Below are 143,414 nucleotides of genomic sequence, written 5' to 3'. Positions count from 1 at the left end.
CAGCAGCCTGGAAGAAGGTCTGAGGCATTGGAAGGCAGCGGGAAACAGAGCATTGCAAGGAAGCCATCCCATTTTTTAACCCATGATGGTAGTACAACACTCTTCTGGGATTTTGGCTTCTGTAGGTGGAGCAGGCAGGCAGCTCTGCCTGTTGGAGCAGAGTGTTGGCATTTAAATAAGGGGACACTGAACTCTGACTGTGCAGTAGGCAGAGGACATGCACTAAAGCCCTGTGGACATCTGCTGCCCCAAACCATTACACTGACAACCACATTTTCGTGTTTTGGATGTATAGAGTAACTGAAAAGCTACTTAGAGATTTTCAGGTCTGACTGTGGACAAGCAAGCAGATCAGATTATTGCCTTCCCCAGGAAAAATACTCTTATGTTGCAAAAACCACCAATGTATTCAGGGCTTTCACTGGCTGTATTGGCTCAAGGCTGAGTATTTTATCAACTGCCAGATCTCTCAAGTGTTTTCAAGTGATGTTTGAAGCAAAATTCCTGCCTGGAAAAAGTTACTATCTTATGATATAATCCAAAGCCATGAAAGACTGCGAGCATTTTTCCACCGATTTCAAAAGGATTTGGATCAGGCCCTGAGGAACTAGTCCAGCATCTCCCCCTCATATCAGTAGCCTCTGTGCTTTGAGGGCACAACCCTTGTAATAACAACTATTTGCAGGGGTATTTGAAGGATCACAGCTTCAGCTGCACAAATGATGCAGGACATGAGTGACCACGGTGGGAAAGGAAGCAAATTTGCTTATTTAGATAATTAACAGGCATTTGAGACTAGTGTTGCTGTCTAACACATTACTGACAGACCAATAATTCTGTCTGATGAAGCAGCAATTGTAACAATAGTTATGGTCCACAAAAGAAACCAACCCTCCTAGGCACTGCTGCCAGGAAAGGAAGGTTTCTCCTTCGTCCTAGTGAATAGACCACATTCAACAGAAGCATCCCATGGGGTTTGGCTGGGAGAGGAAGGGCTCACTGAGCTACTGAGTGGCAGCTTCAGAGGATGCCTTGCTTCTATGGCCTCAGATAGCTGCAGGCATGATTTTGCACCTGCAGTTTTGGTCAGATGGATAACAGCAGTCCTTATTGACCCACATTATGTGATGCCTTGAGAGGCCAGTGCTACAAGCACAAATAGTTAGGAGAGGCACCATTTGAGAGCAGACATAATGCTGGGTGTTATGTCCCTTCTGAAAACTGCCTGTGCTGTCAGTATAACCCCATCAATCACAGAATCACTGAATGGGTCAGGCTGGAAGGGACCACAGGGGGTGATCTGGACCAAACTCCCTGCTCAGGTAGGGCCATCCCAGTGCTCATGGCATAGGATTGCATCCAGACTCTTCTTGAATATCTTCACTGAAGGAGACTCCACAACATCTGTGGGCATTCTGTTCCAGTGTGCAATCACTGCACAGTAAAGAAGTTCTTCCTTATGTTCATCTGAACTTCCTGTGCATCAGTTTCTGCCCATTGCCTTCTGTCCTACTGCTTGGCACAATGTCCTTCCAGCAGGCAGCTCCTTCCCAGAGCTGAGCTGGGCAACTGAGGAGTATCTCTACTCACTTCAGGGGACTACCATGGGGAAAACAAAAACTGGGGCCATTCTGTTTAAACCTGGTCTTGTCTTATCCTGTCCAATGGCTGGGTGAGCTGAACGTATGGGTAAACAAATCCTCCAGGGTGAATGCAGGAATGGGGTGAAAAGAGCTGTTTTTCAGAAGAGGGACCCTCCATTATCACACAGCCCATGGAGAGGCTGTGCCCAAGTCCTCCTTTCCCCCATCCCACTCAGAAAGAGCTCATGGAGAATGAGATTAGGGAGTCAGGTTTTTCCCTTCTTTTCATGAAAGTCATAGGATATTGGTAGAGATCCAGGACCCAGGCAGCACTATGAACTGACTGGCCTCAAACTCTGTAAGGAACACCTGGGACTTGGCTTTAATTTGCTTTTTATGACATACAGAAAATTTTATTCAAACTAAGTGGGTCAGGATAGTCAACAGGAGGGTTGATGGGCAGCAGAGGGCTCTGTGTGCTGCTCCCCACAGCTCTGCTGTACAACTTCACCATTGCTTACATCCCATGTTTCCCAGAGACAGGAGGAAAAATCAACTAATGCAGATTTCCTCTGTTTCTTCTCTTCAGGGAATCAGTCTATTGAGAAATTCATTAAAATCCATTGTGACTGAGATAGAAAAACATCACCTGACAAGAAAATGCTCTTATGGAAAACAAGCCTTTGATAGCTTTACATGCTTCTTGAACACAGGGAAAGCCAGTCAATAACATTCCTTGTGGCCTAAAAGCAGAAACATCTGTCAGAGGCGGCTTGCTGGGCTGAATATAGCAGCAGGAAAGCCCAACTGATTAACTCCATCCTCTTCCTAACATGTTTTTGTGATTCCCAGAAATCCCTAGAAAGGGCTCCTGAGGACACTGGCACCATTACAAGCCAGCTATAATTCAGTAACAGAGCCATGAAGAAAACATTATCCTGCCTGCAGTTCACCTCTGGCATCCAGGTTGCATAATTCACATGTACTTCATTCTACGGTCCCTTGGCTGTGTGGCAGGCTTGTGATTTAGGAAAAAAGGAAGACCAAGTCCACACTTGGTGAAGGAAAAAAATAAAATTATTGTTGTGACGAGGAAAAGAGAGTTGGGGTCCATACAACCTTGCAGGTAGACTGGAGCAGGGCAAACTGGCAGAAAAGATTATGGCAGTAACACAGTAGACAAAGGAAGTACTTCCATTGTGCCTGGGCTGATCCTTCTTAGTATGGATAATCATCCACCAGGACCCTTCTTCCAACCCCTGCTTTTTTCATCCACATTTGTAGATTCCCCTCTATAAAATAAGCTAAAATTTCTTCTTTGCTATGTTTTACTTCTGTCCTACCTTACACATGACAGTTCACCATGCATAACTGAGGCACTTGTCCAAAAACTGCAGGAAGTTTCCTGACAACTCTTGCTAACTTCATCACAATTTTCCCCCTTACTCTGGAAAGTAGAAAGGCCTTTTATTTTTTAGACATGTGTCTGGTCTTATTGCAGGATTGTTGAACCACCAATGCAGTCAGGGCCTAAAAACTTGGGACCATCTCAGAACACATAAATAGTAGTTAGTGTCATTCTTAAATCACAGTCTCTCTGCATCCCACTGCCACTGGACCACGCCAAGAGACCTCTAGATTTGGTGCCTCAAGCAAACAATATTCAGCTTGCAACAAGTCTAGAGAAAAAAGTAATCTTTCCATTTCCAAAGTTTCTCATGTAGGGGAATAATTTCTGCAATGACAGAGCTACTCTGGATGCACATTTAAACATATCTATCTTAATTTTAATATACATTCAAATAACTTCTGTGTAATGCTCATAAACATAAGATCTTTTGACTTCAACTGTGCTGCACAAAGAGAAGCAACTTACCTAGGAGATGAGGTAAATATCACTACTTATAGCAGAAGGGTGGGATGGGAAAATGAAACAGCCTTTGTTAGAAAATGATATGTGGCCCATTCACCCAGCAGTTCTTCAGCGGGATATGAGTATTCACAGCACTGTGTGAAGTCTTTCCCTGATTGATACTTAATTCTGAGTACATCCTCGTAGCTTAAATAAATAATTTCAGAGTCCAAGGGATTTACTATCCTGTGGTGGTTTTACATGTGTGGGAAGGAGTTCTGTGTTGTTTTTTTCCCTCAGGGAATCAGCTGCCTCATTTTTCTGAGTTTTTGCTCCCTTTCAGTTTACAGATTATTAAAATTTATCAGCTGCAGTGTGGACCTTGCTCTGGAAATGTTTATCTTCAGATTTAATTTTTCTCCATTGCATATGTCTACCTCTTAGCAGGTTTACCTTTCACCTCCTACAGTAGAAAATTATAACAGCAAATCTGAAAGGCAACCCACTCTCTTTCTAGCTCTAGCTCTCCTAGAGGACTCCTCAAAATACTCCCTCTCACAGTCAAGTCAGGAGACATCAAAAATACAACACAACAAGAAGCCCTCTGGCCTTGAGTCACCCACCATCTATATATTTCCAAAACTGGATCAAAATTCCCAGAGGACTGCTAAAATCTCAAACTGGCATTGCATAGCACAAAATCCAATGTGAAGAATGTTTGTTTTCTGTATAGCCAATAGCAAGATTTCCGAAGTTTTCTGCCTTGCATCCTATTTCTTCACCTGTTTTAGAGCAGCCTGAAGCAATATCATGTTTTCACAGGAAAGGAAAAAATGTTCTCAAAAAAAGGAACATTAATAACTTCTTTTCTAACTTTCTGGTTGGTTTTTTATTGCAATTCCCAGACCAAAAAGAACCCGAACAACCAAAACCACAGCAACATTTTCTTTCATGTATTTTGGTTAGTATTTGTTAGAAGCTGAGATCTTTTCAGACTTTCAAGACTGACTTCCCCGCTGACAAGGAGCTGATTTCTTGCCATTGCTTCTTGATGGTTTGACTGATTCAGCTCTCCTCTTAATCCTGCTACAGATGAGCGAGATAAGAGAGATCCCTCGGGGCCATGGGGATCTGCTCCGGGCTGGCATGAACTCCTCCCTCTGCCCAGCATCTTCCCTCCCTGCAATGTGCAGCCATTAGGTTCCCCATCCTTTGGCACTCCTGCCACCTGACTTCATGCATCCCTTCCCTCCTCCACTCCCCCTACACTAGATTCCTGACCCTTATTCCCCCGTCTTTCCTCCCCCAGTTCACCAGCCTGCTCCAGCACCGCCATCTGCTCAGGCTTTACAGCTCTGAGGACACAAACAAGGAAGAAGGATTGGGAATTTTTTTCTCCACAGGATGGTTCCCTTGTCACAGTCATATTCCAGCTTTCTTACCCTGTTCCTAACACTCACTCTGTGGGGAGCATTGCAGCAGATGGAGGATGTCACCTAAAATAAAGCTTGTGTGACAACTCAAATAGAGCAAAACAGAGCAGATGATGTGTTCATAGAATCATTTAGGTTGTAAAAGACCCTTAAGATCATAGAGTCCAACCAGTAATCTGGCACTGCCAAGTCTACCTTTAAACTACGTCCCCAAGTACCACATCTGCACATCCTTTAAATACCTTCAGGGATGGTGACTCAACCATCTATCTCCCTGGGCAACCTGTTCCAATGCCTGACAACCATTTCCCAAAAAATTTTTCCTAATATACATTCTAATCTCCCATGGCACAATTCGTCCTGTCCCTTGTTATCTGGGAGAAGAGAGAGGCCTACCCCTACCTGGCTACAAACTCCTTTCAGGCAGTTGTAGAGAGCTATAATGTCCCCCCTGAGCCTCTTTTTCCCCAGACTGAACAACCCCAGCTCCCTCAGCTCCAAGTCTGTACCAGGAATGTGCTTGGCAAGATATCACAGACACTCAGCTCACCTTAGCCTCATGTCCTCTTCCTCTAGCTGTACCCTCAGGTGGCCTGGGGACACAGCAGGCCAGGGTGAAGGTCATCTGCCACAGGATCCCAAACAACCCAGGCTGAAAACACCTCAATTTTGGGGCAGGTGGTAAGCAGCATGCAGCAGAGGCTGATGTCAGAGTCCATGAGATTCCCCTGGTCTGGACCAGAGGCTGACCAGCATTATGCAGATTCAACCTCAGGCAAGGCAGGGACCCAATCCAAATCTCAGGCTCAGAGAGCCTTTGTTCCAGGACTTTTGCCTTTTGCAAAAGCCATGAAATGCTTTTCAGGGTGGCAGCAGAGCCCCTATGTCACTAAAACTGCAGGAGAGTGTTATGTGTGGCAAGGAACACAGAATTAGACATGTGTATCTCTGTGTGGCCAGATCTCTTCTGCCATGTGCTGAATTCTGCACCTGGGACAGGGCAGCCCTGGATGCTCACACAGTCTGGGAAAGGAGATGCTGGAAAGTAGTGCCATGGAACAGGACTGAGAGTCCTGGTCAATGATAAGTTGAACATGAGCCAGGAGGGCCACCTGTGTCCTGGGGGGCATCAGGCACAGCATGGCCAGCTGGGCAAGGGAGGGAATTGTCCTGCTCTGCTCTGGGGCGGCCTCACCTCCAGGGCTGGGGGCAGTTCTGGGCGCCACAATGTAAGAAAGACATTAAACTGTTACAGAACATCCAAAGGAGGTCAACAAGGATGGTGAAGGTGTGGAGGGGAAGCCGTGTGAGGAGCTGCTCTTCAGCCTGTTCAGCCTGGAGGAGACTGCGGGAGGAGCTCATTGCAGTTACAGCTTCCTCATGAGGGGAAGAGAGGGGCAGGCACTGATCTGTTTTTCTGTGGTGCCAGTGACAGGACCTGAAGGAATGGCCTGAATTGTGTCAGGGGAACTTTAGGTTGGATATTAGGAAATGGTTCTTCACCCAGAGGGTGGCTGGGCACTGGAACAGGCTCCCCAGGGAAGTGGCCACAGCACCAGCCTGACAGTTCAAGGAGCATTGGGACAACGCTCTCATACCCATGGTGTGACTCTTGGGGACGGAGTTGTGCAGGGCCAGGAGCTGGACTCGATGATGCTTGCGAGTCGCTTCCACCTCAGGACATGCTGTGATCCTGTGCGGGGACTCCCGGCACACAGCCACAGGAAGAGCTCTGCCGCTGCCGCTCGGGGCCCGCAGCGCCCCCAGACCCCCTGAGGCACCGAGCCCGGCCCTCGGCCCCGCGCGCGCCCGCCCCACCGAGCACGCGCCGCCACCGCCCCGCCCACCCGCGCGGTCACGTGCCCTGCGGCATGGCCGGCGCGCGGGGGGACGGCGGCGGGGACGGGAGCGGCGGGAGCGGGCCCCTCGTCCCTTCCTACATCTGCTCCTTCCCCGGCTGCGACGCCGCCTTCAACAAGGCCTGGCGGCTGTCCGCCCACCTCTGCCGGCACACGGGCGAGGTGAGCCGCGCCGGCTGGGAGGGAAGGAGGGGTCTGTGTGAGCGAGGCGTGGGCGCCGCGCTGGGACCCCGCGGGGCACCGGGCAGGCCGCTTCACCTGCTCGGAGGTGCCCCACACCCAGGGGCTGCGCGGTGTGGCTGGGCCGGGCGCGGCCGGGGCATCCCGCTGACGGCAGGATGGCCTCCCCGAGGGGGTGGGTTTGCCCCTGCGACTGCTCCTCTCTTTCAGAGGCCGTATGTTTGCGATTATGAAGGCTGCGGCAAAGGGTTCACGAGGGACTTCCACCGCGCCCGACACCTCCTCACGCACACCGGGGAAAAGCCGTTCGAGTAAGGCCCAAGTTTTTACTTCTTAAGCTGAAGTGCGGTTTTTGTGAGGAAAGGAAGTTAAAACAGGGCAGTGGTAGAGAGCATGCATGCCTTTGGTGTCATGGGCGCTGCCATAACTGTGTGTACACGGGGTGGCATCAAACCCCCTGCTCCGGCAGTGATCTGTAACAAGTGCTTAAAGGAATGGGCAGATCTCCCCCAAGAATACATTATTAAAAAGCTAACTTAGTCTCTGGCTTTTAAAGAATGTCTTCAAAGCAAACTTCTGTATTTGAGTTGTGAGTTTCAGTAATTCTTCTGTGTGTTGTTCTTGTACGGCGACTTCTTAATCTGCCTAGGGAGCAAGTCATTGACAGCAGTAATTGAAAATGCAGATCATTTGCAGGTGCACAACTGATGGGTGCAGTGAGAGATTTGGAACAAAATCAAACATGAAGAAGCACATTGAGCGCAAGCATCAGAATCAGCAAAAGCAATATGTGGTGAGTAATTACCTTTGCACTGTAGAGTGGAGGCTAAACAAGCTCTTTCTTGTGTATCTGGTGAAATACTTCAAATTGCTATTATGTGGTACTTCTGTAAGTTCAAATACCATAACTGGGATTTCAGCAAAGACGTGAACTGAACAGTCATTATTTAGCCTCTAATCAAAACTTAATTTCCTCAATAGTGTGACTTTGAAGGCTGTAACAAGTCTTTCAAGAAGCATCAACAACTTAAAGTTCATCAATGTCACCACACCAATGAACCTCCCTTCAAGTACGTGGATAATTTTAATACTGAACTTTAACACTTAAACACTGTAGATGAAAATAGGTGCATTTTCTCAGCCTTTTCACTGATGTGGCAGTAAAATAAAGAAATCAGTCTGTAGTCAGGGCTGCAAGTATATTTCTTGTACTAGTCCTTTGCTCAGTTTTGAGCGACAATCTTGGTGCTCTGTAACTTCAGCATTCCAGCAGTTTTATTAAAAATAACACAACACTCCCCCACCCCGCAGATTTTAGTTCATAGTTTGACATACAGCCATAAGAACTTGCACAGTAATGAAAAATGCAGCTACCTTTATTTCCCAGTAAGAAGCAGTGACCTGACATTGAGTAGTGAGTAGTATGTAGAAAAAGAGGACGGACTTGGACACTAATCTTGGAAACTGTGCATTGCGGCTCCATTTGGGTAACACGTGACTATAGATCTGCTAAAAGGAAAGTTCAGTCTTGTATTTCTTGCAGGTGGGTCACACTTAACATGAGTGTTCTTCCACTTCAGTGAAATGCACTACTATGGTTGGATGACAGCCAAAAATGTCGGTGCTCTGCTGGTTCTGCACAAGCCACTTAAACCTTCCACTTTCTGTCCTTCTATGTTTGAAGAGCCTGCTGTGTGGAGATGATACAAGGCTTGACTCTTCAGCTAAAGCTCAACTTGCTGTATATTTGGAAATGATACTATTGTTCTAACTCTCAAAGTCATCCAAGTCTATTGAAAAACTATTATGGAATTTACTTTTACAAGGTGGAGGGACACACACAGATTGTAGGTGAAGGGAAACTTGAATTATTTTGTTAATTTTAATTGTTCTTGATTTAACAGAAAGTAGGTAGATACAGTGAAAGAAATGAAACTACTGCTATTTTGTACCTAGATGTAATAAAGAAGGATGTGGAAAGTGTTTCTCTACTCCAAGTCGACTGAAGCGGCATGAGAAGATACATGAAGGTAAAACTTTTTTTCTTTTTAAGGTTATGTTTCAGCAAAGGAAGAAGAACTGCTTCCAGTGCAGAGTATGCACGGATGCATGACCATCTCAAAGTGTTCTGGGCCTAGTGATCCAGACAAGACAAGACACCCATTTTGAATCATAAAGCGGGATATAACTGCAGGGCATTGCAGTGTTCAGTTATGTGTGTTTGTGGCAGTCTGAGCAGAGCTCAGGATTACTTCAGTTATTTCTTCTCCTGAGGTGTTTCCTTGCAGATAATCCATCTTTTGGAGATGGGCTGGTAGTAAAGGCATTAGCCTAGATGTCCAGAGCTTAGGATCAGTTGCCAATTCTGCCACAAATTTCCTATGGAGCCTTGGCAGAACCATGTGTATTTTTAGTTATTAATGAACCTATGTGAGAGGCTTTTAATTGAAATCATCAGAATGTGGCCATGTATATTTGAGCTAATCCTGCTGCCCTCCTATCCATTCTTTCACTGACAGATAACCAGCTTTCCAGTGATAGGAAAAAACCAAAACCAAATCAAATAAACCCAACAGACTAGGAAGAGTACCCAGAAGGCTGTGATTTGTGCTGTGATTCCCTGTTCTTAAGACAAGGACTTGTTCGTAGGTTTTTGAGCGTTCCAGTCCTGGGATTTAAATAGTGTTGACTTTCTGTGGTTCCTGCCTGATAGAATGGTAGAATCTCTTTAGACTCTGGAATACTACTGTATGGTCAGTATTTCTTCATAATATGCAGCACAAATATTTATATAGAAGTAATATATATTACTAGTTATTCTCATCTATTTGAGAGAAAGTGTATGGCTGGGAGGAAGTAGCTTTACTGAAGCAAGGAGAGAGTTTTACAAAATCATTTAGGTCAGAAAGGATCAGCCACCTTGTCTAGCTCCCTCCTCAAGGTGGGGACAGTTAGACCAGTTGTTGAGGACCACGTCCAGTGGTGTTGAATGGTTCCAGGGCTTGGGCTTCCACAGCCTCTCTGGACAACTGGTGTCAGTGATGTAAGATTTCTTACATAAAATTGCTAGGATTTTCTTTTGTTCTAATTTGTGTTGATTGTTTATTGTCTCTTATCCCACTCCTGTGCAATACGGGAAGAGATAAGGAATAACTGGCTTTTAATTTTCAAATGCTGGAAGTGTTCCCCCTTGTAAAACTCTGGACTGTTTGCCATACCCTCTGGGATTGTAAACATCTGTTCCATCCAACAGGCTATGCATGCAAGAAGGAAAACTGCTCATATATCGGAAAAACTTGGACAGAGCTTCTGAAACATAATAAAGTCAGTCATGCAGGTAAATTCCAAATACATTAGTAAACTTATGATACAAATAGGAAACCAACTTCTAATCTGGAGTCCTTGCTGTACTCATTTCATCAGCTTGTCAGAGTCTTCCAAACTTGTCTACTAACTTTATTGGTGAAGTAGCTGTCACTCCAGATAGACCTTTGATGAAAATGCTGCTCAGTATTCTAACTTAGGTTTGTGATTCAGTTAACACAAATCTGTTTTATGTAGGATTTCAGATCTGGATAATTCCTACTGCATTATCCTCCTGAAGTCTCTAAGTTGCTAGCATTTTGTGTTGATTTTAGCACTGTTCTAATAGACCACCAGGGTTTGATTCTGAGCTGCTGTAAGAAGTTGTTTATTTATACTCTGCTTTTCTTTCTCCCACTTAGAGCCAATAGTCTGCAGTGAATGTAACAAAACTTTTAAACGGAAGGATTACCTCAAGCAGCATCAAAAGACACATGCTGTGGAGAGGGAAGTCTGCCGCTGCCCCAGAGAAGGATGTGGAAGAACGTACACAACTTTATTTAACCTTCAAAGCCATATCCTCTCTTTTCATGAGGAGAAAAAACCATTCTCTTGTGATTATCCAGGCTGTGGAAAAGTGTTTGCAATGAAGGTATGTTTTTTTTTTAACTGTTCTTTTCTGAATCCCATTATATGAAATTATAAACTTTTTTTTTTTCCCTCCTGCTCTATGTAACTGTAGCAGAGCCTAGCAAGACATGCAGTTGTACATGATCCTGAAAAAAGAAAGCTGAACTTGAAAGTAAGTTACACTCTTGGAAAGTCTCACCACTACCCTGTCACTGCAGAGGAGGGAAAACTTTACCTGTTTTATAATGTGACTTCAAGCAGGAAAACAGGTCAAATATGTTGGTAATTTATGAGATTCTTAATTTATGAAGCTCCTTTAGCTAATGCAGTCCTGGCCTCTACTTTATTTTTTCCCACACTACAATAGTAGTTTTTGCTCCACAGATATACTAAGTTTACTAATTCTGGATCTATTTCTGCCAGGCAAAGCGTTCTCGTCCCAAGAGGAGCTTAGCCTCTCGTCTCAGTGGCTACATTCCTCCCAAAACACAGCCAGGAAAGGATGAGGTTGTGATGGAAAGCAAGACAGCAGATAAGCTCGTAGAAAATGGAATACCAGCTGTTGAAATTCAGACTCTGTAGCAAAGGTTAACCGAGACAGTGTTCTTCATGGAATGACCAATGCAAAGCTCAACAATAACTTTATCTAAAGTTAATTTTTTTAAATTTTATTTTTAAATAAATATATATTGTTTACACCGCTTCAGAAAGTCATTGATGCAACTCATTTGACTTCAAGTCTTCATTTTTATCTTTCTTTACTGTATTGTTTTTCTTGATTTCCATCTTCTGGTGCTCTTTCAACTCTTTATCAGACATGTGCCTGAAAACACAGGTACTCACTCCTTCTCTAGCAACTTTTGGCTTGGAAAGGTAAGTTGCTTTCTCAGACACAGTCTCCAAAATTTGATCAAAAAGCATGAACTAAAAAGGAGGAGAAAAATGGAACTAAATGAATGCACAGATACAGGTAGAAAAATATTTCAAGCTGCTCTGTAATAACATGATCTGCTTAGTTTAGCTATTAGCTGAACCAAGCTAGTTCCTAGTCCTAGTTTGAACACTTGAGCTTGTCCTTTCCTAACTGTACTTTACTCATAAGCAGGTTTAGGCAAGTCACTAGAGGGGATTCAGCCATTTCCTAACATTTAGGCTGCAGTGCTGACTCACAGTGTTTTGCTCTTTAAGGGTGTCCATTAGAGTGGTCTCCATCTGACTCCTCTGCACCCTCCTCTTCCTCTAGATTCAGATATATTATTATATGAGGCTTTTTTCTTAAGGGGTAGTATTGTCCTCAGGTAAGCAGGACCTGGTAGTACTGAACTGAGTAACAGTGCATTCATGTAACACACCGAATTCCTAACCTCATTACTAAGCCTTCAAGGACACTGTAAATCAGGACTATGACGTGAAATGTTCTGTTCCCTCCCATCATCAGTTCTTCCTGTTACTCTTTCCCTGTGAATTTGGCTTCCTATAAAAAGTATTGGTTTTTTTGGATGAAATGCTGTCAAAATTTTCTCCAGCAATTTAGTTGAGACAATCGTCAAGAACACCTAATTCACTAGAAGAAAAAAATAGTCTTACACAGAATATTTATTAAAACCCCATTTTTGCGAATGACAGGAAGTCTCAAGGCCCTGCAATTATACTGGGAAGTTACCATAAGCTGCTTAACATTTTTAGTGATGTTCATTTTGCTAGTCTTGGAACACCATTCCAATAGTTTTTCATGTAGGAATGGACAACTAACCTTAGCCAAAGTTGCATAAATGCAGCTCCAGAAGAACTGTTGGTGAAATAATACAGCTAAAATACAGACTTTTTTTTTTTAAAAAAAAAGTAAAGTTTTCAGAACAGGTGAGCTGGCTAAAGGCATAGATCAGAAAATTTCACTGGCCCCATTAACAGGGTGGTGCTGCATAGGAGTAGGAGCTGCTTAGACTCTGCTCTCCAAGCTAGTACTGCAGCTGGATTGTTAAGGAAGCATGGTATTTGAACTGTCTCTCTGGGACTACTTTTCTTCACCAGTGTTTGAAGAGGGGCCTAGATCTCCACCGAGATACCAAAAACTGTGGCAGTACTCAATAAGGAAGATCAATACAGCTGCAGCTGTTAAATGACATTGACTGGTCCCACTTCCCAGGACTGCACTTACCATGTCTGTACTGCTGCCTTTGGCTTGCCGGATGGTAACTTTAACATGGTGTCTCTTTTCAATCCACTGTGCTATCTGTTTAGTCTTGGTCTCTAGGTCGTTCTTGGCAATAGCTGAAGAAAAGGATAACTCCTTTTGCACCACCCCTGTTTAAAACAGAACTGAAAGTCTGTTGGCTTAACATTTGACAAACCTGTACTAGTTGCTCTCTTTTATCAGCTTATGGTGCTTTGTCTGCTTGACTCCCTCCTCCCTGCTTTCTCAGAGCATCCTGATCTCACTGTCTCAGCATGCACCACTCACCTGAGAGGGTGGCAACTTGAAGCTCTCACACTCACTGCTGCAAATGGGAGACTGAGTGCATGTTTGAGGCACACAGGGAAAATCTCTCAGGGTCAGAAGGCTTAAGGTATTTTTAATTACAGTCTTGTTCACATGATCCACAATGTGGGTCTAACAAACAGGTAAGCATTGCATCTGGAATTAAGGACTTAGTGTGCAAATTCCTGTGTTCTGCACATAGGACAGCTGAAGGTAAAAGCGCTGACGTTAGACAGCTCTTCATCTCAAGCCCATTTTATTGAATGGTGAGTGCAATATTCAACTGGAAGTACGACAATGCCTTGTAATATATTTGAACATAATATATATATGATGAAATCTACAGTATCTTCCTCCTTCAAGTTTCTCTAAAGTAGTTACCATCTGAATAATATTTTTGTGGTTTCTTGAACAGAGCAACTCACTATCACAATAATGTTCTCCTCTAAAATCAGGACTCTACCCAAAGCATAGCTATCATCGTTAGCCTGAGGATATGAGAGGATACAAGGTCACGTGCCTTTTCTAAAACCTCTTTGCCAAGCTCAGTTTGTTAAACTGCTGGAGCAGGTGGTACTAAGAAAAAAAAAACAAACTGAAAAGTGTTAAATACTGAAAAATTTCTCTTACTCTGTACAAGAAAGGGCTCCAGACTTTGTCTTCCTAGCAGCAAATGAGGAAGAGAGTGTTTCATGACTACTGGTGACAAACTATATAATTATATTAGTATATCTGGTCCTTAGTTTATAAAAACTGCCTGTCACTCTATGCCTTAGTAAAAGAACAGAAATTCAGTGAGTCTCATGGAACCAGAGCCTAGTTATATTCACTCACATAAAGATATTTTTTTAACAAGTCAGCAGATGCCAAAATAGCAAATCCTAAGAGGGCAATAGAAGGCTTCTCTGTGGAAGACTGGACTAATCCAAAATTTTATTTTCACCACTGTAAATCCTTAAAAGCATGGACTGCAGTGACATTGCTTTGGATTTACACAAATACAAGTAAGAGGATTTAATCTGTTGAAACCACTTTTAATGCAGCATTTTTCAAAGTCCTCAGCATTGTAGTGTTTACAGTGCACATACCTTGCTTTGGACTTGCTTTTTTCTTCTCTGCACGTCTAAGCTGCTCTTCATGAATCTGCTGCCCAGTCATTAGTCTGTAAACTGGAGGTTCTACGTTCTCATGAAGCAGAACCAGTTTCAGGCCATGCTGATCCATAAGTCTGAGTGCCTCTGCTCGGTGCATGTTTCCTAAGCTCTCCCCATCCTGGTTGATTACATGCAAAATACGATAGGGAATTCTTCGCCCAACGCTTCCAAATGCTGCTTTACTTTTTGGTTGTGCATGAGATTTTTCATCTGTACAATATGGTTGAGTAAGCCCAAACACAGCTGACTTCCTAGGGTCAGGTACCACTATCCAGAATGGAGAAAAGAGCCACTTTTGTGCTGTCTGTGGCAGAAGAGTACCAAAGAACCTTTTTGCATATCTGCTCTCATTTCTGGCCGCTTGACATAAATATTTCATTGTGCACAAGGCAGTCATTCTGAGGAAGAAGAAAAAACAAGTTACCCCATCAGTCAGATTCTTCTAGTTACATTAGAAAGACTTGACTCCAGTTCAATAAACCCTAGTGTTTGTAACTACTCTTTTAAAATGATACATGGTACTACCATACAGAATCATCAATCAACAGTCATTTTACAGTAACAAAGGGATTTAACCCAGAGAGACAATCTGACAAATGAGCAAAATGTATGAGTTGATGTTACCTTCTGTATCTTAAAATCTGAGCCTGAACTCCTTTAAAGAATGCAATACTTCTAGTTCCTTTCTTCTCACTTTCAAATTTTAATCTAAATAATTACAGGCATCTATCCTGACACGGTACTCACAAAGCTATAAACTTTCAAACATGCTTCCAAATATACCCGTGCTTGAAGACTACTGAAACTCATCTTTGAGACATTTCTTCCACCGGATTTTTTTTTTCCCATTCTTCCCCGGTTCATGAAATCCCCCTGGCAATTTTGCTGCAGCTCCCCATTATTTGCATTTTGTTCAGACCTTCAGAAATTGTCCATTTTCTAACAGCTGCAAAAAACTTGGGAAATAAAGAGCAAACTGTGAGTACTCTCTGCAGTTTTCCTATTTTTTGTTTAAAAGGCAGCAATTGCAGGAAAAGCCAAGGATGATGCAGGAAACCAAACACATGTCATACCAGAGGAGTTGGCAAGAGTGAGACCTTTTTTGCCCAGGAGGGAATGTGACTCTGCTCTATAAATACATGCATGCATACACATATATACGCACACATATATGACATGGTGTAAACATGCATCCATGTGCATACATACACATGGAAAAGGTGTAAACCATCAGCAAGGATAAAAAGCTATTTATAATTCTAAGCAGTGTTGGCACAGGAACAAGTAAAATGACTTGTCTGTGAATAAACAGTCTGAAAAGGGGACAGTCTGGAGCCTGGGATGGATATCATGCCTCAGCAGCAGGGACAATGTCCATGCAAACTGCTTGAAGAAGGAGCCAGAGGAGTTCATGAACAGGGCAGTCTGATAACAGCTGTGTGCTACCTAGATCCAGAGCTCAAACTAGCCACAGGGCACAGAAGAGAAGTAACATGATTTTCACAGCAGCCTAAAACCAGCTGGTAGAGCTACCTTTCCTTCCTGCCCTGGGCTCTGCCTCTGTCCTGTCCAGACCCCTCTAAAACAGCTTTTTGTCTGGCTGTGACAACAGCCCTATGACTGAACACCCACTGTCAACACCCAAGTATCTTTGTGTATCATCAGTGCAGCCACAAAAAAGCCATGATGTCCTTATTTTTTTTAATGGCTTCATAAAGCAGCTCTGGATGATGCACTGCAGACTTGGTCTGCAATCTGGACATCACTGCTCCATACTGAATGATATGATTAAATTCATTTTCTATTCAGAAGAACCTGGCTTGCCCTTGAGAGCTACTGATTTCTAAAATTAAGTAACAGTATCTCAGCAATGGAACAGCAGCTTGTTTTAAGGAAATGATGACCTTGCTCTGCTAAACACATGGTGTTGTTGGTATCCCCCTTCATTCTCTGACGCTATTTAAATCTAATAAATCTAGCCTTAGCTGTCTGAAAGAAAACAACTCCTTTTTTATGGAAGGGTTTTTCTTTGCCTAACACAGCAAAGACACGTGTGTTTCGCCTTGTGCGTTTCGCTCGTCCTTGCGTTGGCAAGGCCGCCTGACTCCGCTGGGTGGGAGCTCTAAGGAGCGGCAGCTCCGGGCACACCGGGAACCGCGGGAGCCGCCGCGCTTCCCATGCCGGGCAGCAGTCACGGGAGGGGGGCGGCATCCCGTGGGTGTCCCTCCTGTAAACAGGGAAGAAGGGCTGTACGTGGGTGTGTGACCGTGCCCTGTCGTGTCCGCCTTCCCGGCTAGGCGTGTCGCGGAGGTCACTGCGCGTGCCTGTGGCTCCCTGTGACCCCCTCTTACCTGCCGGCCGGGACGGGCCGAATGGAGCCGAACCGAGCCGAACCGCCGGCCCCGGCCCGCCGAAGCAGCCGAGGGACCGGCCCGAGCCGCCGGGAAGTTGCGGCACGCCCCGCCTCTCCCCTTTCCTTTTCCTCCTGCTCCTCCTCTTCCTCTTCCTCCTCACGCGCCTCCACCTCTCGCTCCCGCCCCGCGCGTGCCCGTGGGCGCGAGCGCGCCTCCGCTGCTGCGCGCCCGCGGGAGCGCGCGGGGTGGGAGCGGCCGTGCGAGCGCGGTCCGTGTGTCCCTGTGTCCGTATGTGCCTGCGTGCTCCTGCGTTTCCAGGCCGACACACCTGGCATGCCCCGTTCCCTTTGTGCGGTTGTTGGGACCTGCTGTTTCCCTGCGTGGCTCTGTGGGTTCCCGCTGTGCCTTTGCTGCGCTGCCGTGGGTGTGAGGGCCGCAGCGGGGACAGGCTCCGCACTGTGCCCTGGGGCCGTCCCTGCAGGGCCCCTTGGTGCTGCCAGCGGGGATTGTGTGGGTGCTGAGCACTTTGTGTGGGTCTTTTGAGGCATAGAATCATAGAATTTGGGTTTGGGTTGGAAAGGATTTTTAAAGCTCAACTTCTCTAATCCGTCTGCAATAAGCAGAAGCAGGAGAGCAGGAACGTCTTCAACTTAATCAGGTTGCTCAGAGCCCCGTGAGTCCTGACTTTGAATGTTTCCTGGTATGAAGCATCCACCATCCCTCTGAGCAACCTGTGGCAATGTTTCTTTACCTTCCCTGTAAAAACTTATTCCTTACCTCTAGTCTAGATCTACCCTCTTAGTTTAAAACCATAACTCGTTGTCCTGTCACTACAGGCCCTGCCAGAAAGTCTGTTCCCATGTTTCTTACAGGCCCCCATTAGGCACGGGAAGGCTGCTGTGATGTTTCCCCGCAGCCTTCTCCAGACGGAGCAGCCCCAGGTCTGTCTCCATAGGAGAGGCGCTCCAGCCCTCAGAGCATCTTTGTGTCCCTGCTCTGGACTCGCTCCAGCAGGTCCGTGTCCTTCCCGAGCTGGTGACCCCAGAGGGGGATGCAGCCCAGCCCCGGGCTGTGTGACACAGCTGGCCCCGTGTCCCTGTCCCCATCAGGGGCTCCGTGAGCGGGGTGCGGGCAGCGCACGGCACAGCCGAGGCTGCAGGGGTCAGCAGCGTGTGCGGCTCTGCAGCGGCGTGAGTCAGACCGAAGGCGTCTCGGGTGCTTGGATTTGTTACCTTCTTTGGTAGGAGAGGCTCTGCCTCGGGTTTACGAGCTCCTCCGTCAAATTTGGAGACAGGAGCCTTTGAAAGAGAAGCTGAAATTCATGTGCAAGCGTCGTGTCCCCAGCTGTAAGGAGCACGCTGAGCATCAGCCACTGAACAGCACTGGAGTTTGTGGAGGACCTCTCCGGAGCCCAGGGTTTCGTGCCTATCGAGGGATGCTCTGTAACCATCCGGGCAGGAGCTGGAGCGACACTCATACTGAACGTGTGCTTGTGTTTAGAATTTAGTACAAAATGGAGCTATGGGAAGCAGCGGTCTTTCCTGCCTAAAAATAATCAGAACTTTTTATCTTATATGCTTTAGGCCACAGCTAAGTGACCCTTCTTTCCTCTCCCCCTCTTCTGTTCAGGAAGAAGAAATGCAATGAAAACCTGACCTTTATGATTTTGTGTTGAAAGCTGTGTTCTTAGAACGATTCAGTTTCATGTGCTTGCTGGTTTTGTTTTGTCATTGTGATACATACATGTAAAAAAAGGTCTGTCATTGTTTCATGTTCTCCATGGAAGACATCAAGTGGTAATTGTGTGCAAACCCAGAAAACTTCACTAAATCAGTTCACAATATGAAGTTCATTCATATAACCTTATCCTCATTAAAAGTCCTCGCTGGCAGTAATGAGTTTGGAAAAATGCCAATAACAGAATTAGCCAAGTAGATGGTGAGCTGTGTTAAGACCCTGAATCACAACTGTAGCTTCTCCTATTATATGCAAATAGAGCTGAATTTTTCCATCCTACTCTTTTGTGCTTTTTTTTTTTTTTTTTTTTTTTTTTTTTTTTTTTTATTTCACTCAGGCTCTTTGCTTTTAGAGTTTTAAGCTCTTTGGGAGCAGGGATTACCATCACATCAGTAGAATGCCTAAGAAAACTGGATCTCAGTTTGATGCTATTGAAACATAAATTATTGAAATTCTACAGTATCCAGTTGTGGAGAGTGAAATATTCCACAATAAGAAAAGGTGAAACAAAAAAGATTTTTACTGCTCCTTTCATGGTCTGGAAATCAAGTGTGGAATTTGAATAAGCATGAAGGGAAATTTTGGCAGAGCTGAGGCCTGGAGAGATATTTTTTCATCATCAGCTCTGCAATATGCATTAGAAGAGAGCGTGTCAGCAGCCCCCTTGCAGTTAGTGACTATTGCCACTCCGAGAACCATCCCCACAAGACAGGTAATTTCCAGCAGTGTTAGTAGCAGCAATAAAGCTAATAATCCTCTTCACTAGAGATAAAAACTACCTGCATGAAAGCATTCCTTCTCTCTTCTCTCTTCCCATTGTTTAATTTTGTTAAGTTTAAACCTGATGCTTCTTTTACTTCAAGCCTTTCTAATTAAATATAGTGTGCCAAGAAGTAGTGCAGCCTTCTAATGGAGTTTGTCCTCAATTAATGTGATCTTTCTGGGAGTTCATTATAATCTTTCTCCTTGTTCTTTGTCTCATGTCTGTTTACACTGTAATTGTCCTGGGGCCCTGTTTTTATATGTGCCTGCCACAGTGAGACTGCAGTCTTAATTATTTGAAAGACACTATCATAATAGGTGCAGTTAATAACTTTCTTCCTTCTACTTTGCCTGATGCACATCATCTTCTGCCCACCCCTGGCAGTACACTCAGTCATTTATTTGCTTTTTAAATCTTTAATCTTCATCTGCCTTTTCCCCCCCTCTTTTTTAAAATTTGACATTTACTTACAAAGTTGTTGTTTTCACTTTGTTATTTTTTGTGCCATATTAAGGCCTGTTCTGCTAGACCTTGTGCCAAACTGTAGACATTTCATTCCCCAGCTAATTTTAAATGCAAATATATGAGAAGGGAAAGGATGGGTGGATGGAGAGATTTCTGGTCCTCGTACATGAGCAGTGCAGGGATTTGCTAGTGTGGAAGTTATTAGTGTTAGTAATTACTGTGAGGCTCAAGATGCTACTGAGAAACTTCTTCCACATTAACAACTGATCTGGTTGTTACAACTGGGGGATGGTTTCAGTATTCCCTGTGGATGCTGGAAACTGGTTCCAATCCTTCTGTGTTTTGGGTTATTTTCAAAATCAAAGAATCACAGAATCATCCAAGTTGGAAGACACCTTCAAGATCATCTAGTTTAGCCATCAACCCAGCACCAGCATAGTCCCCACTCAAAATCTCCCCCCAAAGCTGTTCATGATGGGTGCAGTGAGCAATTTCTAATGCCCAGCAGAGAGTGAGGATGCCCTTAGCTGGATGACAGTGTGTGTTCACCCTGGAGACCCGAGGCTATGGTTTACTGTCATTCAGACTTCATCACTCATTTTGTGGCAGCAGGAAGCAAGCTGCTGAAGTGCCTTACACCTGCAAGGAGCTCATACCTGCAGGCTCTGGGTGGAGGGGACTGGTCTTTCCTCAGTCCATGGTGAATGTCTTGCTGCTTCCTAAACTGAAGCTGTGCATACGAATATCTGGTAAAAAAAATTTCAAGTGCCAAATGAGATCATCAGGAGTTTATTACTGATATTTTTGGGTTTATGCAATGCCTGGGACCCTTGGACATGGAGCACTAGCCCTAGGACAGCAGGTTTTTCACTCTTACTAATCTGCGATTAGTCTCCTGCACACTTGTGCTTACAAAAGTACTGAGCATCTGGAGGGCTGCTTACCCTGTGCACTTCTGTTTTCCTACTTTTTCTGTATAATTTCCTCCTTCACAGGGCGATCCAGCAGGGAAGCTTTGGGGAAGACTTGGAAAGAGTCTCTTAGTCTCTTACTCCTCCCCACTCCCCAGTCCTGCTGGCAGCTGGCATGGCCCCCCTCCATCTTCCTGCTGGTTATAATCGTGGCTGTGTGTTCCTGCAGACCCCTGGTTCAGAGAGGGGCTGTAGCCTCCCCTGTACACTCCTTAGTGTTCCTTTCCCGTTAGTGTTTATGAAAGACTTTGCACGTAACTCAGATGAAAACCTGCCTTGTGCTGAGCTGAGCATTGCCATATGGCAGAGAACACGTCAGAGTAAACATGTATTTAAAGTATACAGAAATTCTGGGTGTGTAGTAGGTCCAAATTTCTGGATCTGCAGGAGCTCATTTACTCCTTTTCCATCCACAGCATTTGAAAGTTGCTTCCTACACAAACTTCTCTATTTTTATTCTAGCAAGAGACAGCAAAGATTAAAGCAAACCCCAAAATTTCGTTGTAGTGAGTGGTAAGTGATCACTGCTAACTGATGTCCTGCACAGAATATACAAATATAGTTGAAGCAGATAAAGTTTTGCTTGATTTCTGAAATCTACCCCTGTTGAGGGAATTAAAACAAATCTTTTGAAGATGCATGCTCGGCCATTAAATTGCTTGGGCTGAATTACTGAACCCAGGCAAAGAACCAATTTTGCTCCCTGAAAAGCAAGGCTGACTGAATTTGTTAAAATGTTAATCATAGAGCAAGCCTGTGGGTCCCTGGGGTGAGATGCAATTAGAGTTAAAAGTTCACAGTATAGAAAGTTTTCTAACTGTCTAGTTTTACATCTTGACTGTAGGGAGAGGAGTTTTCACTGTACATTGAAGACATTGTTCTACAGCCTTTGCAAGTTGTTGGGTTCAGCTGCGAAGATTTTAAAAGCTGCTTTTGTTGGCAGCCTAGGACACATCCGTGACCTTATTAAAGTGGAAGTGAAAGCTCTCTTCTTTTTTTTTTCTTTTTTTCTTTTTTTTTTTTTTTGCAACAGTAAATCTACTAATTTTACAGTCAGTTGAACAGCAATAGATTAATTTGTTTAAAGTCTGCATTCACAAAGAAAATGTGAACTTCGCTGCCTTGAATACCCGAAACTACAGTGCGATATTTAAAGGGTAGAAACTATTACAACTTGCCCTAGAATGGTCCAAGCAGTTCCCTGTCACCTGCTTCTCAGCACAGGTGCTGACCTCCCCGTCTATTCTATCCCTCCTGACAGACTAGCAGCCAGGCTGGGGCTTTGTGTGCAACAGAGAGCTCTTTTCCAATGACTGGGCCAGTTTTCTTCAGCAGCCACAGGAAGCAGAATAAAGAAAAGGTTAAGGGCCACCGCAAGGGTCAGAAAGGGTTAAATTTAGTTAACATCAGAGGTTATAGCTTTTAACAAGAGCATGAAGGAAACTTATTCGAAGATGCAATTTGTTTCTTCTTTGTCAACCATTATTTTTTTTTACTCTATTGATAGTGACAGCTTAACAAAGTTTTTATATGCCAGGGTTTTCATCCTTTAGAGGATAAAGAACTGTGATGCAAAAAAGAGATGCAGGTGGAAGACTTTATAAAGCCTCCATGATTTTCAAATTGAGGGTTGAAAGTAGGCTCCCTGCATGGCTAAGTCAAAAATAATTTGTAAATGTTAAAAAAAAATACACATTACGGACAGAGGAACTGCCTTTTTTTTTCTCTCTCCAGTGTAGCTTGCCAAGAGTGGTGTTTTATCAGAAGCCTTAGAATCTGCCTGATTTCATATGTATTTTTTCCCAAGGTAATCTTACATTTTTTTTATCGCACTCTAAAGATGATCAAAGTCAAATGCCTTTATCAACAGTCTTCATCATCTCTCTTGAAGATATTTTAGTCTATAATGTACAATGCTGGGTTTTTTGTGTTTTTTTTTTTTTTCTCCCACTTTAGTGAAGAAGCAGAAACTAGAAAATGCGTTCAGTGTAGCACAGTGTTAGGTTCTCACTTAAATTCTTGGAATGCAAAATGAGGAAAGTTTAAGTCTTTCTGAAAATTATTGAAGAAAAATAATTTTTAAAAGGTTCAGTAGCATTTTTTTACACTTTTGTACACTTTTGTACAGATCATCTTCTGCCATTTTTTTAAAATCAAAATTAACAAAATCACTAATTTTTTTCTTTATTTTATCTTGATACAGAGAAAGAACTGAAATAAAAAATTAATTAAGTCTGATAACAATTCATAAGTACAAACAATGCATTTGGGTAGGTTTCTTTTTTCTTTTTAATGTGTTTTCCTCAAGGGGAAAAAAAAAGCTTATGTGATCATCCTGTCTCCCTATCCATCTGTCTCTCTGCAAGTTCCCTCAGCAGTTTTAATTGCTTGGACATTTCAGCCCAGTTTGGCAAAGAAATAGGAGCCTCAAAGATATTGTACATTTATATTACTATATGTATTTCTATCAAGTTTTGTGAAAACCATGGAGAGACCTTCAAACAGGTGTCTAGTTCTGGCAGAAGGGTTCATCCAGCTGACCAGGCTGTAAATGTGTGTGGGCTGCCCAGGTAGCATACAGGTGTTATCAGACATGATTGTGGCCTTTTAGTACTTAAAGGGGGCTTGTAAAAAAGAGGAAAATTTACTTTTTACACTGGCAGATAGACACAGGCCATAGGGAATGGTTTCAACTTAAAGAAGAGATTTAGAATAGATGTTAGGAAGAATTTCTTTACTCAAGAGGGTAGCGAGGCACTGGCATAGGTTGCCCAGAGAAGTTGTGGATGCCTCATCCCTGGATGTGTTCAAGACCAGGTTGCATGGTGCCTTGAGCAACACAATTTAGTGGGTAGCATCCCTACCTTTGCAGAGGGGTTGGAACTAAATTATCTTTGAGGTCTCTTCCCACCCAAACCACTCCATAATTCCATGATGCCATGATCAGCTACAGTCCATGTCATCTGTTGCCTTGCCAGCTGCTCAGGGGCTGCATGGGTGATGTGTAAGGCTGAGGGGGATTTTGAGATGGGAGAAGGAGCCAGAGCATTTTGATAGCAATTGTAAGGTGTAGGGAATGTGCTGGGGTGATTTGGATCTATAATCTTGGTATTTGGTACTGTAGGTCTGCTGTAGAAGGCTGGGAACTGACAAGACAAGCCTCAACAATTCAAGTATCAGTTATGTCAGTGCCCATTTGCTCACAGGAGGTATTTCATCTGATTTGTGGTGTTGTTATCAGTATGATGAAGACTTGAAATTCCCAATCCACTTGGTGTTAACTCAGACTAGGGTGGGTTCCCAGCTGTAGAACCAAGAGTTGATTTTGCTCTCCAGAGGATTGGATTATGCCTTTTGGTGCATGTGATCTCTTTGACTTTTCTGGGAGAGTTCTGTTTGGAATAGGTTAGTATGAGCTCTTTTGTTGGTGTAGAATTAATTCTTCCCTAAGGAACAGCTAGCACATCTGGAGAAAGTCTGTGTAGATCACAAACAGAAACATTTGCACTGGTATGGTGTACAGGCAGGTGTACAGACTCTTGACTGGCTAAGGACCAGAGAAGGGGAAGAGGGAGCTGGAGAAATACAGGGCCTTCTCTGTCCCCAAAGATGGGGAAAGTGGCACAATCCAGCTCAACCAGTTGAGCACTGTGTACCCCCTCTCTTTGGTCCACACAGGGGCAGCCTCTGCTGAAGAGGTGACTTTGAAAGGCCTAACTGCAGGGAAAAACAAATGAGAAAAGTATGGATCTCCACAGCCCAGACAGACTGGCCTGGAAAAACACAACAAAAACTCCCACTTACTATTCTGCTCACAAGCTGCCACCAAAAACTCAGCTGTGAGGAGAATAAGAGCATCTTTTTAAAAATGTAAAACTGTCTTCTTTTTTTTTTTTCTTCTGAGCTGCTCTTACAGGCTTTAAAGCATTAATTTCAAAAGCTTCACAAAAGCAGCAGGCATCAAACAATCCAGGCTGAGTGGAAGCTTGGGGAGGAGAATTGCAAAGTAAGTTGTGAGGGTGATGGCTGCAGACATGGAAGCAAGGTTATTTGTTTGTTACAAGTCAGTGATCATAGCTTGCTTTTAATGATGGAGCAGCAAAGAAGGAGAGTTAGAGCAGCCCAGAGAGCCCTGGATTCACACAGCCTAAAGTTCAGCTACATCTTTTGTCTCATGCTTCTGTTGTCTGGGTGATTCTTGGATTGTGAGTCAGGAGATGTGAGTTTTGTCTGCAGTGCTGACGTGCCCTGTGACCTTGGACAAGTCTGTTCATCCCTGTGCTTCTCCTCTCATCTTTTTGCTCACTTAGAATCTCTCTCCCTTTTTCCTTGCAGTGTCTTTCCCTAATTATACACCTGGACCATGGCTATCAGAATGCAGCTGTGCTCTCAGGTTAGGCACTGCTATTGTCTGAGTGAACCGTAAAGAAATCCTGCACTGAGCACTTCACTAGGTCTCTCCTGTTATCTCAGGGTTTCACTGACAACCTTAATAAAATAAAAGTCCTTCAAAAGACTGAGTGTTCCTGCCTGCTGCCCAGCTGCCTGCTTTTTCTGTAGCATCTTGAACAAGAAAAAACATAAATTCTGATCCCTGGGTTGTCAGAAAACAATGATTTATAGTATTTCATACTTCCTGATTATTGGTAACATATTTTTTGTTCCTGAAATCTCAGCGGTAATTTCAGTATTTCACAGTGCCTAATTTTCTTCAAAGTGAATTATAAACCAGCATGCTGCTATATATCTTACTCTTTTTTGATAGGTTTTCCTTAATTTTGCTCTTTTGTGGAGGTGCAGTTCATGTGCCTGAGACTAGGGACAAAGCCTCCTTCAGAGTTAATTACACAGTACCTCTGAAATCTACTCTATTTTATCCCCATAATGATGGGGTCCAGTGCCAGTATAACTGGCTCTACAATGTGATCTCAGCAAAATTGGATATGTTCTTTAAGTTCAACTTCCCTTGTATGGGCCGCTCTACCTGGTCCAAGATGGCAACATCATATAAAAACCACTACTATGCTCTTGGGAAAAAAGATTATATCCTTCAGCAACAAAGCACACGTATCAATAATCCATATCTGCTCTTGCATCTCCTTCTGTTCCAACCAGAATTCAGACTGGATTTTTCCATGAGATCCATAGGGAAATTCATCATCCAGAGTTTTGTGTTTCACATTTTCCTACAGTGAAAATTTGTCTTTTGTCTTTATATCAGGTGTGCTCTCAGACAGCATCTACAGCAAATCTCTCACAGCTGTGTCAGCTTTCAGCATCCTGTATAAATTGTCTGATCCCAGAGTTTGTACAGTTGTGGTTCCAGATCCCACAGTGCATCACCTCATGTTTAACTTTGGTACTCTCTCTCCCCTTTCCCCTCTGCCTCCCCTCCACATAATGCAGGATTATAAGAACAAGTTTTTGGCTTCAGGAGAAAGGGCTGTCAAAGACAATTTAGTACTTTTTGATAGAAGTGCAGAATTGTAGAATGATTTGGGTTGGAAGGGACCTCAAGGGAGTCCTCTGCTCCAATGGTATACTAAGAATTTTGGGCTATGACCTCAACTTGGGTGAAAAAAAAACCTTACTTATCTGTGAATCAGTTCAGGAATCAGCAGGACTTCAGTGATTCTACTTTTACATTCTAATTGAAGGGTGGAGACCCTTATGTATACATTTTCTTAGAAACAATTACAGTCCTACAAGCTCAGTCCACTTCAATATAAGAAAATAATCTGGTTTTGAATAGAACATTGAAGACTTGTTAATAATTTTCAAGCACTTCAGTTGTGCTGAGACAACTCTGCATTCCAATCAGTTTATATATTTATTTGGATTCATATGCCCGTGATGCTTACATGGTATCAGAGCATAAGTTATTTACATAAATTAAACATGGATGATGGAGCCACAGAAATGAGTCATAATTTTTTCTTTAAAGAACAGCGGGAGGTAATTGTTTTTATAAGGAATTCAGAAATTAGCTCTGCATCAGAACACATAATTGTACTCAGAAATCAAGCAAATTATTCCCATATTCAGTGAAGACCAAGTAACCATCAAATGTAGATGGTGTTAGAAGGACTGAGCATTTATTCATGCTGTAAAGGCTCACATACATTTATTCTGTTTAAATTTGTAGAAGGAAAATTATTCTGCAAAATATGCTAACAAGAAGTTCTGTATTATTGACCACAACACTATCTTTAAAAAAATCTGAATTTATTAATCTGCAGTGGTATAATGTTTCCCTGTGTTCAGTGTAATACAAATTTAGTGTCTGGCTCTAACAAGTAAGGGCATGAGCATACATAGAGAAACTGAAGTTTCTTGTTTGTCTGCTTATTTACGAGGAAATAGAGCAACAGAGCTGGAATAATTTTCTTAAGATGCAAATCTCATTAATCTGAACCAACGTGTTTCAACAGGTCTCTGAAAAAGATAAGAGTTCTTGTTAGCTATTTCATGTCTGGTTAAAAATAAAGGGGGAGAAATCACAGTATCTGAAATGGCCAAAAAAGGGAAAAAGTTAAAAGCAAGCCTAGAAACCAGGCCAGTTGGTGCTTTATTTAGTGGTTCTTTTTCCATTAGCTCACCCTGCTTTTGTAAACTTTGGAGAGGAATGCTGTGTTATAACAGTAGCATTTGCTTTGCTTTTATAGTTCCATATGTGGATAATGAAAAACAACTGTAATTTGTGAGCTTGAAGTATAATTAACTGATGCCCTAAAAGGTAAACAGTTTCTTCTAATTATTTAAAACACCCCTCAGTCATGAGCCAAGCAAAGTGATTTATATCAAGAAAAGATAAGAAGTGTCTGAATAAATATAGAGAGGCTGTCCCACTGTATTTTATTTTGTTTTAATTGTATTGATCATAGATCCTTTGGTGTATTTCTGATAAAATTAAATATAGTATATAATATAGCATCTTCTTGGAGCCAAAGGCTTTGCTCAAGAGGAGCAAAAGACAGGTTCAAGTTTTTGCTTCATGTCAAAATTTGTGATCTCTCATTGCTCCAGGCTAGGTATGTGAACCTAGTTTTCCACATTCCCACATCCACAAACTGACTGCAGGAGAAACAGAAAAAGCATACAGAATTTCAAAATTTGGATGTAGTCAATGAAATTAAATAATTAGCTTGTGGCTGGCAATCAGTATCTTTTTGTACAGTGGACAAAGCTACTGATCTTTTAGTCTTGAACATATTTTGTCAAAGTGTAGAGCCAAGTGATTTGATATGGAAGGGCCCTGAGGCTCTTCATGCTTTCATTGCCCTCTGCAGGCTGGGTTTTCTAGCTGAACTAAATTTCATTAAGTACACCAATTACTAATTTCAGTAAATTATGCCTCAGTAGTCAAGCTGAGCCCTGAAAAGAATAAAATAGAAATAGAAACAGAAAAAAGAGAAATAGAAAAATTTAAGCTGAAAGTGACATACAGCAATCATCCAGTCCAACTACCTGACCTCTTTCAGGGCTGACCAAAAGTTAAAGAATGTTTTTAGGGGCATTGTCCAAATGCCTCTTGATCACTGGGGGGCTTGGGGCACCAACCACCTCCCTAGAAAACCTATTCCAGTTCTTGACCACCCTGTGGTGAGTCAACCCACTCAGCTCAAAGGATCTCTGCTCTGAGTTTCTCTGAATATTCAGAATAGCATATCCCCATGGAAATGTGCTTTGTTTGGGACACAATTCACTGGGACAGAAGAGGGACAATATTCCGCAGAAAGGACACATCCTTTCAGTAAAAAAAAGAGAAAAGCTATTCAGTTTTAACTTGAAGTTTTCCATAAAAACAGTTTCAGTGGAAAATTTTTGGACAACCCCTAGATAATAACTGCTCACAAGGTTTGCCAGGAAAAAGGGCAGAACATCATTGTTTATTGACCATATAAGCACTTGTCTTTGTTGAAGACTATATGGGTTGGAAATATCTGCTGTAGACTGAGCAAATGTAGAGTCCTAGGGTGTTGTTAGTTCAGTCACTAGAGTTGCATAATGTCATTTGCATAATCACTCCTGTAGCAGCAACTACTCGATACCTCTGCAGTTACAGTGGTAGATTTGTTGAATGCATAAAAGAGGAATTAAAGAACCTGCTTCTCCTCCCTTCCCAGTTCCCTGTTGATAGGAAAAGGGCCCATTATCTGGGGCAGGCACATTGGGATGTGCACTTCAGCAAAGGGTTGTGATCTGTGTTCATTATATGCAAATTTGCTGGAGCATTAATCTGCTAGGCATTAACATAATATCAGTTGGTGCCTCGGAGTAATTCTCATCTGATCTAAAACATTCCTCATGCAAGCAAAACAGTTTGGCTACATAGAGAAATTATGAACTAACCATATAAAAATCAGCAAATATGAACCAGAGTAGAATGTGACCTGATTATATGTGCAAAACCCCACTGCCTTACAGGCAGTTTATTCAGTTAAATAATCAAATTAAACAAGATAGTCCTAAATACATCTTGCTTAACTTGATTACTTAAATAAGCAGCCATCTGGCATGAATGACACAGATTAAGTTCTTCCTTAATTTTTTCTTCTTTTAATTTTTCAACACCAGAATTGTTTTGCACCTTGTGCTTATTTCATGTTACTTCTCTGCTGGAGTATCTTCACATAGAGATTGGGGGCAGAAGTTAATAGATATTATTACACAAGTACAAGCTGAACTCACCATCCCTACAACTTGGTATTAATCAGCTGAAAGGAGCTGAAAGATTAGCAACCCTATTTATACAATTATTTTAGCCACAGGAGAATCAATTTGTTGCTGGAGGAATACAGCTGAAATTTGTCAGTATTAGAAGGCAAGGAAGTGCAAGTGAAAATCCTAGCAAGTTTAAGTAATCCAGTTCCCTATTTGAGGTCAGAGACCTGATTTTATTTAAAGTATTTTTGTTTCATTGAAAAAGAAGCACTTTTTTCTAGTCTTTATTAAATAGAAAATGCTTTTGGGCTAACAAAGCATTATTTAAGGTCTGATTCTGTGTGTTAGAATTGCTTTACATATAGGAACTGTCTTATTGACTTTGAAAGAATAAAAGGCTTGAGAAAGGTTATGTGTGCAGGAGAGTGCTGAAGAGCTGGGACTGCCGAGGTGCTCATTGACATGTACCTGCACAGATCTTAGCACAGATCCTGCTCTAAGATAACTATCTTAGGGCTTTGGATAGTTACAGTTACAAGGACTGTACTACAGTGAAATTAGTAAAAGCAAATGATGTTTGATTGGGGTGAATGTTTTTTACAGTGACCTTATACAGTCTCTCACTTACAAATGTGTGCTGTGCTCTGCAGTGTCTTGAGAAAAGAGGATCCTCAATTCTGACACTTGTGTAATCCATGGATAGTATGACCAGAGTTACTCTTCTCTCTTGAGGATGCAATCCATGGATAGTATGACCACCAGTTATTCTTCTCTCAGTGGAGCTTGACCTAGTTCCAGCACACACATCAGTTCTGACATTTGGGTCCCTAAATGTTCACTTTTACCAAATGCTTTCAGATCCCACCGTCTTTCGTTATGTGACTCTGGAAAACCCACGCATGTGGGTATGGCTGTGGTGTTCTCCTATGCATGTCCTGGGCCTGTCAGCTGGATAATGTGCCCAGCTGCCAGCTGTATTTTGCTGTGAATGATCTGACTATTGCCATTCCCCTCCCAACTGCTCCCGTTTTGCAGGTGGAAGGCTGTGTGGAAGAGTTGTAGGCAGTTAAGCTGTGCTTGCATTTACACCACAAGAGTGTGATGGAGAGGAGATGTTAAAATTCTTTTTCCTTTGTATCCACGTGCAGCATAAGGTGAATTTCTAAAAAAAGGAAAAAATTGTGAGATGCTTAGGGTGGGCAATGGTGTGTGCTGGCAAGGTGTCTGTTGTGATTTAACCCCAGCTGGCAGCTGAGCACCACGCACCTGCTCACTCACTTCACACACACCCTCTCCCCTTCCCACACACACACTCTTCACCTGTGGGATGGGGAGAGGAGTCAGGAAAAAAAAGAAAATAGAACTCGTGGGCTAAGATAAGGACAGTTTAATAATTGAAACAAAACAAAATATAATGACAATGCTAATTCTATTAATAATAGAAAGGAGAGGGAGAGAGGGTGATAAAACCCAAGTGATGCACAACACAACTGCTCACCACCCACTGGCTGATGCCCAGCCTGTCCCTGAGCTGCAGTCAACCCCACTCCCCAGTTAATATACTGAGTATGATGCTCCATGGTATGGAATAGCTCTTTGGCCTGCTCAGGTCAGCTCTCCTGGCAGTTCTCTCCACTGGCTTCTTGTGCAGCTTTTCAGTGGCACAGCATGTGACACTGAGAAGTCCTTGACTTAGGGTGAGCACTACTTAGCAACAACCAAAACATCACTGTGTTACCAACATTATTCTCACACTGAATCTGAAACACAGGGTTGTACCAGACACTAAGAAAATGGACTCTGTCCCAGACAAAACCATGACACTGATTCAATGAGAAGATTCCTGGATTTAGTATTTGCCTCCTCTTACCCCAAGACCTTTAAAAGAAATTTAATTTCTCTATATTGCCATTTCCCCTTTCACCTGTTGCCTTGTTGGGTTAGCCAGCAGGCTCCCCAAGGAGTTTTCACTGTGTTTCACTTGATGTTCATACAGTGACCTTCATCACAGGGATACACAGCTGCCATGGCATCAAAAAAGCCTGTCCATCAACTGAGCCACAGCTCCCTGACTGCACAGCTGCTCCTAACCTGGGACACACAAGGAAAATCTTTTAATGCACACCTCAATGGAAAAGGTTGGTGTTAATGCTGCTGATTGGTTCTGTCACACCAAGACCTTACCACATTCACCCCTGGCTCACCTCTCAGGAGGAACTGGGCAGATCAAGATATCTCTGTGGTACGTTCAAGTCCTCCTATCCAGCCAGGGTCTTCACACAAGCAAGTAGGAAAATATCCTGAGCAAGCACATCTGTAGAAAAGGACCTGAGCAGCCTTGCTGTGGTATCAAAAATGAGTAGTATTACACAAATTCAGTTTCCTTTTCTTAGGTCAAAATACACTTTAATATCACAGAGTTATGTAGGAATGGATAACTAGAAGACTCTTGTTCCTTCAGCTTTACCATCTTCAGAAGATTTCTGCCATGCTTTGAATATTTTTTTCCACACAAGAAAAGATTCCAGTATGGAAGGTAAATAAAATGGCAGGTTTATCTCATTCTGCTGTTATTCTGAATTTAGATTTTAATGTAAATGTAAGAATGAGGTGTCCTTTCCATTATTTAGTTAGAATAACCTTTCGTCCTCCCCACCCTGCACATACACACACCCACTAGTGCTGTTAGTTGTAGTAATTAGCTCAGTGTGCTAATGACAGTTTCCAGGGAAAATGCTGACAGGACTAATTAATGGGTGAATTTCACTTTCCTAAATGTATGGACAATTTTCTAAATGCAGATGGCATGGCCCACCCTGACAGGGGCCCAGCCTAGAGCTACTTAATTCACCAAGTGTCTGGGGAAAAGTGGTTAATGAGTAATGTGCTTCATGATACTGTGTTGGGTTCGCATGGCGAGGTTGTGGTGGTGGGGGCCCACAGGAGTGGTCTATGAGAAGCTGCCAAAACTTCTCCAACGTCCATCAGAGCCAATGGCAGCCAGCTCCAAGGCACACCTGACACCCATCAGGGATGGCTGCAGTGCCTCTGGGATAGCACAGTTAAGAAGAGAGAAAAAAGATGTTGGGCAGAAGTAAACAGCCACCAGGGAAGCAGAACAGCTCTGCAGACACCCAGGCCAGTGAAGAAGGAAAGACAGAAGGTGCTCCAGGCACCAGAGAAAAGATTCCCCTGCAGCCAGTGGTGAAGATTGTTGTGGCACAGAGATGCACCTGCAGCCCATGGAGGGCCCCACGCCCGAGCAGGTGGGTGTCCCAGAGAAGGCTGGGACCTGTGGGAAGTCTGTGCTGGAGCAGGTTTGTTGGCAAGAGCTGTGACCCCACAGGGGACCCATGCTGGAGCAGCTTGTTCCTGAAGGATTGTACCCTGTGGAAACGCCCATGCTGGAGCAGTTTGTGAAGAACTGCAGCTTGTGGGAAGGACTCACACTGGAGGAGTTCATGGAGAGCTGTCTGCAGTGGGAGGGATCCCACGCTGGAGCAGGGGAAGAGTTGGAGGAGTACTCCCCCTGAGGGGAAGCAGCAGCAGCAGAGACAACGTGAATTGGCTGCAGCCCCCGTTGCCCAGCTCCCTGAGCCACCTGCAGGGAGGAGGTAGAGAATATCAGGACTAAGGTTAGGCCTATAAAGAAGAGAGGGGTCAGGGGAAGGTGTTTGAAGATTTGTGTTTATTTCTTATCTCACTCTCACTTGATTGGTGATAAATTATTTCCCTCCCCCGCCTCTAGCTGAGCCTGTTTTGCCCCTGACAGTCACTAGTGAGTGATCTCTCCCTGCCCTTATCTCAACCCATAATTCTTTTGTTATATGTTCTCTCCCCTTGCCAGCTGAGAAGGGTGATGACAGAGCAGCTTTGGTGGACACCTGGCACCCAGCCCGGGTCAAACCAGCAGATACTGATTAGAAGAGAAATGATGCTTATACTTGCTTTCCAATGCATTATTCATTCCTCAATAGTATGGAAATGCGATGTCCTTTTTTAGGTTCACCTTTTCCAGACCTGTCCATTGAATCATGAGGAAGGAATGAACGTGCAGTGTCATTAGAGCAGTCTCACATGTTTTTCCTGCCAGCCTGCACCTCCCAGTCACAAGGTTTATTTTGTGTCATAAAAGGAATAGAGCAACAGGATGCTCACTTTGGCTGTAACAGAAGCCAAGAGTGTGACATACACTAAAACATTTCTTTGCAAGCATCAGTCCTGCCCTTGCAGGTCCAAGGAGAATTGGACCCTCCTCCAGGTGTTTGGTAGATCCTTTGTTCCGAGCTCCTCTGTAAACATGGTATTTATTGACTTAATTTTGTCACACAAGATTCCAAACGAAAAACGATTCTTACCTGTCAGATCTCAGCAGAATTCAGGATTTTGTAATTTAGTTTTCTTCTGGCAGGAATAATTAGCAAATAAATAAATTGTGGATTTTTTTCTTTTTTACCACACCCTTCTTATTAATGCACAGATGCTGTTCTGTGAACAAAGGTGGTCACAAGCACCTTCTCTTGCTAAATGCTCAAGACAGCTGCCAGTGTCCCAGGAAGAAGTTGTATGAGAAGAATCAATTCCAGTGAGAGACCCAAGGGCAGAGAACGGTGCTTGACATCTGTGACAGTGATCCTGAAAGGACCAGGAGGGACATGGGAATGAGTCCTGGGAGAGAGAGGGCCCTGACAGTGGTCAGGGTGGATGTTTACAGAAGGATGTACTGACAGTATGTGGTGTTTCCTCCTTGCTGTACCCTTCTGGCTTTGGAATAGTTGTGTTCATGTGCATTCACATACACGTTTGTACTTACATATCCACTCCTGTTTATGGAAATGTGCACTTCTATTTTCTTGAGCTAAAAGTTGCATTGCCTTCTTATTTTTTTAAATAGAGTTTGATTTTTTTCATATGCTATTTGTATTTTTTCCCTTTTACAACTCGTCTGTGCCTTTATGTATCTCATATCTTGTGGCAGTTGTGAAATTTAAGTATTTTTCTGTTCCTTTCAAAACATGTTCTTTGAGAAGCAGCAAATAGCCATTCTATTTTGTTTTCTCAATGTTATTAATAAATTTATTAATAATTTATTAATAATTTATCAATGTCAGTTTTCTTTTTTTTTTTTTGTACATTTCAGTGTTCTCCTATTTGTAGTCACTTCCCATAAAAGTAATTCCATAGCTTTCATATCCTTATCTCATCATTTCTCAGCTCTAGCACATGCTTTTAGGGTAGTGAGACAGAACTGATAGAATATCCAGGGTCTGAGTACATCCATACTGAGCATAATGGTGTTCTCTGTTTTGCTGTCTCTTTGCTTCCTGATAACTCCTGATATCATATTTACCTTCTTGACCACCACTGAGTAATGAGCTGTTATTTCAGAGAGCTGTTCAAAGATCTCTTCCCTGGTGATAATACCTAATTTAGAGCCCATCACTGAGCATCCATAGTTAGGATTGTTTTCCCTCATACACATTACTTGGCATTTTTCAGTGTTGGATTTCATCTCCTGTTTTATCCTCAAAGTCACTGCACAGCATAAAATCCATCTGCAGCTCTTCATACCCAGTTGTCATTGTTACTCCCAGGCAATTTTGCAACATCAGCAAACTTTGTCACCTCACTGTTCACCCCTTGTCCAAATCACTTATGAAAATCTTGGCCAGCACGGCTCCCCAGTGGTTATTGCCTTCACTGTGAAAAACTGTCTCATCTTTTTCACCTTTTGTTTCACATCTTTTAACCACTTCAGATTAGTCATTAATCCTCATAGGAGGGTCTTTTGTGACAGCCCAGCTTCTGTAAGATTCTTCATGAGTGACCTGAGTGGGAGCTTTTTGGAGAAAAGAAAGAAAAAATAAAAGGTAACAGCACAAAGTTCCTTGTGCCCAGAGGGAACAGTACTTATGAAGGTGGGTGGAGCAAAGTTCCTACTGGCCTTGTTGTACCTGAGGTAAGATGAAAGCAAGTGGGGAAATATCTAAGGCAACTCTTTGGATGTAAAGATGCTCCATGGAGACAGGATGTTCTCCCAGGCAGCCAGAAAATCTCAGTCCTTGCAGTGTTTCAGACTCTGGATGAAGAAAGCCCTAAGATTCACGTTTTAAATTACTTTTCAGCAGTCAGTGCAAAATCCATAGACTACATCCACAGCAACTCTGAATATTTCATGTGTCAAGATCTCCCATAACTGTCCTGACCAAAGATAGCCTGTGGTGGTCCCATGAGCAACCCAAATAATATCTTTGAGCAGCACCTGCATAACAATTCATTTCATGTCCCTCATTTTAGATAGAAAATTATCTTTGTCCCAGTCAAATCTGATATTAATTGTCATTTATTACCACAAATTATTGCAATTGGAGATGGCTGGCTATTAATGGGCTGTAAGGAAGTGAATTGATGTTTAATTCAAGCTGCCATTTCATGATTTAGTCATGACTTGTGTCCTTCAGACCAGTGCAAAGGTGCTGTGCAAAATGCTCTGTCTGAGAGCGCCGCGAGCTGCCCAGCTGGGACTGAGGCTCCAGGGTGTAGTTCATCACCCTGGAGGTACACCTGGTAGTGGAGAAGAGGATTTATTTCTTAACTGAAAGGGCACAGCAGTTAAGCAGTGAGCAGACAGGCTCACTGAGGAAAGAGCATCAGCTCTTCTCCGATTCTCCATGGACACAAGGGCACAGCTGCCTCACCATGGTCTGCACCACAGGCTGCGGGGGAATTTCAGTGCTGGCACCTGGAGCACCTCCTCTGCCTCTTTCTTCACTGACCTTGGTGTCAGCAGAGCTGTTTCTCTTACATATTTTTATTCCTTTCTTCTCTGGCTGCCATTGCTTCTGCGAAATAACATTTTCCTTCTCAAATAGGTTATCACAGAGGTGTTACTGCTGTGTCTGATGGGCTCAGCCCTGGTCAGCAGCAGGTCCAACTTGGAGCTGGTAAGATTTATTGGTTAAACCTCATTTCTTATATTAATTTATTTATTAAGCTTTATTATTAATAGGACTTGATTTTTGAGATAAAGTTCAGGGACCACAATATCACAAAATAATTTATATTTCATGTTTATCTCTTCAGTCCCCGTCATGAAGTGTGACAATGTACATCTCCTGCTTCCTTTGTTTTTATCACACCAATCTTAAAAGAAACACAGACTCCTTTTAGAAGGCTTACATCATTAGCCATTCAGCAGATTGCACTTGCTAAGCTTAAAGGGGTGTGGGGGTGTTGAAGAATGTTGTGATTATTGTTGTGAAGTCTTTTGTGGACCCACACATCCCACTTTGGTCCTGACTTGGAGTGCTCAATGGTGTTACTCTATGAAGCAGTCTCAGCAGCTGCTGTAAATTGCATTTCCCTTGTTCCAGCCCAGGCTATGTCACACCACCCATTGAATTGAGTGGGAAACCTACGTCTGTGCTGGGAATCGTGACTAAAAAGCTGATCCCATTTAAAAATAAATATTTTTCAGAGTTTCTTTTTTTAGAGGCGAGGCCAAAAGCACCAACTCAATTCACAGTGTGGCTGCAGAATGGTTGCTGCAGATCCATGATGTAACAGGGTACCAGGTGGGCAAAGGAATGTGCTGCAGGAATGAGGGGGCAGAGATGCACTGCTGCTTGCCACAGAGCTGCAGCCTCATGTGGAGACAGTTCTCATCAGCCACTGCTCTGGTCTCCTTTCCCTGCCCTTTCATGCCCACCCACCATGCTACCACCTGTGCTCTACTGGCACAAGCAGCTTCACGACTGCTGAGGCAAACAGCTGAAAAATGACTTTGCAAAAAGGTGGGTTATTTGTCATCCAAGTAAGTACAGTGCTCCTGCTCACCCTGTGTTGCACAAATGACTCTGCTGGCACAATTGGTGGGCAGACCAGGAACAAAGCAAATGCTGAAGATGGATTCGGGAAGAAATATGGGTTGACTGTCTTGTTAGTGACAATTAGAAATGTACACAATACAAATACATTTGGAATGTGTACAGCCCAGGAATATTCTGTGCTTCCCATGTTTCCAAGGCCCTACCATGTCTCACATGGAGACACCAGAATCCCCCATGCAGCACTGGTATCAGGAATGTTTGGACTTGTGATACCTCCAGGGTATTCTTGTGCCTCCATCCCTACTCTGGAGCCCAAACACACAAGACAAGGCTGCTTAGCAGGTTTCCATGTCTGCTTTCTGTGTGTGTGTGTGTGTGTGTGTGTGTGTGTGTGTGTGTGCCTTTCCTCTCCTCACTGTGGGCAGAACAAGTTGGTGCTCCAGCCCTGCCCATGGGCTCAGGCACACACATGGATAAGCTGTGGAAGCTGACACCTATGGGTGCCCCTGAGCCCTGTGTCTTGGCCTGTGTGCCAGCAGAGCCCTGCAGGGGTAGGGATGGCAGGTCCCTCCTGCAGCCCTGAAGCAGGCAGGGCAGGGTCCCCTCAGGCATGGCAGGAGCTGCTCATCTCCCCACAGGAAGGCACATCAGAAAAATTCTTCTCCAGACAACTCTTGTGCCAGTTCCTTTCCTTAACTTGCTGAAGCAAGTCAAATAATCCCCATGTCACCCAACACTGCTCCGAAACCCTCTTGAACCATATAATTTTTCAGTTTAAAGCAGTTTGTTCCAAGCTGGCTATAAATCACAGAGATTGTGTTGTCCCCCAAATTCCTCTCAGGCCAAGAACATCCAGGTGGATCCTTCTGAGAGCATTTCCAGCTCTGAGGGCAGCAGAGTCCAGTGGCATCTAATGCGGGTGAGGTACTGGGACATCCCAGGCATGGCTTGGCCATCGAAGGCACAGAAGCTCCTGATGGTAGCAGGGAACCACAGAGAGGCTTGGACAGCCTGGCACTGCCTGCATGCAGAGGGTGTGAGGGAGAAGGCAATCCACTGTCATCCACTGGGCATGAAATACACTCCATGGCAAAGCCTCTCCAAGGTCACCTGCTCACAGGGGCAGCAAATGTGGGTTGCAGCCTCTAGACCCAGCTCTGCAGCCTTCTCAGGAGGGAGCAGGAACATTGCTGGGATTAAAAAGCTCCATCAGTGCAGGGACAGCAATTGCTGCCAGGTGATCCATTCATCTGGGGAGAAACTGTGTTCAGTAGTTGTAATCTTTTGTTGGTTTATGGAAGGGAACACACTTTTGTCCATCTTCAGAACAGAATGGTGGTTAATTTCTCCTGGAAGACGGAGAGATGCTTAGAGAGGAGCAATTAAGAAGACTAGAGCTTTTCCCCTAGTACAGCCTGTACTGTGGATCATTTTCCTGCACAAGAGGCTGAGTGTCTGCATCCAGCCTGGAGAAAGATGTAATGAGCAGCTATTAGCGTCACGTCTGCAGGTTGCTGAGCACCGCGGTGAGCTGGTTGTCAGCTCTGCACCAGGTTCCTGCTGCCTGCTCTCTTTGAATGGAAAAGTCCTTGAAATCCATCTGCTCCTTAAAATGGAGAGTTCTGATGAAACTCACCTGACTGTAACTATGCAATAGGACCAGTTTGATGCTCTTTGGCTTGCTAGTACACTCCTGTATTGTCTCTGTGCTCACAAACTTCCATTTTCAGTAAGGTGCACATTGATGACTTTGGATTTTATTTCACTGCTGCTTAAATTACTGTGCTAGCCCATGCCTTGGAGTGGCTTGTGCCAGGCTGCCTGCAGACTTTGACACCATCTCGTTCCCTTGATCTTGGCATGCTTGCATCAGCTATAAGCAGGGGGAAAGAAAAAATACTTGTGGTAGTGGGAGGAGGAGATTTCTTTGTCTCTATCCAGGCTGTGCTTTTGGGGTGTAGAGGGAAAGCTTAAACACAAACTCAGAAAAACCCAGAACAACATAAACCAGTGACCACATGGTTTTCTGGGTTATTCAGGCTGGACCTGTTGCAAAGTCTCAGCTTGATGGACAGGAAATCTGCTGATAATTTTCTGTAATTATGTCATGGCAGAGGGACTTGCCAAATGAACTGGGACTTTCTGGATTTTGTACAAGCAAAAGCAGAGGCAGGAGGGAAAAGCCAGCCATGGTGTCCTGCATCTCCTACTAAAGCATGGAGAAACAGGGAAAAGCTCTCTTTTGTCTTTCTCTGTATCCTCACCAGTGCTCCTGCAGCTTTTTCCATCGTCTGTCTGTGTCCCTTTCTTCAACACAGATATAAATGCAGTTTTGTCAAGAGGCAGGATGAAGGATCGGAGAAGAATATTCGTTTCCCTGCTTGGGTCTGTGGCTGCAGAAGAAGAGTTAATTTTTATCACTATTGCACAAAGAGAGTGCAGAGCAGGCTCGGTGAGGAGAGAGCAGCCCCAGGCGCCTGGCAGCGCAGCTGAGGTGCGAGACTGGGGCTGGTCCCTGTCGGGCATCTGACGCTCTCCGGCTGGGGCTGCTCCGCACCGACGGCAGGCGCAGCATCCCCGCCTGCCAGAGCCGCGCTGACCTCCGTCGGAGGCGAGGATGAGTGTGGGTGTCTGTGGGGCTCCATCTGTTTGTAGTGGAACAAGGGGAGTTGGTATCTAAGCACGGAACTGGCTCCTGTGGTTAATCTCTCCCTTCCTGCCTCCGCCACAATCCTGTGCTTGCAGAGGACCACACACAAAAGAAAATCCTGCTTTCTCAGAAACTTCCCAGGGTGTATTTGATTTACAGAGGTGAAATTCTGGAAAAATCGTCAAATGTGTGGCTGTTGTGGTATCTCCATCACAGCCCTTTCTGGTGTGTATTTTCAGTGAGTGCCCAGGTGAGCTGCAGCTCTTGAGCCTGCGGATGCTTCTCACAACCCCGCAGTGTTTAAGGGCAGAGAGGAGCCTCAAATCGCTTGGGCAGACTGCCTGTCTATCACAGCCTATCACACTGTGTTTGCTCACCTCTGTCTGCACCCGGGGACTTGTGTGGGAGTACAGGCACCCAGCCCTGAGCTGGCAACAGCCAACTCAGAGTTAATGGTTAAGCACCCTGGCTGGTGGAGGTTTGTGCTCCACTTCCAGGCTGAATTTGTGTGGCTGCAGCTTCATTCCTCCGTTTTTGCAAAGGCTTTCTCCTCTCTGTCTGTTCCTTCGCCACTGCTATTTTCTCCCCGAACAAAAGTTCATACAAATTGTAGCAAGGTCAGTCCTCACTATCCTTTAAAAGCACTTCATGTTTTTCACAGTGGTGTTTTATCCAAGTATTGAAATGTTTAGTTTGTTTTGCTTTGTTTTTTACTGTAACTTCTTAAATATTGAGCACCTTCCAGAATTGCAGAGGTGAGAAGTGGATACAATGATCAATGTGCACAGTTAAAATACCCCTTTCAGCTGCTTTGGCTATGCAGAGACCATTTATTTAGGCACACAAGGGACACGTTTTCTTGTTTTTCCCTGAATTCCTCATCCCTGCTCAGAACGGTCTTGCTGTCCTGCCCTTCACTACTGCTCTGCATCGAGTTCCAGGCTTCAAAATCCTTTTCTTTGTAGGGCTTGGCAGACTGAGAAGTCCAGCTTGGCTGTCCTGTGCGCTGCAGCTGTTCCTGAGCCCCTTGGAAAGGTGCTGCTCTCCTGGTCACCAGAGGGACTGCCAGCCCCTGCTGTCCCCTGTCCAAGCCACCCCACCCTGCTGAGGGTCCTGTGCTGCTGCTGACAGCTGCTGCATGAGGGACCAGCAGCCAGGTCACCACTCCTTTCAGGTGCTGAATTTTAAATCCTTTTAGCATGTTTCTGAGGTGGAGCAATGCAAGTATCTGTCCAGGTAATGAAAAATGCAGGGCAAAGGACAAGGGTCAAAGACTGTGACAAGACAGAAACCAAAGTGAAGGTCCCAGGGGCTCAGGCATCCTTCTGAGTGACTGAGCTCGCTGAGCCCCTGCTGTGTGATGGCTGCTGGCCTCCAGCTGCTCCTGGGAGAGCTTTAGGAAGGTTTTAAGCACTTTTCTAAGGACTCATGTAGGCAGTTACTGTACAAAAAAGCATTAGAAAATATCCTGTTGCGGGAACTCCCAAGACTTTTGCCCTTGCATGCCCACACAACCTAAGCATCTCCAGCCTTCAGAAGCAGGGTGGATGGTTCAGCCTTCCCCAAACAGATGGATGCATAGTCCATCACAGGGACATTGAGTCAAATTTGCAGATAGATGCAGCTTCTGTTAAATCCAGTGCAAAACTGGTCATATAAACCAAAGCTGGCTTTCAGCTGGAGCCTCTTTATTCTGTGATAAATTCCTAAATGGACTGTCAGATTTGATATTCTCTCATAGATGTCTAATTAAGGAAAAATAAAACCTCTGCTTCATAAAATCCCTGACTGATAGTACTAATAAAAATGTCATAAATAACAATGAATGTTGTGATAATGCTTTTATAGACTAATTACCTTTCATTATCATTAGCACAGAACTGATAAGCACTCAAGATATCTCAGAGTCATGGTGGTGTTGCCAGATGCAGGACAGGGAACAGCCAGGAGGAAAAGGAGAATGGAGGGGTCTTCTTGTCAGCAGAAGAACTGGTTTTGGTGCCTTCCTCACCAGTTCCTGGGCTGGAGATGACATTGTGGCCCTGGGAGCAGGGAACCCTGTCCTCAGGCTCTTGGGAGTTCTGTGGCACAGCTTGCCCCACGTGTGGTCTGCCCTGTGGAGCATTACCCTTGCAGCAGGGAGCTGAGAATGAGGACTGTGGCTTGCACCACAGCAGTCTGGGGAGGCCCAGCCCAACCTCTTGCTGTGTTTGGAGCAAGAAGGAGGCTCCTGGTGCAACTTGTCCCCAGGCAGGGATGAGGGCAGAGCTTTGTTGCCCAGGCCTTGCACCAGGGAAGCAATCCCTGCAACTCACTCTGGCCCCACAACCCAGCTGTACAGGGGCTTCAAAGCTGGAGATGGTTCCCTGGAAATTATGTGCAAATATGCAAATTATTTCATTATGTCGCTGGCATGAAGTGGCACACACAGAGCAGATAAAAGCTTGGCAGCTACAGAGATGGGGAAAGTGAAAAGGAGTTCAAAGAGGGATGCTAAGCTTCCTCATCCTATTTTTGCCCTCTGTGTGAGTGAAGTGGGGAAAAAGACTCAAGGCTGGCCAGGGAAAGCATGATGCCCTCCATGGCTACCTCCAATGTGCTTGGTTAATGCTGATAATAATATCCAGCTGAACGTGGATATTTTGGCTGGGATCTGTTCATGTACCAAGTGGCATCTGTGCTGTGTTTGCACTACATATGGATCCTTCCTAGCCTTGTCCAGGAAATCGTGAGTGGTAGAGAAGGAGGCACCATGAGCTTCTGCCTTCTTTATCCTCTGAAGCAGACAGTCAGTACTGGCAGTAAGAAAATACATTCCTTTTTACATTTTTTTACATACTTTTTGTAGGACTCTTTGTCCAGTGCAGTGGTGCTGGAGGTTTGAAGGGATGGAGTGCTACATGTGAAATACATGGAGTTACCACGTTGAGGAAGTTTTGAAAGAACACATGTAAATCTTCCCAGGATGTGCTTTTTTTTCCACCCACCATCCACAGCTGGTGTCCCTCTGCTGTTGGTCAGCTGCCAGCACTGCCCTGGCACTGCTCTCACCCCAGGCTCCACAGCCCACCCGGAGCTGGCCTGCTCCAGCATCCTCACCCCGGCTGTTCCTGTTGGCCACGTCCAGCCTCGTGCTGGGAGCCTCAGCAATTAGATCATTTAATAACCATCTCAATTCAGGCTGTTTTGTGTAAAGCATTTTACCTGGCTTTATTTCTCGCATTGCTTTGTATTCCTTCAAACTCCAAACCCGCAAATCGATGTGGTGCCGCTATTTTTGCCTCTAAAATGTTTACTCCTGGCTCTCTTTAGGACCTAAAAGGCTGAAAACTACATCATAATTGTCTAATTAGTCCTAATGCTGCGTAGTGTTGACTGTTTAGTTACCATATATTGTGTACAGAACTAATTGTGGTGAAAGTAAATGAATGTGAAGGAAACAAACAAGCTACTAGAAAATAATTACTTGGAGTGTTTCTTTTTAGTACCTGTACAGCAGATTTCATTATAGTCAACAGCTTCTAAAGCTGCTTGAAATAGCGGTATTTGTCATTTTCATAGAAACTTGATAATGACATTAATTTATCTTAATGGTCTGTTCTATTGTTATAAATAGTAAAATTAGCTTAAATTGTCTTGCTTTTGCTGGTTTTGGATGGCTCCAAAGGGCCCCACAACAGCAGATGAGTAGATAATTTGGTGTGCTTGACAGATTTCCAATAATTTGTTATGTGGAACATGAGGTAATGCTAGTACCATTAATGTTCATTTTCCTCTAAATTCATTACTGCCCTTTTCCCTTTTATCTTTTTTAATGTCTGGGCCATTTTTCTATATTTCAAGTGGAGCTACAAAGCCTATTCATATTCAGCTATAGTAGCTATTAACATTCTGCACATAGAGAACATCATGTAGGAAAACAACTCTTTATGAAATGATGAGGCTGGTGGCTATTTATGCTGAAAAGTAGGCAAAATGGGTTGTTTGCTGGTATTAGGGATTGGCTGTAATTAAGTCAAATGTAATTTTAAAGAAATTTAAATGTTTTCATTTTTATAGCCAAGGTAAAACACAATTCAGGGAAATTCTAAGATGGTATAAATGCATTAATAAAAACTATTTTCCCTGTTTTCTACTCCTCCTGATTAAACTTCACCGAGGATTTTATGCATGGCTAGTTATTTGCACAATATTTTCTACCCAATTTAAACCTAATTAGTCTTGGGAAAGTATTAAAATTAACAGTACTTTTATGTGGGTTTGCTGATACGGTAATGATCTGAACAAACAGAAGAGCTTTCCATAGGGGAAGAATTATTTTGCTCTTGCTCCTTTTCTTTCTTTTTTACCTTTGTCTGTAAACAATATCAATATCCCCTTCCCCTGCAGGTGCAGAGCCATGGAAGGAGAGGAAGGGAGGAGGTTTTGCTGTGCCCATCTCACAGGGTGTCTGTGGTGTGTGTGAAAACCCGACCAGGAGGAGTGAGAGGTGCAGCTGGCCGCCCTGGGGTGGCCCTGCAGGGACCCCTGGCACCAGGGCCATGGCCCCATCCTGGGCAGGAGCAGGGGCAGGCAGGGAGGGCAGGGAGAGGATCGTGCCCTGGTGCTGCCGCCCTGCTGAGCAGGGGTGGTGATGTCCCCCTGTCCAGCCAGGTGGGAGGAGGATGATCCTTTCTGCTGGAAAGTGCTCAGTGAGCTGTGGATCTTGGCAGGCTTCCATGGAAGTGTATTTTCATGAAATCTCAAACATGAAGTGCTCCCGATTGATGGAAGTGTTTTTGAAAACCTCAATTGTCTTTCAAGAAAAGCTTGATTGAGAACATTCTTAATTTCTGTACTATTTTTAATAATGAAATTATTTTATTTCATAGGATCACAGAAGGTTTGAGGTGGGAAAGGACCTCTGGAGGTCATTTAGCCCAGAACCCCAAGCCAGTTCTCTAGAGCCATGCCCAGCCAGCTTCTAAGTATCTTCAAGGGGGGAGTTGACATTTCTTCAGTTTAGGTACAGCAGGCAACATGTGGCCCTGAGAAGCCATCAATTACCACAACAGTCAAACCAATGCATTATTTTTGTGTTTAAGATCACGCTGCTTCTGGCTGATGTAAATGTCTGCCCTCTAAGCCCACATCCCAGCAGGGCTGCCTGGTTGTGACAGTGTGATGAGGGCCCCACACATCAGGGTTTAGGGCTCAGCTAAGCCCCTCATCAGTCAGAGGGCACGCTTTCCTGGCTGCTCTCAAAGCAGCCCCTCTCAGGGGCTTTACACCTGACTAACTTGGAAAACCCCTGCTGTCTATGGCAGGATCCCTCTCACTGAGCTTTGGACACTGTTGTGCAAAAGCTGCTCTGCCCATCCTCACTCCCCTTCAAGAGAGGGGGGAAGAGAAGCTGTGCCCGCAGCGTGAGTCATCTGATTTGTTTTAGACAACTACACTGGGCTGGGATGAACAGCACCTCAAAGTGCCAGTTTCCCTTCATGAAGGAGAAAGGGAGCCCAAGCTCCCTGGTATAAACATTGGGTGTCAGCATGACAGATTCCTGTGCCCGGGCAAAGCATCCCTGTTCTTGTGCCTCACTCCTGGACTGGGGGTGGGTTCATCTGCTGCAGTTCTTCCCCATCATGAAGGTCCTGGGTAGCCCAAAGATTGCACAGCTCTGTTTTACTTCTAGGTATGGGAGTACAGCACAATTACACAATGGGAAGTTTTTCCAGGCTTCCAAGGCTTATGTATCTTTCCAGGTTTGGGCTGAAGCTTACCTGGAGTCTCCCTATAGGCTTATACTGCTCTTCCTGGTTTATATATATGAGTTTGAATTTACTTTATTTTTAAGATGCGCTTATCTTATTTTTGAATTTTGCAGATGTTGCTGAATTTTAAGAAAATCTTTTTTTTGTGTGTGTCACTGCTTCTGTACTGAGAAATGTATTGACTTGGCTGAGCATTTATAATTAAAATATCTGCTGCTCAAATCTTCCGAAGACTCAGCAAGTGACAGTCAGACACACCTGGCTGAAGCTGGAATTGGCACATTTTGTCTGTTGTTTGCAAGTGCCTGTCACAACATGCCAGGTTTGCTCCTTGCTCCCTGCTTAGCTTTTATCTGTTCCACAATGAAAAATAACGCTAAACAAAGGGGACATTTGCATCACAAAGATGCATCTCTATGCTCAGCCTTCCACCCCAAGATAAAGTAGATAGGTTTCCCATTTCCAGCATCAGAACCATAGGATTGGTAATCAAACACTCTTAGCCCAGGTGAGCATCTCCTGGAATGGGAGACAGGGGGAGAGCAATGCAGCTTCTGAAGGGTAGGGCTGACAAGGCATTTTCCCTTATCCAAGGAAGATGTCCATCTGCCTCCCATTTGGAAAATAACAACCAAAGGATGAGCCTGAGCCTCACCTCTCATTCACCCTGACTCCTGGAGTCCCTGAGAAGGAGCTGTGGCTGGTGCCCAGGAAGACCCTGCCAGTCCTGGGGCAGCCCGTGGCCACAAGGCCACCAGCACTGGGCTGTGGCACCAGCGTGGCTGTGGGGCCAGTCACCAGAGTGGCTCTGAGCAGGGGACTGGCAGCATTAAACCTCCTCTTCCAGCACTTTAGCACATGTGTGCAAAGGCTGATTTGCTTTGGAGCTCTGCACAGAGGAGTTTGTTTAGGGAGTGAGTTTTTTGTGTCATTATATCTCCAAGAACAGGTATTTGAGTGCCCCAGCCATGGCCACCAGCAGTAGCTGAGGAGCTGTGGCTTCTTGTGCCAAATTAAGGCACAGTCATCACAGAGACCTGCTGTTGATAACCCAGGTGCAGTGTGGTTGTGTGGCACACGAGACTGTGACACACACAGACAAAGATGGCGGTGTAGTTGATGTATTTGCTAACAGAATTAACCAATCACAGCAATAAAGGAAGGATTTTCTAAAAGCAAACACATCAGACTTCATTAGATTAGGCAAGATTTCCTCTGCCTCATGGAAGATGGGATTGCAGAAGCAGCAGCTGCCAAAAGATGTTTCTGTGGTGCTTCTTGATTGACTCCACTCCTGATGAAAAACCTCCCTGTGCCTTCCTTGCCAACAAAGATAATGAGACACAGACATAAAATCAAATAAGTGTAGACAGAAGCATTGCTGCTGGATGCCTTCAAAGCCTGTGCTGGGGGTGCCCCACCTGTCCTGGCTGTACTCACAGCAGCAGTTCTGGTCCAGGGTGCTGGGGTCTGGCCTTCCCAGATAGATCTTGGTCCTCCAGAAAAGTAGGCTGTACAAACAGTGAGGGAAAGGTGAATTAGGAGAGAAGGAAAAAAAGGAAAGCTGTCTGTGGGTGGCTTTTTTAACCTAGCTTAGGCTGATTTACAGCTGTGTAAGGAAGCAGAGCTGTGCCTTGAGGAGCTGCAGGTCTGGAAGGAGAACAAACAAGCAAAGCTCAGTCTTGCCCACCAGGCCACCCACAAGCTGCAAACCTTTAGGTAATTATCCTATATCACATGTAACCTATACCATATAGGTAGTTTTAGTTGGTTATTTGGGTAATTGTAATATATGGGTAATAAGTAACATATAGGCCATGAAAATATCTATAAACATGCTAGAAAACTACCTACAGTGTCATGTCCTGAGGTTTTGGTTGATTACACACCCTCATTCTTGATCACATCCAGCCTGGCTGGGAAAGCAAAACATTGCCAAAACCTGTTCTTGTGCAAGAACTGCTGTTACAAGTGGTTCTGGGCCCAGGCCAGAGATTTCGGGATGTTGCTGGAAATTGGTGCCTCTCACCCTTCCTGAGGAGGCAGGTAAATGACTGGATTTCTGGCAGATACTTTAGGAGAGAGGAAAAAAAAAGGTTTCATTCAAGGAACTCCAAAACTCCATGCAAAACAGAGTTTCTTTAGATTGCAGTTCAGGTTGTTTTGGACAGCTGAGACACTTGCCCTGGAAACAGAACTACTTTGATGTCAGGGAAGGTAGTAAAACTTACATGGGTGATGCCATCATCCAGGGAAAAGGCAGTAAAACTGGCACTACTGACAGATGAGCAGCTCCTGGCAGGATACAGCATGTGGGAGCAAGGAGCAAGCCTGCACCCTGGGAGGACAGCCCAAGGGAAGGACTGCATGGGCAGGAGGTGGGAATGCTCAGGGCTCTTCTTGCCTTGCCAAAGGAACCAGGATCAGGGAGCCAGCCCTGGTGTCAATCCCAGGGAACTGCTCGTGCCACTCAGTGCCTTCTCTGCTGCAGGATCATGGTGCAAAGGTGTTCAGTGGATGGGAGATAAACCTGGGGACACTGAAATAGTGTCTGTAAAGACAAGGTGGCTCTGCAGCACATCTGCTCCATGGGAAGAACGTCTGAACCTGCTCTGGAACTCCTGTGTCCCCAGGGCAGAGGAACAGTGAGACTGGTTTCATTGTGAGAGGTGCAGAGCTGGATCCTGGTCCATCCTCCACCCATTCATATGAAAAAGGCACTGGGGACAGAGGGATCACTTGCTTTTCCAGCCCCCTGGAGAAGGATGCACTGAACACACCTTGACTCTGTCAGCAAGAATCTATGAAAGGAAGCTGATGCAGCAGAAGATATGTGAGCTATTTTGCCCTTGCCTACGGGGCAGGTTAACTGGGATGTAGGAGAGGGGCTGGTTCCTCTCTCCCTGCTATGGGCTGCAACCCACCACAGCACTCCAAAACTTGCCAGCTCTCAGAGGCTGAGTTTAACTGAGCCGAGTTGGAGATGGAGTAACTGAAATTCAGCAAGTCTCAGAATATTTGTTGTTCTGTCTTGCACGAACTCACACAAATCTCTTTTTCAAGGTTTATGGCAAAACCCCCTCACGGAGCTCAGCCCAGGCTAGAGCTTCTTTCTGCATCATTAATTCCTTGACTTGTTTTTCTTTTTCCAGAGTTCTCTGCAGGTCATTCTTTTCCAGTGCAGCAAAGGATGGAAGAGCACATTGAAACAATTATTGATAAATAGTTGCATCTCGAAGCTACACAGAGCCATTATTTCTCAAAGATGCAAACACAAAATGATTTTGCATTGTGAGAATTATTTTCCTATTTGAAACAGAGAATCTCTCAAATAGCTTTAAAACCCTCATTGTAGTGGAGCATCCCGTTTGTTCCATTAACTACTCACAGAGTCAACTGGAGAACCACTGTTATTAATTTCAATGGAACGCTAAAATGCAGTTCATTTTCTGTAATTGCAGGCCCATCACCTAAAGACCCAGGAAAAGCTTTTAATCCGAGGCATTTTTAGAAGGGTATGATTACATCAGATAACTTCATAAGGTGCATAATTACCAGGGCACCAATGACAAAGAAACACAAAGAGCCAAACTTCCCAGGCTGTTAGAGAGTGGGCCCTGCCCACCAGCCTGGGCCCATTGGTGTGTGGGGTGCTGGGGTGGGCACCAGAGGCGAGGGACCTCTCCAAGAACCAGCTGTGGTGGGTCCCAGTCTTACTTTGGATGGGGAACAGAAAATCCAGCAGTTGTCCTGGTGCCACTCTGAACCCCCAGCTCAAAGCAGCCTTTACACCTCCCTGTGTGCTATGTATCAGAGGATGAGGCAGAGATACCCTGGGAGCCTGGAGGAGGCATTAGGGGCTGGAAGATGCCGTGGAAAAAACAGCACTTGAGGCAGTTGTAGAGAATCAGCCAGGGGATGTCGAAGGGAGGCAGCAGTTGTAGGGGCTGCAGAGGGACAGTGGTCAGGAAATATGCAAAAGGGCCAGAAAAAATGGTGGAAAGTTTGGGAAGAAATATCTGAAGCTAAATGCTATTTGGTTTAAGGATGAGAAAGACTCTGTGAGGTGCAAAATATTCAGCAGAATGAAATTTCACACCAAGGTGAAAGCCACAGATGGGCTGGTGTGGTTTTCATCCTGGGCTGAAAACAGGAGAAAACCTGCTGTGTCTAGAGAGCTAACCCAGGATCCCTGACCAGCTCCAAAGGATGGGAGGAGGGCTGCAGTGGCATGGTGGCTCCTGGCCTGTCCTGACTGCCCTCTCAGCCACCACCCCGGGCCAAGCTGCCAGCCCTGCCAGCCACACTCACACCACAGCCAGAAGGGACCACCTGGTTGAAATTTGAGGTCTTTGGCACCCTGACTCTGCTCGATCAAAACAAACCGCACAGCACCTCCGGCATGTCGAGGGGAAGAGGCGACTCCAGCTGGAGGGAAGAAGAAAGGAAAACCTTCAGTTTTGAATTATTGCTTGGCTGTTTTGCTCAAGGAGGCACGGCCACAATCATCTGCCAGGACTCCTCAAGGCGGCTGCGGCCCGGAGGAGTCCTGGCAGGACTCGCAGCCACGGGCAGAGGTTCAGTGCAAGACCATGACTCCAAGCAGGTCCTTTGTACTCACAAACCTGATTCACAGAGGAAATTCAGATCTGTAGGAACACAGAGATACCAGAAAATCAACCCACTTAAATCAGGCATTTGAAATGCATTAACATCCCTTCCCTTTGGCTCTTGGCTTCAGTCCTCTCTGGCTTTTAGCACTGCTGGATGCTGAGCACTGGCTGCAGCAGTGGAGGGGCAAGGGAGCTGAAGATGTTTCTTTCCAGGGGTTTCGCCAGTAAAGAGGAGCCACCTCTTGCTGCATCCTGCAACAGGGGACACTTTAACTGATTGGAAAAAGAGTTAAGTGTACTTAGAACCTTGGTAGATGAGGGCTAAGGTGGGTAATAGCCACAACAGAAGTAGCTGCTTGGGAAGCAATTTAATTAATAGAAATGTAAGAAACAAAAAGGTCAAGCCTTGCCTCTGCTGTGCTGCATTTAATCTGCACATGTACACAGGACTTCAGCCTCGCGGGTGTTGTTTTTTTTTTTCAGCTGGCACATTTCCCCAAACACGATAGCATTTTTTAACTTTAGTGGATGACATTTTGTAATATGTTTAAGGATCTGTAATATTTTATGCTTACAGCTTTTTGCTATTGTTGTTCCAATATGGCACTGATGCCGGAATTAAAGTTTAATATGATTAGAAAGCTCAATTGTATAACCAAGGGGTTATACTCTTTATCTATTCTAATCTGATTAAAAGGCTTCTCTTCTGTAGCTTTCCACAATCACTTTATAGCAAAACCTGGGAGCAAAGCAACCAGCACTTTGGTTTGTTCCAGATCATACAAAATACCAAATTGATTCCTTAATTGTGTACTTAATTCCTTACCCTACAAAGCTGTGTCCAAACTGCAAACCCGGCTTGTTTGGCTTTAGTGGAGCTGTTCACTGAGAAAGGGATGTGGAACCAGAAGCCCAGGCTTGCCCTAAGGCTCAATAGCTGCCTGCTGATGGGCAGAACAAAGGCATTTTTGGTGTTGCTGCCTGGTGATTTTGCATCACCATGTACTATGCTTTGGGGTAAAAAGAGATTTGGCACATGAGCCCCCTACTCAGCAGAGGTTATTCTGTGTGCTATGGATCCATAGGGTTAGCAAGCATAGCTAAGTTAGAGAGTGCTCCTGATGTGTTTGTATCAACCCCTGCATTTTAGAAGCCGGGGATGGTTGTTCTGCAGAGCACCTCCCTCTAAGGCCCCCCAAAACTGAGTCACCACCAGGGCCACCAGCTGCCATGGAGGTGAAGCTGGCATTCTCCACACAGCAGGCTGCAAAGTGGCCTCAAAGCTATCTTCTCTCTAAACATCAGCCATGGTCTGTAACAGGGTCTCTACACCTGGTTGCTGTGGCTAAGCCAGGGTAGGAAAGGTCTGGAAGTCAAGGCTACTACTTGTGAAGGAGAACAAAGAGGGGCAGCCCCTCCTAGATGTGGCATTTGCCCTTTACAGTCACAGAGCAGACTCTGCCCTTCCATTTCATGCCCAATTCCTCCCCAGCTTGTGATGGGAGCACTTGGCCCTCATCCCTCCTTGTGCACACAAACTTGGCTTTCCCCACTGAGGAGCATGCTGTTTGTTTGGCTGTGCTTACAACCCAGCCTTTACCAGCATAGCTTAACAACAAAAACAACCCCCAAACCCAACCATATTCCTTCTCCTTCTAATCAGCTCCAGGCCCAGTGGATGCCACAGCTGACACTGAGCAGGCTGTCTGTAACCAGACTCTTGAGCTGATTTGATTTCTGAGTTTCCTGTATGACTCTACAGAAGGGATTTCATCTCCAGTGTGTCAGCTGCAATGCATCACTGACATGGGTGTTGCATCCATACTCTGCTGATATTCAGGAGACTCAGCCATGTGAGGTATGGCAACAAACAGAAGGGCAACATCAACATTTAGTTAAGAATAAGATTTCTTATCCATATAATGTTATTTGAATTGTCCCAGAAGTATAAAGTCTAAAACCTTCTCATCCTCTGAGCAACATGTAATTTAAGAATTGTTCTTCACTAGCAAGACAGATTTATTTCAGGTGTGACAAGGTCTACAAAGAACCACTTTTTAGGTAAGCTCGCTCACCTAGAAGCTGCCTGAGACAGCTGGGATGAGGATGTTCACTGACCTTCCTTGGCATTACACCACCTTTTCCCTTGTCCTGCCTGGCATGCACATACCTTTTAAGTCATCAGGATCTCCTACCTTAGTTTGTTACTGCATGCTTATGAGCCATTAAAATTGCCTCAGAAGTAAATGGTCAAGTTCCTTTTTTCAAAAAAGGAATTTCCCTTCCTTCTGATGTTGTCTGGGTCACATTCTGAGAACCAAGCTCAGATTTTCATCATATCCACCTTGGATCTATTACAGAATTTTAAAATATATTCTTACTATATATTTTGCATTCTTCTGTGGAATTGATTTTCCCCTCAGTTGTTCATGACTGTAAGGAGAAAGTTTAGCATGGCAAACAAGCTTTCTAAATTTCACTTTACTGGCATGCTGTGATACAGAATAAGCTCTTTTACATTCTTAACTGAGGATCCCCAGGGTTGTTTGGAAAAGGTGTTCCTTCCATGAAGTGCCAGCACACAGATGACCAAGTCCACCACCTTACACAAGCTCTGTGCATGCTCCCCCTGCAGCAATGAACTCAATTATCTGTCTGTAAAACCAAAACTCTGATGGTATGGCTCCTACCTTACAAGAAACACCAGACCTCATAATCTACTGGCAGATGTGGCAGGTTTCTTCTGCATTTCTGTACACAGGCATCGTTCTCTTTTAAAGGAACTCAGCTCAAGTTCTTAACTACTGCAAGGAGCAGCAATACAGAGTCTGGGCATCTTTACTGCAAATCACTGAGAAATTGTTTTTAGACTCATTCTAGCATTGCAGACATCTAAGGATAGAGCATCCTTGCCTGCAGGAGATGGAGATGGGAACTGATAACCAGGAGGCTCAAGTTTCAGCTGTAGAACTGATGTTTCCAGCAAGACTGTCTCCTTGCATCAAGTCTCTGCTGTGAAAACATCCTCCAGCTGATCAGTACCAGCTGCCCTGGAGGGGGAAAGAGGAAACGCTACTTGTGGCAAAGTACCATAAAGCACAGATCTTACCTCCACTTTAGAAACACTTCTCAGTGCTGGGATTAATGGTTAAACAGCTGGTGTGTCACCCTGGCAGGATGAGCATACCCTCAGACCCTTATGGTACATTCACTAACTGTAATTTATGATAAATCACAGGAGAGAAAAAATTATCTTTAAACCAAGTCTGCACCGAGCTCCCCGTATCTTTTGCAAAGAGTGAGATGACACTTCTGAGTTATTACAATGTGTAGAATGAACTTTTATTTTCATTCATCCTTCATTAATACCATACAATTAGATAGCAATATTTGGAAAAAAATAATATTGAAATAATTTAAAACAGAAGGCACAGAAAACCAAACCCAACTATGCTGCTACAAGAGAAAGGGGAAAGATGATTCAGGAAGTGAGTTTATTCTGAAGTTTTATCGCTTAGATATTCTGATCAAAAGCTACAGCACACAGAAACAAAACTGCACAGCTTAAGCTAACCCATGCTTTTGCTACATTTAACATATAAAAGGAAAAAAAAAATTCTAAAAATATTTTTTCAGTATTTTGAATGAAAAGTGTAATTTTTAAAATAAAAACCACTAAATCTAGTACATATGTCAAAAACTTCCCTAAAGCCTACACACTAAGATGTACTTCACAAAAAAGTCTGCATAAGGGCAAAGCATACAGTTAAACACCATCTGGGAATGGGAGAAAACTGGTTCTTAATCAGTTAGAGTATCAAATAAATTTGGTGTTTGCTTCAGAAACAAGGATTCTCACTACAGTAATATACTGGAGAGGACATTCTTTTGTATTTTAATATTATGAAATTAAACCAATAGTATACATTACAGAGAGGAATAAAACCATATGAGATTTTAAACTTTTTTTCTTTTTTTTTCCTTTTTTTTCTTTTTTTTTTTTTTTTTGCAAAACAGTAACTTTATTTCTTTTGAAAACAAAGCTACTGGAATTGATGACATGCGATAATATGCCCTGATATTACACCAGCTAAGTTTGAAAATAAAGTTCATGCTTCACAATTGAAATATGCTGTGACTCTCAAATACATTCTCTGGTAATTAATAATACAATACAGAGGTCATTCATAAAATCAGTTCAGGTTGGGAACCTGGTTTATAAATGAAGCTCTTTTCAAATATTGAGAACACTGACAACACACAGGGTTAGCTCCAGGTCAGCACATTTCTTTCTGTGCTCCACCCCTCTTTTCTTAAACAAGTGGGTGCTTAGCCTGCAAAAATCATGGAAAGGCAAAGTCTAGAAGTTACAGGTTGGTTTGTAAAAATATTAAATACAATCCAAGTCAAACTGTATTACTGACAACTTAATAGCAGGTGCTCTCTAAAGGGAAAAAAAATATCCTGAAATGCAAAAGAGCTCTTTTCAGCATTTGATATCAAGGCATTTGCACATTTGTCAAGAGGTGACAGTAAGAGTGAACTTTGCAGCTTACTTTGCAGTTGGACTTGAAATCAAAGAGCTTTCCTTCTAGCCTGCTCACCTGTAAACCATAACATATGGTTTCTTAATAGCTTGCTTTTTTCCCTGGAAATAATTCTCTCATTTAGAAAGTACTAGTCAAAGTATTGTTTCCACACTTGAATAAAGAGAGCTGACAACTACAATAGAAACGGTAAAAATGATTCCATAAAAATGTTCATCAAAATTCTCTGACATAGCAAAACATTCATTTGTAAAGTAAAGTCTAACACTGCAAGCCATTCACTCAAAGGAGACCTTGGGCACATGAATCCTTGCCAGCATTGCAACGGGAATTACTTCCGTATTTCTTGTGTAGGGTACAAACTCTGTAATATATTAAAGTTTCCTAACAAAGAGTCCAATTATTGCACTTTATAAAAATTCTAGTGATATCAGGCTTTTTTCCTACTTTTCTATGAACATTGATGCCTAGTAAGAAAAATTTGGGGGACCAAGTAATTTGTGATGAGTAAGATGGAATACTTGAATCAGTCCAAAATATGGGGGATCAAACCAGAAAGGTTAACAAAATGAAGAGATGTAACCTTTGGAAATAGGTTTTGGTTCACAGCAGCAGACAGATGTGTCATTCTGGTACTGACACATGTTCTCTTTGCCAGGAAGAGAGGGCACATGAATGTTACATTTATATATCACAACACAACTTGAGGACTTTGCAGAGAAACCCAAGGAACAGCTAAGTTCTTCTGCAGACCCTACAAGCCTGATGGGAAAAGCTCAATGACAGCCAGAGTGGAGTGGGGGTTTCTCTGTGAGCTCAAATATATCTGCATTTGTGTCAGCAATAGACATAGCAAACAGGAATAGCTACTTCAGGATGGCAGAACAGGTAGAGTAAGTCTGAGAGGCCTGTAAAAAAAGAATACAGCAGTTTTGGCCCGGCTTTAAACCAGCTGTATCAATAGGGGAAAAAAAAGATAGAGGAGATTTTTGTGCCAGCTATCTAGAAAAAGATGCCACTTGAACCAAAGTGATTCACAACTCTATATGAGGCTTCCAGGCCAGCAAATCACAGTTAAAGTCACTTTGTTCCTCTGCTCCTTCAGCATGGGAACGAGTGCAGAATGACTCATTCCAACCGTGGATAGTCCGTTTACAGCAACAATCATATCACCACACCTAAAAAACACAACAAGAAAGAAGAACACATTACGAGACCTGCTCTGCAGTAATTAGCACACACCAACAAACAGCACTTCACTGCTGGGGTGGTAGGAGGTATGTACTTTCCCCCTTTGCATCAGGCTGGAAAGAGTAACTAGAATTCCCAAAGCAGTTCAATTTGAAGTCTGTCCTACCACTGAAAGATGCCCTGGCTCATTGCAGGAGTGTTGGACAAGATAACTTTTAAAAGGTCCCTTTCAACTTCCAACTATTCTAGGATTAATCTGAAACTCATCTGGGAAATTCCCAAATCATTCTATTTCCATGCTAATACCAAGATAGTTCTGCATTAAGAGCTGACTTGTACAGAAGCATGAGAAGAGATATTTGGGAAGACCTAATGGAGTCAAGAGAAGATGAGATAGCATGTGCATGACAGAAGCATTTCTGTTTGTTTGTGTGGATTATAACACATTTACACCAAACATGCCTTTGCTGTAGGAGGTGTAAGTAAAGATATTATGGTTACCAACCAACCACATTCCAACTAAGAACCTTGTTTTCAGTGGCTTATGATTTTGTCAAATATAACCATTTGGCTTGAAATGTCCCTCAGCAGATGGTTCAATTGCAGCATCCCTGCGTTTTGGATTGGGTAACAGAACTTGTGAAGGTGCCATTTGCTGGCCCTGAGAAAAATTACCTCAAAGGGTTAAGTTCTGGTTTTTAGAACCTCAATAAAAACTTCAAAAATGCACCAAATTTATTTCTGTATTGAGCATGTTCCTTCTCTAGACACCTCTGCTTTGCAACTTGAGTGTGTGACATTCCCCAGACTAGTCAAATGTGACTTGGAGATCAAACAGGACTTTTCCTGAAACTGATCCTCTCAAGTATTGAAGGCACCAAAATGGGGGGCAAAAAGATGCTCTCCTGAGCTTTCCCTAGGTCAGAGCAGAGGAAGAGAGAGCATAGTTATCAACACCAGTCAAATGTGCACTCAAAAGTCCTCTCCTGAACCAAGGAACCCCATCACCCAAACCAAAGTGCTACAGTTCACTGAATGACATCTCACTCCCACAGCCTTTCCAAGGAAGCCATTTTGCCTTCTATAAAATCACACCAGACAGATCATGTAAGCAGAAAACTGTCTAAACTATTGAACTGTGAAGTTATTTATTCCCTTCCTCTCCAGCCTAACATTTAGATAATTTAAACAAAACAGAACAGCTTTAGAAGAGACCTGTCCCACGGTAACTCCAGGTGCAGGTTCGAAGGGGCTCTCCCTTGTAGATGGCCCATTTTTAAGTCTGTATTTTCAGTAGAACAGACATTTGAAAAGAGAGCACTACGTCACATTATCACACAAGAGCATATTTTCCATAGGTTACAAGGGGGTAAATGTCACCATGATGATTCTTCCACTCTTCTTAGGAATGATGCTTGAACTTCCATTTGTGTAAAGACTTCTAGTTATTAAGTCACTAATCTGAAATTATTTGAGTTGAACTGAGATCTTTAATTTAATCCAAACTGTTCCACAGTTTAAAAAAAAAAGTAATTTTATGTTCAGCCAAGTTATTTTTTCATTTATTTATTTAGTCACTGAACTGAAAAATCAATTACTGTCAAGGCTCTAGGCATAAGTACATTCTTTTCTTAAGTCACTTTGTAAGAAAATCTGCATGTAAAAACCATGCCATGAAACTTCAAGTTGTATATTCTTGACTACCACCTTCACAAAAAATCAAGTTTATGAACAAGAGAACAATCATTAATGGGAATTTTAAGTCCTAGTTCTGAACTAATCCTACATGAGGCTAAGATATATATCTGGATACTAAACCTGGGAGCTGCATCCAAATGTAACATGTAAGTAAAATCATACAATCTTTAAGGTCAGAAGGGACCTCAGGAACTCTACAGCCCAACCTTCTACTGCAAGCAAGGTCAGCTGTAAGCTCTGACCAGGACTCTCAGGGCTTTACCCAGTAGTCACAGAAACCTCCAAGGGCAGAGACCATACAACTTACACCATTTCCTGACCATACTCATGGGGAAATAGTTTCTCCTCATACCCAACCTCAAGCTTTTCAGTTCAAGTTGTTCCTGTTGTCACTCATCCTTTCACCCTGCACCACTGGGCCCTGTCTCCTTGACAATGTGCAGGTTGGAACTGGAAAGGTCTGCTGGCTGCCCCTGAAGCCTTCTCCTTGTGGGGCAAGCGCTCCAGCTCCACCATCTCAGGGGCTTCTGCTGAACTTGCTTCATTTATCAGTGAGTTTCCTGCCAACTAACGACAGGGTAATGCCATGGGGACTTGGGTCCTTAACAATCTTTTCAGAAGTCTTTATCATCTGCTTTCTTTCCCTTCTATTAAAGCAGCAGCACCCATCTTCAGTATCAGTTTCCAGTGGCTTCAGAAGGCTATGTGAAAGCAGAAAGCAGTTTTGCCCACTTTGCAGAAATGAAGCTCTAACTTTTAGCTGTTTTATAGGAAGACAAAAACTAGCTAGTTCTGCACATATACAGTATACATTCTCTTGGCCTAAAGTGGAGTTCAACAGGGAGATGGCAGGTGACATCAGCAGCACAGCTGGGGAAGATCACAGGAGATGCCATCTCCTCTGAGATGCCCCTTCCCCAAGAGAAATACCCTGTTACCTCCCTGCATCCCACTCATTAGGGAGGGAAATGCACTACCAGGTTGCATGGTCCAGCAGCCCAAGATGCATTTCCTTAAGCAATTAGTTGCACATAACTATTTAAAAGTGGTTCATTATTGTTGATTTTATTGCTATTTTTATTATTTCTCCCATTGCTACTTTGGCTTACTTTAATCTCCCATCGAAGTAGGCAGGAGTTCCCAGAACAATGGTTTTAATGAAGAAAGGCTGGTTAGTGTGGTTCTCCTCGTAGCCCCCGACGATGCTGAAGCCCCAGCTCCCCAGATTGCTCCGCCGCAGCACCACGTCATGGCAGCTGTGCAGGCAGCTGCGGAATGGAAGCACAGGACAGCAAGAGAAAAAGCCATGTATGGTTCTACAGTAGGCACAACACCTGCTATCTCATCATTACCACTGAGCTGAGTGTGGCAGAGAAGGGGAGGGATGGTGATTAGACCTCTGTTCCCAAAGTAATTTTGCAATATTCAAACCAATTACCAAAAAAACCCCACAATCTTGAGACAGAAAAGTGCTTTAAAAGAAGTAATGCAGTGCTAGAATAATTACTTAAACACAGTCAACTCTTCAAACTGACAGTAACAGAACTGCATTTTATGGATTCCACAGGTGGCAACAATGTGGGTGGAAAATCAATATCTGATGTGTTCAGTCTGCAAGTCAAAAATGCAAAGCATTTGTCTTCCACCCCTAGCCAATTTAAGCTTTTACTACTTTAAGTAAAAGTTAAAAACCCATGCACGATCTTCATTACCTCTGTACTGATTCATCATGAGTAATGAAAATATAAATGACTAACCATTTTATTACACAGAATGTAAATAATTCAGATCACACTTCACTAACTATATGTTAGAATCAGCCCTAGTGAAAATTAATTCTCACCAGTGAAGTTGGCAATGACTGTAACTTAAAAAATAAACAGACATAGAAATTAACTTTTCAGTAAGAAGAGACCAAGTTCTTTACAGTTGTTTGTCACTGCTTTAAAGCAAAATGCATAGCATAATGTTAGGAGCACACATGGCATCTGTTGCATGAAAGAAATAAACCACTACATAGGAAATAAACTGCTGCTAAAGCATGAAAAAGAAGTATATTTACCAAAACTGAGAGCCATTTATTGAGATTACTCATTAATACTTAATTAGAAGATAAATTAATTGACAGTTAAACTCAAAAAAAGTGAAACCTCTGGAGGGCCAATGCATGGCTGTGTTATCTTCAGCTGCATTCTGCTCCCAGTCTGTCTGGTTCGTGCTGTGATTTTACACTTGAAGTACAGATCTGGTAAATCCATCAGAGGGAAAGGAATAAACCTGCATGCCCTAGCCAAAGTTAACAACTCTACTAGCTGCAGAAGGAACTCTTCTTGATAACAAGTGACACCGGAATGAGATTATAGCTGCAGCCTCGAGAGAGTGAGGAGTACAAATGAAGTGATGTCCAGCAGATTGCAGAGTAGTTAAGGGGAGGGAGCTTGCTGCAAATCTCTAAGAGTTTTTATGTTTGGCAGAGATGGTAGTGGATTCTTGAAAAAAAACAAACAAACCCCAATGTGAGCCTATAGTTACACAGCTACAGTCTTGGCCCAGGACATGTCAAGAGTCTGTCAGAATGGCCAAAATCTGATGCAATACTCTGAAGTTAAGTATTTGGCCTCATGAACTTAGGTAGCAGATTAGCAAAGAGACAGATGGATATATACTTGGTGGTTTTATTAGTAATTTCTCTGATTTTAGATACTCTACAGAAAGTCACAGTACAATAAAACAATAAAAAAATATTAATTCTCTCTGAACAGAAGACTCCACCATTGGTAGTTACTATGGTTTGTGAAGGGATAAAACCAGTTTATTCATCTTTGAGTTTCCTAAGGAAACATTGCTCCTGTTCACAGCCCACTTTCTAAGCACACTGCCAACTGAATACAGTTGAGATGGAGAGGTAGAAATAAGAGCAGATGTGCTGCAACTATGCAGGTCTCTGCTTCTTTATGTCTCTTGCAGGACTTAGCTTGAAGCACCTAAATAAGTACTTAATCAATTAATTCTGTACCTTGGAAGTCCCAGCCACATGACCCAGGATGGTGACCAGCTGGCATCGTATTCATTTTCACTGATGGTACTCAATTGTTCCTCATCAGCCTGGGGCTGTTCCTCTACAATCTGGACTTCCAGGGCTTTCAGGGCAACTACTGAAGAGGCAGCACTAGCCTTCAGCATGGCCACGGCCTCGCTGTGACTCAGGTTGGTGAGATCAATCCCGTTAATGTTCAGCAGCACATCACCTGTACAAAGCCGCGAGAGAGAGCACATCAGTCTGACAGTCCTGCCCACCCACAGCACCTCCCAGGCCAGGGTCTCATTCCATAGTTTCAGTCCATCTTTGGACCTGAGACAGTCTGAACTAACAGACTGGGGGCTCTGAAGCCTTTATATTGTCAGTTTGAAACTTTAATGTATTGAGCTTGTATCAAATTGGATCAGTGTAATTCATTTCCACATACACACCAAATACTGTGGCCTCTATGTATAATGCCCTGAAAATCTGAAATAGAAATTACTTAAGTACCTCATCAGCTTGGCTGCAACTGCTACTGCAGATGCCATGACACAACTGTTTCCAGATGAGGATCTTGAGTTCACCCTAACTTTAAAAGTGAAGGAAGAATGATGGCAGGAACAATGCAGGCATCTCAAAGTTCCCAATTATTGTAGACTGGTGAGGTTCCACAGAGTGCTTTAATTCATCTGTTTTTAATAACTTGTTACTTGGGAGAAGAAAATGGAATTCAAAAACTACTGGAAAGTCTGGTACAAAACTCGGTTAATTCAAAGAAAGAAAAGAAGTACCTCTACAAAGCTAATCTGGAAAATATCAAAGCCAGAAAAAGATTTCCACAATTTTAGTTTTATGTTTTTTAAGAAGCCCCAGGATGTAAACAACAATGTTATTAACTATCCAGTGGCAGACTCCTTTTTCACACAATGTCTCACCAATGAAAGCCAGAAAAAACAGATCAAAAGTGCAAACACCTGGGTCACATTTGGTATGAGGCTCAGTTTTTGAAAGGTTTTTCCTCCCAGTAGCTTCTGTGGCTACTTTAATGTTACACAATGAAAGAACAATAGTGATTGTTCTATCAAGTGTGTTTTTCATAGTAGTACAGAAAAAGAAAGCATACCTGCTGGTGTGTGGGTGTAAATCTCCCTTTCTCAGAAACATAGAAGGATGCTCCCACACTGTTCTTTTAAATGTACAATCTGTGAAGTTTTTTCCCTAAATTTCTTTCCTGAAACATTCTGTAATTCTGTGAACTGTGAATCACAGAGATCCCATAGACAGTCTCTGATTCACATATGACATAATACATTTTAATCATCAAATGCTTTGCTATCCATTATGCAGGACTGCCTTCATCTATGCTGAGCCTAACCTCTGCCTCCTCATTCTCTTTTATAAAGCCAGGGAACAAGGACAGGTGTTGCAGCGCCCCCAAAGACCAGCACACTCATGATGTCCCAGGGGATAAGAAAGCTTTTGGGAACCAGGATTAACACTGATGAAGCTTCTGGGGCAAATTTCGTGTGGGTCAGCTGTAGTCTGTCATCAGAGCTTCTCTGCTGTTCAGGTATTATACCAGGGAGCAGAGATTCCTTGGACAGAGATATAGTACAACCCACTAAATCACACATGAAAACAGGATGTGTCTGCATCAAGCAGACCCTCAGCTCAGGGGAATACCATCAGCTTTAAAGAATTTAACCATACATTTCCTGATCTTATCCACTTCCCCTGCTATCAAGCTGTAAACATCCCCTTCCCATGAAAGGTGAAAGTGCAACACCAAATACTGTACTCCATTATTAAATCATGAAGAAAAGCATCCATAAGCATTTTCCTACATCTGTGAGAAGATTTTTTGAAACCACCTGATTTCAGAGATCAAAAGAAACCAGAGGCAGCCCTGCCACCAGGGAAGGCAAACCCCACCTCGTTTAATCCTGCCGTCTCTCGCCAAGCACCCGTGAGGCTGCACACTTGTCACAAAGATGGGCAGTTCACCACTTTTGCTGCCTCTGCCTCCTGCCACTGTCATTCCCAGAGATTCATGTGGCTCTTTTTTCACAGTAATGTGCTTTTCTTGGCATGTAACACATTGGGAGAGATCCTGTTCAATAAGGATAAATAACATTGTTAAAACTAAGGAAGAAAAACCAAGCAAACCAAAACTGAAAACCAGAACAAATCAACTAAATAACAACACCCCAAAGCCACACTTTGGCACTTTAATGGAACAGTTTAAAATGACTAAGTAGCAGAAAGCAGCTTTGGCTGGATTTCTTCCCGGTCAAATCCCTGACTCCTCCAAAAAAGACCCCAATTCACCAACAAAAACCCCCTGGATGTAGATACTTGAACACAGATAGAAAGCTTATAAAGGCCTATCTTGAAATCCCACTCTAGTTTTTCTTTATATCCTACACTGGAAGAGGCTAAATTTTAGGACTGTACTACAAAACCATATGGTCAAAAGTCTGGAGACAAGCCAGATAAACATCTTTTAAAGTCTTGGTGAACATCAGCATTACTTCATTTGTCAGTACAATATGCCACAGAACTACAAAGAAGCTCTTAAGAAATGGAAACGTGTTTTCATGATGACAGTAAGAGACTCTTTAAAGCCCTTATACATCATGTTCTCTTTTGCAGCTGGTATGTAGAACCTCCCAGAGCACAAACTAAGGCCAATTGATGCTAATGGCTTGTAATGGGTACCTTGGGCAGCCTCCCTAATGATTATAATGAAGACTCAAGCTTGAAACAAGAAGAGATCCTATATTAAATTTTCCAACAACTGAATGATGAAGTTCAGCCTGTATTCAGTTCTGCTCAATAAAAAAAGATCTAAATCTAAATCAAAGTAAATTTTATTTGCCAAAGCCTTTCCCTCAGGTTATTAAGTAAAAGATTCAAACCACTGCACATACACCTGTAGTAGCATCTTAAATTGACAGAATACTTGCAAGGAATCCAAAATAATGAAAGAAATAACCTGGGATATTCTTCAAAATGTATATATGTATATACTCTCCTGCCTTCTCTTGGAAAACGACAACATTGTCTTTGACCTCCAATGCCACGTGCTCCTGACTGGCTCTGCTCCTCACATACACATTAATGATGGAAGTAGCTATATGTGAACACATCACAGCTTATAAAGACAGTTCATTTCTCTGGCTTCAGGACTGGCTGCTGCCACACAATCATACAAACATATTTAAAGCCACAAGGCTTCAAAGCCAACTGAAGGTTAATGAGAGAAAGATAAATGATACAAAATACGAGAAACATTCACTTACTGTTACATGGGACTTCCAGTTTTAAAAGAGCCCACAAATGGCAGTGATCTGTGAGGGAAATCCACTCATCCAACTTTGGATCAATTGTGGTAAGAGCACAGCTCATGCTGGCACATGCAAACTTGCCTCAAGCTCTGACATCAACAAACTAATCACTGTGTGGGTATGGCCCAGTGCTGTAGCCACGGTATTCAGGAGCCTCACCTTTATCCCTCAGGAGGAAAACAACCTTCCTAGAGCCTCATTTGTTCTCTTCTGAAATGATCCCCACTTTTAAAAGAAAATCCTATCAACACATGTTAGTTATCTCAACAGAAGTATATGATGCTACATAGTAAAGCAAATAGAGTGGACAGGTGGAAAGGTGGATTTGTTGACATGGTCAATATCACCATTATTTCACAAAGTCAACTTCTTAAGAGTGAGAAGTTGCATTTTTCTAATTACAAGGACATCTCGAGCACAGGCTCTATTTTAGCATTTCTTCCAAAGAGTACTAGCTTCATGAAAGTCTCTTCATTTTGCCTTTCTCTCCCTACTTGAGACTCAGCAGCCTTGCAGCCAGGGCTGGTGACTCATGAAGGAGATGACACATCCCTGCAACATGCTCTTTATAAGCTGGATAGTGGGCACCTCACATCTTTCCTGGCTGCAGCCAGCACAGAGCAACAAAAAGTAAAACAGTCTTGAATGACAGCCCTTCTCATGCAGGAGTACCAGCCAGTGTCTTAGACAAGGTCTAACAACTACAGCTGTATGAACTCACGGAACTTGCTTCTTTCACTGTAGTCAGCAAATCCAAAAACATACTGAAAACCTGTTGTGCATCTTTTGTTCCTACTCCACACATGATGCAGGGACTTGAGAACTTGGGAGTTATCATCATTTTTTTATTAATTCGATAAAAAAATATAATATAACCCTTTTTTCTAGCTTTGCCTTGCTACCCACACCAGCACATGAGTAAACCAGTATTTTTTCCTTTTAGAAGGAGAAGCACCAACCTTATGTGAGTTAGGTCTGCTGTGAAACAGCTGCTGGGACTGGTGTTGGTGTGAGCTGCTGTTGTGAGTCCCGGTGTCTCGGATAATGCTGACTGTCTGTGACTTCAGGGGTCTAGAGATGATCAAGTTCACTCTCTCCCCGCTTGCCTGTTGAATACATTAGGTCATCAAATGTCATCAAGTTTGAGAGGATACTGATTATTAGAAAGGGAGGAAAACATATGACAGAATGTGAAACAAGACAACAGCAGACCTTGTTTTCCGGTTCCTTTTTAGACTGCACACTACTTTACTTGCTTCATATTGCAATTCCGCCCAAAATGGAGGGAAAATTAACATTCCTCCTTCACCTCAGATGTTGTCTTTACATCAGCTAAAAATCCTTTGTCAAAAGGACCATTTCTCACTGTGTGTTACAAAGCTCCGAACATTAAAATTCATCCCGTTCCAGTTGCAGCCTCTGTGAACTCCAGCAACACACAGCAAATGGATGAAATGCCTATGTGATAGCTCCAAGATCTGCAGCTTTTGATCAAAAGCTCTGAACGTCTCTGGTACTTCCCAAAGATAACTGCAAGAAAGATGTTATCCATGAGCATAACCATAGTATTCTGGATTTTGGGGAATACTGGGAGACCCATTTATTAGATGTTAATAAAACATCAGCTCTTTTTATTGCTGCAAAGCCACACCTCAAAAGGTAAAAGTTACCTAGTGCTAAATTCCAATCACTGTATACAAAAGTTGGGGAACTGAAAATACAATTCCCAAGATCATTGTTATTTTAATTTCACTGCAAGGAAAACACTTGAAATGATTCCTGAAACAAGTATTTACTACTCCTTTGTATCAGAGTTGTCTGTGTGGTGCTTTAAGCAAAGGTGACTGCACTAGACTGCAGGAACATACTACTGGTATATTCCAACTTTCCTAAAAACAAAGCTATTTTCACCAACCTCCCATCAGCAGGAAATAGCAAAGTGCTGCATCTGTTTCCTTACAGACTGGGAGAAAGGCATGGAGTAAAGGTTTTCCTGTGGCCACACAGATGGGTCATATGTCACACTGCAACAAGCTTTGGGTAGTATTTGTGTCCAGGACATAACCAGACATTGGAAATAGCCCTTTTCTGAACACTCAGAAAATTTTTTATACCATGTAGAACTCATGGAAAACCTCTATTTGACTTTCCAGCTGCTACCTGTTGACTCTAACGTCTGACAAATTACTTTCTTGTTTTAACTCAATTCCATGCACAGGCAAATCAATAAAAAACAAAGCCCACTTCTATAGAGCTTACTGAGAGATTAAAATACAATACATACATAAATAGAATAATAATAATCCTCTTTTTTTTCTTCTCCCCTGCTAAGCAGTATGCTACAATAGGCTATTCTCCTTGCTACACAAGCTGTCTTCTAACCTTCAGGCTGCATTCCAGGGAAGACTAACGCATTTTTCACTTCTGAGGAGGTGAAGTTCATCTGGTAGGTGCCAAAGCAGGTGCTGTTCTTCACTCTTATTTTCAAAACATAAATCACTGTAAATTACATTGACACAGGCTTTTAGGCCTCACACAAGCTGTTCTGCCTGGGAACAGACTCTAGAAATACAGCCAAGCTAAGGGCTCAGGCAGGGAAAGCGAGTTACCTGTATGACCTGAGCAGCGAGCTCCGGCGTGCCGTGCTTCAGGTCGTGCCCATTGATGGCCAGCACACGGTCATTGCTGCAGAGCCTGCCGTCCTGAGCAGCCAAGCCCCCTTCCAGGAGGTCGAGGATGAACACCCCCGGCTCGTCGGTCCTGCGCACCAGCTTGATGCCGAGCTGCTCGCTGGAGTCGCGCTTGTGCAGGGTCACCTGGAAGCTGTCCTCGCGCGCGGAGCCCGGCGCGTCGGCGTGGCCGTGCGCGCGGCTGCCGAACCGCCGCTCCCGCAGCACCGTCAGCTGCAGCACCGAGCACGGCTGCGACAGCACGGCCCGCGCGTGGTTGTGGGACACGTTGCTTATGTCAAAGCTGTTCACCTGCCAACGACAGCAAAAGAAGTCACAATGATGTTTTTGCACGTTTAGTTAAGTCCTTTCCAAAGTAAATTCACTCACTGCAAAATCAGCCTTGGAGCAACCTACATGTCTGACTTCACTAGGCTTCCTCTCTTATCTTCCAGTCTTTCCTGCAAACTCACATTGCATGTTCAATCTACAAACTTCTTTTTAGGTTGGGAAAGATCCTCAACATCATCAAGCCCAAGTGTTAACCCAGCACTGCCAACTCCACCACTAAACCGTGTCTCCAAGTTCCACATCTACATGCCTTTTAAACATCTCCAGGGATGGTGACTCCACCACTTCCCTGGGCAGCCTGCTCCAGTGCTTAACAACCCTTTTGTGAAGAGATCTTTCCTAATACCCTATTTAAGCTTCCCCTAGCAGTATTTTAGGCCTTCTCCCAAAAAGGTGACAACATGTCCCCAGTAGTGAATGCCCTCTGCCATCACAGGCCATGGTTTTTGCTCTCCTCGTCTCCTACACTTGTCTTCTTTACATTGTTTGTTTTCCCGGACAAGAACATGGTATGTGCTTTCAATGTCAAGCCCAGCATCACTTAAAACTGCAAAATAATAGCTATAAAAAGAATGGATCCAAATCTCTGAAGGAAGCTTGTGTCTTACAATATGCAGTACTTTCATAATGTGAAAAAACATTTTAAAAAAACTGAAGTCAAGAATAATGAATTTGGTTCATTAACACAGTAAAAAAAAGTAGTTGTACTAATTCTCAAGTCTTAGCATGAACTTAGATTTTCCACAGATTTCAAGTAGGCCAGAGCTTCAGACTTATAACCTGTATCACCCAAAATTCAGTTGTAAATGAAAAACAGATTAAACTTTCTCTACCTAAAACTAAGAACTGTGTTTGTTATACAGCCCACTCATACAGAGATCAGTAAGCTTCAGTCATTTCTTGCACTGTAAAAATAAGAACTGACAGTACAATGAGATTTGGTAGAGAAGAGGAGTATGACAAAAATTCAGCATGAAAGCTGTGTTTGTCTTCTTTTGTAAGAAAGGATTCAAAGTTACCATTAGAATTTCATCCTTAGCCTTGGTGGAGGAACCCCTGCCCCAGACAGAAGCTATCACCAAACGGTCTATACTGATTGATGTGCCTTACCTAAGCCTTTTAATAGTCCCCACTGCAACCTGAGTAAGTAAAACCAAACATGCAGCTTCTCACCATCTAATAGTAATATAAAAATTATAAAAATATACAAAGCAATCTATGTACAGCAGCTGCCACATTCACATCACACATCCGAGCTGAGGGGCTCCCAGAAGCCTGTGCTGAACCACTTGGCTGTGGTAGTTTCTGATGGTGAAGGAGGACTGCACCCGCCCTGAGACACCTCCAGCCCAAAATCCAGCACAAAGCCACTGCTGCTGGCAGCACCATGAGCTCAGACAGAACCACGGTGGTGTCCTGCTCTGCTACTGCCCTCAGACAGGCTGTAACCTTGGGCAGAGGGAAAAAAGAAGCATAACTAGGAGAAATAACACTTAGAGCTGCCTCCCACAAAAACCACTAGGGCCCATCCATCAGAGCCCTTAAATTAAATCCATTTTTATTTTTAACTGTAGCTAGCTAAAGTAAATGCATAAAATATGTGAGCACTCAAAGGGCACAGAAGAATATATGCAATAAAATGTAATTCTTCTTTCTATAAGGCAGTTTAAAATTTCAGAACAAAACAGTCTTGGCACTTCTTGGGGAAAGAGATTCTCATTAGGACATGCATCACATGAATTACAGTCACAGTCCAGCACAAAAAAGACACAATTTGTAGAGCACTTTGAAATTGTTAGGCACCTATCTGCACCTTGCAGACAACACGAAGCTTTTATGTAGCTGTTACTAAATGCTGTTCCCACAGCTCTTAAAAGGGTAATACTTCTTGTTTGACTGGGCAAGAAAATGCTGAGTTTCATCTCACAGTCCTTTCTGGCTCTTTCTTTTAGACCTTTACAGCTCATAAAAGCCCTGGAAGACATTTTCAGAAATATCCCACCAAAGTGTACATGCTGAGCTGCACCTAAGTGCACCTAATTACAGATGGCAGAGATTGGACCTGATCATTTTAATACAACAACTCAGCACCTGCACAGGCAAATTCAAATAAATAAAGATATTCCATCTCCCCTGAAAATTTAGGTTTTACCCTCTGTATCTCTCCCTTGGCATGAGAGAAGGACTCTCATGGACACCCACTTAGCATCTGACAGCCCCACTTCCAGGCTGTTGATAGGGGAAGACTCACTGCAGCTAGTAAATTCCTATTTACAGTCAATTCACTGCCATTTATGGCTTTGGAAACTGTAACTGACACCTGCCCAAACAGCAGGAATTTCCAAAGCTTCATTGGAACTCAAGCTCCCTATTCTGTCAAACAAGTAGAGCCCTTAGCATAAAAATAAATGAGGCAGCATTCAATCAGTGTCTGCAATTACTTGTTGAAAAGGAAACATCTTGGAAAGCTCTTGGGTTGTTTTCTTGGCCAGCCACTATGCTTACACTCCAAGAGCGGAAAAAGGCACATTTCTCAAAAGGGACTTTATTTTCTGAAGTGCAAACTAATTTTATTCCAAGGGTAACTACTGTATTTAAGCTACTTCTATCAGCTTGATTTCAAAACAGTGAAATGAAGGCTTACAATTACATTTGGGCTGATCTTAGGCTGCCAGATCAAAAGCAAACATTTCTACTGAAGTAACTTTGAATTGATGATAATATATTTATTTCAGGTGGAAGGATTAAAAATAGAAGCTGGGTGACTGTTCTGTTTATGTAGCACTCAGTTACTTTAGTGTCGTATAAACAACCCCTTCCCCTAATATAAAAACTAAAACTTCAAAATTAATAGAACTTGATTTTTTTCTATTGTCTGTGGTTAATTACTCAAAACCAAAACAAAAATACACAATCAAAACAAACTTACATTTTGTTCATTTTTTTCTTTAAATGCTTATAGCATCTTGCTTAAATCCTTCCATTAAAGCCTAACACTGAGTCTTTTATACATACTGAAAGATGCTGGTCAACTGCCTCAGCTTTTGGAAGGCAACATTAAAATAACAGTTTAGATGAAATCCACAAATTGCTTCTTACATAGGACGAGTTACGCTAACTTGCTAGCCAGAAATAACCTTGAGCTCCTTTGGAATGCATGAGTAAAGTTGAAATAAAGACCAAGTCCCACAACATTTAAAAACAGAAAAATAAACTTGTATTTTAAATGTTGACAACAGATGCCAGAGAGGAAAGATAATTCCAAGGACTGGTCCGACAAACAACATAAAGCATGACAGCCAAAAGTGCTAGAACAACAGGCTCTGCTCTGAATATTAATTTGCTTTCCAACTGATAATTGCAAAGCTAACATTGACACAACATAGTCTGACAAGGAAAATCTTCCATCTCATTTTAACAACAATTCTGCAAGGAGTGAACAGAAAGCAAGCAGACAGAATATGTAATTAGGTTCCATACTTGAAGTATTTGGTCTCCAGCAAGAAGTCTTCCATCTCTGGCAATGATCCCATCTCGATAAACCTCTTGAATGACAATGTTGATCAAAGGTGTTTCATTGCCACCCACTATGCTAATTCCTAATTCAATATAAGGATTGGACCGATGAATTTCAATAGTAGTGATCTCTCCTTCAGGCAAGGTAGGTGGCTGTTGATTTGCTGCCAATTATTTTTAAAAAGAAAGACAATTAATATCTTTTCTACTTCATTCACTTCCAATAAAACAAATCATCAAAATATAATGTACACAGGCCACAAAGCAGCAGTTTAACAAAAAAACTAAACCAGTGCAAATGGATCAGTTCCACTACTTGTTGAAACCCCTAGCTTGTTAGAAAGCAGCTGGTTACTTAGTAGCATCCATGCTTCCCGAAATGGAGTCATTTGGATTGGAATAGGATACTCTCAACCCTTTGGATCCCATCCTTTAAAATCAACTTCATGTCCTTCATTGGGTCACCTGGGGATTTGCATTTGGTGATAATGATAAAAATGTGTCACTATAGGGCACAAAAGAACACAAGTGCACACCGCTGCTCTCCAGGTGAAGAAAAAAGGGAAGTTTATTTTCTGATTCCAACATTTATAGTTTTCCAAAAGTGACAGTGGATTGGAGGGTGACAGTGCCACCTCTCCAATGACACTGGACAAACCAACAGCCCATCAAATTTCTCCTCCTCCATAAAAGAATGCAAAACAGTGAGTTATTTACAGAAAGTGTGTGAGAAAGTTTGTTACAAGAATGTCAACATCAGAAGGGTTAGAAAATCTTAAAAAAGCAGGGTGACAATAAAAACGTATTTTAAGGGTTAGTCCATAATAACCTCCTTGTCTTGCAATTGCATGAGGAGCTGCTATTGAGTTACTGGGTCAACTGAAGGAGCCCATTTCTGAAGCAAACATGGAGACAACTAAAGAGGAAAAAGGAGAATGCTAAAGGATGGCAAATATAGAGGAGAAGAAAGGGGACAGGACCACCTTTCTCTGTGGTAAGGCTCAGCACTTCCTCTACAAAATCCCAGATGCTAAAGGTGTTACTGCTCATTCAGTGCAGACAAATGCAGGAGCAACTCAGCTGCCTTTTTGCTTGAGCATAACAGCACTGTGTGTGGGAGAAGGCTGCTGATCCAGTTGGGGGAAAAAACAAATCTCATCTTAGAAAATAACTTTTGTAATTTTACAGAAACTACACTCCTTCCATCTCACTTGTGAGGCCAGAACGAATAAACTACTACACCCTGACACAATAAATGATGATACAGCACCACGGTAGCTGGCACACACTCGGAGATATTTCTTTCCTTCCTGTGACTTTATCCCAGTTGTAAACTTGCACATAATCAAAATACACTAATATTTCTCCAGAAATTGCAAAAGAAAAGAGTCAAAGATGAAGATGCACATTCACAGTTGGTAAGAGACAAGCTCTGACACCACAAATGTTTCCACATCTGATAAAAAGAGCCTTGAGAAGGTAAGTGATAACATACTGTCTGCTGCTGTGTTCTCCTCAAAAGGCGGATTGTCGATGCCGGGCTCGTCTGTCCAGGCGGGCAGGGCGGGCGAGGTAAAGCTTGGCTCAGCTGGCACTATTCCCTGATCAGCGTCTGGAGATAAACTGCTGGGCTGCTCCGGCCCTCCCACACCACTCTCACCCTCTGCTTCTGCTTGCACCTTGCTCGTTTTCCTTCTCTCCAGAGCAAGTCTCCGATGAGAAGCCCCAGGACACCTGTAAAGACAACACTGATATCATGCTTCAAGCCTGCAGCCCTGTTTGTAGCACAAAATGCCCAAGTATTTCATTAGGTTAAATCAGTCATCTCCAAAGCCATAGCTTTAAATGCAGCATTAAAAAAATATTAAACACACTGAATTTTAATGCCAAAATATGTTTTAGTGGACAAAACCCCAATACTGCTTTCTTCACAAAACTTCTACTAGGTAGTTTTTTGGCCATGAACTCAATGTGCTGTAACACCTTCTGAATGTGGCCTTATTTTGTTATCACAAAATGGTTTGTGTTGGAAAGGGCCTTAAAGATCATCTAGTTCCAAGCCCTCTGCCATGGACAAGGACAACTTCCACTAAAAGGTGGATTCTGTACATTTTAGTTTCTGGACAATAACTTGCTGGAAAGATGGTCAAAAAAATCTACATAAGAGAAGCCCTGTTCCAAGACATAACTGGAGACCTACTGAAACCATCTTCTTTCCCCTTAGTAAGCCAAAAGAAGTAAGCATCATATTTTCCTGGGCTTATTCAAAGGAGGAAAGAGATGAAAATTTTCCCTAAATTGCAATCTAAGTGCTATAATACCGAAATAAAATTCTGCTTCTCTAGGAGCCTGTATGAGAGGTTTAGCAAAAGTAACAGCTCTGTTCATCACTTGTCTCTTGGGCCAATAGAAGGTGTTCTCATCTCCATCCTGTCTCCTGTTTTTTCTTTCTGACTTCTGACATAGGAGGTGCGATTTTTGTTTCCCTTATGCAACAGTATTTGATGCTTTTCACTACAGTTTTTTAAGTTTCCATTACTGTTAATGCAGTATTTTTTTTTTGCTTATGTTTAAAAGCCTACAATAGTTCATTGCAAAAAAAGGGCTGCAATGTTGCAAAATTATGGAAAGCCTTCATTTATTGAATCATCTTGCATTTATGTGCACATAATTAGACGTGGACCAATCTTACATCTGCCTCTGTGACAGTTTTGCCAGTGTCTGATAAATCACGTCTTATAGTATTTGATATCCTTAAAGTTCCTGCTTCTGAAGCTGCTGATCACCCAAAAATGCTCATACTGTAGCAGTGTCAGAAAAAAAGGAACCACATTCTTAGAAGGATTCAGCATTTGGGAACTCTGCAGGTTGTTATAACAAAAGAAGAAATTATTCTTGCAAGAGAAGAAATAACAGAGTAAAAGACAGCAGAAGCCTAATGACATTCTAACTTATTAAAGAAGAATGTTTTGAGAATCACAATTCTGTTCTGACATTCTGTAAAAGTAATTTGGTAATTATATGGTTAGATTGCTTCAGCATGGATTTTTAAGTTTTTAAGTTTTGATAAAGCTTTTGTGACCCCCAGCCATGTTATACATACATAACATTAGATATATATATATATATATGAAAAAAATATATTTTTTTAAGTGATATACATAGAATGATAGAGTGGTAGTGGTTGGAAGGGATCTTAGAGATCATCTAGTTTAAACCCCATGCCATGGGCAGGGAACACCTTCTACTAGACCAGGTTGCTCAGGGCCCCATCCTGCCTGGCCTTGAACACTTTTAGTGATGGGGCATCCACAGCTTTTTCAGGAAATTTCTTCCAGTGCCTCACCACCTTTATGGTACAGAATTTTATCCTATTATTTAACCTAGATCTACCCATTTTCTGTTTAAAGCTATTTCCCTTAACCTATCACTACATGCCCTTACAAAAAAAAAAATCCCTCTCCAGCTCTCATATCCCTTTTAGATACTGAAAGGTATCTAAAGGCTATAAGGCCTCCCCCAGAGGAGTTCTCCATGTGTCCTCCCTTGTCTCATGTCCCCCTTTGTGTTCTCTGTGTTTAGAAGAGTAGAAAAAGGTAACCCAAATATGCTCTGAAATATGCACAAAAACATACATTAGAGACAGTTCATATTATGACATGATGCATTTCAGAAATAATTCCTTGGGGCTTTTCCCAAAGCAACTGCTGGTCATTTTCTTCTTCAAAGTTAAGAAAGTGTAAGCACGAAAGATGAAAATTTTTTGAAAGGTTTTGCTTTGTGAAAACATTTCTCTTATTTTAATGATGGAACACAACCCTATTTCTTGTCTTTGCCCAGATAGTATTTACTACAGAAAACCACTGGTATAGTGGGACAGATCAGCCAATATATCTGTTTGGTGGCCAGAGACACACAATTACATGTGAAAATCGGCAGAAGTTTCTATCATTTATCATTTTGCAATGCAAACCTCAAAACAACGGTCCCAAGAGATCAAGAAAAGGAAAGATGCTATCACTTCCCTCAGTATTTCTAATACACTTTAACTTGATGGATTAGCCTCATGGTCCCTCAAATCTTAATGCTGGCAATAGGGGAAAAAAAAAGGAACAATCTCCAACATCACTCACTTCTGCATCAACACAGCAAAGGGTAAATGCTCTTGCAGAGAAAACCTTTTGTCTGCTGGGAGCTCTAAAAGACATGCTCTCCCACAGTGATTCTCCAGAATTTAGGACAAAACCACCCCAAGCTGTGTGTCCTTGCTGTCCCTGAACTGCTGTGCTATAGAAGTGGTGATTTCTCAGCAAAGAGGTAAATGAACAGCTGAAAACCAACACTGTCACAGAACCATGCTCCAATCCCTCTGAGCCTGACAGCAGAGTCCAGCCTTACTGGACTACTTCTGTGAGCCAGACACTTCCTTAGGTATCTCCTACAAACCACTGCGCTGTTGCTGACTCTGACTCAGCCATCTCACGAGGCCAGAGGAGCCCAAAGGACCTGCATGAGGTGGCAAAGCACACCTTAAGAGTTTGGGGCTTTTTTAAGCTGTGTCAAACCAGGACAGCACAAAACTCATCCCTGGAAGTGTCCTATTTCTGTCAAAGCCTCCTAAACCACAGCCAGGTCCTCCTCCACCCTCCCTCACACAGCACATTCTCCCATCATTACCTGGCAGCTGATGAAAGTCATCACACAAAATACAAATAGATTTGAGGTTTATTTTGGCCAATGATGTTTAATTATCATTTCAAAAGCTAGTACCAAGAAATCTAAACAGCACACCTACTCAGTTCAGTGGAATCCCTTTTGTGCAGCACTGTTATGAGGCAAAAAAGGGCAAAACCCCACAGATTTCCCCCAAATTAACCAGTAATTGTTAATTACTGAACTGTGAATTTCAGTCTAGTACAGTGCAACTGCATTGCCAGGAAAGTAGCAGTCTAGTGGAGACATTAATTCATGGGATGCCAGCTCCTAGGTCATGCCACCTACCAAACAGCATAGCCTTGTATTGGTACTCAAGCACATCTATATGGAGATTTTTTCTTTCCACTTGCAACATAAGATTTTTGTTGGCAGTAAGAATGTATTACTCCCAAACAGCAAAACCATACAGCAGTTAAGTGCCAGTACATCTCCAGAGGTGCACAATTTCACTAACACCAAATATGTGGGATAAAGAGCATTTTGGACTAAACCTTGTAACACGTTATGGACAAAGATGAGCATCTCGTGATCGAAACAAACTTTAAAGATAGGATTCCTTTACTCATAAAAACAATCTCATAAAACAAATTGCATAAATAAGGGCTGAATTCAAACTTAGAGAAATGGTATGTCATACCTACCTATAAAGCCAGAACATCTTGCCTAGGAGCAAAAACAAAGGGAGGACTGTTTTAAGAATTTTTAGAAATTCTTTAATTTCTTTCATGAATCAAGATGCTCAAGAGTAAGATTCAAACTCCAACTACTCTGTGATAGTACAACTACCCAGCTGAAGCAACACAGTGATATTACTTAATGGGAAGACTGAAGGGCAGTTATTCTAGCGATGTGAAATCAGCTTCTGCTTATATTCAGCTTCTTCCTCTACCTTCTTCAGTACCAGCTTCTGCTCAGTTCTGGATGGTGACAAAGTATAGCTTTTACCTTCAATTTTTCTTAATTCATATCAGAGAGAGAAGAAAAATGGATCTTTTTGTTTGGTGGGTTTTTGTTGTTTTTTTTACAGCCAAGTCTGCTGGATTTCTCATTTAAAAGCTGACTTCTTGGAACACTAGCAGCAATCCCTCTCTGCTGATAAAAAGAGCTTTCATACAAAATTAAGATGTAGTTTACAGGGTATTTCTGCAAAATAACAGTAGGAGCTTGAAAAACACATTTGCTCACTGACTACTGAAAAGAAAGAATTCATTGTAACCTACGCGATCAGCTTCTGCCCAGTTTAATGGTTTGATAAAAGCAAACACACTAAATAACCTCAAACCAGCTGCACTAAATCATTTCCCAAGCAGGAGCTGTATTTAAGCAAAGAAGCAATCCAAGTGCCTTTGCTATTGCTCATAAAACTTTGCCAGCAAAGTGACCTTAAGCAGTAATTTTGGTAAGATTTACAGCTGCAATTCGAAGTAAAACCCGGTGTGGCTTTGGAAAGTCAAGTGTCTGGGTCTTAGTTTCTCTTTTGACAGGAAAAAAAAAAAAGAAAGGAAAAAAAAATAAAGTGGGGAAAGTGAGGCACCAGGAGTTATCTAGGTTTGGGAATCAGAGAAGGCTAAGCCAAAATAAGAGTGGTTTTGTTGCATAATTCTCTCTCCCACCCAACAATGTGAGAAGCTTACAAGGAGTCAAGCGGCTTCAGAACAACCAGAGAGAGATTGTTTACCTTTCCAGCAATGGCTAGAGTCCATATGGCATGTGAAAGACTATGAATTTGTTGCCTATCCACTTATTCAAAAGAGGGTTAAATCCCATAGATTCTCTTCACTTCTGGTGCTCTGAAGTGCCAGGCAGGGACAGTGCCTGCAGCTAACATGGGGGAGGGTGGGAAGAACAGGGCTCACCAGCACTGTCATAAACACCAAAATAACTGGGATTGCCACGATTTTGAATGATGAAGCTCTGTATATTTACAACTTGTCTTCCCATGGATTTTGTTACTCTAAATCCATATATTAAGCATGCTGAGCGACACCCAGTGAATAGCTCAATTGTTTCTTCAATTTCAAAAAAATGCAATCCTATATAAAGGTCAAACTTAATTTGACATAAAATTATCTGCAATGTTACCCAGTTGGAAAAATGTCTTCATCCAAATTGGTAACTTAAGCTACCATAGGGAAATACTGGAGGCAACAGATAAAGCCCAACTAAAAAGCAATAAATACAATACTCAACCCTCTCATTATAATACAATAGACTTCTTTCACCTCTGAATAACCCAAAAGAATTAACTCAATTAAAATCATACACAGAAAATCTCATTAACTTTTTGTCAGATTTTCTTCTCATAAATGTACCTTTGATATTTAGAAATCACAGAAACACAGCATTAACTAGGTTGGAAGAAACTTTTGAGACCATGGAGTCTAAACCATGACAAAACATCACCATGTCAACTAGACCATGGCATTGAGTGCCACATCCAGTCTTTCCTTAAACAACTCCAAGGAATGAAACTGACACTTACTCTACCAAACACTAGCAAATTTTCTATACCAAGTGACTGAAAAACATGACTCATATGGTTCTTCCCTTTAAATCCTATTACATGCACTGTTTAACTTTAAAAACCAAGTTTGCAAGGGAATGTAATGAAACTCAAGAGTTTGAGAAATCAAGAATATTTTCTTTGTGCAATGAGGTATCCTGGAGTGCAATTAGTGACTGTGAAGTAATCAGGTTTGTGTCTGATGCCTCTCATCTCCTTGTGGGAGCATCTTACAGTAATTCTCCTTACACTCTGAGGCACCTGGTGGATACAACGACATTTTCTTCCAGCTTTTATGCTCAAATGAAGCTAATAAAAAACCACTGGAAAACCCAAGAGTGAAGGTTTTTAGACAGTGAAAATTAACCAACCATACTGCTTTCTTCAGAAACACAAACCATCTCATGTAAAGGCTTTTTGAGACTGGTTTATATTAATCAAAGCCAACAATTAAAACAATACTGAATTTTGTATTTCTTTCCTAAATGTAATGATCAGTAGTAGAAGTTTACTGGATTCACTGATCCATATAGAATTAAATTCAAACTATGCAGTTGCTGCCATCATTTATGCCAGCAATGGTAATTTATAGGTGGTTCAGATGTTTGCAAATAAACTTAATTGAAAACTGTAAATCACCATATATTCAAAATGTGTATCAGCCAAGATAACCAAGACAACAGAAGGAATTGAAAATGAGCAGCCTTCTGCAACTGAAAGCTTTTTCCAGCCGACAAACAGAAAAAGCTTGTGACTCAGCTCACTTGAATTCCATAATAACCTTGTGCATGAAGTAAATGGATATTTTTTGTATACTTTGAAAGTACATACATAGTGTTCTATGTACAAATAAATTGCATGACCCCATTCTAAACAGGTATAATATCACTCAAAACTACGTCAGCTAAGGAAAAAGGACTGAAGAGGTGAGGGATATGACAGTGGGAAAGCAGAAGATGAATCAGATACTTAGCAGTAGTCTTGATAGCATTTTGCCTTTTATTAAAATTGAATCAGTTAAACTTTGCCTTTTATTAAAACAGAATCATAAAACATTTAGGCCTCCTCAACACCCTCAAGTCATCGTATAGATCAGAAACTACTTGCCACAAGCAAACAAGCAAGTGCTTAAACTAACATGGAAGCTATGTGGAGAATTTAAAAAAAAAGATAAAAACCTAGAGAGAAAGGCTCCTAATTAGCCCCTGTACCTTCCTGACATGGACACCATACTACCACAACCAAACACAGCCAGGCAGCTCCATGCTCACCACAGTCCACAGGGCTGCGGCATGTTCTGCATGTCCTCCCAGCCTCTGAATCCCCAGAAGCCTTCAGGATGTGTGGAAAAAGGAAGAGGGCACACTGGAAATATGAGTGTGAACAAATAGTTGCCAAGGCAGGTGGTCTCTGTCCTTTTCCCCTTCTTGGCAGAGCACTTGCCTGCAGGCACACCTGCACCACACACATGCTCCCAATCTCCTCTGCAACACCACTCTCCATGCAAAGATGGTCTGCAAGAGTCTCCAAAGGTACAAAGACCAAGACTTGGAAACACGCCCATGGAGCAGGTCCATGCACCTCTCAAATGAACCTGTCTGGGTGGTCACCAGTGTCCCTGGACTGGACTGAGGGCAGGCAGAGAAGGTCTGTAAGTCCTGAGAGATACCATGTCCATCTGCCTACCTCAAAGCAGAATCAATTCTGATGTAACTGTTCCTGATGAAAGTTTGTTTAACGTTTTCATAAACACTTCTAAAAATGAGGACTGGACAACTGCTCCCTAACCACGCCATGCCGGTGCCTGACCATTATAAAGCTTTTTCCCCTAAAATCTGAACTCGATCTTCTTTGTTCCTACTGCAGACAGTTTGCACATTTCTAATTTTCCCACTCCCTCAGCCTTTTTCCCCCTACTGTAATCAACCGCCACAGTATTTTATTTTTTTGAGAAATAATTTTCTTCAGACCTCTAATGATCCACATCATTGTCCCCATGGCTGCCACCAAGCAGTCTTCACTATTTTCTGGTGTGATGCACAAAAAAGGGGTAATCCAGTGCATTGCCTGTGCACAGCTACAGACTGACCATTTTCTAGGGTCTTCTGCTGTGAATTTAAAAGCCACCACCAACTCTCTCCCACTCTTCCTGCCCACAATCTCTACTGCTACACAAACTGACCACAAACAAGCATGTAGGGAAAATGCAACACAAGCACCTGCAGCGCTCACCTGTTTTTAAGATGTGCCGCCAGGTCACATCGCTGCATCACTTCCTGACACACAGAAGAGAAGGGGCACAAAACAGAAAGCTTGTCTAACAGTTTATGAACAAGGATGCTGGATTTCTTGCAGAGTTTAAAATGGAGTCTTTTTCGATCCAGTGGGCAGAAATCCTTCTCCTGCAGAAAGTTCCTTAGGCACTTGTAGCAGAAAGTGTGTCCACAGGGAGTGTCCAACGGCTGCAACAAGGGCTGAAGGCAAATGTGGCAGACCAAGTCATCATCCACTTCGTTCTGGTAGTTGTAGAGATGGTTCTCCCTTGTCCAGTGCTGCTGGCCACACTCAAAGCACAGAGGGTTCAAAGAGGCATTCTGCTCCACTGCAGCCATGTCGTCACCTGCAGTCCCCATTTTACAGCTAAGAAGGCTGACGGATCCTTCTCCTCTTCCTTCTCATAGGATGGGGATGCTCATGTAAAGCTCACAGAGCAGCAACTTCTTCCAGGGTTACTTATATATGCTCTTTAGTCATTTTCTGCAACAAACAAAGAAATAGAAATTATTCATTTTGCAGGAAATATGGAAGTTCTCTTCAAAACATTAGACTTCTGGATTTACCAAAATACAACACCAAGATAGATGAGGGGAATATTCCTGTTTTCTGTAAGTTTGTCAAAGAAAAGAACAACGAAAAATCTACAAATACGAATCCTTTTATAACACAAACATTTTATGGCTTCATAAGAGCTGGTGCAGTGCAGTGTCTTCACCTGCAAGATGACCATTTTGTGACAGCAAGGACACCACATAATGCATTGTTACACTAGAAGCGTGCAATTAGCATTTGGCACAAAAATACCCTATTGTGAAACGATGGTTATATGATCAAATAATTGTGTTCTTTAGTATGAGATAACATTTTTAATCTGGTCCTACTCTGTTTTCTGGATTTTGACTATACAGATTATTAGGTTATTAGTAATGTTCTAAATACACAGCACTGAAAATAACAGCAAACAGCTTAGCCCAGTTCATTCCATTAGTAATATTGCAAATATTGCAAACCTTATTTCTAGGTTTCCTCTGCAGATTGCTACACAGTAAGAAGGACAGATTCTATCCAGTATGCCCCATCTGATTTAGTACAGAGGCCAGTAATAAAAATATGGAATAAACTAATCATATGAAACTACTGGTTTCAAACAACTTACTTGTTTTGCTTTTTACCTAATAAAGTTATAACACACTCAGTGTAGCAAGAAAAGACTCTAGGTCTGTCACCACAGGATTTATTTTCTAAACTTTTCATGTTATTAAACTTTGCCCCTCTTAAAATAGCTGCTTGGGCAGGAAGTTGTGCAGCCATCAGTCTGCAATTTCAAACACTAAATCCTTATCCCTCCCAACCTTATTTACCCTTTTCTCCCTTACAGAATCACACTGCTTGATGCACATAGCATGATGATTTAGAAAATAAAACAGATTTTCTCACAGTCTTAAGGCACCTCCATATTTGTTAGTTTTGCTAAATGTTCTTACTTGTGGGAGGATAAAAAAAATCAAATTAGAACAATGCTTACTTTGTACCTAAATTCTTTAGTGCAATTCAGCAAGCAACGCTCACGACAGAGACTGTTTTGTAGCAAAGTAGTAGAAAAGATAGAGAAAAATCAAAACTAGCAGTCTAGGTATCAGCCCATCATCTGTATTTCTGACTGCTGAAATATACTTCTAACCATATTCTAAAGTTCATGTCGAACACACGCATTTCCTCATGTCTTACTTTTTACGAGATTCCCCATTTTGATTTTTGCTCCTTAACCTCACACAGCCAAGCACAAGACTTAGAGCACATTTTACAAGGATTATTATATCCTTTGACGTAAAAAGGATTAAATAGTAATTTGTAATCCAGGCTTCTATTCTGCCATGGAAATTGATGCTCATCGTTGCCCTGTCTTGTAGTAGATAATGTGCACCTTCTGGAAAGGATTTCACATGGGAAGAGCATAGCAGCTCTTTGTTGCTGGAGACTAAGAATGCAAAATGAGACCCCAAAAGAGATTAGTCAAAAAACAGTCGTAAATATATTATGTAAGAGCTCAAAGATTGGAGAGCAGATAAGGAGAGCAGCGCACGGGGCCCTCGTGCTCAAACCAGAGCGCTCTCTCGCTGCATTCGTGCTGCTGGATTAACGCAGAAGGGATGAGGCCCATCTAATGGCTGGTCTTTATGTAATGCAAAATAAACCAGATAAATGTTCTAGAAAAACACAGCACTGAATTGTGACTTTACCAAATTATTTTGTCAGTCAAGGCAGGGGAAGAATACATAGCACGAGTTGTATTGAACTTGGGGGTACCTGCAACACCAACAGGTCCTGCAGAGCAAAGTGACACACAGAACAGGCAGCAAACACCACTGTACGTGTGCTGCCCAAACTGTAGACCTGTACCTACTACTGACTACAACCAGGACTCTTCCTCCTTCTCCAACCAACCAAAAACCCAAGAAAGAACCAAGTCCTGATATGCAGAATTACAAAATATTCTGAGTTGGAAGGGATCCATCAGGATCATCAAGTTCAACTCCAGGCCCTGCACAGGACACCCCAAGAGTCACACCATGTGCCTGAGAGCATTTGCCCAAAGCCTTCTTGAACTCTGTAAGCCTTGGTGCTGTGATCATTTCCCTGAGGATACCATTGTAGTGCTCAACCATCCTCTGGGTGAGAAACCTTTTCCTGATATCCAACCTAAACATCCCCTGCCTCCGCTTCATGCTGTTTCCTTGAGTCCTGTCACTGGTCATGAGGACTGTGGATATTGGTACTTGCCCCTCCACTTCCCACTATGAGCATGTTGAAGACCATCACTGAGGCTATAGAAAAACCCAACATCATTCTGTGCACTACTGTAATTGAGATCCAGTCAGGAATCCTAAGTGTGACCATCCCAAATTGACCTCCTTGAAGGCTTCTAGAATTTCTATCCCTTGAAGTCCATGTAACTCACATGGCAGTCTGTGACAGAGCATGAGTCAGTGCCATACAGTAAATATACCCATGAGATAGTTTGACATCTATAACTGGCTATGGTCAAAGAAATCTGCACCTCTCTTTCAGGAGGTTGTAATTAATCCTTTTTTGTGTTAAAAATTTTAACAAGTTCCTTTAGATTTTGAATAAAATGTAAAACCAGAGAAGAGTAACCAGGCATTCACTGCCACGTAAAAAATTACAATCACAAGCCTTCTCTCTTAGGAAAGGTATACCCAGAGACAGGCTCTGTTTACTGTAATCACAAGAGCTTGACACAGGCAGTCACTCTATTGCCACCACTGCAGGAGGTGAGCAGACACACCTGTTCCTATGGCTCACCCATCCCAGGGTCTGAATGCTGCTGGTGCAGAGACAAACCCGGGGCTGTGCTTTGCTGCAGAGGGCCAGAGACAGCCTCTTCCTGGTGGCAGCTGACATTGCCTCAGTGCTGCCACTGCCCTGGTAACTTAAATCATCAATAAATGCCATATAAACTATGCCCACCACCTCTTCTGCAGCTAATGTGACCACCCTTCCACACCTCTCTGCCAGCAGAGCTGTGGAAGAAAGAGATAGTGCATTACAGAATGAAGATTCAGAAGAAATCATGCCATCACAATGAAAACCCTAAACCAACAAAAATAAATACCTAAAAATAAAGACACCAGAACCACCTGAAAAAAAAAAAAAAAGAAATTTAAAAAAATCAAGATTTCTTTACTTTCACACTGCTGTGCTGTACTTGGGGCAAGCCCATTCCATGACTGAGGAAACAATCACCACAATTTTTATTGATCATAATTATGATCTCAAGACATTTTACCATCTGTTCCCAGTGCAAAATGTCAGTTTATTTACAAAGTTCACAAACACAGAGTTTGTGGTCTGAGCAACAGCTGGGATGACAGGTCAGTTCTAAATTTCCCTGATGTAAAGTACTATATCCCTGAAATCCACAATACCAGAGCACTGCCATTTATAATACCCTACTTCAACCCTCTTTCTGCATCCCTTATATTATTTTCTCTGTCTCCTATCACAGCAGATCACCAGCTCCACAGGATGATAACAGCCCAGGAAAGCTGCAAACAGGAAAAATAACCAGAATTATAAAAAATATGAAGTGGGTAAAAGAGCCAGCCAGGCCTGTTATTCAAGTCATATAATTCACTAGAAAATAATTTTCCCAGGACTTCATTAAAACAGTCAAATAGTGCAGGTGGTGCCCTGCTTTCAGTTTTAAATTACAATCCACTTGGGAACTGGGCAAGACTGGACACCAAACTGCAAATTTTATGTGCAAATTTTTATTTTAGTTTTTTTAGTGGAGTCGGCACAAAAGTGATTTTAGACTGAAAAAGACTGCCTTATCCTTAGGTCTCCTCTAGTTCTGATTTATTGATGCAATGAACATTCTCTGGAGAAGCTCAACACATTTTTACAAAAGCATTAGATGTCAGGCTTTATACCTACATCAGATTTCGTAATATTTATTCCTTCTGTCTGAATGGGTGCTATTATAAAAAAAAAGAAAACCACAAGCAAACTGGAACTGTAGCAGTAAGTTAACCTTTTAACTGTAGTTGTCTTTACGTGAGTCACAAATAGTTAACACTAGTTCCAGTTTGAAGTTAATGGTAACATGTATTTTGCAATTAATGCTCTCAGATTTAAGCAATCTATTTCTAAATTATCTTATTAAAATCCTAGAGATTTGCAGCCCATTAACTGACTCTTCAAATTTTACCAAAAACCCAAGTATACCCCAGAAGTAAGCAACTATGCAAAATATCCATCTTAACAATTAATATCTTTTAAAATCAACTTTAATACATCCCATTTTTTTATTTTGTTTACTACTGTCTATGCAATTTTCTCAAGCAAAAGCAAATGTCAAAAGAACACCCCTGAGATGAATGACACCCCTGTTCCTTTGGAGGACTCTATGGTCTCTGTATCCCAAAATGGCTGGGATGCAAATCTCAGTTCTGCACCTAAGAACTCTCTAACCAGGGGGATGCATTTGCACTGAGATCTATCTAACCACTGAATCAATGATTAATTTCTTCTGTGTAATTTAAACCAGCTGCAAGTGAAAAACTGTCCACCTGTATTTTCCCTTTGATTAAAGGCCACTGGGCATTAGTTGCTTCTTCTCTTCATCTCAGAGGAGATGAGATCCCAAAATTTTGCTACCAGCTGGCATCATAGGAACACCTCAGTATATAACCCTTCATTATTCCTCTCCAGTGTGGCAAGGGAGCATATGGAAAAAATTGTAACAGCTATTCAGAAGATTTGATGAGGCCCTAAATTCAGGCAGTCCTGGCCTGGCCGATTTGACCTTGAGGGGTAATATGTAACACACGCTAATCAATAACTCTGAACAACAGCACAGTCATCCATCTTGGATTTCACGAAAGGTTGGCTTAATTTTAAAATGTCACAGGATTTCCACAATCTGTTCTCTATGGACAATAGTCCCTGATTGCCTAAGCTAGCTAAGAAGGGTCTCATAATTTTCAAATTCCCCTGCTTTATTCAAATGCCATGGCTGTGAACAGGATCTCTGAGCAGTCAGGAGTGTTTGACATAAGCCCCAGGAAAGAAAAACTAGACAGTGGTTAAACCCATTGCTTAAAACCACATCATAACATTAATTAAACATTAGTTCTTAGTTCCCACTGCAGTATTCTTCACAGGAATTACAGCATCAGGCTGATGACTTGTAACTGTTCTCAAAGCAGACCCTAGCTTAAGTGAAAGTATAAAAGACAGAAGAAATTAATAAAAAAACATAACGAGAATAAATAGCTAGCAAACATCACCATAGGGGAAATTGTTATTTCCCATCTCCCAATAAGCATGACCTAGCTCATTAGATACAATCTCTGCTTTAATATTAAAGCCATATAGCAAACAAGTGAAGCAGTACTAGCAACATGTATTGACTTTACAATATCCACATAAATTATACTGATATCCAAAGGCTGCACTGCCTTCAAACACCAAACCCTGATTCAATCCCTGTCCAAGTTTATGAGGCAATAATCCTGTTAGACTCCTCCTCTTTTGGAAATGCAAACAAATTAAAGTTTTGACAAAACATGGTACCTGGCAGCTCCGAGTCAAAAATCTACAAGAGATGGACAGGGCACAGCAATTTCTGCTATCGCTGCAGCCCCACATGCCAATTGCCCAACACACCTATTTTTTGTGCTGATGAGCAACCTCTTCCATGTTTTCAAGTTGTTCAGCAGAATGACTGGAATTTTTATAGTCAAACTAAATAATATTGCACCTGAATGGTGACTTTGTTCCACTAAACCACAACCAGGCAACGCTGGGCTTGCAGTAAAACCATCTCTCCAGAGATTATTTTTTGCCTCTGTGTTAGTCTTTTTGTTCCATCAAAGGAATGCCCTCCCAGACAAGGAGTCATCCTTATACCAGGTCTGATGTGGCACCATCACTGCAAAGGCAACAGGTCGCAGGTGATGATTGTCCTTCCCTGCCCCAGGGGTGAGGGTTTTTATATGCAATTCCTCAAAAAAAAAGTGCACACGCACTCCCTTGCTGGGTATTTTCACAGTCCAGCATTTTTCAAGGATGCGACATGAAACCCTGCTTAAATCTGACAAATAAGGAGCATTTAGGAAAATTAACAGGACCGCAAGTTGTGTTTTGTATTTGTGGAGTGCTGCGTTTCCGTGGCAACTGGGGGCTACAGGCTTTAATTACCATCACAGCGTTCAGGGTCCCTGCTGCACAGGGGGGTGAGACGCTGCCAGGCAGGGGCACCACTGAAGCACCGCCTGCCCTCCCCTCTCTGCCCCACAGCCGCCTGCAGAGGTCCAGGGGATCTGAGCTACCAAAGGGATGTCTGGAATGGGGAAACCGAGGGGCAGCTCAAGACTGACCGTCCTTAGGAAAGATGACGGATGACACCCATCTCCCAAAACCACCACCAAAAAGCCAGGGCTGCTCGACATCAGGGGATGACAGGATGAAAGAGGGACTCGGTGCCCAGAGATAAAACAAGTGGGCAAAAGGTTTTGCTCGAACAGGCAAAAATCCTGCTGCAGCCATCTTCTATGGCACAAATGGAACGGCTTCTATTTTGGGACCAGGAGATTAAAATAGCTTTACTTTCGTCAAATTGGTCTCAAATGAGACAGGAAAGATAAAGACTGTGACTCTATGGAGGTTCCTACAATGAAATACCCATTCTTTACAGAAAATACAGAGCTATATCCAATAAATCATCTCAGCATAAAAGAAAAGGAGACAAGTATGAATCTCTAACAAAGACACAGCTACACATCTACAGACTAAATTTTGCATAGTCCTACTGAACAAGAGCAACGCAGAAAAAGGAGGAAATATGACACACAAGCCAAGCTAGATCAGAGCCACCCAGGTTTGGATGGCTAGTCAGATGTCCTGGTCGGCAGAGAGCACAAACCCCATCAAAGAACTTGAACTTGCACCGTCTCTTCAGCAGGCACTGCTACCCACCCTATAAAAGTGTTGCTCAAGTATTTGCCTTTCCCTGCCATCATGTTTCGTAAGACAAAAGGTAGGAGCTCCCTTTACAATTTGCAAGATCTACTTTCTGTACGTACACTAAATGTTCTGTTAAGTGGAAAGTGAAGTGCCTGTTTTTGGGGGCTAACCCCACTTTGTGTCAGAAAATCACCCCATGCTAGGAACAACACAGGACAAGCACCTGGGGAGTTTAAGATGCTCCCAGGACTCTCAACAACAGAGCAGGTTTTAGGCCTAAGTGTATTAAAAAAACCTAGAAGAAACTTACAAGTACCTAAACTTGTTTCTGGATTTTTTCAGCAGTGAAAAAGTAAATAGAAAGAAACATAATTAAATAGAAGTGAAAAAACACAGACTTACCTGCCAGGAGACCCGAAGACAAATTTCCTTCCTAGCACAAAAAGAATAAGGAAAGCAATATTTAATTACTGCTGCTGTAACAGGTGGGCTTTTATATTCAGTGGAAGTGAAAAAAGTACCCCAACGGTCAAAAAGACAAGGAGACAATTAGTGAGGCTTTCTTCTCACTGATGGAGCAGAGGAGAAGAGCAAGAAAGAGTAAAACATTTGCTTATCCGCCATGGATATTTTCTGCCGTGCAATCTGTCCACCAGCCCTTGCCATATGTGCCACCCTTTCTGCTGGGAGAGATGAAGGCAGCAGAAAGCTGTCCATCAAGATGCTAAACCTTCTGGAAAGCCCTCCCCTATGCACTTTGCCCTGAAACAGGGACTTTTGTGGATGAACAGAATACACTTAACTAGATTAAACGTAGCTCATTCCTGGATATGTACAGAGAGAATTTGATTTGATTAATTCAAATTTTAAGGAGCAGTAGCGATTCAAAGGAAATAAAGGAATCCAAGACCTGTGTTCCATTTTCCCGCACTTCTTTATAACCAGCCCCATCCCTACGGGTGTGCATGGAGGAAATTCAGGGAGACAGCACTGGGATTAATAATGAAATGGCTTTGATGACAGAGAGAAGCTGGAGGTGGAGGGGTGGAAAGGATAAAAGAACTTTCTGAATAGTTAAATTGTAGGACTTAACTATTTTCAGAGAGAAACACCATCCCATCTCTTCCTTCAGGCATATGCCACCTTGCGTAACTGGTTACAGCTGGTTTCCCCCATCAATCACAACTTGAGTGATGGGGAAAGCTATTTTCAAAGGTAAACTATGCTGTTACTAAGCAGTTTTTTAGCTTAGACATAGGGTGAAAAAAATGAAGCTACCTCCTAAGCTAACAAAAACCTCCGATCTCTTTGAAACCAAGCATTTCTAAGATCTGCGCAAGAAAGAGCCAAGAGGACACGGTTTAGAGACAGCTCAGATAAATGATAAGCTACACAATGTCCTCCTCCTGCAGGAAAGGAGGCAGAGTCCTCTGCAGGAGTGAGTGACCATGGCCTGCAAGGAACCCATGACAACCCATGGCCAGAGAAAGAAACTTAAAAGTACAGCAGAAAGAGCCCAGATAATGGTCTAGACTTGGTCTGGAGCTTTCAGCCTCAATTTTCAGCCTCAACCTGCCAAACCCCAGCAGCTAAGGAACATCACTTGGTGAGCTAAGGCAACCCCTTAAACCGGTCTGCCCTGCCTAGAGACTGCTTATTTTCTACCTAATGAAATAAAACAAGTATCATCACATCAGAACTCTCAAAGGAAAGAGGAAAATAAGAGCCTTCTTGAGCCCATAGTCAGAGTATTTAACTCAGGCTACCTACACACAGGCCTAACTACAACTTGCCCATGAGCAGGGGTATTGCCCGCAGAGCGACCGACTCACCACCACAACTGCCCCACTTGGTCTGCAGCCCAGCACAACCAGGATCAGGGAAAGCTGGACTGGCACTGGCCACCCCGTGGCAAGCAGGTGACTCATTCACTGCCCTGGCTGAGCAGTCTCTATTGGCGCCTGGGAATTATGTTAGGATGCCATGCACTAGCCGACACTTGAATTAACTGCACAATAAAGACAATTTGATTCTTAACACTTCAGGATGATGGCTGTGCCTCTCCCTATTGAGTCTGCTGAAGACATTTCACTTTGCTGCTGTACATAACTTGATTTCCAGTTAATTTCCAGGAGAAACTTTCTTTCTGATACGTGTAAAAAGATTCTTTTCAGAGCCAGCTGCCTGACCCAGCTTTGGGGACATAAAAAAGGCAGAACATGACTTGTGCAAAATATCCTCATATTATTTTGTAGGATGCTTTTCATAAATTAAAACCTTTACACTGAGACCTTCCAATTAGGCTACCTGTTATACTGCAACAGATGTACTCTGTGTAGATACTGAAAATAAATGGCTCCACACATCAGCAAAATTTACATAATAAGAACATGTTAGATCTAGAAGTTGTAGTCTTAATATATACAAATATTATCTTAAATAAAGCCCATTTAAATACTTTGTATGTAAACCGGTCTTTACATACAGAGCAGACTACTGCTTGATCTGAGGCCTCCAGACAGGATTCAGAAAAGGAAGTGGACATTGAGTTGACTATGTAAAATCCAGTCTGGTTATACATATTTGACAGACACAAGTAATACGGAAGCAAAGACTGCATTTGTTTTTAGTCCTGCTGTAGGAATCATATATTCTCCACTTCAGCCCTTGTAATTACACAGCCACCAAGAAAGAGTAGAGACAACAGTTATTGAATGAAAAAAACAGATATTTTTTCTAAAAACACTTCTCTACTCCTTAACCATGTTTGCCAGCTTTTTGTTTCATATTCCCTATTAGCTTGGCTGACTGCATGTTATATATATATATACCCACACATAAAAAAATAGAATTTCACTAGCTATTACATAGGAAAGCTTCTATGGTGCATCTCTCTACCTGCCTGAGGTGCAAAGTTTGGCTGATTTAGCTCGTTCTCTGACTCCTGTGAGTGCCCTCAGAAAGAAACTACCTCAGTGGTAACACTATTGAAAAACGGTTCTTTAAGATTCAAGTGAGAAATCTTAGCCAAGCTGCATAGCAGTGCACACACAGCAGGCCAGCAGGCCCTGCCATGTACTCACACAAGTGACAGGGGCTAACTGTTAAACAGCAATCTCCTAACTCCCCTCTGCAGAATGAATAATGTGGAAGAGGGAAAGCTGAGCTGCTGTAACAGCATTTCTGTCCGTTGTCCTCAGTAGTCTTGCTCTCTTTAAGAAAAGGTAATATTCCTAAAGAAAGGCAAAAAATTAAAATCATTATCTTCTAAGTGAGTAGCAAAAATTAAAACTAAAGAAAAAAAAATGACACTAAAATCAGGTAATTGGCAGCATCTGTGTAAAGCATCAAACTGATAGCGATATGCAGAGATTATACAGAAGAGATACATTAATAGAACTATAAATCAAGAAATAAACTAGAATAAAATTGCTCAATAAAAGAGAGTTAAGTCCTCACAGAAGGCTACAAGCAAAAAGGGGCAAAGCTCAGAAGTCTGCTAGGGTGGGGAGGCATCAGGACTCCAACTGCTACGCTCATCTGGCAAACAAACCCCAAGTTGTTAAAAAAAACAAAGACATGAAATTATGAAAGAAAAATGCATTTCACTTCTTAAGATAGTTAACAATGAATTTGTACAATACATACAGGACATTTACTCACATCAGCAAGGAATTCCAAGTCACCACGTTTTGGGAAGACAGTGGTAAAGGAGCGGTGTGCTGAAGAGTTCAGATTCCTAACTTCAGGCACCACTTTTCTGTACCCACAGTCAAAATGGATGCAGCAACAGAGACTGACAAAAACATGCTACATCGGGAAGGAGCCAACCTTCTCCTCCTCCTCCCTGTCCAATCTCTTCTCAGCAGGCTGAAATTTTGCATCTGTGGGGGATGATACAATTTTTGCTTCCTCATTTATTCTATGTATTCAACCCTTAAGAGCTAGCTTTTAAAATACCAGTCTTGCTTTGAAGGATATTACTTCATTAGCAGTGCTTTTGGAAAAAGGTCTTTAAAAGGCAGACGACTCACCCTCTGGAGTATCCATCTTCTTTGCACTCCCTAACCACAATGCTCATTTTCCCAAACCAAGCACTTCTCAACAAGTTAGGCTAGGTTCACAGACATAAAAAATTCAAACCACCTTTTATTTCCATACTTTTTTTTAAACTCCCAACTCATACTAAACACTTTCACATGTTTTATGCCAGATACTTACATGAAACATTTTTTAAAACTTTTTTAAAACTTTATAACTTTTTTTTTCATTGCTACATTGTCCAAAAGCTAGAAACCACCCCAGACAACACTCCTGCTCCACTGGGAGCTGTGCAACCGATCCCAAAGTATTAGGGTGTCTCCAAGATAAGGATGCACATTCCCATGGGACATATTTCGTTTCCTCAAAAAGGGAGAAGTGCTTGCACAAAGACTGTAGGATGCCAGAAATGCAACACAAGGACCAGAGGGGCTGTAGACACCTGCCTACTCTTCGTACAGAGGCAGGAGCAGTAGCTGCTGTGGTCATAAGGCCAGGATATCTTCACACAACAGACCTAGCATGCAACTGGTTATTTGGAAATAGCAGACTTCCAAGCTTTTTTGCTCCTATCAGCAGCAACAAAGATTCAATGAGTTACTCAGAAGTTCACCTGCAAACTTCCTGTTTGTAAAATCCAGAGCTTTTAAGAAGTAACTCAAACTTACCATCAAGCTCAGAGTGGTGCAGTGACTCAGAGGAACAGGGTCTAGTGTAAAGCAAACAATAGCTTGCTCCACAGTTACCAGTTTCCACCCAGACACAGACATTTGGGTCAGAAACCCAACTTTTCACACATCAGTGAAGAACTGTTTAACACTGCAGTAAGAGAACAGCCTTGATTTCCACTGATTTTCAGAGTGAAAAAGCTAGTAATTTCAATTTAATGAACCAAGAGGAGGCCAAACGCAGTAATTAAAAGCCTTTACCCTGTCCTTTCTGTGTGCAATGTGAAAAGCAGAAGTCCAGGCAAGAACATGATGAGAGTTTCATTCACAGGAGACAACTTGGTTTAAGAGCAGGAGACTCAACTACAAGCAGCACTGCCTTTTAATATCAGCCATATGGGATAAGAACACAGAAACAATAGATAATATCCCAGGCAACATGACACTGTAAATAAAAGATATAGGGATGACAGAGTTGTGAAAAGGCCATGCTAGCTGAAGAATTTTAAGATGGAAAAGATAAAACTGCTCATGGAACCAAGAAGTTACACTGGAAAGCTACTCAATAATATACCATACTTTGGCTGAAAGGAGTAATTTGCATACATTCTCCTTCGTAAACTTCAGGACTAGAAATGTATGAACTCAGATTTAGTGCTTGTCCACACAGACCAGTTTAACTGAATATTAAGTTTCAATAAAGTTAAATTGTGAACTGATACTTTGCTGTTAAAGCATGTTCTGTTGCTTTAGCTTTAGCCAAACCTTATTACTAAATGGAATCTAAACCAGAAAGGGTTTACAAAGACTCTCTTGTTTCCACTGAGTACATGAAAATAAATCACTGCAGCTTTCCTATATATAATAAAAGGTGTGGTTTTTTCTAGATGAGAGATTTGGAGAACAGCACATCTACTGAGGGTCTGGCTGGCTGGTGACCCCTGTTTTCCACTGGCCTCCTGATGCCCTTCAAACTTTCAAATGCAACCAAGGGGGTGCTTTGGCTTAGAGATTCCTAGTTAGTGGAAAACTGGGGGCCAAAGTGTGCAATGAAGTTGCTATAAAACCTTATCCCAAATAACTAGGTTTAACGTTGATACACAGTATGCTTGGGGTAAGAAAAATCACCAACAAAATGACTGAACCTCTCCAACAATTTCCCATCTTCAATTAAAAAAAACAATGCTTGACAGCCAGACCTGACACCCTAATTGCTCCCCCCTTTTTTCTCTTCCCTTCCTTCCCCTCCTCAAATCCTAGAAAAACAGCAAAATGGGAGTTATTCTTTCAGACAAACATTTCCACTTGAAAACATTAAGTGAAGTTTTTTCAAAATTCGTATACATCAACAAACCCTGAAGGCAAACAGATTTAGTGAAAATAGAAGGAGCAAATGCCTGAATGATCTTCACTTTCTCATTCTGTTTTTCAGAAGCATGTCATCACTTCCTAATTTTTAAAAAAGTCTTAATCAAAGGACTTGTGTTACTTAAAGTTTGCATGTTCTGCACGCTGCCTAGCAAAATGAGCAACCTTTTTTTTGCAAGGTGGTTAATAAAGGCTACCTGGAAGTTTAGAGGGTTTCTAGAATGCCCAGTGGAAAACCTTATGGATAACTGTACAACTATTACTACATAGGTATCCTAGGAGACCAAAGAGCTTTTACATTTAAGAGCTTATTTCCCAGCCACCCTCTCAATACACATCTCATGCAATTATAAATAATACAAATAGCCATGAGAAAGGAGGACATTGGTTTAATTTCAAGCAGAAGGTACACAGACCTCTGCTTGTATCTGCATAAATGTTTCATTTTATTTCACTTCTTCTCACATTCTGACTACAAAGATACTCTTTATCTTTGTATTATCTCACATAATGCATGAAATGTGTTTTTAAAATTGAATTTTACTGTGCATAGCTAAATTTTTTTTAATCTTTACAAATTCACATACATACAAATCACCAGAAAGAGCCTTTGTATTTAGTCAAGTGAAATCTAGATTCCTGACCGCAGCATTTTGCAAAGCACCAGCCTGTTAAAAAAAAACAAAACAAAAAACAAAAAACAGAGAACCACATAATTTAGGAAAAAGCCTAGGAAAAAGAAATTAAAAAAAATAAAGAAAAAGCACAAACCAGCTAATTTAAAAGAGACTCACTTTCTACTTCATGTATGAATAGCCTATGCATTTGAAACAAGCCGAATCAAAAGCATCCCCCTCATTTCTTGTTTGTAATTCCCATCACAGGGTCTAACCTGCAGTTAAGGACTTGGCACCTAGCCTCTGAAGAGGAGCATCCTTAAAATGCCGAGCAGAGCCCCAGAAACACCCCGGTACAATTCCTTGGCAGCCGGAACCCAGGATCTGTTACAAAACCTGCAACACAGAGCACAACAGCCCCTTCCCTTCAGAATCACCTTTTCAGTCTACATTTCTTAGCCTTCCATCCCAGCAGAGGCAACACAGAACACCTGCCAACAGGAAAAGAAGAATATACTGTTCATCTCTTGGAGGAGGGGATATCACATGGTAACAGGGAACTCCAAAGAAAAAGGCTGTCGGCATGCTGGTATACACAAATTAATTCACCAATGGGTAATTAAAACAGGACCAGTTCCTCCTAAAGCCACTAAGCAGCTCTCAGGGTTTGATTTCCTTAAAGCAGTAAATTAATCACCTAACCTCACACGAATATGAGTGAAGCCCTAACAGCCGTGGCTCAGCAAATATTAACCGGAGCAGGAGCCAGTGTAGAAGTTCTGCAGAAACTCTCTTACACCGTGTCCTTTTCAAAACCTAAACTTAACATTAAAATTAACTGCAGGCTAAAATGTCGCCAGCCATTTCTTGTGCATGCATAATGAAACCTTGCTACTCCCCGTAGCACCTCACAGTTTTGTAAGCACACCCCACAGAACACAGGGATGACCTGTGCAGGAATCCTTACAGTAACTCTGCGTGTACAGCGGCTTTACAACACAGATGGGACATTTCGAGTCCCTGTCGTTCTCTATGCTATAAATATTATGTAAAGCAACAAAATGTTTGCAAGAAAAACAACCAAGTGGATTACGTAACATCCTTCTTCTTTCTTCCACTCTTCTATTTCAGAAAATTTTGCTTTTTTAAAGAAAAAATTTAAAGTGGAATACTGAGACTGTTTTCAAAACTGCACATACTTTCTGACAAAGTCTCAATTTCCATATATAATTCAGTATCTCAATACTAGAGGTGTACTCAACACAGAAAGTCCATTTTACACCCTGAAATCACTTTACTCTTGTTGATTAAAAAAGGAGGGGAAATATTATTATGGTTTTCTTTCAAAGTAACTAAGTTTCTGGCTTTTTGAATACTATAAAATCATGCTTATTTGCAGAGCCACAAACTACAACTATCTTCCAGAGCAGCTTTTATAAAGTCTAGTAACTCCACTTACAAATTGAATACTTTAGTATTATTTTTCCCTTATACCAGACAAATTACACACAGGAGAGCCAACGACCGGCTAAATGTGATAACCACCATTATCCCTCAAGACTGTCCTCTTCCTTCACTTAGTTCCATGAAGTGGATGAAAAAACCCTCCAAATCTACAAACACCATGATAAATGAGCAGTAGAAAAGCATTCTCCAGCAGCACAGGGTTCAGTTCGAGGTCTCAGGGAATACTTCAGAAGACTTCAGGGTGGCCTTTATAATATCCTCCACTTGAGAAAATATCACTGCAAAGTAAATCATCCCTATGAAAAAGCAACAAATCTGTTTTTCCTGCCTCTTCTTGGCTTGGTGTGGCTTTAAACAAACAGGCTTGGATAAACAGCATAATGAAGAGGACTGATGTCCTGTTCTGCTTCATGGAAGAGCTGCATGGCCTAGATGAGACATCACCCCTGGTGAGACCATCAGACCAGTTAAATAAATTGTCCAGTCAGAAATGAGGCCCATTCTGCTCCTTCCCACGAGATAAAACCTGTGATGGTATTTCAAAGACATAGCACTAAGAAAACTTTTGACCTCTGCTAGAGACATTTCCAACAGCCTTAAAATGACAATGTCAATGATAGTTATGCTAGGCTAGCGGTATTTTCTTTGGGTTTTTACACCTACTTGTAATGCTCCATTTCAGCTGAAGAACCAACACAAACCAATCCCAGCTACTGTGTTCCTCTGTGAGCACACCAGCACTACACCTACATGGGCTTCCTTCAGCACATGTGTCATTGATTGAAGTCATAGCTGGAAATGGCATTTGCTAAGACAGCACGATTTTTCTCGCGCAGATCTCAGCTGTATGGAACAGCATGGTGAAACACCACACAGCAAAGGAAGGGGGTGTAAGCACAGCCTTTACCCTGCCACACAACAGCTGCTCCCCAACCCAGCACTGCCACCACAAGCCTCCCTCTGAACTCACAAGCATCAGTGCTGCTCCTTCTACGGAGGAAAGGAGGAGGACAGCCAAAATCTGCCTGCTCAGCCAACGGGCTGAACAAGAATTCTGGGTGTGAGCCCCAGAACTGCATTCAAAAGACCTGAGTGGCTGAAGGGAGCCTGCTCTCCTGAATGTTGAACCTGTTCCCTCCAACAACGTGGAGTTCAACACGCAGACTCCGCAGCTTTAGCTGTACTTTGCAACATGAAATTTAACATTTTAAGATTTCATTTAAACTCAGGCATGCCACATGATTGCAAAGAGCAGCTGAATAATGAGATTTATGGGAAAGAAAGAAAAACCTATCACAAAACCCCATATTATACCTACCTAAAAAAAAAAAAAAGCATTCACAAAGGAAGAGGTAAACAACTTTTACCCTCATTAAAAAGTTGAGAAATGTGCACACCACCACTAAAATATAATTAATACACAGCCTTCAGGAGAGTCCAAAGGAGCAATTTAATTAACCACCCACTGATTTCATAAATGACAAGAACACACAAAGGTAATGGCACCTTATAATTGAAAATGTCCTGTTTGTTTAGCTGAGCAATTGTGCTGGTCTATGTTGTGCATAAATATGAGGAAACACATTTTTAACTAATGACATTTTAACTTTGTAAGGTGCAACAGAACAACATAATGCCCCCAAAACAGTCACTGTATACCTCACTTATTTAATGCCTTTACCCAATAATCTCTAAGTCGCTGACAATCATTGGTTTTAACCTTTATGAACTTTTCTGATGGGCTTTTTCTACGCCCTATTTAGAAATGTGGAAGAGGTGAGAGGAAAAAAAAAAAGAATTTTACTGGTATGCCATTTCAAACAAACTATTGCCTCATTCAGGGACTTAGTTTGTATCTGTAGTTCTCCCATTTTTGTACAAAGAGACCCTCTGTGAACCCCATGAAATATTTCTGCTGACGATCTTCTAGACTCATTTTCTCATTTTCTTTCTTTTCTTTCACATGAAGAAAGTTTCTTTTCAGCTACTACATTCTTTGTAAATGAAAAAGAGAATCAGCTCTTACCAAGGTAGGAAAAGAACACAGTGAAACATGTGAAAGGCTCTTCCCTGGTTTTTTCATTGAACTTTTCAGGGATAAAGCTGGAATTAATATTCCTTTTCGCATTCACAAAACTCAAAATGCCTTTGTGCTGCTACATTAAAACCATCAAAGTCTATTTGACTGAACATGAAATAGAGCAACATCTGAATTTATGAGCTGTTCATCTCCCTATCTAATGGACACACTTAGAAGCGCTTAAAAGAGATACGGAGAAACTGGAGAAGGCCCAGAGAGGGGAAAGATGATCAAAGGACTGGAAAGTCTGCCATATGAGGAGAGGCTGAGAGAACTGGGTTTGTTCAGCCTTGAGGAAAGGCTTAGGGGAGACTTTATCAACATGTTCCAGTATTTAGAGGGTGGCTACAAAGAAGCTGAAGACTCCAATTCTACAAGGAGACATGGAAAATATGAGGGCTTATGGGTACAAGTTATCTCTGTGAAGACTCTGATTGGACAAAAAAGGAATGTTTTTCACAATGAGAATAATCAGCCCTTGGAATAATTTCCCCAGGGAAATGATGGATTCCCAAATGCTGGACACTTTCAAAATGCATCTGGAGAAGGTGCTGCACCACCTTGTCTAGCCTGTGCTTCTGTCAAGAAAGGTTGGACAAGATGATCCTTGAGGTGCCTTCCACCCTGGTATTTTCTGATTTTAAGACTTATACTTGCTTTGGGGCATGCATAACTTAAAATAACAGACTGAAAAGATTCTTCAGGCATAGAAGTGTCCGTGGCAAAGCTGACTTGCCGGATTTTTAAAAGGCTATCCCTAAAGCATTTAACAACACACCTACAATGATCCTGAGCAGTCCAACACCACCCCAGCAGCAGGGTGTACAAGGATGGATGTCTTGCACATCAGTCTCAGATCTCTCATCCCACCTGTCCACTTTATCAGCCACCATGCAATGACATCAATGACTTTACATAACATTGTCTCCCTGCCCACCTAATACAGAAAAAGCATTCCTCAACAGAGATTGTGGCATTAAATGTTGATCCCAACAGCATCACTGCACAATGGAACTACCTGAAGTGATTAGGTCACGTGTACACATTAAATACACACTTCTGCAATTCTGGATCCAAGAGTGAAATCTTTACTTAGTGGTATTAGCTGGTCATGTTGACAGTTCCTGAGTTTCCCATCATTAGGTATTTATGGTATTTACTCAGTCTGTAGCAAACTGTCACCAACCACACCTAACTGGATTAGCTGCCCATCAGTGATGCCACCAGATATATAAACATCTTTTTTAAATTATGAAAGCTTCCATTACATTTATGCACTGTGGTTTACTTACTAATCAGATGAGGAAAGAAGAGTTCTTAAATAAATACCATAAAGCATCCTCTAATATTTTTTCTAAACTTTTTTCCAAGTCCTTCCAGCTTTCACATGTTACCTGAAAGCATTCACATCAGAAACTGGCAAGTCCCAGGTACTGCCTGTGCCCCATGCCCCAGCAACAGCACTTTGGGTTCCTTGTTACTATTCCTTTTGGTTCTCAAAGGACCTTTGGTCACATTACTACAAGATTGAGCACAACAGTGTTTTCCAATGGTTAATCATGGTAACTGCTGCATGTTTCCAGGATGCATTCACCCTCTGAAAGTGGTTTAGATTTTCTGCTTCTAAATGTTACAAAAATATACTGCTTGAATTCTAATACATCATTCAACTGCCTACAGCTTCCAAAACAATCTGGACTGCTCAAACTGAGTTGTTTCTAATATTTACTACTGAAATGAACTTTATCAGAAATAATGACTTTATTCCATGCCACCAGCATATTTTGAAAGAAAATCATGCTCCACAAGTCTCTGAAAGAACTCCATTTACCTATCATATTTCTCCCTAACAACTGCACTCAAAGTTTCTCCAGTGGTCTTACCTGCAGTAAGAGCTCACCCATAGTACACAGATTCCATGTGCTAAGTTAACAAAGTAAGAAGCATTAGGAAAGGGACTGAGCACAGCCAGAAAAAACCTTAATCAGACAACACTTGTTACAAGTGTTCCACTGGGGAAAGCTCTCAAAGATAAGCAGTGTTTTATTAACTCACCAAAAGTCACCTGGTATGTTAGGACTCCCTGTTACTTTCCACTTGGCAAGTAACAGGGAGTCCTAACACAAAAGAGCTCTTAATTTTTCACAAAATATCAGAACTTCCCATTGCAGCAAGCAGAAATACCAGATCTTGAAGGCTACCTTCCTCAAAACCTTCCTGTAGGAATTCCTGTACTGCCTGTTTCTTTTTAAGTGGGTTAAATGCTTCCGATTTCCCCCCTACTGTTAGGAAGATTATTTTTTCCTTTATAACAGCATTCTCCCAAGTTCTCTCCTACACAAGTTTGAAGAGAGAGCCAAGGTTGTTGGCAGCTTGTTTATGAAACTGGCCCTAACTATTTCCCCAGTCAGCCCAAAAGGAGAGACAGTAGCTGTCCATGCTCCCTCCTGGGGTGATCACTCAGCCTACTTCTATGGGATATGGGATGGATGCAAGGAAACAACTTATTAAGCGATCAAAATACACACAGAAAAATAATTAAGTTTAAGTATTACATGAGAGATGTAAGTAGTCTATTAATTGCATCTTCTAGATTAATTTCTAATTCCATCAGGTCATGGCACAGTGAAGTAATTTAAATCAAGGGATTTAACAGTGTTTTGAATTAGTTTAATAATGCTAAACCTTACTGTATATATTCAAGTATTTAGCTCACAAGAGCTGCTATTTTTTTACCATTCTGTAGTATTAGTTTAAAAATCAAATTGATTTCATTACCATTCCTGGTAGAGAACCTTATTTAAATTTTACAAGAATAATGAAAATAAACAATACCATTTCACATTTAAACACAACTTAAACCTTTAAACTTAGAAGAGCTCAATTAAACAAATCATACCATTAATTATTGCAAAATTAATTCTTTTGGGGCAGTAATATTGCTTTTTTCCCCATCTGTCCCCACTGCCACCAAAGGCTTGTAGGCTTGTTCAATTTCTACCACTGAACAGCCCTTCTATTTGCTGGTATTCCATCACAGCACACAATTGTGAAAGCAGACGAGTCTTGCCTTGAGCTTGGATCATTGCTCCCAAAAATCTCATCCTTGCAAAATTTCTTTTGTGTTCTCAAAGTAAGAATAAATAGAAAATAAAGTATTGTCCAGCGTGGTTTTTCAGTTTCTCTGCACACCAGCAGTTTGACTACCTCAACATCAACAGGCCTGCTCAGCACAGGGCTGGCTCTCGCACAACCCACGCAGATTCCTCAACCCAGCAGCTCAGACAGCACTTGCTATGTTTTAGCAAGTACCTGCTGCTGACTGCTTCCATTTGCACAGGCTTTCCCATGGCTTCTGGCTGTACAAGCAACCCTCAGGGTGCCTTTCACTAGCTCTATCTCATTTCACATTTCAAGAGAACAGAAGAACACAGGGCTCAGCTCAGATAACTTGTAGCTCACAAATCCAGATCTTATGCCATCTCTCTATGCCTCTACCAGCATCACAGCTGAAGGGTTATTTTTAAAATGTCTTATGTATGTACATTACCTGGTTTAGTGAAATAGAAAATAGTCTGTGTATTTTTCTTTGAGTAGAATTTTCTATCTGCTGTAAAACTGTCTGGGCAAACAACTTTAAAATTCCTTAAGGACATCAAATGTCCTTAAACTCAATTTTCAGAACTGAGAGGAGGAATCCACTCTACTGCTACATTTCCTAAGTAGTTTCTTACAGAAGAATTACATTAAGAGTTGGGAAAAAAATCAGTTATTTCCATGCCAACTCCTGTATTCCCTTTTTATAAACTCAAGGATTTCTAAATACACATAAACATCTTAAATAAATAAATAAAACACAGGAAAATCTTTCTTCCAGAATCACTTTGCAGTGTAACGAGAACAGTACTTTTCCTTTACTGCATTGTTATGTTCTGGTACTAACCCAAAAGTTCACACCGTTTTCATTTCTTTATTGCCAATAGCCATCTAGGAAATGCTGCCATCAATAGTAAATCTACATGAAGTCACACTCCTCTGGTGCATTTTGTGAATAGCAATCAGTTCATAACACAATCCCGTTCGGTTTAAATTCAGTTTATTCTTCAATTACTCTGCTAGCCCAACTCTAATTTATTATATTTTCTGGTACATTTGATTTTGAATATTATGACATCCTGGCTCATGCCATTAGAGAGGAACCATAAAATGGTGAGGCTGTCTAGGGATGGCTGAGAGTAAGATAGCAACAGCCTGGAAAATTAACAAGACTGCTGTCTGTGCTCAGCTAGACCGCTTCTGCATTAGCACTAAAAAAATATTTCTCTAATACAGATTTGTCATCCAGGAATAGCCTCAGCAGCACCATAAAACCCCAGCCAGCACAACAGGCAGCTGGAGTGGATGGGTGGGCAGACAGCAGCCTCTGAGCCCACTGGGGCAGCTCAGCTGCAAAAGAAAGGAAACGCTGGCCCTGCTGCTGCTTGGAGCTCACCAAAGAAAGAAACCAACACTGTTCTAAATGCCATCAATACTATATACATTGATTTTTGGGTGGGCTTTTTTTAGCCTTGCACTGTCTCGGTCCTAACTACCATCTCTTTCTCCCAGCACCCAAGGTGAAGAAATGGGAGGCAGCAGCAGAAGCCTGCTCAGAGGACCTTTCTTGAGAAGCTGGGCAGAAGTGAGGGCTTCACCTTCCCCTCCAGCTTGATGACTGACTGCATTAACCTCCAGGGCACGCTGCCAGCCCCACCTGCTTACTCAGGCTTTTGCCAACAAGGGAAGCTCTCACTGCACTGCTTTGTCCTTCGAAGATGCATCCTTTTTCACTTACTTCTGATTCCTGCCGAACATTTGGAGTTGGAACTCCTGAATCCAAAAATGGAGGGGTAGTCCTGATGGGGAAATATCAGACTCTTGTATTGATATCTGACCTTTGTTCCTACAACAGATTCTGACAACCTCAAATATGAAAAATGCTTATGTTTCTGCACAGCTTGCTCTGTCCCAAGAAATTCCATGCTGGGTTTTGAAAACAATGTGTATTTCCCATCTTTTGTTCTGAAAGCCTGGAAACAGCTTACCAAAACAACATGCAAGAGTGAATGATTTACAGGGGAACCCAGGCAGGCCCATTGGAAAGAAGTTGTAATGGGGGAAATCTGGCTGGACCCAAATCCTCACTCATTACTTTGTCCTCCAGGAAACAAACCAATCAGACTTATTTTCCCCTAAAGCATAATACAGTTTTCAGCTGTCTCTAAGCTGTCTTGTAGCTCAGGCAGTATTTCCAGCTCCTTCTAAACGTCACAAGCAATAAGGATTTTACTAATGATGTAATTGCTGCAAATGTTGCATTAAAAAGATGCCTACAATTACATGGAGGTAATTTATAAAACTAAGAAATGCCATGCTTTAGCTTATCCACTGCATTTCAATTTTCCCTCACTTCTCCTGAACCTATGCTGTAACTCAGTTGCTGGTTTCTATTCTAAAGCTTTTTTCCCCCTGCAACTCAATCCCACACAAAGGACAGACACAAAAGGAGTGACATAAAGGATGCCTAAGTATCTTTCATTGTTAAGTTACTTGATTTCACACATAGGAAACCCCACTGAAAGACAGTTATTGGTGCATGAGAAATAGGGAGTACAGTTACAACTTGTGAAGCCTGATGGAGTCAGAGCAAATCCAATCAGGCCATATTTAGGTGGGATGAAGAGGGACAGAGGGGCTCTCCCCTCCTGTTAAGAGCTATCACATGCTCCAGTGTAATGCAACATGACCACCATGATGAGAAAGAAAAGCTCCTCTCATTCTGGTGTGTTGGTACCAGGAAAACACACCACCCAAGTTCTTCAGAAGCAATGACAACTCTGGCTGTAACCATTTCCCCTTCCCAATCCCATGTACTCATAAGTCACCTGCCTATGCTTACACTGCAAATCAATGCACACGCTCCAGTGTCTCCCGGCACCTGCTCTCATTGCCCTGTGTTTGAAACAAATCCTGAATTGAGACTTGATTTCACTTCCCAGCAGGCAGAGTAATCAATCATCATCAATAATTGATGTCAGTTGGTTTCATTTGGGGCATTGCCTTGGGCATGCAACAGAGAGTTACGCTATGCACCAAGGAAAGGAGGATTTGTATATAAAATGATTTGATAATCTGAAAAAATCCCTCAGTAAACAATGGAAATTTACAGATAATCGTATTAAAGATTAGAGTTGTTTTAAAACAATGCAGAATGTATTTGAGAACATCTGGGGAAAAAGATGGTATACTAAAAGCAGAATCTTTGGGGAAAATATATTCCCCCTCAAACAGGAAACAGTAATTAATTCATTATTAAATCCTAATCCTTGTCAATTCATGTTAAATCAGAGCACTTTTTCTAATAAAGACTGTTATCATTATACTTAAATGCAATTTTATAGATAAATATGTAAATATATTTACACACAGTTTTAACTCTGATTAAATGATTGCTTGATTATTTCACTTATTAATTGCTTCCAATTTATGTCAAATTTGAGAAGCAGGATAATTTTATGTCAAAAAACTAAGTTTAATATTAAAAAAGGACAGAACAACATGTGAAGTAAGAAAAATATACCATGAGAGCAAAAGCAATTTGGTCTTTCCTTTCATGTTTACTCATCAGCTGGAAAATTAAGAAAATAACTCCTCTTATCTTACAAAGGTTACTCTTTTTCCATCACCCATTTACTGTGTTCTGAAGTTTTGGTGTGGCAATTTATATGAAAATCCCCACAATGAAACCCATGAACTGTTCCTGACATTTTCTATAATCAGTGCTGACAATTAACAGTACTGCTCTCCTATTTAAACAGTACATGACTGAAGTTCCTCACTGCTGTAACTGCTAACAGCATCAGAAGACTATATACTTCACAACTAAAGAGTAAAAACTACAGAACAGAACAATAATTAAATTGGTAAAAACATCCTAGATCATATTCCTATAATGTCTTTCACTAATGTCATGGCTTTGCATGCATCAATAATTTGTATTTCTTTTCCATTCTTCCATAAAAATAATTAATGTTAGAGCTAAATCTGGCAGGATTTCTAAGATCTGAAAAGAAAGAAGGAAAAGAGAAAGCACAGTTCTTTCCCTTGTTTTTTCCCTTTTTGTGCTGTTTTACTTCTTCACATACAGAAATTTTATATATACACACGCACGTGAAGTTCAATGACAAGCAAAATGTTAACCAGATCTGCACAAGCAGCTATTAGATTGAGCCTTAGCAAAGAAAGCCCATCAGGGATGCTCTGTTGTAACATCATCATAACTGTGCTGAATTCAGTGACTTCCTTGGGAGCAGAAGCAGGCAAAAGGACTCTCATGCCCATAAAGAGCCCTATGGAGTCACTGCTGTGGATTCAATTGTACAGTCAAGCTACAGGGATGGCAAAATAGGACTTTACATGTGATACATCACCTGAAAAATTATATATGTAGGATAGCAATTGCTCCTAACACATATGGGTGCATTGTAGTGAAGTCCCTTCTCTCCTGCCTATCAACTTAACCTGCTTTGCAGGTTTTCGGGTATAGACAGACTCGCCTATAAGAACACTTTAGAACAAACCATGCTCTTTATCCTCAAAGTCAGTGTCAGCTAAAACATAACTCTCTCCTCTTTGACAATCTGAGGCAAAAATAAAAATCTCAGCACAATGGTGACATCACTGTGTGAAATAAGTTGCCTTCACTGAACTTGAAGCTTACTTAAAGGCTTCACCTGTTGTGAAGCTCCCATGTGATTGTTTGTAGAAGGCAAAGAAGCAAGTCAAGCTGTACTCAAAATTTCCTAGTCAAGTATCTTCAACTTCGTAACAGCACAACACCTCAGAACATTTCCTGGCTTCACAGCTTTCCAAACTTTTCAAAATATGAGTTAACAAAGCATTACACTTCTACAGCATTTCTCTGGTCAATGGCACACATCCCTTACTGCAGAAGAAAGGACTGTTAACAGTTTTCATTTCACACTCCAGTAACCCAAAATCTTGTGTTACCACTCACTTTAGTGTTAATTTTCCCACAGATTCTCTTTTTCTGCTTACACGGCAAGACAGCTCAGGTCAAGTGCTCAGACAAGCTGTGCTGCTGATTCTCCTTTTTACCACCACTGAATCACCTTCACTTTTGCCTCACCGCAAAGTTATTTTCCCTGCAAAAAAGCAGTAGAGCCACATTCAATAGAAAGTCAGCAGCTACAGTCAAAATGGATTTCAAAGTGGGGAAAAAAGCCCTCCTCACAACTAAATCCTTATAGATTTTTTATGCAGGATCATTCCAACACTGTACAAATACACTACGATAGGTATATTTGCTGCTGTGCATGTGGTCAAGTCCAATTCAGTTAATGTCCCTTCCAGCTACAGAATATAAAAGTATCAGTGCTGAACAGACATGCTGAGCAAACCCCCTGATAGCAGGAATGAAGAGTAGTTACTTTGCCAGACAAAGTAGAAAGATACCTTTTTTATTGGTGATTTCAAAAAAAGAAATATTTGGGAGCTGTCACTGAATTCTTATGAAGCTTTCTTACGCGTATGTAGAGACCTAACTTATACACGGTTTTAAGACATTTGCAAGAAATGCATGGCAGATCCACAAGTATTTTTAGCCTAATCCAATCTGAATGAGCCTAGCCTTACCTTTTATGTCTAAAAGGGATTAAAATAGTTAGGAAGCAAACCCAAAATCTGAAGGCATTCAATGCTAGTTTAACACTAGGCAGGAAACCCTGTGAATTTTAAACCTTCAATCTTCATTTGAAGCAGAAATGACAGTTCAGCGACGGACTAATTGTAAAAATAGACCAGGAATTGACTGGTACTAATTTTTAATTAACATAAAGGCAGGAACTGGGTGAGCCTTCATTAGCTTCTGTCAATAACAATAAAAGGCTGGGAAAACTGCTCTAGAACCAACAAGACATAAAAACAGGAAAAAGAGGCCAGACAGAAGGAAACCCTCATCAACCTGCTCCGGAAAAAGCTTGACTGAAAATGTTTTTCGAGAAGTTTAAAAAACAAGTTACTTCAGTTCAGAGTTGGGGCAGCCCCTGGGGTGCACATGCACTGTGCCAAGGGTACTCAGAGCTCTTCGATCAGGACAGGGTTCATGGCAAACTCTCCAACATGATCAGAATGCTTACACAACACATTAGAATCTATATGGTCTTGTGATGCATTGACCAGCTTTCACTCACAGTTAATTCATTCTGGTTATAAACAAGTGTTAAACAACACGATTTAAAAAAAAGCAACGCAAGAGAAAATGACATGGGCCAGGACAATAGATCAAGTAAGAAGAGGGAAGAAGACAAAGAAGGGTGGGCCATTGGTAAATAAATGCATGAACTTGGAATTAACAATAAAGACTCCTCCTCTGCATGAAACAGCAATAGTGGTAACTGGTTTGGGTATTTTCTGTAACTTTTAACCTCCAAACATGTAGAGGCAACTTAATAAGATACATACTTAAGTATTTAATCTATCACAGATATTCAGTGCACTCTCCATGAGGCACATCCAGACATTAAGGTCTCCAGCTTGCTTCTTGAAATGTGACTTGCTCTAGATGGAGGCTACTTGGCCCTAAGATGGACTTTGAACGTGCTGTTCTATGCAGGCTGTTACTGATGGCAGTGCTGAAGTCAGGATGTGGTCAGTTTAAGAGCCTTGTAGGGGTTATTGGCTTTCTTCTTGGTGTTTTGGTTTTGCTGGGCAATTAGAGGAATTATTTGGATGACATGGCCACAGCCACAGAAACCCTCACCACAGGCTCCATTCTACTGCCACTATGACACAGCTCATTTCATCTAGGGACTATGAGGTATGTAGACAAAAGTGCTTTCACTTCATGACAAAGTAAAATCCACCAACAAAGGTGGCTCACTGATACCAAGCCAAGCTTTTTTTGTTTGCTTTTTTAAATTAAGATCTTGTTTGGGAATGCCAACCAAAACTCAATGTCCAGAAAAATCACAACACCTGGGTTCTGAAACATTGCTTTGTATAATAATAAAAGCCTCCTGGGTTGGTCCTTTCAAAGCCTTTCAGAGCAAACATGACATTTCTGTGGCAGAACACAACAGTTTGTCCTAGCACAAGACAGCAATCACAGAAAATCACTTTCCACAAACTGATTTTGGAAGTACAGCACACAAGTCAGCCTCCATCAGCTTTGGTTGAATTTCAATTTTCTTCTGTTGTGCAAAAAAACCCCTGCTGTATCAGCTTTCTTCTTCCTATCTATGAACTCTGAAACAAGGATTAGCACCAATTTGAAGAACAAAGAAGGCCACAGGAAGATAAGAGCTTAAAATCCTCCATCACAGGTATTCTTTGGTCTTTTGAGGTCACAGCTTTTGACAATGATACTGCAGTAAGAGAGGGTTGTCTGCGGCAGAGAGCTCAGATTCAAGCAAAAATTGCATGTGAAGAACGTAACAAAAATCTACACAACAAGTACAACTGCAAGAGTCAATAAAAAGTCAGCATTTAAGAACACTGACTTGAACCCAATAATAAACTGTGCCTTCTCCCAAATGTCTTCTAAAGAGCCAGCCCCTGGGAACATAGAACACAGGCATCCTGACATGTTCCACTGGGCTTGTGCAACCTCTTTGGAGAAGGTCATGGGAACACGCAGCGGTGGTGCGATCTTGGGGGCTGGGGAACACAGCCTGTATTGCACTTCAAAATCACTTCCACTGCAAGGAATGTACAAAGCAGAAGCAGGAAGCATGTAGCTCATTTTTCCCCACTGTGCAGAATAATATCTGACAGCACTACACCACTCCAGGCAACACAACCCAAAGGTCCTGGTTTGCCGTTCTGCAACTACTGGGTGCCTCCCTTTGCCCAGACACTTATGGGTTCTCCTTTAACATGGATCACTTTTCATTGTGCTCTATTGCTAGAAAAAGGATGAATAAGTCATAGTTCCTTCTGTTTCATTATCTAGAACTACTTATTACTACCATTTACACCATTTTAAAACTGGATTAGTTCATATATTGGATATACTACTTAAGCAAATTGCATTTTGTTCTACAACAAGGGTTCTTCTGAAAAACTTTGTATAATCCATCAAAAGTGGTTAAATGTGTCAAATCTCTCCAATTAAATACAAAAACACTTCCTCTTCCAAATAACAGAAGAGCCAACAAGAAGAGGGTCTATGCTGAACCTTGTTCTCACCAACAAAGAGGGTCTGGTACAGAATGTGAAACTAGTGGGGAGCCTCGGCTGCAGTGACACTGGAATGGTGGCATTTGAGGACCTTAAGGCAGTGAGCACAGCAGGCTCAGCACCCTGGGCTCCAGAAAAGCAGACTGGCCTCTCCAGGGATCTGTTTGGTTGAGCATCACGGGATAATGTCCTCAAGGGAAGAGGAGCCCAAAAAAGCTGGTTAATATTCAAAGATCAAAACGAGGCTTTGAGGAACCTGGTCTAGTGGCAGGTGTTCCTTCCTAGGGAGATTGAAACTACATGATCTGTAAGGTCCCTTCCTACTCAAACCATTCTGTGATGACTCAATGATTCCTCTCTGTGGAACAAAAGAAAAACAGCCAGGTAAAATAGAACATCTATCACTCCAGCCCAAAATGAACCAACTCCTCCTGGGTAAAATTACCTTCCATATAACATTGATCTGACTAATTTATAATCTAATAATTATTTTCCTACCCTATTTAATCTGGTTTATTGTTATGACAATAAGAAAATTCTAGACATTCTTAACAACATGCCACAACTCCAGAGCAATATCAACTTGCTTACTTGAAGCAAAAATGAGACTGCAAATATTGAGCTATGTTACCCCATGTTTCCATGTCAAAAATAGTTCCCACTATTTGAATGAAAAAAATGCAAAACAATTTGAAATCTTTATGCTCACAAGTTATCTGACTTTATATCAAACAGCTGCACACTTTGGCTTTTGTGTTCACCACCTAACAGAGAGCTCAGCAGGAGAGACTCTGCAAGACATTCCACTCCTGTTCCAGCCCGCAAATTACTTGCTAAACTGACATCCGCTGAAATAACTCTCTATGGGAACATAAAGGACTGACATCTCTGGTACCACCAAAGAAATAAAAGATACGTCTGTAGTACTGCAGAGCACATTGCAAGGATGAAGCCAGCTCGGGTACAGCACTGATATGCCCTGTAACACAACAGCAGGGCTGGGGGCATCTCCACACATGCCAAGGTGCAGAGCAGTCCCCTCAGCCACCTACGCTATCTCATGCAGGATACAGAGCAGGCAGTATGAAAACACACGACAGCGTCAGCCCATGAATTTTGCAAACATAAATCTCAACCTCAAAAACATTTACATGTAGGCTTATCATTAGGCCTAAGAGCAGACCCTGTCATTCCAAAAGAAATACCTGGAAGTTTAAAATTAAGCATATGCAAGCACAAATATCTACAGAATTAGAACAAAAAAACCCACAATATTATTAATTTTTATTGCTCCATAGAAACCTATACCTATCAATTATATAACTTAATACTAACATTTAAAAGCATTTTCTTCTTCAAAAGGCACTACAACTTCTAAAGGACAAACTCCACTGACCTAATAAAGCAATTAAATAGCATGTAATTCAATGGTGTCACATTAAAAATGCTTTTGCCAACAAAATCAACAAAGAATTTTCAAATATCAGAGACAAGCCACTGGCATGTCAAATAGGCAACCAGTTTCCCCTGTTGCCTTTTACACCAGGGAGCATTTTAACACCAAATGAATGATGTTTTCTTATTAGTTACAGCTGTTCGTGTCTAGTAGCTCTTTAAACAAGCAACATTTTGCTGATGCAAGGCAATAATTTATATTAATTATCTAATACACATTATGTCTTTATACATTTCACTTCAATATTGTTGGTATAACTTCTTCCCAGTTGCTTTCAAATATGTTAACATTTTTTAGAAGTACAGAAAAAGGAGGTGAAAGAAGAGGAGGATATTTTGGCATATTTGCAGATATACAGTTTTAACTAGTAGCTAACAAACTTCTGCTCTTTTTTAGTAATGTAGGCCCATAAATATATACAAAGATTGAGACCACTCAGTATGGGTAAAGGCTTACAAAAAAAAACTTTCACTGAGGTAATCAGTGCTTCCGTGGGAGCGCACAACAAACAAATGCCAAATGTTGCAATGTCAAAGCAGGACAGGTTTTAGTAAACTTATTTTTTAACCCATCTCAAGAGAACAGTATTTTTCCACCCAATCACCGGCTTACATTCCTCTTGCAAAGTTTTGTCCCTAAACTGTCACATTTTTTGTTGTTTTGGTAACAGAAAATTCAGGTGCAGTGTTAGGAAAAGATACTACCTTTGCAAATCTCAGACCCGAGTCCAAGGCCCTGGGCTCCCTCTTGCTGAAGTCACCAAGCAAAGTAAAGGGTGAGTACAGTCAGAAATTCATTACTGAAAATGCATGGCAAAATTATGAGTTTTAATATCCATACATTTTAGAATTGTAACAGTACAAGCACTTTAAAACATAATATTACAACCTTTTTTATTTAAAAAAATCTACTTGGGTACAATAGTGCTCTTTGCAGCCTGCTGACTCTGGAGTTAGTAATTTTATATTGTACTGTGTTCAGGGGAGAGGATTTCTTACTCAGTGATCTGATAATTAGAAAAAAAAAGAGTAATTATAAAGGACTCCTATTAGGTCTTACAGTTCTAGCAAGTACACTGGTACAACTTGTTTCCATTTTGAGGAAATTTGTTTTAATAAAGTCGGGGCAGCATATGGTACTAACATGTTTATTTTCCAAGTGGTAGGGACACTAACCAAAACCATCTGATGTTTCTTCCTAAGCCTCCTTGATCTGCTGCTGGATTGCAGCTTAGAATAAAGCATTACAAAGCCAGAAGAAGTGGGTAGAGGAATAAAAAAATAAAATCAGGAATTCAAAGCGTTTATTTAAAGTGAGTGCAGCTCAGACCAGTTCCTATTTTCAACAGAAGTCCAAAAGTATTTATGATTGGAAATTTATTTCCAGAGACTATCAAATGTAGTCCAAAACTAATCCTTCACAGACATTTTTTACTCTGCACACAAACAAAACCCAAACCCCTAAATCATGTAATTAAAAGAGGAATTAAAGGAAGCTCAGAAGTACTTAATAGATTTCTAGAGAAGTAAGCAATCAGCACTATGCATTATGAACACGGTAAGAAAAGTCACCAGAGACTACCAGATTGAGCCCTACCAGAGCCCCAGGAACGGTTTTCTCCGTTAGCTGACCGAGTACGATTCCGTCAAGTGCCATGATAATTTTAAAGTACGCCTTGTTAGGAGTATATAAGGCTAAAAGTTTTCTAACCACATTTCAGTGCTAAGAGCGAACAATTGATGGGAGAAACCAGGGAGCGTGGCTCAGAGCTCCGAGGGCTAGACTGAACGTTTGGAAATAGCTGCGAACCACACGGGCTCCAGCGGCATTTCGCAGCCAGCCCCGAGTTCCTCTGGCGCAGCTGTAAAACACACAACCTGAAACCCGCTCCTGCAGCAGGGGTTCGCTCGCAGCTGTTCCTCTGCCTCCCCCGCACGCAGTAATCTGACTCCTTTCCAGAAAAGAGCGTCTTTAATGAAGCCACACGAGAGCAGCATCGGTGCATCGGGGGACCCAGAACCAGGCGCTTTCCGAGTGGGTCTCCAGCCGCCGAGCCCACAGCTCAGCCTCGCAGAGCCGCGCTGCAGGGGCAGGCGCCGCCGAGCTCAGCCCCGCCGCCGAGCCGGGGGCTCCAGGGCGGGGACGCTGCTCCCAAGCTCCCACCTCAGCCCCGCACGGCGGCTCCGGGGCCCGGCCCCGCTCCCGTACTTGTTGCCCGCGCAGAGCGGCTCAGCCCGGCGCCGCCGCCCCCGCGGGGACCCCCGCGCCGCTGCCACCGAGGGAGGCTGAGCGGGGCTGAGCCGCCCGCACCGCGCGGGGCAGGGAAGTTACTCACCGCGCCGGCTCCGCGCAGCGCTCTCCTCCTCAGCCGCGCCAGCTGCGCCCGCCCCACCTTAAGGGAAGCAAACTCCGGGCAGCAGCACTTGCAGAACGTGTCTCGCCGGGCCGGGCCGGGCCGGTGCTCCCGCCTCCGCCCCGGGCAGCGGCGCGGCCCAAGTGACAGCGGCGCTCCGCCACTCCGGCGGCGGCCCCAGGCGCGGGGCCGGGCGAACCGCAGCCTATGGCAGAGGGGCCGGGGCGGGACGCGGCGGAGCCCCGGGCCGGGGTGTCCCCGCCGCTCGCCTGATCGGCTGTGCGGAGCCCGGAGCGGTGGGGAGCGCGGGCGGGGCTGGCGCGGAGGAGGGGCCGGGTGGGGCGCTGCTCGCCCGGGACTGCCCGCGAACCTGTCCCTGCCTGCGCGAGCCCTACGGCCGTGCCCGAGGAACAAACCCCGGGCGGTTCCGTGACTAAGAGCCCCAGCGGCGCTCCCGCCCTCCCGACACTCAGTCACCGCCCCGCGCCTGCTTCCCCCGCCCTGTTTAGGTACGCGGGGACCCTGCCCGCTAGGGAGCCCTCCGCCCCCCTCTCCTTTTGGCGGGGGCGCGACCACCGGTGCCGCAGGTGCCCCGCGGGGTGTGGCGAGGCCCGGCTCGCACCGCCCCGGCTCCTCCCGCCGGGGTCCTCGCCGGCCCCTACGCCCGCCCCGCTGCCCCGCCCCGCCCGGCCGACAGCGGATGATGGCGCCGGCCTGCCCCTGAGGAGCCGCAGCGGGGTACGGTGGGGCAGCCATGGAGGAGGACCCGGAGCTGGAGAGGTGAGGGATGAGCGACAGCGGGGGGAGCGGTCCCGAGAGCGAGCGGCCTCTGCGGGGCTGCTGCGCTGCTCAGGCCCGGGCAGCGCCTCCCGCGCCGCGAGGCCCGGGCAGCGCCGGGCTGGGGCTCCTCCGGCCCGACCGCGCCGCAGAGCGGGCCCCGAGCTCCGCCGGCTTCTCCCCGCTGTCCCCAGCCAGCCCCTGCTGTGCGTGTGCGGTCACGGTGCGCGGCCTGGAGCTGCTTCTGCCGTGTCTTCCGAACTGAACTTCGGCTGCGTGCTGATGTCGCTTAGAATCAAGATTGGAGGGTCTTGGGTGGTGCACTCCTTATTACAATTTGATCTTGTTGTGTACTTGGTAAAATAAATTATAAAAGTCCCAGAACACCTCATGTTGTTAGGAATTTCATTTTTCAGTGCTGGATATGTGCCCGTTGACCAGTTGGTAGAATTGTATTTTTGTATCAAAAAATACAAAATGCTTGGCAGTTATTTTGTCAAAAAATAAAATTGTTTTCTGCTTGGCATTTCGCTGGGACCAGTGGATTCGTCTTGCTGCATGTTTTGAGTTGCCGTGCTCCCAAGCAAACACTGAGGAATAAAACATTGATTTCTATATTTCGATACTCAAAGTAGGCCTCTCTTGCTTTTGTTTTAGGAATAGACTTTTGGTGTTTATCTCACAAATGTTTTGCAGAATAGTCCTATTTGTGTGATGGGATGTTTTTGTTTTTGGGGTTTTTTTGCAAGCTTATTTCTGGGTTGTTCACTTTCCTTATGTCTGTTTAAAACAACTGTTACAGTGAAGTGATGACCAGAGGCTTACTGAACTGTTCTCTCCTCATGGTTCTCTCCTTTAACTTTTAGGAAACCATATCTGGGAATGCTTACTGAAAATAACTTTTTTCTGTTTAAATCTAGCAGGTATTTGAAATGTGCCAAAAGCAATAGTACTGAGACAGTGGAAGGGCTAGAGAGCTTAATGCTTTCTAAGAGGCTTTTAATTCTTGCTGAGCTACTTCTGCTCTCAGATCATCAGTTTAATAATTAAAGCTTCTTTCTGTATATGCATGAATGTTATTTGTACTGGTGCCATTCCAAAGTTAAACCTTTTTCATTCATGGCGAGTTGAAACTATGCCGCTGTTCTTCCATGCTGACTTCTGGTTGCTGTTGCCATGCTGGGGACCTGGCGTTCTCTGGGCAGTTCAGGGCATAGCTGACCTCACCAGCTGTAGCTGACTCCTCCACAGTCACCTCCTGACTAATGCTCTTCTTCCCAGGAACTGCATTCCAAGTTTTACCCTTCTTCGAAGGCTCAGTCCAAGTTGGGAATTGCTACTCCTGTTCTGTGGCCCCGTGGTAGATAATGAGGATGAAGCTCAGTGTCACTTAACAAAGTGACACAGTAGGGTTTAGCTGTTTGCTGTCACCAGTCCGTGTCACTGTGCACCTCAGAGGGTGTTTAGTTGGCCCCAAACACATTACAGCTACAATGTAGTGCACTTGACAATTAGCTCTTCCTGTCCTGGATCCACCTATCATTAGTTACTTTTTCATACCTTAAATTTTCATACCAGCTCAATTTGGTAGTAGCACCCTGAATTGAGCTTGTGCTCTGTGCATTTAGAGGGTGTGCTTTGGCATTACTCACTCCAAGTAATGCTTCCCTGTGCAGTCTTCAGTACAGAGCCCTTCCAGTCTAACACAGACCTTTCTTTGTCCTTTGGGTTGCAGACATTATGCCTTAGATTCATATTCAATAACTTACTGATCATATTCTCCTGTGAGTAGTGTAGCAATGGTAGTTTAGGCTTATAAATTTTAAGGGTTTTATAATATGAGTTTATAATATGGGTTAACACACAAATAATAGCGTTTCTGTTCTGTAGCCACAGTGTTAACTACTTTAGGTGGATTTTTAGCATTTAAAAATGGGTTTATGTGGAATATTTTTAGTAGTCTGTCTCTGAATTCAGGCTTGTCTTGCAATGCACAGGTCTTAAATAAAAACTTAAGGTTTTTATACATGTGGTTTTTATTTAATTTACCATGAGGGAAAAAGAAGTGTAGTATTTTTGTGCACTTTCAGGTCAGAAATTAATTTTGTGTCCCAGTATTCCAAAAAGTGATCTGTTAAGTCAGTTGCCCTATATTTTTGTTACTATCTAGGGAGAAGTCTCTTCATCTAGCTTCTTTTATTTTATCCTTACTGCCAGATTGCCTGATATTATTTTTCAATTTTACTGTGTCTGACTCTCACTTGATCTTGCTTTTGATGTTTTCCTCACTTTAATATGAAGTGAGGTTTTCCTAGAAGCTGAATACTAACTTTTAAGTTTCCGTGTGAGTGTTGCATTCTGTGGCTTTTAAAACTCTAAAAGCTGTAAATACCACAGATGTGTAAAACAGTAATATTTGCTACATTCTACTGAACTACTTCTTCTGCTCCATCTTACCCAATAACCTTTGATGGAAGTATGAACTGAGATTTTCGCCTGTGAACTTGCTGGTACATCAGTGAAGACCCCGAGCCTTAAGGTTCCATGTGATTCTTAAGAAAATTCTAAATTATGTTAACATATGATTAATGGTATTTGAAGTTATGAGACAAGAAGGAGGTGGAAGAAGTTGTGAATTAGCTAATAGGAGCTGTTCAGTTTGTTTCCTCTGCAAGCACCTGTAAGTGACTTTCCCAGTGTATTTCAACTAAATATACACTCAGATATTATGGAGATCACCATTTTCATTCCTATCTAAAAAATGAAATATTTCTTCCCCCTCTGCTTCCTAAAATATTGTCATTGTGGTTTGGTGTGTTTGAAGCACAGAAGATGCATCATTTCTCTTCAAATACAGAGGAAGTGGCTTTGTTATACTCTGTGTCCATATCCTTCCATAATCCATTCTGTCTTTCAATAGCTAAAAATATTTCACAGCCTTGGATATCATACTTTATTAGAAGTACCTGCCAAGCTTATTTAGAGCATCATTTACTTGGGATTGTTTCCTAAGGAGATGCTGCTCTGAATCACAAAGAATGCTATAATTCTGTAACAAGAGGCCTGTAGTTGAGTTGAGAATCAATAATCTAATATTTTGCTGCATGGGCACCCCAGCTACACTTTTTAACAAGCAAGCTTTGTGCCTTGGAGAAAATTAATGGTTCTTAATATTGATTTTTACAGTTAAAGTCAAGTGTCAGGATTCAGTATTCCTTACCCCTGGTGAAAAAAAAAAAAAAAAAGTGGTCTGCAAGCTAAGATTGATGTTTGAAATGGAGTGCTACGTTCACTACTCAGGCTGATGAGAGTATCAGCACAGAAATGTGCTGCAAATAGCACTCACAAGACTTGGCAAGTAGAATACTTAAATAGGTACAAAACCTGATCAGCAAAGAATTAGAGCATTCACATCCCCAATGTGGGATGTCTTTGACTTTGAGCAAATGTCAGGAAGCTTGTGGCATATTGTGCTTCTTTTCATTCTTCCTCTTGTAGTTGTGCCCTAGGTTTTATTCCTGACTTTCATTTTCATCAGTTTTCTTAGTAAGGGTGAGCAGATAGGACCAGCTCATGAGATTTAATTTTAAATAATACCGTCAGTGTCTTCAGTCACTAGTTTGCGATGTGGGATGTGTAGGGGAGAAACCAAAGACAGGGAAAGCAGGACGTTCTAGTGATGTGGGGAGAAGTGAGAGTGGGAAAATAAAGGAACAAGGGAATAAAAAGTTCTGGTCATGTGTGTATAGGCTGCTGGTTGGTCCTCTTGTCTGGCCATGCCCCGTGCCTAATCATTGCAGTCTGTCCTGTCTTCCTGTTAAATTCCTTTCTAACTCTGTCTTGGGTGAAGGACTGTTTGAGGGGAGAGGGTGTACATCCTAGTGCTAGCAGCTACAGTCAGACTGTGGGTTGGAGAGACCATATGTCCATGATGCCAGCTACTGGAACATGTGAAGGTTTGGATGCCAGCAGCTGGGCTTGGGCCTGGGCTGGAGGCCTGGGTGCTGGCAACTGGGGACATTTCATGGAGTGAGTAAACCAAGTGTTAGCCCCTGAAATGGGATTGGGGAGCGTGTGTTTATCTGTGCTGTAGTACTGGAGCAAGTATGGGTGTATGAGGGACTGTGTGGCTGTTGGTGGAGATCAAGCTGGAATAGCTGGTAAGTGGATGAGTAAGGAGAGAGCTGGAGCATGAGCTTGCATCTCCAAGAGACAGGAGGAGCTAGCTGTTGGGACACCAGGGAGTCCTGCCCAGCTGCTGAAGAGACTGTAGGGTTAGGGGTGAGATGTGTATGTGTGCTGGTGTGTCTCTACAGGCAAGACTGAAGTGGGGTTGGGTACTGGGGACCAGGGTGTCCCAGTCAGCCCTGTGTGATGGTCTGTACGGGCAGTGCAGTTGGGCTGAAGATTTGGGGCCTCCCACATCCAGCTGGAGAGAGAAGCAGGATGAACCTGTCGGTCTGAGCAAACTGTGTGTCCATCTGTGATGGATGTGGCCAGCAGTGTGTACATCTGCTCCTGGGAGCTGGTTTTCAGCCTTGCTGCTGGTTGGACCTGCACATGGAGCTGTGGCTCTCTGGCCTCTCGGCTGTCAGATCCAGCATCATCTGTCTTCTCCTGACAGTCATCTGTAATCACAAACCATGGGTGGTCTCTGTAATAACATGGTGTTTTCATTGCCTATAACTATCAGACATACCTCTTTATTCCCAGTTATTCATTTTTTCAGTCTATCCATTTGACCTTTTGGAAAAAAATTATGAAGCTCTTCCCCTGAGTGAGGAATAGGAAATACTTCTCATTTTGCCTGACTAGGAATTATTCTATTATTTGGACACATGCATTTACGGTGCTGGTTATTAAGATATATGCAATGGGAGCTTTGCCTGTAACCTTGGAATACAGAGAGAGGAAAAACTCTAATCCCTCAGAAATGTAAATAGGTCTTGTACCATACTCTTGAAGATAAAAATATCACTGCTTGTACCTTCATGTTACTGCAATTCTGCAACTTGATTGCCCAAAAATAGTTATCACAGCAAGTTTTAAGTGGTGCTTGCTATAAAACATGTCAGAATGATAACAGAGTTCTTTAAATGTGCCCCTGTCCCTAATTTTCTCTCCTATCAGTCTCCCAGTGTTTGGATGGTTCTCATGTGAAAGTTACATGCTGCATTCCCTTTGCTCATGCTGCTGCCTTTAGAATTGAAGCTGGCAGCCATGGAACTGTTTGTATTGTAACCAAGCTGTAAAAATGAAGAGAGTGAGGAATGTGGAGTCCCACGAGGCCTATAAAAGCAAATTTTAAAAACTTGTTTGCGTAGCTTTTGGCTTACTTGTGTAGAGGATATAAGTTCAGTGAGTGGAAACATTATTTCAGAGAGGACATGGGCATTGCATTTCATTTGTCTGTGCAAGCTGAAAGGGCTTTGTAAAGCTGCAGTGAATAAGGGCAATGTTGAAAGAACAGTATTAGGAAACAAAGGTTGATAATGAAGGTGTGGAACTAGAAGGCTGCTAAGGTGGATGCCAAGTCAGTCTGAGCTTTGATAGAACAAAAAAAAGTCTCAAATACTTAAAGGCATGTAATTCCTGCCTAAGTTAATAGAATTGGTCTCACCATATAAATTTTTTATGATGTTTTCCCTAAAACTGAATCATAGCTGTTTAAAATACCTATGTGTGGGCTTTATTAGTGCTTAGTAGCTCAGATTATTTGGTTTCTCATTTCAATTAGAGATTGTTACAGATTTTATAGTACAATAATAATGACAGGCTTTTAATCTTTCAGTCAGGTTTCTTAAAAAGAGAATCACCAAGTTCAGTAACTGGTAATTAAAAGTCAGACACTTTCTTCCCCTCCTTCCTCACCTTTGTCTGACATTGCTGTTTGAAGGCTCAGGACAAGCTTCTATAAAAGCCTTGTGTTCCTACCATGATCGCTGTAACCTAGCTCAGGATGCTCAGATAGCAAATTCTGGGTCTGGAGAAAAAACAAAATTTGCTGTAATTTCATGAAGACCTGTGTATGCAACATCTCTCATATTCCAGTGCTACAGCCGGTGTTTTGCACCCATATTTTGGTGTTCTTGCAAGCAGCCATCCCACACCCGTTGCTTCTCTTACCTGGGAAGGCACCAGTAGCTGGTGAGGTTGCTGATGCTGAACTTGGCTTTTTGGAGAAGGTGTCTCCAACAGAATGGCTTACCTGAGAGATGCTCCTTTTCCATGAGTGCCTGTGGTATGATAGGACCCAGTTTGTCCTCACAGGCAGAAGTATGCTTAAAAGTGATCTGAAGTACCCCAAGCCCTGTTTTTCATTGAGTGTTACAGTTTTTGTATTTGCAACACCTTTAGTTGGTTTTAATATTTCAGAATGTTTCTTTTAATCTTGGTGCATAGGAATTCGAAATTATCTTAAAAGTCAAGGTGATTTTGGTAGCTTCTTTATTGCTTAATTCACTACAGTGAATAAAGCTATCTGTTTTATTTGCTTAAGTGCATAAAGTGGCAAGTTCTTGTGTTCCACAAGTGGTGACCTTTTCATTTTTCTCTTACTTAGGAAGGCTGTGGAAGAGTTACTTAAAGAGGCAAAACGTGGGAGAACCAGAGCTGAAACAATGGGAGCTATGGGTTGGTAAGTTGTGCCAGGAGGAGATGAATTCTGATGCCAAAAAATAAATCTTGTCTTTAATGTGTGACAGAAGTCTCTACCTTTTTATGTGTTTCATGTTTAAATAATTTGTCCTCATCTACATATTTGGGCAAAAATTCCAATCTAAATAAGAAAGAAGTTCAGGTAAATTCTGTCTGTGGGAAATTGTTTGTCAGAATGTGTTGAAGACAAAGCAATTGGAAAATTTGGAATATGTTCTTATAGTAGATGAATTGCAAAGTTTGGGTTGGAATCTCACAAGTCTTTGTGCATGTACTTACTCTGTTTTAAGTGAAAAGAATTCATAACCTAATAAAGAAAACTAAAGCCTTATATTAATAAAACAATAAACTATAATTTACTAGACAATTAATATGTAAATTGTAGTCAAAAATGAACTCAATGAACTCAAAAGTATAATACAGTTTTGGAAGAGGGTTACTTTGTATTACTAAAAAAACCTAAAACCCAGGGGCTAATTTGTATGGTAACTGGGAAAAATCACAGTATTTAAATCTTAAATGAAATACAACATTAATTCTTCAATGCAGTATTCCAGATTTTACAGCTAGATTGACACAGAATGTAATGCATGTAATTGTAGTTAGAGAAGTAATAAGATGTTGAGGAGGGTCATTCATCATAAAATAATGCATATTACTTTAATAAGAACCATTGGATCTAGGGACGTTCACATAAGCAGTGCACCAGTTGAGTGCACTAAATGCACTTGTAGATAAGGTTTGTGTTCCTCCATCAACAGTACAAAGAGATAAGCCTGCACTGTTCATTAAGGTCTCAGCTCAGTTGTCTGTTTGTTTTAATAGCTCTGAAGAGATTGATATAGTGTCTTGCTGAAAAAAAAAACCAGTTACTCCTTTATGTTTTCAGACAGATTTGGGATTTTCTGTATGTTTTACTCAGTATTTCTTCTAGGGATGCAGTTTATACCTTTTCTGTTAAAATAGCTTAATTGGTTTAATCCCCCAGAGTGGCTGTAGCTGTACTGATCCACCGTGCTTTGACCCTGTCAGCCTAGCCATGTGGCCAGGTAACCCAGTGCACACAGTTAGCACCATGAAGTGATGTATGCATCCAGTTAACTCTGAATTTGCAAGTTGATTCCAGATATGGAAACTAAAGATTTCTGCAGGGAGATACTCAGGTGCCCCTGTACAATTTTGCTGCCACTTGCGCAGTCTGGAATACCTGCCAGGAGAGTGTATGGGCATCTGCTCCTGAATGTGGCTCCTTCTTATTCCTTGTTTGTAAGAGGATAGTGGTCCTGTTCAGCTGGCTGTGATGATCAGCTCAGAATGCAGTTTGCTAAAATCTGATGTCCAAGGCCTGCCAGGGAATGGGATAGGCAAGGGTGACCTGTTGTTCAGAGCAGGTTCAGATTAATGGTGTCTGGCTAGGTCAGGGTTCTGCTAAAGTTGTAGGAGGAAAGGACTGTCAAGACAGCTTCAGGCAGAAGAAGACTCTTGACATAGGGATTGGCATGGTGATACCCTGAACTGAGGCTGTTGAAGTACTTTCCACTGCAGAGGTACATGTGAGCAGCTGTACTGGGTCAAACCAAGGATCCATCCCTGCAGTGCCCTGTGTCCATCAGGGGCCCATACCCAGTGCCTAGGAAATGATTTGGTGAATATCTTCGTTTCTGAATATGCTCAGTAGTACCTTCTTCAAGGTACTTCTTCTGCATCTCAAGAGATCATATTCTTAGAGATGATTTCTTTGTATGTAATGCATCTTCAGGGATTTTTATCTCACTGAATCTGTCCTTAGAGAGACTGGTAGTAATCCCTTTTGTGACAAATCTACTGCTGTAGGGTTTGGCATAAGCTAGTGTGTGGCTGTAAGGAAAGTATAAAGCCCCTCTAAGGCAATAAGTCTTTGCTGTCCAGTTCTGCAGGCACAACAGACAGAACAGAAGCTGCCACTGCTTCACCTCTTCAATATTTTTTATGCCCTGTTATGCAGTTCTGGTGCTTCTGAACTGGCCCAACAGCTAGGTATTGCATAAACATATGGGAGATATAATGGGTAAGATATTTGGAAGAAAAGTTAACTATGCTCAGTTGAATATCACACTCCAGCAAAATACTGTCAAGTGTTACTGATCCTGAAGGACTTCAGAGATTATACCCAGGACTGACATGTAACCTTGCAAAGTGTAAACTACTGAGAAGAAAGTAACTTCTGCTCAGAGTTCTGGGAATGAAATGAGCAGAACAGTTAGTTCATGAAAATGTTACTAGTAGGCCAGATTGAGGAAATCATAACTGATGGAAGCAAAGACAAGGTCATCACCAACTTGTCTAAAAGCACAGTGCTAATAGGTGAAACACAAAACCTTCCTTCCTTGCCAAACTCAAAATGCTTACAGGTGTGTTTCATGAGGACTTCTGGGATTCCTCATCCCTTTGTCAGAGGAGTCCTGGAGAAGAGATGCACACACCCTGGAGACATCTAGTGTAAGGCCATCAGTCCTGCATTGGCACTGGAAAGTTGCAGCAGCTCAACCTATGAAGAAAAGATTTGTTCTGCCATCTGTGTTTGGGTAAGGAGAAGCAGAGGCTACTACTGCTTATACTTGACTGATTCCAGTTTATGTTGCTCTCCAGCAGCTGTTGAATACTGGGAAATACATTTCTGGAGTCAGTGGCATTTACAGAAGTTGGTCAAAGGGAGGTATGTGGAGAAGTGGCATTTCTGGGTGGGGTGACTATGTTGTGCATACCATTACAAAGGAGTAGTGTCTCCTGGTGAATATTGATGGCAGCAAAACCTTCAGCAAGCCAGCAAGCCTCTCAGCACTGTTTTGGGACTGCTCTCAGGTTCAAGCCATTGCTCTGTTACTGTCTAGAGTGATTAGTTCTCCATAGCTCAGGTACGCTGTTTGAAAAAGTTGCCCAAGAATCCCTCCCTAACCTTTTGCTGTCTCATCATTTGAGACAGGTGATGGTTGCTGGAGCCTAAAATACAAGTATCCAAACCAGCTTAGCTGACAGGTACAAAAAAATGCACAAAGCCATCAACCTGCAGCCCAGTCTCTCGTACAAAGACTGAGCCTTGAAATACAGGGCAGTATCATTAGTATTTCTTCTAGCTTGAGAATGTGTTGCTGGTTTTACATTGTCTTACAAGTTTAATGTGGATGACAGCGGCAGGTGCTGTGACCTTAGAGGCTAATGGAAGAAAGGCTTGTCCCTGTTTGGCACAAGTAGCCAGCAGGGAGGTTGGCAGTGATATTGGCCAAGAGTTTGTTCGGGAAGGGAAATTATTTGAGGCTCTCTGGACATGGAGCAACTGTGAGTATTGCTGGAGGGCTGCATGATCTCTTAGTTGGTTAAGAATCTCAGCTCACTGGCCTCCATACTCTCAGGACTGCTCAGATAGGCAGTATGTAGGTCCATGGTGAATGAATCCAAGAAATGCTGGATGTTCTTATTTGTAGATTTCCTTCAGCAATGCGGTATTTCTAGTTCCTGCAGTGTTCCTTTTGTACGTACTCTGTGGCTGTGGTGATTCTTGTTGGGGAGCAGGGGGTCTCCTGGATCCTTATGATAACACATGATGTAGATCCTGCTGCTAATGTGTCTGGCTCAAGCATTAGTACAGCTAATAACAAAGAAGGAAATGTGTGAGAGAAGGGTAAGGAAGAACCCTCTTCTGAAGGTGTCTTAATCCTGGAAATGTTAATCAGAACAGAGCAGAATCTGTGGTTGAATCCTAGTGATGATGCTGTGATGCTGGAACTTCTGAGATGAGAAAAGACAGCAGAGCAGTTGTCTGGAAGCTAACATTTGAAGGATCAGTTGGATCCAGGGTGAGGAGTTTTGGACAAATAATCTAAGAACATTTGAAATGCTTAGATAAATTTGTTTCATCAGAGGCTATTGGACATAGATGAAATAGGGTATTTGGGAGTTTCCATTGTTTCTAGTTAAAATAAAGCCAAACATTCAGCTTCTTTGAAGTGTTTCTCTTGGTTCTATGTACATAATTCATGACTTTCTTTATAGCAGTGAAGTTAGGTCCCATTTTAAGCAGTTGTTCTGCTTTAACTAAGAAAGGCAGTTAAAATGCCACAAAAGTTACTGTGTGAAAAAATTTCTAGATGCCTTATTTTCCAATGTATAGGTCTGATCTTCGAAGATGCTGATAACATGAGCCAAAGCTAAATTGAATGTAGCTTCTCATCTTATTTGAAAAGCTTATGTAAAGTAAGAACTGGAAAGCATTATATTTTTGGATGGTTTGTTCAGCTCTGCATTGTAAGAGCAGATAAAATTACAATTAAAAAAATTTGGAAGCATTACATTATTTTAAAGTCTATTTTTTGCAAAGCAATCCTAAAATTGCTTTCATTCCTGTAGATAGCTTTCTGTTCAATACCAAATCTGTTAGAAGTACAGCAGAATACAAAATGATGATGCTACTGAAACTGTGAAGTGCTGTGTTGCATCTTGTCTTTGAATGGGTTTTGTGTGCAGGAACACTGCAATAGATTCCCCTCAGCTTTCATTTGAATATGAGGAGGAGGAGGAGAAACAGGGTACAGATAGAGATTGAAAAAAATACGTTTAAATCTTGTAATCAGGGCACATCCTAACTCAAGCTGTCACTGGAACAGATTGCCCAGAGAAGCTCTGGATGCCTCATCTCTGGAAGTGTTTAAGACCAGGTTGGATGGACCTCTGAGCAACCTGGTCTAGTGAAAGGGGTTGGAGCTTGATAATCTTTAAGGTCCCTTCCAAACCAGATTCTATGATCCTACAAAGTCCTGCCAGCTGTACCTGGCTGCCAAGACCATATTTCAAAACTTTCAGTATCCTCTGAGGCATCCTCTTTTGTAAGGTCCCCCATAACAGGGTAACAACATAGATTACTTGGTTTGGCAAAACAACCTCTAGCTGTTTCCCCTCCCCCTTCAGTCACTCTTCTATTGAAATACTATATTTTCCATGGCAGTTTGGATATGGTAGCAATGAACTTGTCAGTTCATCCATAGTGAACTTTTTTTCTTGGAAAGATGGTCTTTACTCTGTGTGATTAGGCTGACTGTGCCAATCCTGTTTGGTGTGTCCAGTTACTCAGCAGAGACAAGACTGGCACATGGCATTGTGCTCATGTGTCTTAAAGGGTGTCAGCATGTTTTTACTGTTAAGAACTTGTATAGTATATTTCTGTGCTGAACTGCACTGCTGCACTGGATGACAGCACTGGTTGGAAATTCTGTGTTACTGCACAGAAGTGGACTTAAAGGGTCAAAAATAGGGTTAATATTTGACCTACATTAACAATGAAAGATTTAATTTTTTCTCAAAAGGCAATATCATTGCCTTTTGAGAAAAATGCATTGTGTTGCATTGCAATGTGTTGCATTGTCTTGGTTATTACATAGTGGAGAGATTTTGAGTGGTGTGAGATTTATTTGTGGAGGGAGGCAAGATTCTGTCTGAGAGAATAGCTTGGTCTAGATTTTGGAGCATGCCGAGCAAAAAGTGAACCTCACAATGGGTGAAGACTGCTACAGAACTGGAGTGTGATCGACAGGAAGGCTCTAGCACTGCAATTTGTGTCCTTGTCTCACACATGCCTGCAGCCCTGCTTGGGGCATATTTCACTTCAGAACTTTAATGTTCTTTTAACTTGTTTGGTTTTTGCTGGTTGGTTGGTTTGTTTGTTTAAAAGCAAAGCTTCTCAAATCAGTTCTGTGGCACTGTTTGCTGGTCACAGCAGTATTGTGTTCCACCATGCCCAGGCTGAGATTGCCTCCCAGCCCTTCAGAACTCACCTGAGGGCAAACCTGTTTGCGAATTGAGCACTGCAGGATCAGGCCCTACAGCAAACCCAAGCATGGTCTTCAGAGATGGAAATTTCCTCACCATTAGAGATGATCTCAAAGATATCAAAGTTAACTTTTAACCTTCAGAATTCCATATATACCATGGCTATTTGTGAACATGTCTGTGTGTGTGTGTGTGTGTGTGTGTGTAATATAGCACACACCATACATCTTGTTTGCTTTAAGATTTAAAGGCAGCATTTGCTTTGTTGAAGTCTGAAGTCAATAAAACTAAGAACTAATGCTTTTCTTCAGTGCCATGACTTACTGCTGCTCCATGAAAGCCTGGTGGCTCACTTTAATCACAGTATGATGGTAAACTAATGGCATCTCTTAGCTGACTCTCAAGTCCTGCATTTCTCATCAATTTTCATTCTTAGTATAGCTCAGGCAGCACTCTTAGTGTCAAAAAGAAATAAATGCTTCAGCCAGATGGATTTATTTAGGGCAAATTGACTGTCTCATTCTAGCACTATATATTAGTGCTTAAATCAGTGCATTAGCTCTTAAGAAAAAGCAAGAGGAAGAACAAATGTGAAATAGATTTTGCCTGGATGCAGCCTAGAGAAGGCTGCCCTCCTTGGTAGGAAATGTTGAGGTACAATAGTTTAATGCCCTCATAATACATAGAAAGGACTTGAATGTTGGCTGGTTTCTGTTATGTCTTGAGTGTAACCTGTGCCATGACTTGTTCAGCACCATGTTCATCATTTGGTGTAGATTCAAATAGAAACCCTGTTCTACTGACATTTATTTACCTAATTTACAAAAGAGATATACTAGATTAAAGATCTTATTTATTTAATACCAGGATTTGAGAAAAACAGTGTAGATTTATATGAAGAAAGTTTAGGAAATTCTAAAATTCTATGCAGTAGAATTTTCTATCAGAAAATGCCTAGTTGAAATAAAACAGCGTGGCTGTATACTTCTAAAATTGCTCTCGTAAGTTCTTGAAGGATTTAGCAAAAGAACAATTATCAGGAACACTAAGTATGTAGACCTGAAGCAGAGCACCATGGTAAATTCCACGTTAAGTCATGAAGTATGCTAAATGATCATACGTGATCTTTGTTGTAGTTTGCTTGTTGTTCTGATAGTTCTGATGGTTTAGAGGTGTCAAAGATTTTTGAGTAGTTAGGGTATCATTTCTACACTTACACAAATATTCAAGTAGAATAGATGATCTTATCATTGTGGTGTTAGGATTCCATGACTCTGTGGCTGATTCAGTAAGTTGCTGTGATCTCTAACAGCTCTGATTTTTTAAAAGGAATCCTGTAACTTGTCTCAAAACTGTAAAGACAAACACCACAGTCAGTCCAACTATAAACAAAGTCTTCAGAGTGATTTCTGCTTTCTGTAGGAACATATTCAAATTTTTTTCCTTATTCCATTCTTTAAGAGATGATGAATTGGGAATAAGTAGAGTATAATTGATACCAACAAGATAAATGACATTTACAATACTTGTTTCCTAAAACTAGCTGATAAATTATGTGCAAAAGTGTTAAGCTGCGAGAGGAGAAAGTAAAAAAGAAGCAGAAAATAGTTGAACAAGTATCTTTACTGTTTAAGAAAAAGAAATAAAGCACTTTGGTGGTTGCTAAGTATAAGTTTAAATTGTTATGTCTCATGTATATGTTTATGGTACAGCTATTTGGGTTCTTCATGCATGTGTATCTTACTTTCTGAATATTGCAGTTCACTAGATAATGCTGACTTTAGAAGATCATGATCTCTGTAAGCCATTCTGATTTGACTTAGAGTATGTTACTAAATGTTTGATTTCTGAATTCCTAAGTTAGGAACCATCAACCTTAAAATACATTGACATCCTTTGCTTCCCCCCTACACACACTACCTTGAGAAAATCGTGTGGATTTTGAAGTAAAACTATTTTCTTCCCATGAAGAGTAAGACAAAAGAATGGTGATGATCTGGAACTTATTTTTCTGTACTGAGAGTTTACACTAGGTGGCATGCAAGGAAAGCCAAAATCACAAACCTGTCTTAAAATCACTGAAGTTAAAATCGCAGACTTGTTTTGGGATGTTTTTACCTTCTCTTTTGATCACTTTTACATGTCTTTACAGGTTGAAATGTCCTCTTGCTGGTACAAATAAAAGATTTCTTATTAATACCATCAAAAACACGTTGCCATCTCAAAAAGAGCAAGACCAAGAGCGAGAGCAAAAGGAAGATGATAAGGAGTCTGAGCCAAACAAAAGCAGGAAAGAAGAAAAACCAAAGAAACGCAGAATCCACCCGTATACACCCAGCTTTCAGTCCAGAAGGAGGGTCAGCTACTCTCCTCCAAGGCACCAAAGCAGGAACCAGCACACCAAGGATAAACATGAAAAGCGATCAAGCAAGCGATGAGGAGAGGAGAGTGACAAGTACTTGTTGTTACAAGTCAGGAATGTCATTGACTATAGGAAAGCAGAGGTGTCTCAGTTTTTCAAGAAGAGTTGATGTTCAAACTTGAGTTTTGAACCAAGTTGCCTGTGTGAGAAGTAACCTTGAGGTAGCTTTAGAAACTTTTCTTTGGGACCTTTAAGAGAAAAGCAAAGTACAACATAAAACTTTCAGTTGTTTTAGAACAGACATTCCCTTTATTCCTCTCTCCCCTTCTGACTAAGCCTAGGGTCTTGGTGATGGAGTGTGATACATATGTCACTGTCTAATACAAATCATTTAGTCATGTCACCCTTTTGGAAATAAATTTAAATCAAGCAGAATTCTATTTATTGTGTGAAGTTTGCAGAACTTCTTTGCTGCTAACCAATAAAGAAGTTTTGCTTATTTGGGTTAGAATCTAGAAGAAGGGAAAGCTGGTCAGTGCCTGGCCAAGCATATGCATTTTGTATAGAATATAAGAGATTGCTGTCTTTAATATAAAAAGAACAAATTAAAATTGGGCAATGCTGGTTTTGCTTTCCAGGAGAGACTGCTGGGAAATACTGATTTTGCTTGTTAATGTATATTCACAAATCTATCATAGATAACAATAAACATTACCCCTAAAAAGCTGCAACTGCAATAATTGTCTCTGTTTAGACTTCCCTCTGTAAGGAAGTAGTTGGAACAGTCTGTTGTCATGGTGCTTTCAAAACAAACCCTGAAGACAAAATTTTCATCTTTTCTGTCTACTGCTAGAAAGTTTCCAAGTAAATATGTAATACTAGAAATACAGAGGTGATGCTTAAACTGTCAAATGCTCACTTTCCAAGCCTATGTGACAATTCTGTAGTGGTACAGTTCTTAAACGTGTGACCATGAGCACAAATGATACCCATTGGCATCTTCTATGTCTCACTTCTGCTTGTGTTACATTAACAAACTTCTACGTGAAATATTTTGTATTTTACTGTTCTCAGAAGTAATTGTTTTCAACATAGGTTTGTTTTGGAGTGTGTTGACAATAAAATGGAGAACGTTCATTGAGAGTGCCCTGCGGAATTAATGCATTTAATGGGTTTCTTACCCGAGAAGCGCCTCTGTGCGGGACGGGGGCTCCGCGGCCCGTCCGCGGTGAGTCAGGGCAAGAGCGCCACCTATAGGCGAGTGCGCGCCTCGCCGCGGCACCGGCCTGCCTCTCCAGGGCTCCCGAGGGACAAAGCGGGGGCTGCTCTGCTGGATTCTGCTGCATGAACTGGGAATTGCTCTTCTGAGTCGCGGGAAGGTAGAAACACTGGCGCTGAGCCCGCTGGAGACTGGCACGGTCAGCATATCCAATGAAGTGGGCTACTTCGACATTTCCCCAGGGGAGTTATGTACAGGTCCTCTATTTCCCTGCAAGACCCACGGCACTAAATTAGAACTCTTGGCCTTTCACAAAATTTACAGTTATTTAAGTGGGATCAATGAAAAGGTAGTATCTTTGGAGAATACAAGGACTGTCTTCAGTGTAAATAAGCAGATGGTTGCAGTCCTTATTTTGCTGAGTACAATCACTCTTGTGCACTCCTTAATAATCCATTTTGGAAGGACAGCAGCTATAACACTGGCTGAGTTCTGCTGCAGTGACACTGCTGGATGGATGTGACTTTGAAGCAGAGAATTCATCTCACCATTGGTCAGAATTTGGACTGGAGATATTCCACAGAACAAATTTTTGTGAATTCTTGCTGGTCTGGCTTGTGCTGGTATATACTGTCCTGAGAGATTTCAACTCTCAGGCCTTCAAACACCACTTTGGGATAAGGGCTGTTGTTGACGCTGTATTAATTTATGCCAGGCTTTCAGGTAAGGAAACTGATTAAAGCGTGCTCTCAAAATTAGTCTGGATTGCTGATAATGCTTGGATACTGCTCAGCTAAAGGATCTGACATGACCTGCACTGATAACTGGAGAAAGCTTTTCATCAGTGGTGGTGGTGGTAGGCTCAGATTAAATTCCACATTTTTCTGACTTACAGAATACACACAAATTATTCATCTTGCATTGGTTAATTCCATCTTTTAATGCTTTTGTAAGTGTACTTAATAAAAACAAAATCCTCCACTGCTCATTAACTGTTCTTTAGGCAACTCTTTATAGAATCACGGAATGGGTAAACTTGGAAGGGAGCACAGTGATTTTTTAATAAGAATTTGGGTGCACAAAGCCAGTTTTGTATTTTGTCTGCAGTTGCTCATATTGTGCAGCCCCAGAATCAGGTTTATAAGGCTACCTAAGATAGGATTTAACCCTGAAATTTAAGAGTTGTACATGAGTTTTTCAAATGTGTTGCTAACTGCTGTGCACTTGTTACTTGTAAAAGTTCCTTGTCCTTAAATAAATATGTAAATAAATAGTATGTTCTTGGTCTCAGCTTCCCTAGTTACTCCCATGGGAAGGGAGGGCACCTTACCTTAGTGTTGCTGTAGCAGTACTTCACAGGTGTTCCTTGTTAATTGTGAGCTACCAGTGTTGTCTATGTTTTGTTTCAGTGCACCTTCTGTGGATAAAGTTTATTCAGGTGAGACTATTCTCTTGCCATAGCCAGAACAGTTTGTTCTTTAGACTTTATTATTATGTTAGATAGAAATCCTCCAAATGTTGATTCTCGTCAATCTGGTACTGAATGTAGATCACAAAACAATGTGAAAGAGGAGAAAACACTTTATGTAGCCTTCATGAAATGCTTTTGTTAGTTTTGACTGTCAGAGAGATAGTAACATGCAGTACTTGCATTCATTGTACAGCCTCCTCTCTTTTGTAAATCCAATTTGAATTATTTACAATGAATCTTGAACGTCCAAGAAAAGCCTGAGAGATTTCATGTATAACACAACTTAAGGGCAAAAACACAGCCTCTTTTTTAGACTGCATCACTCTAAACCAGAAGTTTCTTGAGGTGCAGTTGAAAGACTGTTCCTTAGTGATCATGAAATTTCTACAGAAAACTAGTTAACAAAGGAGATGTAAATGTTTGTAGATCAATGGAATAATGTAGCAGGAGGGGGTTGCTTTTCCTGCACAGAGCTGGTTTGGGTTCTTTTTTGTTGTGGCTGCAAGTTGATCACCAAGAAGCATGTTTCCTCTCCTGTCCTGTCGAAGCGCTCACTAATAATTATGTGCCTTTAGTTAATTAAGCTGGAACAACACAAAAGCAGACTTGTTTGGATAAGTAGCAAGAAAACATATCTGGATTGTGTTTGAAGAAGGATTTTAGTTATTTTACCAGTGGAGTCACTGATCCACCAAATCTTTATTCATGTGAGTGATCTTTGCACTTACAAATAATCCTGTTGTAGCTCACCATTTATGAATGAAACTCCTGTCTGCATTAATATACACTTTGCTTTAGTGACTGTCAATAGGAAATAATCAAGAGTAAATGTTAAAGAGCACATAGCTTCGATTAAAAGAAAGCCTTAATTTTTTTGCCTGCAGAAGGTGCTGCAGCAGCAATATGACCACTCATCTCAATATCAATTGTGTAACTACAACCAAAGTCTGGGTTTGGGAAACTTGAGTGGGCATTCTGCTCTGCTTGAGACTCTGTCTTCTGAATTTTCCAGCTTTTCCTGGTAAAGAATTGCCCGTGTCTCTTAAAGGACCACATGAGGGATGAAAGTTTGCCTAATGCTTGTCATTTAAAAATTCTCAAAGAAAAATGCCATCAAGCAACTAATCCATCAAGACAAGCAACAACTGACAGTTGCTGGTAATGAACTGTTTTTTAAGTCAAATAATAATAGTATTAAGAAAGGAGTATAACACATGAAGGAAAACCAAGGCCCTACATGAGCTGTTACCTTGTCTTGATTCTGTATATTATATTCAAATGGGGTTTTCTCTACCTGCCCTTGCTCCTCCAGGCAGTATGGTACTGCTGCATGGTCAGTACCTCTCTGAACCCCTCCATGCAGATCAGGCCCTTGCCGAGTCCCTGGAGAACAGAATATGCTTTGTCTGGAACAGTTTGAGTGTTACCCCCTTCTTTCTCTCCTAGTGTCCATTTACTAAGCTGAGGGATACCCCACGGAGAGGAAGGTGAAGTTTCCCATGTTCTGGCTCTCCACCTCCCTCCCTGAGGACTCCAGCAAGATGCTGTGTGGGGCATGGCTACTGGAAAGACCTCTTTCATGGCAAGCACCTGAGTCAGTCTAGTTAAATAAATGTCTGTGAGAAAGCACAGGCTCCTAGGGAAGTGGCTGGTGCTGTGTCAATGAGTAAACCCACAGCTGGTGTGAATCAGGGAAGTTCTGCACATGTCCTGCCTGCATGTCCACATGTCCTGAAGTGCTGCAGACCTGCAGGTAGATGCACAGCTCCTTGCAGTGTCTGCCTGGCAAAAGGATTGAGGATCAGCCCCACTGTGGGGGAATCCCTGAGGGTGCCTCTGCATCTGCCTCATCAACAGGTCTCATTTAGACTCCGATCTCTGCAGGAAATTTCTTGTGACAAGAAAGGGACCAGGAAGGCACAGCTCTACCTTTCTGTAGCAGGAGTAAGCTCCCAGCAAAGAACTGAGTTAAACTAGCAATAAAAGTCAACTGGAATGAATTTTATCTAAACTTCATTTTTCTTTGCCCATTGAAAATATTTTCCCAGGCATCTATGCCCTTGGAAAGGAATGGTGAGCCCCCACCGCACTCCCATTACTTGAGATTCACCTCCAGCCGTTGCTGCTAACATTTTTTTTCCTTTTTTTTATCCTTTCTAGGTTGAGTTCTTTAATAATTTCGTTTCTCTTTCAGTCTAGGCTCAGCCTGGGAAAAACAAACCTGCTAGCCTGGCGAAAGCCAAACACACATGGCCCAATTACCAGCTTCCCCACTGTTCCTTTGGACTGGCTGGTATTCTCCCTGCCTTTGTGTTGCTGCCTGCTCCCTGCCTCCGAGCAGCTTCCTTTTACTCCGCTCCATGCAGCCAGGCAGAACAAGATCCAGCAGGTAAACTGAGGAAGGGCTATTGTCTGTCTGCCCCTCGCCTGTGGATCGCTGCAGTTTATCTGCCAGTAGAGCTTCCTGCAGACATACACCTCTGTGAAGAGCTGCTTTGCTGTGGAATTAGGGAAAACACCTTGTTCTTTGCATTTGGAATGCTTGTGTGCGTGTAGGGAAGCGTTGGTGTGTCTCAGCAGGCCAGGTATTGCAGGTGGGGTGCTGGACACAAGGTCACGTCACTGCAGCTCTGTGTGATGCTTGTCTGTCCTCCAGCTGGTGCCTGGGCTGGCACTTGTCCTGAATGCCCTGGGAAGAACCAGGAGGATGGATGGCATTGTGTTCACAGCCGTGCGCTCCCATAGCTCTCCTGGAGGAGGGAATGTGTGGGAGCAGCACGGTGAGGACGGGGCCTGGCTGCCGGGGGAAGGGTGGTGCCCACTGTTACCTGTTGGTACCATCTGGGAGGTGGGCAATGGCAGGCCCTAGGGGTAGGTGCTCCCCGTGGCAGGGTCTCAGCTCATGCCTCTGCCAAGCTTCCCTGCTGTGGATGTAGGGGTGTCCACTTGGAGGGGATATAGGAGAGCAAACTGTTCTCCAAATGTGTTGTGCCAACTGGGATCCCCAGGAGAGCTTTTGGGGTGACAAGGAGTGCCAGTCCATTTTCCATCTGTCAGGCTTGTCCCCCTGCCCCAGCTACCCAGTCTTGCTGTGATGTGAGCACCCCTGAAGCCCAGGCTGTCCCAGTGATGAGGACATGTGCTGAGGACCAGCTCTCTGCAGTGACATCAGTTCATCCTTCAGCCCCTGGAATGCCACCTCACATCTGCCTGGCTACAGCACCCTAAATGAGGCTGCCCCAGGCAAGCTGCCCCTGCTGAGCAGGGCACCCTCTGTGGTGGGGCTTTGGTGCACCCAAAGCTGTGCCAGGGCCACAAGCCTGGGATTAGGTGGGTTTCTCCTACTGACTCAGCCCAGTAGCGTAAGGGTGCAAGGTGCCAGCCATGCAGCTGGCTGCTGGTACCTGTCCTGGAGAGCAGGATGCTGCGGGAGCTACAGTGGATGCCCCAAGGCAGAGCACCCCAAATGCACAGCAGCCCCGAGGCTGCTCTATGAGTTAACAACCAAAAATCAACTTTCAAGGGTGAGAACTGACCAGAAACAAAATATCATCCCCATCTTTTTATTAGCACAACTAATTAAATAGACTTGCCCTACTCAGAGAGTTTATAGTTCATGAAGGATTTGTGTGTTTTGGGAGGGAGCCAGCAAGGGGAGCACTGGACAGAAGCTTAGAATTGTTAGAATGTATCTCCATCTCAGTGCTCAGTTTGTAAAACAAATTCTTCAGACAGGTGCTTGAATTCACAGGCTCTTCAGAGGGAATTTATCAGCCTTCAGGAATATACTGGCTAAGAAAAAAACGTATCACCATCAGCTGCAAGGAGGGAAAAGCTAATCATCTAAACTTTAAGGCGGGAGAGGTGCAGCTGTCAAAGCTATAAGGTAAATGAGCCTGAGCCTGAAATGGTTTTTGCAGCAGAACTCTGCTCCCTGTTAAATAGGGGAGATTGAACTATAGCACTATTCCACTATTCCCTGGTAATGCACCATTTTGGGGCTGACTGGGTGGTCTTAAGTCCATTGCCACAGTGGTTATATCGCTGATACCAATCAAGGCCCCGCAGCTGAGACCCTGAGTGACCTGCTTCAGCAGCTTTTTTCAAACCCCAATTCACTCATTTGTGTGGGATGCTTTTCTGCTACTTTATTTATGGGATTACATAAATGAGCCATTAAAAATGTAAATCTTCAGAACAGTTGAATAATACAGATTTAAACAATAAGCTCAGGGCGGTACAGTACAGAAACTTCCCCGAACCAGCAGTACTGCACCATCGTGGCTATGGCAACAATAGTGGGCTAAGGGAAAGAGAGAGCAAGGAGGAAAATAAAACGTCCCGGCATTGTTACAGTCACTGGCACCACAGAAAGATTAGGGATTTTTTTTTTTTCAGAGTATTAGAACAATAATGAAGATGTGTCATTATGCACCACAAAGGAGACCATGCCATCCCTCACATAGTGCAGGTGTCAAAACAATCGGACTGGCCACAGAATTGAGTTTAAGTGAAGTTTGTCGTACCTCACCACAAAGCATTTAACCCTTCCAGGGCCACAGCCAACTACAGCTGTGCCATGGCTAGCACAGGCTCTCTTCCTCTCTCCTGTGCCATTAGGCATCTGCTCTGTGCATCCTTTTCCATCAGCAGCAGCAATGGAGCTGTACACTTTGTACCTTGCTGAGGATGAATTGGCTGCAGGTTTTATTTGGCTTTCATTGTGCTTATATCATGTTAAAGTACTTGGTGAAGCAATAACACGGAGAAGAATTGTACTGAGGTTTAGTTAAATCCCTCAGCAAGCTTCTCTCTGCAAAGGATAAAAACATGGAAGTAGCTTCTAAGCTCTGCTAAGTTCAAAATATCTGAGCTACTATAGCAGTCTACTGATTTTCCCAGTTCAGAGGTGTATTTTAGCTGTTATATAACAATCTTAATGTGACAACTGTAGTGAGAAAGATGTGCACACCTTGCAAACAAACTCTGAGACACATCAGTGTTCTTCCTAGAACCAGATTACACCATGTGTTGTGCTATTTCATTAAGCTTTTCCTATCATTAACTTCTGGAATTGAGTAGGTATTTTATGTAGGTAAATTTGGGAGAGTAAATCTGGGAATTCATATAAAAGGCATATAACCTCTCTATTTCAGAGGTCACCACTCCCTGAAGTTTAGTATTTCTAACCTAAAGGCAAATGTGTACCTCTACCATCCTAATTCCTACGCTGTAAGAAGGGCAAAGTTGCTGCCTAGTGAGTCACAACTCCCTTGCAAGAACGACCATGATCCCACCAAACCAAAGCTGTGTTTATAGGTCTGACCACGATGGAAACAGCTGAATAAAGATACAATATTCTGAATTGCTTGGGCTTGTAAAGCTTATAAATTAAGCATCTTGGGGGGGGAAAAAGAGCAGTTAAATTCTTCTGCAAATAATGTAACTAGGCAAGGTGTGAAATGGCTTCCAAGTGAAGTTTTCCACAACAATGGTTTTTCATGTATTGCTGTACTTAACTTACCTTTAAGACACCCTAAGAACTACAGGACTTGGTTTGTATTTCTTTTTTTTATCTGTGCAAATCCATAAACCAAAGAGTTACTGTGAATTTATGCTGGTGCAAGTTTGAAGTGAAGCTGTTTTGTAGTCTATTTTATCCTTAAAGTTCAATATCCTTTGCTTATTTTTGCTACCTTTCCTTTCTGAAGGCTGTTGACATTGGTTCATCAATATCATAAAGAGTTTTTTAGCATTATTATGACACTCAGCATTCAACCTAGCATCACAGAGGTGGTGAAGTTGGAAGGCATCTCTGGAGGTCACTTGGTCCAAACCACCTCCTCAAGCAGGGCCACCTAAAGCTCGTTGACCAGGACCATGTCAAGAAGACTTGAAAATATGTCCAAGGAGTTATGAGTATCTCCAAGCATCACACTGTGATGATTTGTTACTGGTTCAACTGCTTACTGGCAACAGTGTGACTGATTTCACTGTTGTAGGTAATGGACACCATAAAAGCATGCCAACTCCCTAATATTTTGTACTGTAATGGGACCAGAAGAATTCCTGGTAGTGGAAATGGGAAAACATTTAAAGAATACAATGATCATCAATTATGCTAGCATAAAGATTTTTGTTTTACTAATGGTGGCTCTCTCAGTGGGATTGTTTTTTAGGCTTGGAGGAAGAAAAAGATTAAATGGGAAATTTGATTTATTGGCAAAATAGAGAGGCCACAAGAGCACAGAATGCAGACAGCTTTATGCTAATGAAGAAAGTCTTCCTCTGGGAAGGAAGATATGCATATGAGCCTTTTTGAGATCACTGGATTGGTCTCAGGGCAGAATTGGGGTTGTAGTATAGATGGGTCTTGCTCTCAGTCCAAGAGGTGGTGTTTCCAGATGTTCTGCCTTGTTGTGTGTGATTAGTTACAGGTGGTTACAGTATTGGTTTGTGAGCCGTGGGCGCTCAGAGGGCAGGTCATGGACTCCAGCCCCATCCATGGACTGCAGCCCCATAGGTGGGCAGCACATCAGCAGGGGTGCACATGTTGGGCAGCCTCTTCAGGAATCCCCATGTTAGCTTTGCCACCTCAGTGCAGAAAGTGGAGCAGACTGATGCAGAGGAAAGCTGGCCTTGAGGAAGATCTTCCATGGGTTAATGGGTAATGTCCATGGTCAGGCTTCTAAGGTACTGTGGACTGAGTGATCTGGATCCAGGTTTTTAAGCATATTTAAAGAAGTAGCAATGAGCTACAATCCTCTTTGCTTCAGGGGAATAGCTGAATATTAATCTTCAGCTTTTCAATCTGAAAGCAGGTAGTTCATGGAAAATAGAGGCATAAGAAGATCAGCCACTCCATCATCTTAATGTACACTCTTTTCTTTGTTATTCATTCTACATCAGCTCAAGCAAGTGCTTAATCTGTCTAAGTCAGACTGTAGCCCCTCTGGTGTCATCAAAGTGGTTTTCCTCTTTGTTCCCTCAGTCACCAGCACTGACGGAAACTTTGTGGTCCTACCTAGTTTGGAACCTCTCTTATGATTCAGGAATAAAAAATTTGAAGCTCACTATGGGGGAGGGAGGGAGAGGGGGAGAGAGAGAAAAGGGGAGGGAGGGAAGGGAGGTGAGTAAGAGGGAGGGGAGGGAGGAAAGGGAGGAGGGGAGGAGGGCGAGAGCTTTTTTAATGGTCTGCTATGGTGTAAAGAGTGGCATGGGCAGGTGCATGCAAAGCACAGCATGCAGGGAGTAGTGGTGTCTGTCACAGTCTGGAAACTTGGGAAGTTCTTGGAGCAACAAGTCCTTCTGAGGACCCGGAAAGGAGACAGAAACCTTTTCTGCCTGCAGTCTGTGGTTCCTGTACAGATCTGAAGAATATCTACATCTGAAGGTTTCTTTCTCCATCTGTATCATTGGTTTAATAGAATGCTTGCACTATACTGACATAAAATGCTTTCTTCACTTCTTTCTTTTTTAACCTGTTTCCCCCAGATGAAAGTGACAGTTTGACACCCTGAATAAGGCTAGATTTTGCCCTCTCATAAACCACAAATGTAATTGCAGGAACAATGTTGACTATGACCACACGGCTATAGAAAGGAAGAATCAAAAAAACCAAAAATAACCAGTGTGAATCCAAAGTGAAAATGAATGGACTCTGTCTCATTCATAAATGTCATACAAGACTCCGGTTAAAAAGGCAAGCCTGTCATCTCAAGGCCAGCAGCTGTTGTTATGTTGAACAAAATGGATACAAATGGGTATTATTTTAAAGTGAAATGCTTAATCCCAGGCCTAACAAGCCCACTGTCCTCTCTGTAACCCTGTGTCATACAAGCCATGATCTCCAGTAGAGGGCTTGATTGCACAGGAAATAAAATTCCCTGGCTGTGCCCTACCAAACCGACAAACACCCTGGCAATGTTTGAGTTACTATGGCAATCACAAAATAGGAAGGCCTTTTCTTCTTTTCCCCATCTCTGCATGCAGCCGCAGGCTGCTCCTGAATAGCTCACATCTGCAAAAAGTTTTAACACGGTACTCAGATAAAGAAAAGGATCCCAAAAATGGGCATTGACCCGTCTCAAAAAATGTTGCAAATTTTATATACAAGAATTGGGGAGCTGTGCCACTTTGTGCAGGTTATGTCATAATGTGAACAAAAAGGGATAAAAGCTGATGAAGGCTTTTGCTGCCAAATATGGAGAGAGGGGAAAAAGCATAAGTAAATGACAGCTTTAATGCAGATGTAAGAAGAAAAGTCAAAGATGGGTGACAGAAAGTTGCTGGTCAATGAATAAGGGAAAAATTTCTAACACAAAAACCAGACAAAAGAGTAAAATACAATAAAAATCTCACTATAGAGAATACTGAGAAAAGTCCCAAAAGCACAGTGAGCAAAATCTTGGAGCTATCAAACCATGTGAAACGGACATGTGGTTCTTTAGAGTGGCCCATTTCAGGCATTAATAGCTCCTATTATAAAGGGGGAACCTGATCTCTGGCCTGGAAAGCTTTCAAGAAGCAGACTTTTTACAACAAAATTGAAAAGCAAAACAAAACTGAACCTTTCTGCCTTGCACAAATTAACTAGGATTTTGGTCTTTCTAGACAAATTTGGTCCTGCATAATGAACTGTTACACATTTTACCAGTTTTCTTTGGACAAATGCTTTCTGGTAATGAAGAATAATTACATATTTAAATGGAGATTTGCTTTCTGGCAGATCTGGCAGATCCAGTGCTTTCTGTCAGTACACTTTCTACCATTGAAATATACTTATTTTTGATGATGGAAACTTAACTTTACCAACAAGCTGATTTCAAACACCTAACTTAGATGCCGGCACGGAGTGTGTGAATGTGTGTTAAGTGCCTGATGGTCTCACCAAGTTGTTTAATCCCAACAAAAAGGGGAAAGGTATGAATCCAGAATTTAACATACAGGTCTGCTGCTCTGAACTAGCTGTGCCTCAGATGTCTGGATCTGAGAGGTAAGAGCTGGAAAGTGCCACCACTATCTTCCCACAGGGTAGCTCCATCCCTCAAGAAGGTTCACTGAGAGTAAATTTATTCCTAATTTGTTCTTAATCTTAGATTCGATTGACATGTTATAGCTTCTGAAAGTATCATTGCACTTTAAAAGCTCTTACTGACATGTCACATTAATCACTGGCCTCTGAGAAAGGCTTAATGTGAGGAAATGAATGAAAATGGCATAAACCGTTCACAAAAAAAGTCCAAAGGGCCCAAAGAAGCCCCAAATCCAGTAAAAGTGGGACTGCATTATACATTCATTGACTCTTGTTCTTTTGGGGGTGTTTTGGTATGAAAAGAAAGAGACAATGGAAGACAATAGCGGTACCTTATCAAAGTTCATTCAAGCAGCTATTTCAAATACTTTTAACGGCTTGTCACTGGGTCTTGCAAGTCTCTGAGAGTCTAAACACTCTGTCACATTTGTGTACTAACCACTTAAAGTGCTGCTAAAGCCTTTTGACCTGGACTGACTCTCCTTTATCTAGGTCAAAATGCAAGGCAAAGCCTTTGTGTTCCACGGCCTTCATTAAATTCATTGATTTGACCTGTATTTTAAAGACCAAAAGTCAAATGGAATGGGAAGTTAAAGTTCCCATACAAAATCTTCCACTGAGCACTTCACTGCCTCCTTGAACTATGTAACATACAGAAAAGGCCATCTCACGGCCATTTGAAGTGTGGGCTATAGCTGGAGTGGCAGTTTTGTCCAGTTTTTTCAAGAGCTTTGATGGAATTCATCAGTGGTTTCCCTCTCTTAAATGAGGACAAAAAAAGTTGAAGCTTGCAGACAGTCCCACTGGCCATTTTTTCTTGCCCCCAGTCATCTGTTCAACAGGGCATAGCAAAGTTCAGTGGTAGATAAATAATATTTAAATCTCTTTAGCAGGGGGATGAGATTTGTTGCTTTATGTTAGACTCTTGACATGCTCAGGGTCAACCACATTATTGGGGAGAAAGAAGTGATCAGCTTTTACTCTACCAGGAAATAAACCTTCTACATTTGGAGATCAAATTTTGCAACTAGCGTTTAGTCTGCCTGGAAACACAGCATAAAACCTAAGGCCTTTAGAGAATAAGCATAGGTTTAAGTCTCAGTTTAGGCTGCAACATGGACTCAGACATCAAACAAAAACCTGGAGGTTCACTCAGCCCTAGTAAGAAGGACCCAGAGATGTTTCTGCATGTGGCTGACCCAGTTGGTGTTGTGGGTTTGAGAAGGGGGAGACTGACTGTAAAATGGCAGGGGCAGTCCAGAGGCAGGGGATGGGGACAAGAGCAGAAGCCAATGTCCCTGTCTTTCCCCTGGAATGCCATTGTGAGTCTGGATTGGACCGGTCACCTTGCTTGCCTGGCAGAGGTTCATGGTTTATTTACAAAGGGAAGAGTGGAGTGAAATAAAAATAAATTACAAACATGAGTGAACTTTAGTCAAATGACAGGCCACACAGATCTTCAAAAACAACTTGCCTTAAGAAGATGTGCAGTTTTATAATGTCAATAAAAGTTATCATGCAAGATCCAAGTATTTGGTGGCACAACCTTCCAGAAACAAATTGTTTTCATGACTGGCATTAGGAGGGAGATTCAGCTGCCTAGAGGTATTAGGTTATGTGACTGAAGGCTCAGCCCTGTGAACACAAAGTAGAACAGAGGAGCAGCCATGGCAGGGCAGGAGTCCCCATAATCCAATCGGAGTAAACCAAGATAACCTAGTGGAGAAACCTGGCTTTTCCAGGGCTCTCACAGACAGGGCACCAGGCCCATGGACTGGGGAAAACAGCTCCTCACCAAGAGGGTCCCCACTCACCTTAAAGGCTGAGGGGGTTGGTGCCTTTGGAGATGAGGGACATATCTTCCGAGTATAAAAAGAGGGGGAAGAGGAGGAAGGCAGCAAAAGGAAAGAGCAGAGAGATGTTAGCCTGTGCTGTGTTTGGATTCCTGCTCAGCCAAACTTTGGCCATCCCAACACCCACCATTTTTCCTCTTTCCCTCTGAACAGCCAGAGGTCTTCATGGTCCCATGGAGTCCCAATTCTCTCAGGAGCTTTGAAGAAGTTAAAATGCTTTCTCAGGAGCTTCCAGCAGAAGGCATCCAGCTCCGAGCTGATGCAAAACCAGTGCTCTAGTCCATAAAATGAATGAACTCAGTAAACACAGCAGATCATATGGGATCGCTGATGAGTTTAAGTGTTCAAAAGAAAGTCCAGGAGCAGGTTAAATCCCCTTCCTGTAGCTGTAGGTCTGTATGTGTAGGTTCTGCTTCTACTTCTAAGTTCACAGAATTATGATTTTATGTATCTCATCACCACAAAGATGAAAGGAAGAAGCAGAAACAAGAAATGGAAAGTCTTTGGAATTAGCTAATGGCTGGACATCATCTTACAGATAGGCTAGCTGGAAAATTGGAGGTATGAAGGAAGGTTTCTATAGCTTTTGATTGAATTCTGTAGTTCCCAGAAATCTTCCAAGGGCATAATGTTCATTCAAAAGAACCAATTGCAAACTTAAGGGAAAAACCCACCAAACCAAATCTAAAACAGCCCTTTGAGCCATTATTTTCTATTATTTTGATTTTGTACAAAATGAAGATCCCAATATCTAGAACAGGAGTCCTGAACAAAGCTGGTTTATTTGACATTTTCTTGTTGCAAAATTATCTGTAGAAGGATTTTGTTTGCCTTAATTATTCCCCCATAGCGTTCTGCTCAGCACTGGGCAGTCTCTGGATTGTCTGCAGATTCCTTGTCTATTGCTTTGCACATTTCCAAGATTTTTTTTTTTTATTTTGTGACTGGGTCATAGCTGGTAACTTAGAGACACTATTTTCTCATGTCCAATTGGGCAATTCCTGGAGCTTTGAAGATTTACCAGATGATCCCTCCTACTGTGACTCTTCATGGAGGAACATGTTTGCCAGACTCTGTGTCCATGAATATCCTAAGAAACCATATTGTCCTCACATTTTTGGAAAGGAATGAGATGAAGAAGGAATTGAATGCCACCAAAGAAGTCTGATTATTTTGTATTTGGGAAAACATTTGCAAAAAGCTGTTTGGAGTTGACTGTAAACAGGGTCACTCTAAAACAATGTTTCTATTAAAGGAATATAGTTTCTGACCACCAGAGCAGAATAAAAGTAGCTCCAGGACCACATTGAGAGATATGAGAACCTTCTAGTCCATGGCATGCTCCCCTTTCCTG

The 143,414-nt window shown here is 42.3% G+C and overlaps 4 protein-coding genes across 10 annotated transcripts; 2 read left to right on the top strand and 2 right to left on the bottom strand.

Moving 5' to 3' along the window:
• The first annotated feature begins 6,701 nt into the window (after positions 1-6,701).
• Positions 6,702-11,554, top strand: GTF3A (general transcription factor IIIA). The gene is made up of 9 exons (XM_054628238.2): positions 6,702-6,889; positions 7,118-7,218; positions 7,604-7,700; positions 7,889-7,977; positions 8,864-8,937; positions 10,161-10,244; positions 10,633-10,862; positions 10,953-11,012; positions 11,264-11,554. Exons 1-9 carry the CDS (start codon positions 6,740-6,742, stop codon positions 11,420-11,422), a joined length of 1,044 nt encoding a protein of 347 aa, XP_054484213.2. The 5' UTR covers positions 6,702-6,739; the 3' UTR covers positions 11,423-11,554.
• MTIF3 (mitochondrial translational initiation factor 3) lies at positions 11,482-17,177 on the bottom strand. 2 transcript variants are annotated; one of them, XM_054628236.2, is made up of 4 exons: positions 16,825-17,177; positions 14,408-14,871; positions 12,999-13,144; positions 11,482-11,764 (listed from the first exon to the last, which is right to left on the bottom strand). In XM_054628236.2, exons 1-4 carry the CDS (start codon positions 17,160-17,162, stop codon positions 11,552-11,554), a joined length of 1,161 nt encoding a protein of 386 aa, XP_054484211.2. In that variant the 5' UTR covers positions 17,163-17,177; the 3' UTR covers positions 11,482-11,551. The 2 variants fall into 2 exon arrangements, with proteins under 2 accessions (XP_054484211.2, XP_077029958.1); XM_077173843.1 differs by having other exon boundaries at positions 12,999-13,111.
• A 36,411-nt stretch (positions 17,178-53,588) lies between these two features.
• Positions 53,589-113,327, bottom strand: LNX2 (ligand of numb-protein X 2). 5 transcript variants are annotated; one of them, XM_054627738.2, is made up of 11 exons: positions 91,264-91,420; positions 88,003-88,033; positions 80,065-80,589; positions 72,109-72,347; positions 70,578-70,777; positions 66,687-67,058; positions 65,037-65,183; positions 62,663-62,840; positions 60,725-60,956; positions 58,818-58,976; positions 53,589-55,997 (listed from the first exon to the last, which is right to left on the bottom strand). In XM_054627738.2, exons 3-11 carry the CDS (start codon positions 80,463-80,465, stop codon positions 55,862-55,864), a joined length of 2,064 nt encoding a protein of 687 aa, XP_054483713.2. In that variant the 5' UTR covers positions 80,466-80,589; positions 88,003-88,033; positions 91,264-91,420; the 3' UTR covers positions 53,589-55,861. The 5 variants fall into 5 exon arrangements, with proteins under 5 accessions (XP_054483713.2, XP_054483712.2, XP_077029955.1 ...); XM_054627737.2 differs by lacking the exons at positions 88,003-88,033; positions 91,264-91,420 and adding an exon at positions 112,871-113,327; XM_077173840.1 differs by lacking the exons at positions 88,003-88,033; positions 91,264-91,420 and adding an exon at positions 94,732-94,851.
• A 159-nt stretch (positions 113,328-113,486) lies between these two features.
• Positions 113,487-129,620, top strand: POLR1D (RNA polymerase I and III subunit D). 2 transcript variants are annotated; one of them, XM_077173842.1, is made up of 3 exons: positions 113,487-113,668; positions 120,232-120,302; positions 128,274-129,620. In XM_077173842.1, exons 2-3 carry the CDS (start codon positions 120,286-120,288, stop codon positions 128,557-128,559), a joined length of 303 nt encoding a protein of 100 aa, XP_077029957.1. In that variant the 5' UTR covers positions 113,487-113,668; positions 120,232-120,285; the 3' UTR covers positions 128,560-129,620. The 2 variants fall into 2 exon arrangements, with proteins under 2 accessions (XP_077029957.1, XP_054483944.1); XM_054627969.2 differs by having other exon boundaries at positions 113,511-113,668; positions 120,228-120,302.
• Positions 129,621-143,414: the final 13,794 nt, after the last annotated feature.

The sequence above is a fragment of the Agelaius phoeniceus genome, chromosome 2, assembly GCF_051311805.1.
Source record: "Agelaius phoeniceus isolate bAgePho1 chromosome 2, bAgePho1.hap1, whole genome shotgun sequence".
In the NCBI taxonomy this organism is placed as follows: Eukaryota; Metazoa; Chordata; class Aves; order Passeriformes; family Icteridae; genus Agelaius; species Agelaius phoeniceus.
The sequence above is the reverse complement of the archived record's forward strand: the minus strand, read 5'-3'. Positions and strand labels throughout refer to the sequence as shown.

What these genes read in the sequence shown, in the direction of transcription:
- GTF3A (XM_054628238.2), top strand. Translation starts at nt 6,740, where the DNA reads ATGGCCGGCGCGCGGGGGGACGGCGGCGGGGACGGGAGCGGCGGGAGC. An exon ending in ACCGGGGAAAAGCCGTTCGA is followed by an intron (nt 7,219 to 7,603) that starts GTAAGGCCCAAG and finishes GATCATTTGCAG; the next exon opens with GTGCACAACTGATGGGTGCA. An exon ending in AAAGAAAGCTGAACTTGAAA is followed by an intron (nt 11,013 to 11,263) that starts GTAAGTTACACT and finishes TATTTCTGCCAG; the next exon opens with GCAAAGCGTTCTCGTCCCAA.
- MTIF3 (XM_054628236.2), bottom strand. Translation starts at nt 17,162, where the DNA reads ATGCCAGGTGTGTCGGCCTGGAAACGCAGGAGCACGCAGGCACATACG. An exon ending in CGGCCCGTCCCGGCCGGCAG is followed by an intron (nt 14,872 to 16,824) that starts GTAAGAGGGGGT and finishes CTTCTTCCTCAG; the next exon opens with AATGACTGCCTTGTGCACAA. An exon ending in AAAAGCAAGTCCAAAGCAAG is followed by an intron (nt 13,145 to 14,407) that starts GTATGTGCACTG and finishes TGTTTTAAACAG; the next exon opens with GGGTGGTGCAAAAGGAGTTA.
- LNX2 (XM_054627737.2), bottom strand. Translation starts at nt 80,465, where the DNA reads ATGGGGACTGCAGGTGACGACATGGCTGCAGTGGAGCAGAATGCCTCT. An exon ending in GCAGACCTAACTCACATAAG is followed by an intron (nt 62,841 to 65,036) that starts GTTGGTGCTTCT and finishes CTTATTGAACAG; the next exon opens with GATCTCTCCCAATGTGTTAC. An exon ending in AGACGGCAGGATTAAACGAG is followed by an intron (nt 60,957 to 62,662) that starts GTGGGGTTTGCC and finishes GGCTTTGTACAG; the next exon opens with GTGATGTGCTGCTGAACATT.
- POLR1D (XM_054627969.2), top strand. Translation starts at nt 113,643, where the DNA reads ATGGAGGAGGACCCGGAGCTGGAGAG. An exon ending in GAGGACCCGGAGCTGGAGAG is followed by an intron (nt 113,669 to 120,227) that starts GTGAGGGATGAG and finishes TCTCTTACTTAG; the next exon opens with GAAGGCTGTGGAAGAGTTAC. An exon ending in ACAATGGGAGCTATGGGTTG is followed by an intron (nt 120,303 to 128,273) that starts GTAAGTTGTGCC and finishes ATGTCTTTACAG; the next exon opens with GTTGAAATGTCCTCTTGCTG.